The sequence below is a fragment of the Mauremys mutica genome, chromosome 23 (assembly GCF_020497125.1).
Source record: "Mauremys mutica isolate MM-2020 ecotype Southern chromosome 23, ASM2049712v1, whole genome shotgun sequence".
Taxonomy (NCBI): Eukaryota; Metazoa; Chordata; order Testudines; family Geoemydidae; genus Mauremys; species Mauremys mutica.
This window is the reverse complement of record NC_059094.1, coordinates 13,168,440-13,283,429: the sequence shown is the minus strand read 5'-3', so window position 1 is coordinate 13,283,429 and position 114,990 is coordinate 13,168,440. Positions and strand designations below refer to the sequence as shown.

General features: G+C 42.2%; 2 protein-coding genes across 12 annotated transcripts in view; both read left to right on the top strand.

Moving 5' to 3' along the window:
* Window positions 1-19,465, top strand: part of SRRM1 (serine and arginine repetitive matrix 1) — a 29,291-nt gene extending 9,826 nt beyond the window's left edge. For 2 of the 9 annotated variants that reach the window (XM_044997448.1, XM_044997457.1), the window contains 14 exons: window positions 432-544; window positions 1,241-1,441; window positions 2,250-2,450; window positions 3,127-3,246; window positions 5,551-5,822; window positions 7,064-7,144; window positions 7,502-7,588; window positions 8,579-8,717; window positions 9,197-9,238; window positions 11,303-11,407; window positions 11,860-12,324; window positions 13,417-13,609; window positions 13,940-14,134; window positions 18,489-19,465. In XM_044997448.1, the coding sequence (XP_044853383.1) occupies window positions 432-544; window positions 1,241-1,441; window positions 2,250-2,450; window positions 3,127-3,246; window positions 5,551-5,822; window positions 7,064-7,144; window positions 7,502-7,588; window positions 8,579-8,717; window positions 9,197-9,238; window positions 11,303-11,407; window positions 11,860-12,324; window positions 13,417-13,609; window positions 13,940-14,134; window positions 18,489-18,593 (2,319 nt within the window). In that variant the 3' untranslated portion in view covers window positions 18,594-19,465. The remainder of the gene's footprint in view (window positions 1-431; window positions 545-1,240; window positions 1,442-2,249; window positions 2,451-3,126; window positions 3,247-5,550; window positions 5,823-7,063; window positions 7,145-7,501; window positions 7,589-8,578; window positions 8,718-9,196; window positions 9,239-11,302; window positions 11,408-11,859; window positions 12,325-13,416; window positions 13,610-13,939; window positions 14,135-18,488) is intronic. The other 7 variants (XM_044997449.1, XM_044997450.1, XM_044997452.1 and 4 more) reach the window with 7 other exon arrangements.
* A 25,740-nt stretch (window positions 19,466-45,205) lies between these two features.
* CLIC4 (chloride intracellular channel 4) lies at window positions 45,206-105,394 on the top strand. Of its 3 annotated transcripts, none has more exons than XM_044997679.1 (6): window positions 45,206-45,455; window positions 78,012-78,121; window positions 86,890-87,015; window positions 92,038-92,144; window positions 100,177-100,358; window positions 101,243-105,394. In XM_044997679.1, exons 2-6 carry the CDS (start codon window positions 78,066-78,068, stop codon window positions 101,405-101,407), a joined length of 636 nt encoding a protein of 211 aa, XP_044853614.1. In that variant the 5' UTR covers window positions 45,206-45,455; window positions 78,012-78,065; the 3' UTR covers window positions 101,408-105,394. The 3 variants fall into 3 exon arrangements, with proteins under 3 accessions (XP_044853614.1, XP_044853612.1, XP_044853613.1); XM_044997677.1 differs by lacking the exon at window positions 45,206-45,455 and adding an exon at window positions 49,809-49,992; XM_044997678.1 differs by lacking the exon at window positions 45,206-45,455 and adding an exon at window positions 67,330-67,371.
* The last annotated feature ends 9,596 nt before the right edge of the window (window positions 105,395-114,990 follow it).

Genomic DNA, 114,990 nt, shown 5'->3' with positions numbered 1-114,990 from the left:
CCGCGTCTGGACGGGTAAGTCAGTCGAACTAGGGTACTTCGAGTTCAGCTATGCTATTCGCGTAGCTGAACTTGCGTACCCTAGTTCGACCCCGCCCCCCTTAATGTAGACCAGGCCTTAGGCATCTGAGGCAAAAATCAGTACTTGGTCCTGCTAGTGAAGGCAGGGGGCTAGACTCAATGACCTTTCAGGGCCCCTTCCTGTTCTATGAGATAGGTGCCTAACAGTCTATATTTGTATGTTTGTGAATAGATGAGGCAGTTTTAGCTAATTTTATTTTTCTTTGACTTGTCCATATTGTTTACCAGGGCTTGTGAGAAAGTACACTTTCATTAGTTCTTAACATTAAGATAGGAAGATAAATGTTTTTTATGATAACTTCTGTGTCTGATTATACTTCTGATTTAAATACACAATGTACTGTATTTTAGATTGAGCAAGAAAAGTTGGCTTCTATGAAGAAACAAGATGAAGACAAGGACAAGAGAGACAAAGAGGACAAAGACAGCAGAGAAAAAAGGGACAGATCCAGAAGTCCAAGAAGGTATTACTAATATTGTACTTACAATTCCTGTTGGTCTTCAGGGCAATGGGGACATGGCAATGGAGATTTCTAAAGATTAAGCAAACTTTGGAATGGACCCTACAGAAGTTTTTTAGGGGAAGACCAGTCTAGCTTGTTAGGGAATATTAATGGCAGATGAAAAAACTAGTGGTGTATATAAGGGAACAGGCATTGCTTGTAATGGTAAATGTATTACATTGAGAGCACAAAAGATTTTCCTGAGATCCCAGCAGATGGTAAATTTTATTGAGACCTCATAACTGAACTTCTGAGCTATCTTGTGAAAGTGTTTATGCTAAGAGAGACATTATTTTAGATTGAGATTTGTAAGGTTTTCTTGTTTGTGCAGCTATAACAGTTTAGTGTACAGGTGGTGGTGAATTTTAGTTTATCTAAGGCAAACATTAGGTTGAATTGCCAAACAAAACTGTTTTCCTAGAATTGTTAATGACAGTCCTGAAATCTGAAGCCAGTCTTGCTAACTGATGGGTTCTTTTGAAAAATCTAAAATAGCTCTATTTGGTTTTTTTTACCTTTCCCAGTTAGCAGTGGGGAAAGAGGATGTTTGATTTTTTTTTAGATGAAGTTTCTTAGCTGTAAATATACGTGGCTTTAGTTTTTTTAATCTGCTCCTAACATAGTACATTATTTGAACAGAAATTCTCTCTTTCCTAGACGCAAGTCAAGGTCTCCTTCCCCTAGAAGGAGATCATCTCCTGTCAGAAGAGAGCGAAAGCGTAGCCACTCTCGATCTCCTCGTCACAGAACCAAGAGCCGTAGTGTTACTCCTGCACCAGAAAAGAAAGAGGAGACTCCAGAGCCAGAACCTTCAGTGCAAGCAAAGGAAACTTTGATTCAAGAGGCGACATCAACTAGGCAAGTACCAGAGTTGATTTTTTTCCCCCCCCTTGAAATGAGCTTATTATAGGAAATTATCATTCCCTTTAGTATAAGGGAGTTATTTTAATTCCTGGTGCTATTAGATCTTTATAGAAAACAGCCCCACTTTCATCTGAAAAAATGTGCTGCTATTTTTTTGCCTGGCAGATCAGTTTACATGTGTCACCATAGTCTTCAATAAAACATGTTTCCACATGGAGAAATTAGAGTAAATCTTTGAGTGCATACTGATGTTTCACTAATACTTTTTTTGTTGTATTACTCTAGTTAAGTCCTTTCCTTTGGCAGTGTTAAGTTTAATTTAATTAAGAAATGCATATTAAGGCTAGTTTGGCTTGATTTTCCCTGTATCTATTGAGAGCTTTGCAAGCGCCACCTTCAGCTTCTGACTTCAGACTGGATAAAGGCTGATTCAGCACTTGGAATTGGACAGCCTCAGCATTATCTTAAATAATGGCAGTCTGGAACATTTGACAAATCAATTTTTCACTGATCCTACTTGATTAATAGTTTCCATTGTTCTGCATTGTCAGGTCAATCTATGGAAAGTTAACACGGGACCTATTCAGTATACTTTTAATAATCTGTTACAGGAAGTTGAAGACCTAAATCTTTTGACCATAAGTAGAATTTTACTAGGATTTGGAGCTATGAACACCTTAATTACGTGTTACTCCCCACAATCTTTTTTTAGTGAGAGCACTGTCATAGGTTCTTTCTAAAATATAATCCAGGTAGTTGCAGATGGGATATGCTTATATTTTGGTTTTTTTTATTTTAACAGTGATATCCTGAAAGTTCCCAAACCTGAACCTGTACCAGATACTAAAGAAATTTCCCCAGAACGAAATTCAAAGAAAGAGAGAGAGAAAGAAAAAGAGAAGACTCGTCAGAGATCACCATCCCGTTCCAAATCAAGGTCAAGGTCTCGCTCACATTCCCCTTCTCATTCTAGACCAAGAAGGCGTCATAGATCACGGTCAAGGTAAGAAGATGAGGGTTTACTTTTATCTTGAGGATAAAGGCCAGGAACTGAATGATCTGCTCTGAAATGCCATTCCGAGCCATAAAACACTCAATTAGCTGTGTACATTGGAAATTCTGAAAAAAATAACTAATTATATGATGCGAGATAAAGGCCAAGGCATTAATACCACTCTGTATAGTAATAATTCTCCTCAGCCAGAGATGAGCCGACAGTGGGTTAGGCCGAGTAAGAGGGAGGGGAGAAGAAGAGTGGAAAACACCACCTAAGCATGTTCACTAGTCTTCATCCTCCACCTCATCTGGGGAAAATGCTTGATATGAATGGCAGTTGGGCTGGGAGAAGGTACTGAATCCTGAATATGGTATTTGGCAGCTCCAGGTGATACCCCACAACCTCCTTTAAGAGCTAGGTTTGGTCCTGAAAACACTTAGAATTTAGGTTTAATCTTTTTTTAATGTGTGGATTAGTACAGAGGTTTTGGTTGATTTGAGATCTTGTTTGCTTGTAGCTTAATGGTAACACATTCTAGTACAACAGAAACGCTGATTTAGTGTGATATACTTGCGACAAAGCAGCTTTTCACTTGGTTTCTGGTGACTAAATCTACCTCCATCCTGTGAAATTTAGGAGGTCGCTGTTCATTCTTCGAATTTTCATTGATTGATTGTGACAGGTCTTACTCCCCTAGAAGGAGACCAAGCCCAAGACGACGACCATCTCCTAGAAGGAGGAGTCCTCCAAGGCGCATGCCTCCCCCGCCCAGACACAGAAGAAGTAGATCCCCTCTGAGGCGGTAAGATTCCTTTTTGGTAAATATGAAACATCTGATATTTGAAAGACACATCACAAGGTTTTAAAAACTTCTTTAGTTCGCTTGAAAAATAGTTATGAAGAGTGATTGTAGTATCAAAGATAACTTAACCACAGGTGACTTTGATAGTGTATAGTATACAAACTAAGGGCAGGTGTACACTACAGCAGAGATGGACACTTTGAGATCAGTCCACTGGTGGTCGATTGGTGGAGAGATAGCTCAGTGGTTTGAGCATTGATGTGCTAAACCCAGGGTTGTGAGTTCAATCCTTAAGGGGGCCACTTAGGGATCTGGGGCAAAATAAGTATTTGGTCCTGCTAATAAAGGCAGGGGGCTGGACTCGATGACCTTTCGGGGTCCCTTCCAGTTCTAGGAGAGAGGATATCTCCATCAATTTAAATTTAATAAAGACCCGCCACATTGACTGCAGATCACGCTCCAGTCGACCCCTGTACTCTACCCCTGATAAGAAGAGTAAGGTAAGTCGACAGCAGATTTTTCTTCTGTCGACCCCCCTCCCCACGGTGTAGACCTCGCGGTAACTCGACCTAACATACGTCTACTCCAACTACGTTATTGACGTAGCTGGAGTTGCAGAGCGTGGGTCGACTTACCATGGCAGTGTAGACATAGCCTAAGTGATTTAAAAGTTGCTCTGTCTTGGTTCATACCTATGTGCCTTAAGAGCAGGGAAACAAAGCCCTTTGGATTGGTTGGAGTATTGCAGTATTAACGCTTTCTTTTTGAAGCTAATAACTTCTGTTCTAGAATCAGGTGTCTGATATAGTATCAAAAGGTCATAAATTGTTTTGAAGAAGCTCTAATGGATGTTTTCTAACATTCATAAATGGTGATGGTTTCTGTTAACTGTTCAGTTTGTTATTCTGATACTTCCTTTAGTGGATAGTGGTGGCATTGGTTATGTCATGACTTTACAAATTAAGACTGGCTTTTTAAACTTTATTATAGAAGTCTGCCCTTGTGTGGTGGTTTTTGCTTGGGGACTTACAACTTTGCCATCATTTAAACAATTTTGGTGGCTGAGGAGCAAGTTGTTCCTGCTACTTTGCATGTCAGAGACCATGTGACTTCAGTGCACTGTTGAAATAGGAAAATTGGAACAGCTTTCGCAAAAAAAGGGGGGCTATAATCAGTGGCATAGCCAAGTGGAGGGAACCGGGAGAGCATAAAAAAAGGTGCCACCTCCTGCGGCGCTTTTACTGACGGGGTGGTGCTTTTACTCACCTGGTGGCACTCCAGGTCTTTGGTGGCATCTCGGTGGTGGGACCTTCACTCGCTCCGTGGGGCTTAGGCGGCATTTTCTTCAGTGCTACTGAAGACACCTGGAGTGAGTGAGGGCCTGCCGCCGAAGACCCAGAGCGCTGCCGAGTGAGTAAAAATTAAAAAGGTGTCAGGATGCTCACTGAGGGAGTGGCCACTGCCCTGCTCCTCCCCTAGCTGCGCTACTGGCTATAATAATTTTGGGTGTTTGAGGCTTACTATAATTGGATGGTGACTGTTTTTTGAGTTTTCTAAAGATTTGTTCATTTTTTAGACAAAATACTGTGAAAAGTGTCAAAAGTGTATTTTGGCAAGATATATTAGAATTCCCTTTTAGCAAATATTTATCTCACTCAAGGTAGGGTTTCTTTTTTCCAGGTTCTCAGGAATTCTGCAGCCAAAGGTGGATTCTGCAGGTACACAATTGCAACAGAACTTACCACAAATTTTGCCGCAGAATTCTAGAGGCCCTCCTTTAAGTTTATAAAGTAAAGACAAGCTTCAAAATAAATCTTACAAAATATTGCTAAGATGTATTCAGAATGGTTACATGTCTGATATTTGTGCAATTTTCAGCTTCCTGGTGTAACATTTTTGTTCATTTCTGCCCACCAGTCTTTAATAGATCCTTTTTGAGGTTCAGTAAACAAGGTGCTGTAGAGTGAAAAATTCTCTTAACCATCTAAATACTAAAAAACTCAAAATCCCACACACACACAACAGCCAACACCTACAAGCCATTTTCTTGGATCCTTTAGGGTTAGTAATATTTTATAATTTAAAACAAAAGTTAACATTTCAGACAAATTGTTCAGTTATAGTTTTGAAAATAATTGAAACATTCATTTGTGTTAGTCTCCTCTTGTATGAAATACTAAAGCATTTGAGGCTAACATATGCCAGTTTTTTGGAAGTGCTCCTGTATGTGGCTGTTTAGATATGCTTGCAGATGAGTGAACTGTGCTTAATCAGACCCAATTAATGTTAACTTTGTATCTGCAGGAGAAGACGGTCATCGGCATCTTTATCTGGAAGTAGCTCTTCCTCCTCCTCTTCACGCTCTCGATCACCGCCAAAAAAACCACCTAAAAGAATTGTATCCAGTCCTCCTCGCAAAACACGTAAACTGTCTCCTTCTGCAAGCCCTCCTAGGCGGAGGCACAGGCCTTCCCCACCAGCAAGTCCACCTCCAAAGCCACGCAGATCTCCAACTCCTCAGCTGTCAAATCGTGGAAGAAAAGTCCGTGGCTCTATTTCTCCAGGCAGAGCCGCAGGTATAGTCAGCTGAGTGTGTGCTTCCCCCAATCGCTTTATCTATTTGAACCTTTACAGTCTCATAGTTATGTACTCTTTGCTAGCTAACGGCAGGACTGCGCCAAAACTTTTGCCTTTTCAAAGTACAGAAGTTGTTGAATAGACATTTTATTGAACCTGGTCTTAAATGTTAACAATATAGAGATTCGTAGTATAAAACACTTAAATGTCAGCAACAAAAAATAGATTATAGTGGTAGACATTTAAAAAAAAAACAACATAGTGCTGAGTTGACCTCCCTGCAATATTTCATTGTAGAACAGGAAGATCTTAGTTGTTATGAAATCTAATACTTTAAGGCAAACACTAACTGGTAACAACTGGTGTAAGAATTTATTTCTGCAATGTTTTGAGGCTTGTTTCTGAATTAGTTTATTTCCAACTCTGAGAGGGCCTACATGTGATTCTTGTGTTTGTGTTTGGGGCAGTAGGCAAGGTTTTTAATTTTGTCACTGCATATTTCTCTTGCACTCAGTTTTACTTAAATCGCTTTAAAGAATCAAGCTGCAGTTTTCTCTTTTCAAGTGGTTGTGGTATCAAATTTCTATTCCAGAGGGCTGGTACAATTGTGAGTTGGGATATCAAACAGTTTTCAAACATAGGAAAAAGTTTAAGCAGTTAAAATATAATTCAAATTAAGTACATCTCCAGCTGTAGTCAGCCCTGAACTTTAGTCTCTGGTTTTTAATACTGAAATTTTTAATAAATCATAAATTGTATGCTCTCACCTCTTTTCTATAACTACATTTCAGTTGTATCATAGTTGAATTGAATAGTTTATTAAAATTTTATTAAATAAAATGTCTGGTACTGGCTTTTCAGGAAACATGTACCTGCATGGAATTAGTAGGAATTAAATTACCCCACAATTTTAAGACAATTTTTTGTAACCTTGTGCAGTTAGGGCAAAAAATCAAAATTTCTACTCAGTTTACATACTATAATTTCAAAGTAAAATAGCAGTATATCAGCCAAATGTTATCTAAAAGTGCAACATTCTTTTCTGTATAGAAAAATATGCTAGGAAGCTGAAGTCTAAAAAGTATACTACACAAATTCATATGAAGATGTAAACTGACATCATTCATGAAAAGCTTTCACTTATTTTGTATCGATAACCATGTGTGCAAGATCATATTAAATTTCATTTAAAATCATATTAAACTTTTTCTTAGATTTGTCTAACTTTTTTGTCTTTTAGCACCTAAACATAAGAGTATTGAAAAAAGAGAGTCTCCCTCACCAGCGCCAAAACCTAGAAAAGTAGAATTGTCTGAATCAGGTAAGTTTGTTATTTACAATGGCTTTCCTTTAAATGGTATGAAAACATTGTGTTTCTTGAGATCCAGTGGCTTTGATAGCAGTATTGGAGGTATGGTTTTCAGAGAGATGTGCATAGGGAACATAAAGCATCCCACTCACATTAATTCTCCCTTGTGCTTCTTTGAAAACCCTAGCCAAAATGCACACTCCAAAGAAAGGATGCCTTTAAAGATGTAGCACAAAAAAATTAAACCCCTGATCAATTTTAACAACACTGCTTCACAAACAAAAACTGTCTTTATTCATAAAGAAACATAAAATGACAGCAGATACAAAAGTAAAAATTAAATGTTCCTTAATTGTGCAAATCTTTCAGAAGAAGACAAAGGTGGCAAAATGGCTGCAGCAGATTCTGTGCAACAGAGACGTCAGTACAGAAGGCAAAACCAACAGTCTTCATCTGGTACAGTAATATTTTTGTAATTCTAATAAGATATTTAAGTAAAATATTTGTTTACAAAAGTAGCAAATATGCTACTGCTAAATTCAAATTGTGCTTAGTTTTAAACGTTTCATTGATGTATGCTACAATATTGCAAATTAATCACACTTACCATAATGAAAATCTTTTATTCACTGATCAAAAAGTACTCCAGGGGAGCAGACAAGTAGAATTTTGCATTGTGGGGCATTGCTAGCTAGCCCAGAATTGGCAACAGATTTCATAGGAGCTGAAAAGAATGTTACAACATTCCTCTTCTCCTGACCAGTGCCTCTTTGCCTCTAGATTACTTGGAATATTTCTGTACATACTAAGTTTTGCTTCTGGTTTCACATTTCACTTTGTAAATTATTTTGCTCATCAGAATTGCTTTTGCAGTTCTGTTGCTACGTATAATTGATTCGGGGCTTTTATTAATGCTCTTGAAGTCAGCATCTTTCAGTTTGTCCTCTAGCTAATTTTGTTCAATATTTTGCAGTTGCATATCTAATGCAACATGTACCTGAAATTCAGGCTTTATATACACACAAACTTACACCAATTTAAAGTTAAGTTTTTTTAAGCAATTGTTAAACCAGTTCAAGTTTGTGTCTAGACTCTTATTTCTGTTTAAGAAATAATCCACTCTTAAACAGAAATAAGCATCTACACACAAACATGGACAAGTGTAACAGTTGCATCAGAAACAAACTTTTAGTTAAACTGGTTTAGTTGTGTGTAAGCAAGGCTTAAAGTTGCTTCACATGTTAGAAGTTTGTCTTGAAATGTATCTAAACAAGTTGATCTAACTCATCTTGTACCTTGACTTACACTCTGTAAATATTTTTAAAAACAAAAATCACAACTTGGCAAAAAGATGCATGAAGACAGAGCAATATGCCTCTCAGTAATTGCACAAGAATACAATGTGTGTATACCACTTTTCAGTAACTAATTATTTTGTATTTATAGACTCTGGTTCATCATCTTCCTCTGAAGAGGAACGACCAAAAAGATCAAATGTGAAGAATGGTGAAGTGGGTAGGCGCAGACGACACTCGCATAGTCCATCACCTTCTCCACGGAAACGACAAAAGGACTCTTCCCCTCGGTAATTACTTTCTTCAGCTCAGCACAACTGATGTATTTAACAGTGACAAAATATATAATTTACAAATGGACTATCTTCTCATCTCTTGATTTGCATTACATTATTGCCTGCAGGCCCCCAGCAGAATCAGTTGGGATTACCCTTGTCCAAGTGCTATACAAATGCCATAGAAGATGGTCTGTGCACCAAAATTTAGATTTTAGAGGTGAAAGTGAACAACTTGATACCAGCACTATATATATATATTTTTTATTATTATTACTGGACCTGATCCAAATTCTGTTTGGGCTTTGGGACCAGGTCCTTACAGTTTATAGCAGAAGGGTTTTTTTTCAAGCTAATGCAAGGAGGTTAATTTGACTTCTGCTCAGATGCTGAGAATTACTTTATGAATCTTATGCAAACATGTTTGTCTTTGCATCAAGTAAATCTTTGGCAAATGGGATTTTTGACTTTGTTTTTCTCTCCACTGCTGTCAGGATGCAGATTGGAAAGAGGTGGCAATCACCAATGATTAAAAGGTTGGTTAGAAATTAATCCGTTAATTAAGATTAAATTTAAAGTTCCTCTAGAAACACTATACTTCTGTAGTAGATTGTGAGCATGGGTGCCCTTTCTTCTGCTTCACCCACACAGAAGACAATTCAAATAGCAAGATAATGGGACAAGAAATCCAAATTGTTTGTTGCCTTTTTTTCTTTCAACAGCGACATTGTTTCAGATCTGCCTTATGTCCATAGATAATGAGAGTTTGGGTAACTGGTTGAAAGAAAAACCTGATACTATACCTTAGAAGCTTAACTGCATTACTGTATACAACATTTATCAAAGTTTTGCTTTCCAGGCAAGGTTTTGCTTGAGTGTTTTTATTTCTCAAATATAATTCTGAAACAGAGGTGAGCAGTATGTGAAGATATTTCATGTTGCCATCAGCTGTTTTTGTGGTAGGAAAATAAAATGGGCTAATGGGGGAACTCGGTGTTCAAAAATCAAGCTATTTAACTCCTCAAATACCAAGCGGAGATGGAGGTTCTAAAATTCCTATTCTGTCATCTCTCCCTTTTACATGCATATTCACTGTGTGTCCAGGAACAATCTGATTTAGTAGTGTGCTTAACTTCACAGGCTGAATGCTTCATCATTTTGTCACAGATCTTACCTTTCATAGGTAGCTTTATAGGCAGTTCTTTTGAAACTTGATTTTAGACTGAGCTTAGTATAATGCAGAAAGCCAGTGATGACTTGTCAAAGACATGGCCAGAATAGCAGATTCTGTCATGGTCTCTGCCACTAGACTGCCCATTGAAGTCAGCTGAAAACAAGAGTAGGTGCCTCACTACTATTAGGAAAAGTGCTAATTTTAAACTTAAGAGGCTAGATCTATAAGATTAATCATTCAGATTTATCGATTATTCACACCAGTCATTAATGATTAAAACCTAACCAGAACATAGGTGCCACTTATGATTTGCGAAATTTGAGCCAGATGAAATGTGACTAACTTCCTCAAACTTTGAGCACATTTGTTACTGAATTTGTCAGTCTTCAAAAAGTGGCATATAACAGTTGTTTTACTTGAATTTCAGGACAGCATACTTTACTTTACAAAAGAATAAATTCAGCTAAGTCCTTCTATATCACTGTGTAACACATTTTCTCCTAGTCTGTTACCTTATACATTTAATATGAAAACTACTATTGCTGAATATTTTTAGTGTGTCTTACTGTGATATTTGAAGATGACTTGGTATTCTTTCAGCTCACAAAATCGTGTTTAGCTCTTGGGGAACAATCTTTAGCTGCAAATATCTAGTTTCTTGCTATGGAAAAATACAGCAAGGCTATTTTGAATTAAATATTAATTAGCTGACTGTTTCTATTGACTAAAAGTGCAGGGCAGCCTTTAAAAAGCAAAAAAAGATATTTAATGTTCTGTCACTAAGTTTTGAACATTGTCACTAAAAAGCCACTTTTTTTCTCTCAGAATTTAAACCTGTTGAGCTTTTCAGAAGTTATGGGGAAACGCATTGAGTCCAGATTTCCCCATATAAGTTAACTGAAAATTTTTGTCCTCAATGGGAGTGGTGTCTGGACCCCTTGTGCTCTGAATATTTTAAATGCAGTATAGCAGTATCTTAGCACCAACTCTGGTTTTCTTAGCCTGTGCTCTCGCTGAACTGTTAAAATCTACCAGTGGTAAAGAATAAGCCTGCTTAGAATCAATTTCTGTTTGTCTACCTGAAGTTGGGCAGCCATTAAGATATATCCCCACTAGTATGATAAATATCTTCTTGGTCTAGTGAGCTTTAAGAATTTCTTTTCTTTGGAAAACTGAGCTGTGGTAAGGTTGATAACTCCTTATAGCTTCTATATCCCATACTCTCAGAGAAAACAAACTTTGCTATATCCTTTTTGTCTCTTGACGTAATTGCTGTCTGATAGTGTTTGCATCTAATGGAATCTCATTTGGAAGACAAGTATCTGAACCGGCTTAGCTTTCTGTAGTGGAGATGACATGGCAGAAAAAAATTCAATCATTTGGCATGAGGTTTTTTTTAATAAAGCAACTCTTCTGTTTCCTCTAGTAGGAGGAGGAGGAGTCCATCACCACCACCTGCCAGAAGACGGCGCTCTCCTTCTCCTGCCCCTCCTCCAAGGCGGCGCAGATCGCCTTCATTGCCTCGCCGAAGGTAACTGTTTTATTCTATTGCTTTTTATTAATCCCTAAGGGCAGCTCTACAAATCAAGAGTTGTAACACTGTCCAATAAAAAGCAAATGTCATGATTAATGGAACTGATGCCCTTTGCTAATAAGTCTCTTGTTGGGAAATCATTTTTTTAAATTAAAATCATAATTTTGTTTTCTGAAACGTTTTCGGTGGGGGATGTGTTCAGTTGTTGAACCATTGTAAGTGCCGAGTGTAGCAAGCAATCATTTCACTTATCTAATATTGAAATGGCTATTGGGCAGGGTATACAATAATACTCTGCTGTAGTTCCTTGAGATTGCTGTAAAAATTTTAAAAGTGGAACAGATCAATGTAAAATCTTTCCTGTTTGCCAAAGTGCATATCTTTAGCCATTGGCAGCTAACTAGTGTGAGAACTTTGTCCTGAATACATGACTTCTGTTGGTTTTGTAGGTCTCCATCACCACCTCCTCGCAGGCGCTCACCTACTCCCAGACGATATTCTCCTCCAATACAGAGACGATACTCTCCTTCCCCACCTCCTAAGCGAAGAACAGCAACTCCCCCCGCTCCTCCTCCAAAACGAAGGGCATCACCTTCTCCACAACCCAAGCGCAGAGTCTCGCATTCTCCCCCACCAAAACAAAGAAGTTCTCCCGTGGCAAAGAGGCGTTCCCCATCGCTATCTTCCAAGCATAGGAAAGGTTCTCCTTCCAGCAGGTCTAATCGTGAAACCCGATCCCCACTACAGAACAAACGGCATTCACCATCTCCACGGCCTAGAGCTTCTCATACCTCTGCAAGTCCACCGCCTCTGCGAAGGGGAACGTCATCTTCACCCAAGCGGAGACAGTCTCCATCTCCAAGCAGTAGACCCATCAGGAGAGTGTCAAGGACCCCGGAACCCAAAAAGACAAAGTAAGGGACTTATTAACTTATGGCTATAGGCAAATGGGAATAGATAAAGCAAGGGTTTGCCCTAAAATTAAAGGGTGTCAGTATTCTGTGTTCATGCCACTCTAGTTCCTGTGGGCCTTTTGACAAATGACTGTTAGAGGCACTTCCTGTCATATGAAAATTCAAGGTTGGGAAAAGCTTCAGAGGCATTGCAAAGGTTCATCTTGGACAAAGTGATAGTGAGAAGGCAGACTAGAGGCAAACATCGAACACTGAGAGTTGTGAAACCAGAGCAGATTACAAAATAAGACTTCCAAGGGATTTTTAGCTTTGTTTAGAGCCTAGTGAACTGTGTCAAAGTTCACTATGGAACAGGGCTAACCTAAGACACATTCTTATTAAATTAATATTTGACAAGCTTTTAATATTGGGAGATATCTACCTAAACATCTAGTGAAAGTATGGCAGTGCTAGCTTAATCAGTTCTTTCAGGAAAGGTAGGTAGCTGAATGCAATATCCTGTCTGAACTGGTGATAAAACAGTAGCTGTGCATGTTGAATTTTTATCAGGTGTGAAGGGAAGACAGCCACTGGTGAACAGAAGAACACTATTGTCTGTCCAAGATACTAATCTGTAGTAAACCTGCAGTATCTTTTTGGCTTGCCAATCTGCAGTGCTTGGTTAGATCTTGGATTTTCCTTTTACTGTCATTCTTTTGAAGAATTCCGGTCTAAATGTATAGAATTTAGCTCCATAGTAAAGGGATTAATATGAACAGATTTGTAGATCAGCAGTAACTCTAAGGGTACGTCTGTACTGCAGTTAAACACCAGTGGCTGGCCTGTGTTGGCTGACTCAGGGTACGGAGCTGTTTAATTGCAATGTAGACATTTGGGCTGGAGTCCAGGCTCTGGGACTCTGAGCCTAGACATCTAGACCTCAGTTAAACAGCCCCTTAGCCAGAGTCGGGCCAGACACTGGTGTCTAATTACAGTGTAGACCTACCCTGTGACACCATGGTTAGTTACATAGTAATTGTTAGTTAAGTTACCTTGTTTGCATGTACTGTATAAGGCACAAGGAGTCCTAAATGTTAATCTTTTATTTTTAAGGGCTTCCACACCAAGTCCACAGTCTGTGAGAAGGGTGTCTTCATCCAGGTCTGCATCAGGATCGCCTGAGCCAGCACCTAAGAAACACCAAGTCCCTCCTTCCCCTACTCAGTCTCGATCCCCCTCCACTAACTGGTCGCCGCCACATGTGAAAAAGGCTCAAAGTCCTACGCAGAGTCCATCCCCTGCAAGGGTATGTTTTCTAATCAAGATAGTACTTCATTGGAATATACCTACAGAACTTTCATCATGTGGCATATTGCTCTGACCTAGTTTTGCTTCTGATGATCAAACAATTCTAGCTCATTTACTAGTGTATTTAAGTGCAATTCCTTTTAAATGATGGGATGGCAATAGCTGCTCCATAGGCAAACACACACACTGGTTATTCAGCAAACATGCATAACATCCAGGCCACATGATCTTTGTAAGGAGAGAGGGTTTATTTGTGCATCATCATCCTATACACAAATCTGGCATGCATATCTCCAACTGTGAAATATGGAATTTCTTTTCATTACAGAATTCTGACCAGGAAGGTGGCGGGAAGAAAAAGAAGAAGAAGAAGGATAAGAAGCATAAAAAGGACAAAAAGCACAAGAAACACAAAAAACATAAGAAAGAGAAGGCTGCAGCTGCTGCAGCAGCTGCTGCTGTTACTTCAGCTGCTACTTCATCAGCCCAGGAAGACCCAGAAGCAGAGACAGAGCTCAAAAAGGTTGGCTAAATAAATCTGATTTCAAAAGCCAAAGAGTGAAATGAAATAACATATTTACAAGTGTAATTGATACTAATGTATGATTTTGAAAATATCTCTTCTAACGCCAATATATTTGAAGGCAGGGCTTGAATTATGCTACAACTGGGTAAATTATAAAATTTAGTTCAAGTCGCCTCTGCATATTCCCTTCTTGGGATGGCAGAGGCCACTGGAATAACTCCAGTTAGAAGTTAGTTACCTCCGTTTCTCTTCCTTTCCATCATCCCCCTACCAAGAATCAGTTCCATTTTCTGCTTCTGAGAGGCTATTAATGAGCATTGTCTACATTGCCTTTCCATTTCTACAAAGTGGTAAATAGGTAACACTTTTGAGCAACAGTGTTTTTAAAAAAAAACAAAAACAAAAAAAGGCCACAGTGAAATACATCCATGGCAAGCTAACATCAAGCTTTCATTTTATTTTAATTGTAACTATTATATTGGATTATATTTTTTTCAAGTGAAATATACAAAGAACTAAAAATCTACAGACCCATAAAGATTTTTCCATTAACGCTTTTACAGCGGTATTCACTACCATTATAAATATTTCATGCCAAGTTCGCAACCCAGGTTTTGAAGTACTAAGATCCTGAATGCAGGATTGACTTGTCCACACTGAGAGAGAAATGGAAAGTACACAAATGGCATAAGTAGTGGGTATTTATAATTTTTTGTTTCAGCAACCTGACATGTTAAAATCATATTGTAAATATACAAACTTGTGTTTGAATGTCCCTTTAAAAAATCCACACCAAATAGCAAATCTCATGGGGCAAATGAAATTGTATTTTTGCTAAAAATCTATTTTGTTGTATTTCAGCCTTCTGTATGATTTGACTGCTTGTTAGTTGTAGGCAGAAAACTAGAGACATTCTGTGCTATATTTGTATGAAGTTATAGTAGAAATGATACCCAAGTGAAAAGTGTATATAACCTAGGTACAATTTCTAATGTATAAAACCTCTGCTTTTGACATTTCTGAATGATCATCTCTAGTTCTTCCAAGTATATGTACCTGTTGGTACTCCACTATAGGATGTGTATGTGCCTGCGCGCTCTTGATTGGAGATTGCAAAGCGGTGCTCACGGTCCTGTGCGGAACAACACCTTCTTCTGCTCTGAACTAGGGGATATAGGCAGGTGTGAACCCACCACCACTGAGTTCCTTCTCAACTGCCTGCGGTTTGAGATGGTGTCCCCAAGGGAAGGTTGCTTTACTCATTAGTGAGTCATTACTGTCCCCTGCATGTACACTGTGTCGAACACAACCACAATTCCACCCACCTGTAAGAGATCTAACACAAAGTACTACGTCCCATCAAAGGGGATGGTACACTTCCCCTTCTCCCCCAATCCATAACTCCATAGTGGTTTATGCAGCCAATGGAAGGTGCCACAAGCTCAGTTTAGACCCTCTCCAATAGACAAGGAATCCAAGAGTCTGGACTTACTGGGCAGAAGAGCTGCTCATCAGCTTCTCTTCAGTTTTATGTTGCTAATTATTAGGCCTTGATGGTGAAAGACGCATTTACCATGTATTCAATATTTATACACTTAACTGAATATGTGCCATAAGATCAGAGAGACCAGTTTCAATCGGTCCTTGTAGGGGGCAGCTGGTCACAAAAACCTCCCTCCAAGCTGCCCTAGATGCTGCCAACACAGTGTTGAGATCCATGGCAGTGATCATGAGAAGAGTATCCTGGTTCCGGCCCTTAGGTCTTCCAAGAGAAGTACAGTCCACGGTCAAGGATCTCCCCTTTGAAGGACCCAAGTTCTTCAGTGATCATATGGACTCCTCTCTCCACACTCTCAGAGATTCCAGGGCTACGCTGCATTCACTGGGATTCTCTTCGTGCCTGCAATAAAAAGACAACTTAGTTTACGCAGCCTGCCCAGAGATCCAGGCCATTCCAGTACCATCAGCAGTCCACCTTCCCTATGTCTGAGGAGGCCTTCAGGAGAAGGAGCAAGCTGAGAGAGGCTACTGACCCCTTCTTCTTAATTGGCTCCCTCCTTCTAAAAAGCACTTTTGAAACCTTGACCGAGGGCATAAATCATCCCGTTTCACTGGATTTCCCCATTGTGCAATTTCTCACACACACCCTTTTTTTGAGGGGGGGTGGGGGGAAAGGGGGGGATTGACTGTCCCACTATTCACCTGCCTGGGAACTCCTTATCTCAGACAAGTGGATACTGGAAGTCCTTAGAGTGGATTACTCTGTCCACTTCCACTCTATTCCTCCCCATCCTTCTTCAGGGACCCCTCACACAAAAAGCTCTTAAGGCAAAAGGTTCTGTCCCCCCTCCTAGGACAGTACAGTGGGTTCCAACAGAGTTCACCGGGAAAGGATTCTATTCCAGCTACTTGGTTTCCAAGGGAGATGGAGGGTGGAGACTAATTGTCAACCCCAGGAACTTGAACTACTATTTTTTTTTTTAGCACAACACTTCAGAATGGTGACATTAGTTCCAGTTCTCCCACCCTTTGATCCAGAAGACTGGTTTGTTACCCTTGACCAACAAGACACCTACTTTCATATAGCCATCCACTCATCGCACAAGCATTTCCTGTGCTTTGTAATAGGAACAGACCACTATCAATAGTGAGTTCTTCCCTTCAAACTCTCCATATCTCCAAGGGTATTGGGAAAGGTCCTTTCGGTACTGGCAGCTTCTGAGATCTGGATCTCAGTATCCCCAGATTTGGACAACATGTTGATCTGGGTGAATCGTACCGAGGTCCACACAACTACAACAAAGGCATTAAGCTTATTCCAATTGCTAAGATAAACTTCACAGGAGCTGTTTTGGACTCTACAGCGGCAAAAGCCTACCTTCCCATTGAGAGATTTCACACCCTATCTGGCCCAATCTCAGTGCTGCAGTTAGGTTCACATATGACCATGACATACAAGGCCACTCAGTCAGGGTAATGCTAGACAACAGGGCAGAGCAAAAGCCTAGTCCTTGTGCCACATCAGTGGTTGGTCTGTCATGGAGGAAATACCGGCATGTGTATCAAACTGCTGTCAGTTCCAGAATGTTGATCTGAAGCATCAATTTTTGCAGAGACCATTTGCCCTAAGCTGTATTTCCATGCAGGTGAGCTCCCCATCTTAACAGAAAAGCATCTGTTAAAACTACAGACTTCCTGAGCAGAGGCTTTCTAGCAAGATGGCGAACGGGAGCTCCAACTCTTTTGCAAACCTGGGGTCTACCACAAGTAAATCTCTTCAGCACCCTGACCAACTCCAAATGTCACCTGTTTTGCTCAAGGGGAGTTTATGGCCTCAGTTCTATGGGAGATGCACTGATATCTCCATGGCCTCATGCCCTACTGTATGCTTTACCCACAGGTACCATTAATCCTCACAACTCTTCTCAAGCTACATATGGAAAGAATGAGAGCTATTCTTATAGCACCAGCCTGGCCAGCGTGCGGTACTCAGACCTCATCCACCTCTGAGGGGCACCCCTGTGACTTCCTACCACTGAGGACCTATTGAGATAGAATTTGGAGTCCCTCATCCACCCCAACCTTTCCTCTCTGAACCTCGGCATAGCTGCTGAATGTGTCTCAACTGTGCAATTGACCTGTTTAGATGCAGTTTAGTCAGTTCTTTTGTCCAGCTGAAAGCCCAGTTACCCACAAGACTTCTCTCCGGAAGTGGAAATGCTTTCACTCTTGGTGCTTTTTTTCCATCTTCCCAAGCCTTGGAAGTTCCGCTTCTCAAGATAGTGGGCTAGATACTAAAATTAAAAGTGAGAGGTCTGTCAGTGAGCTCTTAGGGTACATTTGGCTACTATTGCAGCTTTCCACTTACCCATCCAGGGATTCTCAGTTTTTGCCCACTTGTCACAGCCAGATTCCTCAAAGGTCTGTACAATTTGCATCCTCCTGTCTGGCCCCCAACCCCCAGTGGGACCTAACTTTCTAAGGAGACCCCCTTAGAGCTGATGGTCACCTGTTCTCTCCTCCACCCCTCCTTTAAAACTTTGTTCCTAGTCACCATTACTTCAGCAAGAAGAATGGGAAGCTGGGGGCACTCATGGCCTACCCATCTTAAACCACCTTTTTTTATAGGGACACCATTTTACTACATGCTCATGCCTGTTTTCTCCCAAATGTTTCATCAGCATATCACATTAATCAAAAATTTTGCCTTCCTGTATTCTGCCCTTCCAGAAATGTAGCCACTTTGCATCCCACGATTTTACATTTGCCATATTGCAGTATCAGAATGGTTATTACCTGGTCTAGCTCTTCATGCCTGCAGAAATAATCACTTCTGTGTCTTTGTTTTAAGGAGACAGAGAGCGAAGCAGAAGATAACTTGGATGATTTAGAAAAACATCTGCGAGAGAAGGCACTGAGGTCGATGAGGAAGGCACAAGTGTCACCACCATCTTAGGCTGAAACCTTTGATATAATGTACATTTTATTTGGTTTGTACTCAGAATTCAATTTCAAATTGCTAAAATGTGTTTGAGCTTTAGAAATATAACATTTGTTGTAATAATTGCTAGGTTGAGGTTCACCATGTAAAAAAGGCATGGATTTACATTACAAAAAACATCCACAGTGTACTAGTGACATTCTTTCATTGACAGTTGACATTATTTCATGTAGAGTGAAACTTTTTAGAAGCAGTAAGATGGGTCAAGGTTTTTAAAAATGACTGGCAACCTCAGTTTCTTTAAAATGTACCAAAACCTGTACAATTTTTTACAAAGTTCTCATTTTTTGTTTTGTTTTACATTGCTACTAACCTTTGTGATTTATAAGCTTGCCCAGAAATGAAACCACTTGAATTGCAAGGGAAGTACATATGATATTTTAATGCCATAATTGCTCCATTGTTACCTGTGTCGTTGCCACTGAAGTGAATCAAGAACAGAAATTTAGAATGGTACGTAAATGAAAGCATGTCGTTTGCCAGGACACTGTGGGTTTATATTGATGTAATAAGTTGATTTGGAACACTGGAATTTCATTTGTATTTTTGTTCTTTTTTTTTAAAAGGGCAGTTTTTCCTTATCAGCAGTCCCAGAGAAGTTCCACACTTACATAAATTTTGTTTGTGAAAAGATGTTGTAGCCCCATTCATGATTCTTGTCTGGTTGCGGTTCTTCTTAGTGCTATACGTAACTTTCAGAGATGATGTCTTTGAAAGCCTGAAGGACCTGAACTTTGGATATTGTCATGTTTTCACTGTTTTTCTGTTTTTTTAACTAAAGCTATATAAAGCTTGTGGATTAAACAAAATAAATTTCTAAATTTAAAGAGTTGTTGGCTATTGTTATATGAAAACACTTGTTAAACCTTTTCTTCTTAAACAGGATAAACAAATAACAGATGTTAAAAACTGATGTCTAAAATGATGGATTATGCAAAATGAGATTTTTTTTTTGTTAAAAATGACTATCCCACTGGCAGAAGTAGCCCTGACTTTGTAAATACAATGATGTTCCTGATGTGCTGTGCTAGCCTTGCAAAAGTACCAGCCCAGGCATAAAATCTACCTGATAGTTCTTTGCTTTGGTGATTGTTAATGGAAAAAGTCTTTAGTTGCTTGTCATAATTACTTGCTGCAGCAAATAGAATTTTGCAAGGTGCTGCTGTATTGTATGATTACAAAATGGAGATTTGGCGGAAACTTATTTCATTGCCTTAGTTACCATTTATATGGGAGCATTCAGTTAACCAAATACCCAGCTCAGGTAATTTGAACATATTGATGGGACATGTTTGCCTTCAAAATAGTATATTTTGAGACTGATTAGATTGCAGGCAAAATTTTCACAAGTGCCTAGTCCCATTTTTCAGAAGTAATTTAGGAACTAAAAAAAGGAACAAAAATCCAATGGGACTTAAACTAGGTGACTAAGATTCTTTTGAAAATTTTGCTGTGCATCTTAATTGTGAAAAACACATCTACTTAGGTGTAAATATTTGATTAGACTGGAACCATAAGTAAAGAGGCTAATCGAGTGACTATTAAGATAAGTGCAGGATGTTCTGTATGCTGACTTGCATAATTGAATTCCTTTGTAGGTATTTTATAACTGAGATCACTTTATCTCCTTTGGTTGAGCCCAGGCTTGTCTGACCTATAATTCACAACTCTGAATCCTCTTGCTTCCCCCTAACCGCTACTCTTTAATCCATGGATTTGTAATGGTGCAGCGTTTTGTTCAACAAGTGATCACTTGAAATATCTTGGCCCTGCCATTTCTTACCACTGTTGTCAGAGTTGTAACGGTGTGGTGCTATAATGTGTTCTAATGCTATGTTTATACTCCAGTTTGCTAGGTGAATATATGTTTGTCAGCCTTTCTCCTGCCAGCTTCTGTGAACTGAGCCGGCCTTCAGCTCACAGCCTTACTTTGCTCTTTAGCTAAGTTTTGTTCATTACTTCAGTTCAGGCCTCATACTGGGCCTTTATCAGGGCCTGTACTTACTACAACCACTATATATGAGACTTGACTGCTCTGTATGTACTGAGTCTGACTGCAAATGGTGTGTGATTACGTGGGAGTCTTGTTGATTGATGCTACCTTTCTGGAAAGGCAGATCAGTTGGTTTATATAAGCTTCAGTTGCTGGAGTAATCAGAATTCATCACACAGAAATCTATAAGTTATATCGAATTCTGATAGAATGAAAATGCATCCATTGTAGTAAACCTAGGGATGAAATGCAAGTCATTGGGAGTTAAATATTCTATTTAGCAGATCAGAGAACAGAAGAATATTCTGTGCCAAAAGATGTGGTGGTAGCCAGTTATGTTGGGGGGATGGCTTGAAACGTAAAGTAACTTGAGGGAAATCTTCAATCAATAAACCTTATTAGTAGGAGTATTTTAAGTTCTAGTCTTTCAGCCTTAGACGCTTCTCCAGTATGTTCTTACGGAGATCCAAGTTCTTGAGTTTGACCACTACCATGTTTAGATCTTTATGTCCTGAAGCTAATTTGTTAGGTACTTGGCTTTTTTGGACAAGAACTGTCCTACCCTGCATTTGGAAAGTGTCTAGCACACTTCGGGTGCTGCTGTAATCAAAATAACCACACCAATGCAGAGTTTTGTGTTCAAAGCCATTAGTATAAGATTTTTTGCACATTAAAACTTATTCTTAGCCCCACGTAGTTGTACACAAATCAGTCTGCTAAGCAGAGGCCTAGGACTGGAGTATCAGGGCCGATACAGACTGTGATTGAGGGAGATGAGGACACTTGCACATCATCTGCCTGCAGTATGCCGCTCAATCTCATTTCTTCACTTTCACAAACACCAAATTCACTCACATCTTGGATGTGGATTTTGTTACACTTCAGTAGAGCTCCTTTTTACAAGACTGTTTCAGTGGGTCCATGGTAAACCTTCCTTTGATTTGAGTGAGCACAGAGTGAGGTCAACACTGAGCATACTTGGAAAATTCCAGGTTCTCATTTCTAGCAATATGTTTTCACTTCCTTGCTTCAAAGCCCCATGTCCTGGGAGACAATCAGCACATCAGTTCTGTAGTAGGTTCCCATGTTGCTGAATTCTGTAGTGCAGTGAAACGGTTTGAAAAACATTGACATTGGGGTTTCATTGAATTTAAAATGCATAGCAACAATCAATGCCCAGTTGAAGTTGGCATCATATAGTTCATGCTGCTGCTGCAATTAGTGCACACGGGATTCAGCACTGACAATACACCGTTGATAGTTTAGAAAACTGGGTGAGTGAGCTGGAGGCTTTAGCAGCTACATAAAGGATGTGGGGATTTTGCATATTGGCAAGTCCCTGTTTTGTGCATATGCTGAGTGGTCTTTTGTCATTGAGGGGTCGAGGGGTCTGACTTGGACACGTTTGGGGCTGTTGGTGCTTTTTGTGAGGAATGTTTTTTCTGCCTTAAGGTTTTTTCTTATCTGACTCTTCTCATTCCCTTCCACGCCTGTCTCCCTGTGAGAATAATGGAGAAGGCTTCTTTCCTGCAGGGATGAGTGCTGGCCAGTCAGTAGTGCCTGTTCCTCCCCAATTCCAGCATCTTTCCTGCTATGAGGGGTGAGGCAAAGGCCTCCCCTTGCTCCTGCTCCATGCCCTGTATCTCTTGGGGTTGGCTGGAGAGAAACATGGCTTTTACACATTCCCAGTATTTGAAATTTAGCTCTGTTCTGTCTGTCTGCGTTTCCCTGCTTAAACCCCAGGGCAGATTAAGGATTGCTGATTTCCTGAGGGCTGCTCATGTATTTGGTGACCATTCTTCAGCGATGGAGTAAGGGGCTGTGTGTAATATAGATGGCTCATGTTGCCATGTTTAATAGCTTTGTCTTTTGTGGACAAGTTATAGTAATGGATGCAGGGCTGACGAGAGGGGGAGGAAAGTAGGGAAAAATGTACTGGGGCCTTGAGATCGGGGGCTGGGGTGAAATGGGAGGGAATGGGACCATAACAAACATAATATACAGGGGCCCAAAATTTCTCTGAATGGGCCTTACAGGATGATGTCTCCTGTTGATAGCTTCTAAGAATGAGGTGAGAGTGTAGCCAGTCCCTCTAGCCAAGATCTATGGTAATTCAGATTGCACTTGCAACTGAAATTCACCAGGTGGTGCAAAGAACTGAATAGTATAACTGATTCCATGAATAGTCTTGATCTGTGCTCATTGTGGGAGCTAGAATTTAATTAAGGGCTAATGACAGGGTGGGTAAAAATAGATTATTTTTAAAATATATATACAAAATGGGATTTTTATTTAAATCAGAGGTTTTGATTTAATTTAAATGCATTTTTCCTTTTAAAAATAAACATTAAAATTTAACTTGAAATTGACAGCTTATGTTAAGGCCAAAACTTATTCAAATTATTTAAATAAATTATAGTAAAAAATACTGAAACTAAGATGAGAAATCTAAAAGATGAATGAAATAAACCTGAATCTTTTAACATGAGTACAGTCAGTGCTCTGTTGATGCCTCTGTTAACCAAAGACTTAGATACTCCTGGAATAAAGAAAAATATTGAAATTGTAATATACTTCCCTAACAATCATTTGCTTCAGTTTCACTAAAGAGAGGAGGGGAGGTCAAATTTAAGGCAGTCTACACTTGAAAGTTATATGGGTATAGATGTGACAGTCAGAGGTTCAAAGAAATCACATCCCTGACTAGTGTAGTTGTGCTGACATAACCTCCAGCATACACGCAGCTATGCTGAGAGAAGAGGGCTTCCATTGATGTCACTAATATTGTTCTGGGAGGTGTTATTCCCACACCAACAGACAAACTTCTGTCGGTGTAAGCTGCAGCTACACTATGGAGCTATTCCAGTATAGCTCTGCTGGTATGGTCCCTGTAGTATAGACACATCCTAATTCTCCCCCAAGAAATAGGAAGAAATTCAGTGGCTGACTCTGGAGCTAGTTACTAAAAACTGACCTATATTCCTGATGACTATTAGGCCACCTATCACAGCTGAAGCAGTCAACATCAAATGAAAGAGAATGTGGAAGATCTACTGAATGTGCTGACAAACTGCAAAAAGATAGCTGTTCTATTGCTGATACTGCTAAAATTTGGAATGAACTTGAAATACCCAACAATAAGCGTGTATTTCAGGCAGTGGAGAAGCAGATGGGCCAAGCACTTTGACATCTAATTTTCTTGCCAATATTCTGAACACAAAGCACCACGGTAGATGCCTAACTGCTGAAAGGGAAGATGCTGCTATAATATGGGCATATAATAATCATGCCAACCATAATTTACAGGGCTGAAGGTGAACCATTCAAGTGATACATGTTTGCTGCTGATATTCTAAAATCAAACCACTGAACTGGCTACGCACCTGGCCCCAGACTTTGTTGAAGTGCTAAACCAGGTTTCCATGTAGTAGGCTCTTTTGCAGGTGCAAAGAATACTTCCTTCATTTTAACTGATTCATTTAAAGTTTAAACAGTTTGGAAGAGGAAAACAAGTTTTACTGCCTTTTCATCTATGAATGAAAACAAGGTGGAAGAGGATGAGATCTACTAGTTATAAAAACTTGGAAGGACCTGGTGACATGAAAAAATCCATTCCATTCATTGTTAATAGTTTCTTTGTTTAATAAATCAGTTTTAAATGTTTTAACAAACCTACTCTTTTCTTGTGTATTCAGCACATTTAGTTTTATTGAACTGATAAGAAAATTATTTTAAAAATCTTTTGGGGAATTTTTAATTGAATTTCAATCTCCATTCAAATGCAGCTTGACACAAATCACAAAAAACTTTAATTGATAGAATATGATGAATGATGCATTTCTTAACACAAAAGAAATTAATCTGAATAAATGTACAGATACAGTGCATCCTATAGGTTGGCAAAGATGTACCAAATTTAGTGTAAAGGCTACATTTAGCTGCAAATCAACATTTTAATGGTTATACTAATCAATGAGACTGAACCTTTACGAAAATAAAAAATATGAATGCTAAACAAGATTAAAATGATTATTTAAACCATCAAAATAAGTAACTTATTTAAATTACTCCACCCTTTCTAATGATTAATACTGTGTCTAGTCTCATGCCTATACCTTGTTTCATCATGTGCAAGACCGGTGCTAGGAACTCTAGGGCCTTGACTACACTAGAAGGGGAGATTGAGCTAAGTTACGCAACTTCAGCTATGTGAATAAAGTACCTGAAGTCAGTGTACTTATATCTACTTACTGCAGGGTCCACCTTTACGCTGTGTCTACTGGAGATGTTCGTTGATCCCCCAGTAAGGGTAGACAAGCCCATGGCCTCTTGCTTCAGGGTTTAAGCCAAACTCCTAACTTCTGGTGATTTTAAAAGCTTTCTTACACCTTCCTCTGCAGCATCTGATGCTGGCCACTTTGGAGACCAGATACTAAACTAGATGGACCAGAGATCTGATCCACCACAGTGTGGAAGTACAATTCCAATGTTCCTAGTGCTAATGCAAGCTCTGACATATTCTCTCTCTGGGAGCAGGCAGTAGCCTTTGTACTTCCATTTATCAGCTAAAAATGAGCTTGCCAGTACTTCATCAGGGTGTGAATGAAAATTATAAATCAATTTGAATATGGAAAGCACTGTTTAAGGGAGAAGTACTGCGGTTTGTCACATAGCAAGTAGTACAACTGCAGGGAAGCGATTTTTCTCCATAATATTTAATTTAAAACCACCAACTGTGCAATGTGCTAGATGCAAAGTTTGCTGACGTGCTGTATAAATCAGGGCTGTAGCCAAATAACAAATGCACATCATGCAGAGCCACAGAGAACATATTGTGGGGGGAAATGTTTTTCTCCAGCTGGGAATGCTGTACTTTTCTTTATAATGGAACATAACCGATTCCTGGGTGCAGATGGAATCATCTGGTTGACTAATCTGGCTGAGATGAAACTGGCATTACTGGACATGATCACTCAAGCCAAAAGATCATAGAATAATAGCAATGCAGGGCTGGAACAGACCGTGAGAGGTCGTTTAGTCCACCCCCCTGTACTAAAGCAGGACCAAGTAAACCTAGTCCTGTCCTGACAGCTGTTTGTCCACCCAATGAGGGGAATTCCACAGCCTCCCTTAAAAGCCTATTCCAGTACTTAATTATCCTTTCTAGTCAGACATTTTTTTCCTAATATCTAACGTAACCCCCCCTCTTGTAGATTAATCTTACTATTGGTCCCACTGCCTGTGGCAGTGGAGAACAATTGGTCACCATCCTCTTTCTAAGAGCCCTTAATATTTTTTGAAGACTCTTTTCGGGTCCTTTCTCGGTCATCTTTTCTCAAGAGTAAATATGCCCAGGTTTAACTTTTCCTGATACGTCAGGTTTTCTAAACCTCGTCTCAGTTTTGTTGCTCTCCTCTGGACTCTCTCTCCAGCTTGTCCACGTGTTTCTTAGTGTGGTGCTGAGAACTGGACACGACACTCCAGCTGACACCTCACCAGTGGCAAGTAGAATTGAACAATTACCCTCTGTCTTACATGCAACACTCCTGTTAGGACACCCCAGAATGTTAGCCTTTTTTGCAACTGCATCATACCGTTGACTCTCAATTTGTGATCCACTCTAACCCCAAATCCTTTTCAGCTGTACTGCCACCTACCCAATTATTCCCCCTTTTGTATTTGTGGATTTGATTTTTTTTCCTTCCCAAGTGTTGTACTTTGCACTTGTCTGTATTGAATTTCATCCTGTTGATTTCAGACCGATTTTCCATTTGTCAAAGTTATTTTGAATTCTAATCTTGTCCTCCGAAGTGCATATAACATCTTCCAGTTTCTTCCGTTAATTAGGCCAGTAAGGCTGTCAGAAATTAGAGAGGTTTGGCATCATTTTGTTTTTGAGAAATCCATGTTGTCTATTGCTTATAACTAAGGCTATGATTTTTTCCACGGAGGTTGCGGAAATCACGGAATCAGTGACTTCTAGCAACGTCCTTGACTCCAGCCCATGGCAGCCGGGAGCTGCAGGGTCCCCCTGCCACAGGCAGTGGCCGGGAGCTGTGGGGGTACCCTGCAGCCTGGTGGGGATACCCTAGAGTTCCCAGGCGGCAGGGCCTCCCTGGAGCTCCCGGCTGGCTGCGAGTTGCCGGGAACCCCCAGAGTTCCAAGCGGGGCTCCGCAGCTGCCTACCCACTGTAGGCAGTGTGGGGACCCCGCAGATGAACTTCCCATTTTGTCACGGATATTTTTAGTAAAAGTCACCTAGAGGTCACAGGCAATAAAGAAAAATTCATGGGAGCCCGTGACCTGTCGGTGACTTTTACTAAAAATATCCGTGACAAAATCTTAGCCTTACTTATAAACCTATTATCCACTAGGTGCTTACAAATTAATTGCTTCATCATTTATTCCAGTACCTTTCCAGGTATCAAAGTTAACCTGACTGATCAATAATTCCCTATGTCCCATTTCTTCCTTTTTTTAAAGATAGGCATTATATTGCCCTTCTCCAGTCCTTTGGGACTTCACCTGTTCTCTGAGGTCTTGGAGATAATTGCTAATGTTGCTGAGATTGCTTCAGCTAGTTCCTTAAATACCCTAGGGGAGTTTTGTCAGGCCCTGCCAGCTTGAATATAATTTATCTAAATGTTCTTTAACCCGTTCTTTCCCTATTTTGCCTCATGTTCTTTCCCCTGGTGGTTAATATTATTTGTGTTAAGCATCTGGTCACAATTAGCCTTTTTAGTGAAGACAGAAACAAACGGTAAACATGTCTGCCTTCTCTTTGTTGTCTGTTACTATCCCGCCTTCTCTGCTAAGTAGTGGGCCTATGCGTTCCTTTGTCTTTTGCTCCTAATGTATTTATAGAATGTCTTCTTTTTGCCTTTTACGTCCCTGGCTAGGTGTATCTCATTTTGTGCCTTAGCCTTTCTAACTTTGTCTCTACATGCTTGCACTACTCTGATGTACTCCTCTTTAGCTATTTGTCCACGTTTGCACTTTTTGTATGATTCCTTTTTTGATTTCCAGGTCATTAAAGAACTCCTGGTGCAGCCCCATTGGGTTCTTGCTAATCTTCCTATCTTTTGTTTGCATCAGGATAATGAAGATTCTGTGCCACACAGGTTTGTATAGTATCCGTTTGCTTTCAGTTTTCTATCATGTTGTTTAGGTCTCTGTTCATCAAAAAGTCGGTGCTGCAGGCAAAAATCTCTGGTCCACACTCAAGATTCCGAGTCAGTGCTTGGAGGAGACAGTGTGAAAGCGTCTCCCTACAAGTGCCAAACCAACTGAAATGACCATGAGCGAAGGGGTAGTCTGATATCAGTGCCTCTAATGAATGTTTGTTGGAAGTTGATGTGTTTCTAGTCACCAAGTGATTATCTTTGGAGCACTTATTTTTGCAGATTCCTCGAGATTCAGGCGTTTCTCATCCAGAATGGAACCTTCTTCATGAGATTCTGCATCAAATATGCACTTGTAGTGAGCAGTTATTTATAAGCTGACGTGAGTTAACTTGTAAGTTATTTTATGGTTTAGGAAGAGACAGCACAATAAGTGTGAATGAAAAACTATTACTGTTTCCCCCCCACCCCCGCCTTAGGACACCTTGGGATATACAGTATCACAAGCATTACGTGAGGGAAGGGATATGTGGGACCACTGAGTCCATCTGTCTGCACAAATGCAGTGGAGCTCCTCAGATAGAGGGTGCATTGAGTATTCATTACTGGCTAAATCATTCTTGCCTTAGTGTGTGTAATGTGTTCCGTCAACTTGACGCAGCTGTACTTATCCAATAGTTGGACAGAGCACACTGCTGCTTCACAGGCTGAGAAGAGAGAAATTAGCACCAGATCACTAAACAGTCATGGGGCTGGAGTCTTGAAGTAGCAATGCAAAAAATATATATATATATAGAAAATAATATATAATATATAATAAAAAAAACAACAGCTATATATAGATCAGTTTGGAACAAGCTCTTGCTGCTGTACTAAGGTAATAAAAAGGAGTGCCAAAGAGCTCAACTAGAAATTGAGAAGGGGATTTTCTCTGGATAAGGAATATTTGTATTTGATTAAAAAACCCCAATACTTTAATGTTGTGGAGGAAGGAATTCTGTAACAGTCCATTCTTCTGTAAAGCTTTAGGTTAAAGGCCTACGGTCAGATTCTCAACTTGTGTCAATTGTCAGAACTCAGTTGAAGTAACTGGAGCTGTTACAGTTTGCACCTGCTCAGGATCTGATCCCCAGAGATTAGTTTCACCCTGTGCAGCAGACTTACTGAAACACAGGTATCACTGATCTGCTACTTTGGACATGGACTTCCGCTTACCTCCATTGTCTTGCGCTCCTGACTTTACAGTTGTGCATCCCCCCATGTCAGTAGAAAAGCACAACCTCTGCGCACTCAGTGACCTGTTACCAAAATCCACCCAGTTTTGCTAAAGCCATGTTACCAATTCCCTAGCATAACCTAGAGCACAGTCCAGATAGAGTTCTACTTGGAAAGTGAAAGAAGACTATTTTATGATCTTTTGGCTGTCAACATTTCTTTTTAAATGATTGGTTTTATGCTTCCAAAGGCTACACGTGGCTCTGAGGTTATAGTAACCATTTTTAAAACTTCAGCTCATTTTCACGAATAATCTACACAGACACACACATCAGAAAGAGGAGTCAACTCCCATTAAAGACAATCTGTCAGTTGGGTTGTAATTCAGAGAGTGAATTGACTGCTGATGTGAAAAAAATCACCTTTGTCACTGGGATGATTTTTTTTTAATGAGACAGAAATGGGTTTGGCACTTTTCCAGCTTATTAAAGTCTTTGTGAACCACCAGGCACCAGCACAAGGAGACGAGAGAGAAAATTACATTAAGTGCATGATTGGCAAAACAAAATTGGGCTGATTTTTATTTATTTTTTATTGTCTTACGAGCATGTGAATGAATCCTTCCATTATTTATGCTAAAGAATAAAGGGGACTCTATCCTCCCTGCTTCTGAAAAAATTGTCCATGGTTTTCAATTCTTCAGCTCCTTTCCAAACAGCAAAAGTGGACACCTCTTGGTTATACATAGTGGGGATGGGTGTTCAGGGGTCCACAGGGAGTGCGTGAATGTAAGTGTAGCTATTTGAAAACAGAGGACTCTTAGCGTGTGTGTGTGTAAGGGAGATTCTTGGGAGAAGCAGGGCCAGCTCCACCTTTTTTGCCGTCCCAAGCGGCAAAACAAAGAAAAAAAGAAAAAGCAGCCGCAGCAGTGCTGCCGAAGAAGAAAAAATGAAAAAGCTGCTGCCGAGCTGCCACTGAAGAAAAAAAAAAAAAGAAAAAGCTGCCGCTGAAGTGCCGCCAAAGAAGGGGGGGAAAAAAAAGTCGGAGTGCCGCCCCAAGAACGGACAGAGTGCCGCCCCTGCAGATTTGCCGCCCCAGGCACCTGCTTCCTTGGCTGGTGCCTAGAGCCGGCCCTGGGGAGAACAGGGAGGCTAGAAATAATTGGTGTCACTTTAGGACAAAGGTAACAGAACAGTCATGCTCAGAAACTTGGTTACTGTGGAATCCAAGGAATCCTGTAGGGATAAAACCGGTCGTGTCGCACCCTGAAAGGCATTCAGCCTCTCAAGGGCTAAGAAAATGTTTAGACCCAGACTTTCTGTGATTTAATTAACTATAGAATCAGTTACTCTGGACCCTCTAACACATCTTGCCATATCCATCAGCTTGAAATGGAATTGCTGGCACTTGTTCTTTAACTTCACAGCTTTGCTACGTAATGGACCTAATTTGTGTTGCATGCACAAAACACCTTGTGTCAAGGTCAGAAGTGTGACTAACGTCGAATTGGTCCTTTCACAGCCACTGCTTACTTGCCAATAGCTTATAGCGTTAAATGCTTAGTAGTAGGCTTTCAACGCTGGGTGACATACTCAACTTGGAAAAATGTGGGTCTAGCCTGCTATTCAGTTTCATTCCTAAATGGTTTTTTTTAGTTTACTTAGGAAGGGAGAGAGCCCTAAAAAAACCCTATCCTTAGGTGCAGCTCTGGGAGCCAGAAGATTTGGGACCTACTCTTGCCTCTTCCACTGATTCACTGTGTGCTGGGAAAGTCAGTTCACCTCTGTCTGTTTTCCCATCTATAAAATGGGGATCATATCTTGTGGAGGTGACAATATTTGTAAAGTGCTTTGAAATGTAGGATCCTTTTGCCATAACCAAGGAGACTCGAGAATAATCTGTTTGCTTCAAGGGCTATTTTAGTTGCTACACAGATGGTAAAGCGCTTTGTACTCTGACCCTTGCAAGCCAAAGTACCGCCAGCGTTAGCCAATGAACAAGCGGCCTCTTGAGCATTCTCGATGAGGTTCCATTAGCAAGACCGGTCTTTAGGAACCATTCACTTCAGCAAAGCTTTTCATAGTGTGAGCAGTATAGAGCCCTGGAAAGCTGGTGCATGGACCAATGAATCTGGATCTAATCCAAATTAACGAAAACCGGAGCTTCATATTCATTCAAAGAGAAGGTGGCCTGGTGGTTAAGAGTGATCTACAAAGCAAATATTATATCGGTTTTGCTCTTTGCAGGGGATACAGGAAATGTTGCTTGCTCTTTGACATGAGCAATGAAGTCACTCTTTGCTGCCGGTGCTTGGCTAGACCTCCGGCACACCTCCCCTCCTGTCAGAGCTGGAGCCTTCCCTCCCCTTAGCCAAGGAAAAGGGATGAACTTTGGGCGTTTCTGCTGTGACCTCAGTGGCTGGTTGTTGTAGGGTTGTTGGTGAGTGCTGGACTGTGCTCCCTGGCTAGTCATAAGAAGATTGGGCTAATTTACTAGGGGTTGCTCAGGAACCCCTGTGTTGTGCATGCTAACTCGATTATTCATGGGTTGCTCACAAGCGCTAGGTTATGTACAATAACTTGAGTTCCAGGTTGTTGCTTTGGCCTATTAACTGGATTACTGAAGTGTGGTGATTGACTTGTGTGTTGAGCCGTGTGCACTATATTATAGGGCTGCTCCATTGTGACTGGATGGCTGCAGCTACAGATTTATTTTTAGGGGGTGGAATAAAGACTGTAAACATTGATTGAGGGGAAATGTTAAAAATGCACACAAAGGATAACATGGACTGATCTAGGTCAAACCTGAGACGTGTCCTTTTCTCTTCAAACTTTTGTTCGCGTTCTCTCCGGTGTGCTGATTTCCATAGTCAATATTTCTCTTTAACGTTTAAATCCCACATCTCACTGCCCTCCCTCTGCCTTTGCTTTGTCTGTCAGCTCCTTGGTAATTGCTTACTGGAGGCCTGGCCTGGACATTACACTGCGCTGCTCTGGTAAATACAACGACCTCCTCTTGTGAATGCAGCTATTGTGAGACAGGCCTAGTGGCGGGCTGGCAGTGAAAAGTCCCCACAAGAAATGTCTGCTCAGCTAGGATCAAAGAACGTGCTGGTGGTGAACGACAATGGGGAAAGCAGAGGGTTAGTATGGAGAGAACACGTAGCCTAGAAGCAACTCACTCTCACTTTCGTGCTGTTACCCTGCTGAGGACACCAATGATAAATGCAATCCTGGGCCCCTTTGAGTTTTCCCTGTTTTGTATTGTAAAAGCAGTGGATTGGAAATGAATAAAGTGGATTGGAAATGCCTTGATCTGAACCAGCCTGATCAAAGTAACCCGCTATGCAGGGGCAGCTTTATCGTACCCCCAACAGTTCATCGTGGTTAGCAGCTTGTGAGCTGAGGCTGGCCAGCGTGGGGACTGGGTTATGTGAACTTCATCGTGTGGGACCTGGGGCATTGCGTGATTGTACTCTATGGAATTCCCCAGCCTCGTCATGCATGTTGTACCCAGACTCTTTGCGTTAAAGCTGCACTAAGGGATTCCAGCACACGTCTCTGTCTTCGTGTAAGAGAACGAATAAGAGTCTGTTTCAGGCTCTTGCCTCAGGGCACAATGTATTAGTTACGCTGAAAGTGTAGGCAAAATACCAAAATAAAGTAGTTCCTCTGTCCCAGCTGCTCTTCCTGCACCTCTCTGCCCTTCTGAGGCCTTGCTCTAAGCCAGAGGCTCCTGTGGGAGTCACTTCCTACTCCCCGCAGTTCCCAGCTCCCCAGGCCACCTGCCCTGGATTTGCCTAATAGCCAGGCCCAGGTTCTTTCCTCGGCACATATCCAGCTCAGCTTGAGCTTCTTGCTGGCCTTTATAAGGATCGGATGCTCTGGAGGCCACCACCTGACTCTTAGCCCCTCCAGCCTCAGCTAGGAGGCAGCTGATTAATCCCAGGTCAGACTGGGTCCATCTCCCCTTAAAGGGGCCAGTCACCCTGTGACCGGAACCTTATTATAAAACTTGCCTCATTGAATAGTGCTCAGATCAGGGTTTCCAAGCTGAATTAGCGTGCAGTTTTCCAAGTGAAATCTTCCTTCGCTGTTCTCTGCCAATGCCCCTTAACCCCTCCATGTCTTTGTATAAGCACTTTCCTGGCATGCGTTCCTAAACCCACCCAATTTAGCATCATCTTTTGCTTTGAGTTGAGTTGAGCTTTTGCTAGCTGGAAACTGGATATACTGTGTGGTTGGGGCTTGGACAGCGACTGCCTAAAGGGGAGAGAGTGATTGATGTTCCTTAAGTGGAATGTGGGACGTTACGGTAATTTGTAACCAAGCTAACAATTCTTTCTTTCTAGCAGTGACAGCAAATTGGAGAGGTCAAAGGCTCGAAAAGATTGCAGGAGAGCATCCACCAGTGACAAATGTACGTTCATTGCAGCCGACACCCAGTCCTGCACTGTTGCATGCCAAGTTGTTATGCCTTATAAGGCAAATGTTGATTGCCTTGGGTTTCACTCTGATTATCCTACATGAATAATGGAGCCCCCACCTTTAGGAACCATTGTTCTAGCCCTGTGATGAGTGTGTTACATGCGCCGGCTATCAATGGCAGTTAATTTTGTTGATGGCTTCAATTGCTGTTGCTGGAAGCTGGGTCCCTGCCGGAAGAAAAATGATCAAAGTTTGGAGTCAATAATGAACGCATGCGTATGGAGTAACTTCCAAAGCACTTTACAGCTTTCACTGATGGATCTTCAGATTGTGTATAGTTGTTGCTAGGGTTAGAAGCAGATAGACGAGACTCCCTTTGTACACCACTTAGCAGACGTTCCCCTGTCTAAGTCCAGCATATCCCTTCGATCCCTCTTCCACCCTACCCTCCTTATCCCACTGATCGCTTTTCTCTGCAATGTCAATGACTCCTCCACTTTCCCCGGGTGCTCAGATTCTGCCCTTTTCCATGCCATTGAAATTCAAGGTGGCCAAGGCCTGGGCCCCGTGAAACCCTTTGTGGTTCTGGGCTTGTTCCGTCCTTGCATTGTGAGCGACTCTCTTCGGTTGAGTTTGTTGGCCTTTCAGATGAGCGGGTTAGGGGCACCAGGCCGCCAAACAGAACTGGCAGAGAGGCTGAATTCAGTCTCATAAGAGCTACCTCTCTTCTTTGCCCAAACTGCAAGAAAACCAGATGCACATGGATGAATTCTCAGTTGGCTTTTTTTCAGTTTGCCATTGTCCATGAATACAACTGCTGAGCCAGATTCTCTCCCCTGGGTCCAGCCCCTTTGCATTGCCTGAGGGGTGCAAAGGGGCCAGAACCTGGCCTTACTTTCCCAGCTGAGAATTCCCTTGGTTGGCGGGGGAGCAATCAGAGCTGGCTTCTAAGTCCATTGGTCCTTCCCAGGGGGCTTGATCATATGTTGGGGGAGATAGAGGTAGGAGGTGGATTGTGCTGTCAATTCTCAGCTCAGGTCTAGTCCCTGATTATTATGTTTATTACAATGGTGCCCAGGAACCAACCAAGAATGGGCCCCGTCGCGATAGGCATTGTACAGACACAGATAAGAAGCAGGGACTGTCTACTCGGGAACCACAGTCAGCTGTCAAGTTAGAGCAGCCTTGGGGTTCTGTAACTTACATTGGGGTTGGAACACCTGAAGCCTGAGAATCAGAGAGCTGGAGCAAGCAGGAAGCCAGTTACAGCTCCCCTCCCGGTGCAGCGGGAGAGAATCTGGCCCATGGTGGAACATGGATTTGCAGACATGGCCTCCGTTGTCCGTCAGATTTAAAATAACACCGTGCAGCCATGGGGGTGTACCATGGCAGGCCTGTGTGATGGCTAACAGTTTTTATGCCGCTCATCCAGCCAGTGTATCTGCATCTGACAAGGGCAGCATGTTTCTATGGCAGGTTGTCATAAATCATATAAGGTTTGCAGTTCGCCCCAGCAGAAAGGGGCTGTCCCACAGTCCTTTACACCACTTAAATCCTAGACTGGGTCTACCCTGGCAATCTGCAGCATAACACCCACCCTGCAGGTCATGGAAGGGTTCTCTGGGCCAGTCCCAAATAGGCCAGTGCATGGGGGGAGGGAGGGTTCAGGGTAAGACTATGGGTCTGTATTTGCATGGAGCAAGAGACCCAGAAACCCTACACAGTATTCTGACCTATAGATGCTAATAGCCTCCAGGAAAGGGTCTTGTTGCACCTCACCTGGTGAATTACATCCACCCACAATCCCTATGGACTCCCAGCACCAAGTCGTAAGTAATCATGTGTGCATCTGAATTTAACCCCAGAATCACAATAGATGGGGGAGTGGTGAGAGAGGCAGAGCATATAGCTGAACCATGAAAGGGTTAACTGCATAACACTAGGGCTGATGAACTGAAGGGGGCCCAGCTTTCATAATGGTATTTAACCAAGTGCATGATGTGCAGGGAGTCCTAACTCACTAATCTCCCAGGGACCAATCCTGTCTTAAATGAGCTGAGTGTAGTTGAATACACAAGCACCTAATCTGCAGCTCAGGTAGGTTCTGTTCTTTGCCTGATGCTAATATGTGCGTTGTCACAGAATGCACATATTCATTATTAATGAGCAAGTAATAGGTCATTTGAATTTAAATGGCATCGCAGGTGCATACCCTCTAATTGCTCATTTACATGAACCAAATTATCTTTTAAGGTTAAAATCTGAGCCATAAAAACCTCCTGCATTTCTACTTATGTAGATTTATGGGGAAAGTACAAAGTGTTTTATCATCATCTGAGCAGTATTGAGCCAATGAAGTTTGTAAACAGCTCTACGGACTAATTTGCTTGAACACCTACCCGCTGTTTATAGCATTTAAACGAGGTACAAATTGTCTAGAAATACCGAGATTCACAGATTGAAAGTAACTTGCCGGGGGGGGGGGGAAATAACCCAAAGTATTAAAACCTTCTTCCAAACTTCTTTTCTAGATTCCCTTCCCCAGAGCGATGGCCAGAACCCTCCACCTTGTGCCGAGAGGGCCACACTGGTAGCTTACTACCAGCCTCACGACTGCCTTCTCTGTATTATTACATGCACGACAACTACATTATTCATAGTAAGGTTGCAAAGTCAAGCACTCGGAAGTTAGGGAATGGCAGAAGTAAGGGGGTCTGTGGCACCTTAAATCAGCCCCTGGGTGTGTGTGCATTAAGATGATCCATGCTTCCCTCTCTCATCCTCTAGGAATCCCTTCCACGGTGACTCAGATGGCAGGAAATAAAATCCACACTCTTAATTTAACTGTTCTTTAGTCCAACGTACAACTAAACCGTTAGTCCTGAGCCGGTTGGCTCTGAGAGGGGTGTTTGTTTAATGCCTTGAGTTAAACATATTTAACCTCAGACGTGACTTTGCCGGAAGAACTGGCCGGAGAGCTCCATGGAATTCAGTTGCCTCCTTTGTGGTGAACAGCGTCGCCCTGGAGACTTGTGAGTAACTAATGGAGGAAGTGAGGAGTTTCTGGAGCTGTTTGCAGAGCCAGCCCTGGAAAGTCATTTGGTGACAAATTATCACATTCTAGGATATTTTTAAAAAACTGTTTTATTTCTTCCTAACTTTAAATCCGCCATCCCGCTTCCCCTCCCTCCACTGGCAAAGCTGAATCCCTGGCCGCCTCCCTGCTCTCGCTGCAGATTTTGTACAGATGTGGCTTGGCGCTTGCAGACTGGCAGGCAGGGGGTCGGCACTAGAAATGAAGCATGACTCTCCGACGCTATTTCTCCAATAAGGGAAGGATCTAGGCAGCCCCTTGAAACTTGGACTGGGAACTTCTGAATCTATCTAAGCTGGGGACAGATTCACTGGCTGGGGTGGGAAAACAAGGTCCAACCCACAAACGCCTTATGTCCTTGTGTTCAGGGCTCACATTATTGTCAACAAATAGGGCCCCAAAACAAGATCAAGTGAACGCTAACTAGGGGTTCCTAACCACCCAAAGGCTTTCCGAGCTTTCAGCACCTGGAAAAGTGTGTCGTCTTGTCTCCCCTTTCAGTAGCCCTTCTGGCTACTATGGAGAGACCCTGTAAAAACACCCCTGATCCTGGGGCTACATTAAAATGCCACAGCAGCATAGCTGCAATGCTTCAGCATAGCAACTCACTACAGTGGGTTCCCTAGGGTTCACTACTGGTTCCCTACGGTTCACCGTAGGTTCACTACTGGTTCCCCAGGATTCACCCTAGGTTCACTACAGGTTCCCTAGGGTTCGCTACAGGATTCACTACAGGTTCACTACAGGTTCCCTAGGATTCACTACAGGTTCACTACAGGTTCCCTAGGATTCATCCTAGGTTCACTACTGGTTCCCTAGGGTTCACTACAGATTCCCTAGGATTCACTACAGAAGGGTTCCCCTATTGTTGTAATTAATCCACCTCCCTGAGAGGTAGCAGTGAGGTGAATGGAAGAATTTTTCCATTGACCTAGCACTGCCTACGGTGGGGGTTAGGTCGGCTTAACTATGTTTGTCGGGGTGTGGATTTTTCACACCCCCGAGCGACATAGCTGGATCAACCTAACTTTTCAGTGTAGACCAGCTCTGAGTCTCTCCTGCCTCAAAGTTGGGAAGTTTTATATCTGGTTTCCTGTAGGGCCGGTTCTTGTGCCCAACAACTCCTAGTTTATAGGGCCCATGGGCCATACCAGGCACACTGCGATTTGCGCATATGCTCCAAGGCCAAGTGCCCTGTGACAGACCCATCTGATACTTGGCATTTCACCTGCTGAGTTGCAGCCGAAGCCAGGTCAGAGGTTGTGATCGTGGGATGAAAGAAGCAGCAGCAAAGAGATGGGGAAAAGCTTTGAGTATAAATTATGTCCCAGGCAGGAATAGCAGGAACTGTAAAGGCTACTGCACATTGCCTGCCTGTAAGCAGGACTAGCAGCAATTAATCTGCTCGTCTCCTTCAGAACAAAGAGATTCCTCTCATTCTACTGCCTGCCGTATCAGTTGCTTTCCCTTATTACCCTGCCCCGTATATGGCCGCTCCTTGCACATTCACCTTGTGGTGAATAGCACTGTTTGCTGGAGACTTGGGGAGGGCCCCACTAATGCGTCGTTGATTCTGAGTCATCCTCAGCCCCTGCCCCACTGCTGAGTCATAGACAGTGGTGAGGAGAACTGTTTCTGACATGAGTATGGAGTGGCTAGAGCTGGGGGTTGTTGGATGGGGTCTTCACAGGGGGCTCAAGGGAGTTAGAGACACAGCTACCATTGAATGGCATTGGGCTCCTAACTCCCATAGGCGCTTTTGAAAATCCCATCTTCCAAACCCCATAGTGAGCAGGTGACTGGATATTTAAGGAAGGAGGAAGGAAGTCCAGTGGTGACTCAGCACCAGGGGTGGTCGCCCTGATCTGACTGCTTCTCATGTTGAAGATACATTAGACACTCTCAGTGTGGGCAGAATAGATGGGTTAGATATCATAGAGGACTCCCCTCATCCTTATGTGCCTTGGATATGCCGTCTGTGGGAAAACATGCACAGGGGAATGGTCATGTTTCCTGCAAGTGAGGGTGTGGCCAGTGTATCTGTGTGCTGCAATGATCCTCCCCATGACAGAGCCAGATGTGGGGCCAGAGCCAGGAGGTCAGACTAAAGCCCCATATCTACTGCTTGCCCTCCTCACAACCAACAGCACTCTGAGACCCTCTGATGGAAGTTGCTATATTGCTGCTATTATTTGTACTGTGGTAGCATCTAGAAGCCCCATTCAGGGATCAGGCCCCGTTGTGTTAGGTACTGTACATGTATAATAATAAGAAGAAAAAGGCAATTCCAGCTTCAAAGAGCTTATAGTCTAACCAGGCTTAGAGATGCCAAGTATAATTAATTGTCTCTCTCTTATCAGAGCTGCCAGTTATAATCAGCAGCATGCAGATGTGGATAGGGGCTCATCCTCCTGGAAACAGCAGCTGCAGTCCGAGTCCTTATCAAAGCAGCGGTGTTCTGTAAGTCTGCCCAGCGAACAAAATCCATCCGGGTGTGGGACACAGTCTGCCTTGCCTCCCAGACGTGACATTACCTCAGCAGCTTTGGGGATGTCTGTGTGATTTATAGCCTTGAAAGGCAGATCTTTGCTATACCAGCGGTAAACTGTCTGTCCTCGTGTGCTAAATCAGCAAAATAATAGCGTTAATATCCAGCCATCCACTAGGCCTCGGGGGTTCAATACATCCAATACATTCTGTATTTGCTTTAGGTGTCTGTCTAGGGATTTAGACTGCACTCATCTGACGTTCCCTGGCTTAGTGTCACAGTAACGGTCATAAAACGCTGCTTGGGGAAACCCAGGGGGAGAACTGACTGGCCTGGTCTTGTCCTACTTACTAGTTGATTAAGACAGTAAAACACTTGTTCCAGGGGTTAGCAGCTCGTGAGTTCATTTCTGCCTATCCAATAGGAATCAAAGGCATAGATTTGATGCATAGATGGTTTGGGGGTTCATAGACTATCAGGATTGGAAGGGACCTCAGGAGGTATCTAGGCCAACCCCTTGCTCCAGGCAGGACCAACACCAATTAAACCAGGGTCTAAGGTGCTGGACTTGGGTTCAGCTCTAGGTGCAGTTCCCAGCTCTGCACACAGACTTTTTCTGTGCTCTTGGGTCAGTCCCTTAAGCCTGAGTGAGGAGAGCGTGTGCTACCATCCCTCTGAAGACTTCGGTGCTGTTCTGAGTAGGAGTCCGTTCCTGAATCAGGGCCATAGTCTCTTTGGCCCAGATCCTCCAAGGTATTTAGGTGTCTAGCTCCCATTGGTGTAAATGGGAGATAGGTGCCTAAATACGTGTGAGGCTCTGGGCCTGTGTACCTCAGTTCCCCATCTGTAAAACAGAGATCATAATCCTTCTGTTCTGCGTCTTCTCCATTTAGCCTGGGAGCTCTTCAGGGCAGGGACTGTCTCTTCCGATGTGTATCCAACACCCGGCACGATGGTGCCCCAAACTCAGCTGTGCACTCCAGGTGCTAGCATTATACAGCTCAAAACAACACCCCCCAATGCAATTATGATTATTTTAACCCCAGATTTGGACTGCAACAGAGTCCTACCCATAATGGGCTAAATCCACACTCTCCCTAAGTCAATGGAGTCCCATTAGGAACCAATTCAGCGCAACGTGTCAATCTTTAAATGGGTCTATTTACAATCTAGGCGCATGTGGAGGAAAAGGAAACGAAACTCAGAGGAAAGATGCTCTTGTGCAGGGTGCTGGAAGATTTATGAGCCCCCTCGCATTTAAAGGGCCAGATTCTGATCTCAGTTATAACCTGCGTCATTGAGATCATAATTTCATGCTTTCCTGGTCACCTTCATAAGTCACTTAACCTCTCTCAGCCATCATCTGTAAAGGGAGATGAATGAATGTCAACTAAATTAATATGTTTATATGTCACTACTGTGCAAAGTTAATCTTTCTTCCCCATGCTTCACTGATTCTGCGCTACTGTAATGCACCCGAGGCAGAAGTCCTTCCTAAGCTGCACCAGGGGAATAGACCAGTGCAGAGCAGCCCAGAATTGGGGAAGTGCAATGGGGACCTTTATGAGCTGGGAGCTATTTGGCTGCAGCTTAAGGTCTGCACCTTTGGTCCGAATTCATGGTGTCAGTTACCAGCTGCAAAGCCATTGACTTCAGTGGGGTGGCACCTGGGTAAATACGAGCAGGAACAGGGGACAGCCCTATTTCTGTGCGATGCTCTTTCTGCTATGCCTGAAACTTTGCTATGGTTGGGGTAAAGAACATGGACGATAAAGCTGCTGAAGGCAACAGCACTGACCGGCACTTGTGGAGCTGTATAGGTTCGTATCAAGCAAGCATGGCTTCATGGTGGGGGGTTTTTTTCACCACAATGTTAGCTAACATCCTGCAGAGAAAATGTATCGATTCACTGCCATTACTCTAATTGGATTGATCCTCTGCAGATGCCATTAGCATGCTGATGAAAAAGGGCAAATGGGAGTGCGTTTCCACATTCTGGTCACATACAATAGCGAGCATGGTACAAGATGTGTTGATGTTAGTGTATGTATTTGTATTCTGCACAGGATCATCCTCCAGGGCCTTTTACAGAACTCGGAGGCTATTAAAAGGCAACATCAAACAGCGTTTCTTCAATTTAGACTTTAAGCTAGAAACTGGTCCATGGGAGCTGCTCAGCTGGGAGCTGCTTAGACTTTACATAAAGTGCTCATTAGGGAAGCCATTGGTCTAACAGCATCTTTCGGCTGTTTCCTGTGGCTCCAAAGAGGGTAGAAAAATAAGAAGGAACGCTCTTGTTCGTGGTATTTGATTTGTTGTAATTCAGTGTACGGTAACTGAGACATCTCAGTCAAGTTCAAATCTTTCATTGGGTTTAAACAAGTCCGTTTTCAATATTTCTTTTTCTCTGTTGGAAGCGCAATCTGAGTCTGTTTTAGCACCGTTTTGTCACCAGATCCCGTGTTTGCATTTTAGTGTTAAATTGATTGATGTGGATCTATCAAATGCCACTACTTGCATAAAAATAGATGAGCAGAGCCTTTCACTGGAAATTCATTAACTAATTTACTCAGACATACACGGGAAACACTATTTTAGATCTAAGGAATAAAAAAAAACATACAGTAGATTTTGGATTATTCTTAGAGCCCTTTCTGTTGGTAGCTCCTCTCCATAGAAGCATCAAAGGGACGTGTCTTGTAAGATTTTAAAGAGTCCACACCAAAGCCTTGCATCTCTCCCTCCTTCAGGCTTTGGGGTGGCGTTTAAAATCAAAACCCAAATCTGTGTATCATCCCTGTCTGTACAAAGGGTGCAGCTGAAACCTGTGATCTGAATACTCCCCACTGTGGGATATTCAAACGGCAGTCTTTGTAAGCTTGGGCAAATCTCTGATCTTAAAGGAAGTCAGAAGGGCAGCGGCTGCAAGGGGTGCACAAATGCACCCCCCCTCCCAATTGTTGCTGCCTGTTTTTCTACTAACACAAAAGTATCTCCAGCAGGGGTGGCCAACCTGTGGCTCCAGAGACGCATGCGGCTCTTCAGAAGTTAATATGTGGCTCCTTGTACAGGCACCAACGCCGGGGCTGGAGCTACAGGTGCCAACTTTCCAATGTGCCAGGGGGGTGCTCACTGCTCAACCCCTGGCTCTGCCACAGGCCCTGCCCCCACTCCACCCCTTCCTGCCCCCCTCCCCTGAGCCAGCCCTCCCCTCTCCTCCCAGAGCCTCCTGCATGCCACGAAACAGTTGATCAGGAGGTGTGAGGAGGGAGGGGGAGGTGCTGATGGGCGAGGCTGCCAGTGAGCAGGAGGTGCTGGGAGCGGGGGGTGGGGAAGCTGAAGGGGGCGGGGGGGCTGCAGACATATTACTGTGGCTCTTTGGCAATGTACATTGGTAAATTCTGGCTCCTTCTCAGGCTCAGGTTGGCCACCCCTGACCTATCCAGCATTAAGAGCTGCAAGGCCCCAAGCTGCCAGAAGGGGAGAAGCAGGCAATGAATTAACTGCCCCATCACTGGAGAGGAGATGATACTGGGCAGGATCTGACAGCAAGATGCCCACTCAACCTTCCACTCCTGTTGCCCATGAGATACAGGGTCTCTAAATGAGTGGGGGTCCTTCCCAGGTGGATATTTGCACTGCTTAAAGGCAGCCTGCCTCTCCACCCCCTTGTACATCCTCCAAATGACTGAAGATTCCAAATCAATTGCAGGGCATAGACTGGCTTTTGCAGTGTTTCATCCACACTTCTGCCATTCCCTAACAGAGATGGAAGCAAGGTGAAAACTGGAGCCCCGTCTTCATTCCTGCAGTCCTGAGCCGTACTGTGCCTTTATTTAGGGACCTAACACAGGAGAGAGAACCTGCAGACAATATGTGCTTTGTCTGTGTGTCTGAACCCTGGGCACAAACAGAGGCTGAGCCCAAACATTTAACTACCAAATGCATTAATTACCATCTCTGGGGTAGGCAACACATGCCAGTAAGCAGGAAAAACCATGTTGCTACTTGGAAAGAACATGGATTGTTAAATGATCCTTAAATTGCAATTGCAGCTACTAGAAGTTGCTGATTTCAATTTCCTAGAAATATTTGTCCTTGAAGCTCTACTTGAAGAATGTTAACTTGAACTTGCAAGCTAAGCAGCTGCACAGGGGCACAAAAATTATGAACTGAAGTCAGCTTCAGCATGAATTAATATTATAGGCTAGATCCTCACTAGCTCCATTGACTAAATCACTAGCTCCATGGACTTCAGCCAAGCTACGCTGATGGACGTTTTCAGCAGTATCAGATGCTAACTTTGGGACCAATTCTGCAAGGTGCAGACTGTCCTCAGCTCCTTTAACTTCAGCACCTCGCAGGATCAGGCCCCTTCAGAACTTGAAGTTAATGCTAAAGTCTGGCATTCATTCACTCCCGATGAAAATGAGCCATCTAGGAACAGCTGGTTGTGAGCTGTAGCAAATGCAAACCAATTTATCCCAAACAAAAGTTTGACTTTTCCCTGCCCCACATGTAAAGCTGACAGGCTAACATCCTCTGATGAGATTTCATAAACAAATACTGCTTGACAAGGGGGTAATAAAATAATAAAAAGCAATATCATTGTAGTGAAATACTAGATGATAGATAGGAGGTGCTGAATCTAGCTGAGCTGCATTCAGTTTAGCAAACCTGCCTGGGTGGGAATTTCTGGGGCTACATTCCGGAAGGGGGTATTTTAAATGCTAAGGAGGAAACCACTGGAACAGGATGGAAGGGCACCAGGACTTAACCTCAGCTTTCCGTTCCTTTTGGACATATTCTCACAGGAAGGACCCTTGAAGTACCAAGGTCCAGACAGGATGTGTTAAGCTCAGACCGAGAGCCCCAAGTCTGAATTTCCCTGTATGTAGCAGTTGAGTAAGAATGTTAATAGTTTTTGATCATGAGAGGCTGTGTGGTTCAATGCTCAGTGCAGGGGATTGTGAGTCAGGGTCCTGGATGGCCTTGGGCAAGTTACTCCATTTCTCTCGCTCTCTCTGCTTCAGTAGGCTCTGGTTTAAAGTGGATCTAAGAATCCTTGCCTAGTTTCCAGGAGTGCTGTGATATTGTAGGAACATAAAAAGTGCCACACCAGACCAGGTCGGTGGGCCAGCATTTCCTCTCCATGGAGAAGAAGATGCAAAAAACCTTTGCAAATATGCAGTTATGGAACAATGAGAGTCTCTTTGTAATGCTCGCCAGCTAGTGGTTGGCTTATACCGTGAAGCATGAGGTGTGTATCCCTGCCAAACTTTTGTTTGATTGTGTTTTTTCTTTTTAATCCTTTCTTGGATAGTCTCATTATCCACAAAGGCAGGGATTCTCAAAGGAGTCCAAGCATGCACATCCTATTTAATTTCAGTGAGATTGAGTTCCTAATTCCTTTAAGTGCCTCTGAAAAGTCCATCCATAAACACTGATCCTTTTGAAATCTTTGGCTTAGGGCCATCATGGGGCCATGAGTTCCAGAGGCTAATTGTACATGAGGAGGGGGAAAGCATTTCTTTTTATAAGTTATAAATGTACTGCCTTTCATTTGCAAAAGCATTTTAAGATTTGGGGGTGAAAAGTGGCTGCACAAATACCAAGATGCTAGAAATGCAAACTCATAATATATTGCATAACTGTTCTGTAGAATGGAAGCCATGAATGCAATGCAATACAATTAACAGAAAAGGCATAGCCTAGTGTTCTGAGCATAGGAGAGAGAGAGGCAGGAATCCCTGTGTTCTAATTCTTTAGCTCTGATACCAGTTCCCTCTTTAGCTTTGGACATACCACTTAACTGTTCTGACTCATTTCCAACCACTGCAAAATGTGGACAATGCTTATTCCTACATAAAGGTGCCATGAGGATTGGTTATTTATTTTGCAAAGCATTTAGAAGGCAAGTACTAAGTATTAATTATTATTATTATGGAAACCTTCCAAAATAGCACATCTCTCAATCACAGAAATAGGAAACATCTGAAAGCTTTCACGATTCAAAACCACTGTGAACCTCATTAAAGAAAGAAGCTTCCTTCTAATGGAAAAGATGAGAGGTCAAGCAGGAGTCCATTGAACTAGAGGAAAAGGTCACCCACAAGTGAAAGAGCTTAAAGAATGTTAGAAAGTAGGCGAGGCTAATACAGCTGGCTAGAAATAAATTGGTCATTAACCACCCTGCAAGCCAACACCATATGCTGCCTTTTAATAGAGGAGAAACTCAGTGGTGATTAATGGTAATGGACTTGGCACACTTTAGAGCTCATTTATATTGCTGATAAAAATGTAACATAGCACAAAGGGGACTGCAGCCCAGAACCTGTGGCTGAGCAGCTGCACCTCTCAGCTTCCAGAATGTGGACATCAGCATAGAGTTGTGCAGGACAGCTGTTTCTGTACATGAGAAATACTGCCCTCTCGTGCTGTGCTCCTTGAGGGAGAAGTGGGCATCACCTTGTTTACAGGTAAGGTAATTTTTACAGTAGTTTGACTTGTACAGAAATCTGCAATTTTAACATCTTTGCCTGTTGAAAGATGGTGAATTTATATACCCAAAGGCTTCTTCAATCCAAATGTTGGAAGCTGTGAAGCTAGACAAATTCAGAGTGGAAATAAGGTGTAGTATTTTAACAGTGAAGGTGATTAAGCATTGGAACAATTTACCAAGGGTTGCGGTGGATTCTCCATCACGGCAATTTTAAAATCAAGACTGGATGCTTCTCTAAAAGATGCTCTAGTTCAAACAGGAATTATTCTGGGGAAGTTCTGCAGCCTCTGTTATGTAGGAGGTTGGACATTGGTCTCCTCCAGTCTTGGAATCGATGAAGCTATTTAGTCAAAGAATAGGTACAAGGGGGGTAGTAGGAACTTTCTGTGCACTCCCCGTCGCAGTGTCCTAGCCCTGATTCAGAGGAACCACCTCTGGAATGAGTGTTTCAGTCCTTGGCCTCTGAGCTGAAGCCACCAGTAGAGATGGTGGTTTTGTGATGTGGGTGAGTTTGCTGGGAACTGGTCTAACCAACTCAGTTCACCGGGGGCCACCATGCTGTCAGCAGATGGTACTGACATTCAGCCATTACCAACCTGGGATTAACATGAAGGGCAAGGAAAGGCTCCAAATCCTGTTACCAAGTCCCTGACTCCCCCCTGTCCTCCACGGGTTAGTGGCATGAATCACTTGCTCAGCTCTGCTGTTGAAGTGTTGGTTCATAAAGATACAGCTTTGTAAATTGGCAATGCTGGTGTGTCTCAGTTCCAATCTGCCCTAGGGGAGTAAACTTTGTCCCCCCTCAACATCTGTCTTTTGCAGTATTGGGAGATGAGAATTGATTGCAGTTAACACAAAGGAGAGTCTTCATTGAGGCCCCTAGACCCTGTGGTTCCCTCTAGCTGCCAGACTGACAATACACCCAGCATGTGCTGCCTAGGGGGTTTCTGTATAGGGTCTCTCCACATCCTTGCCTGGACTAGGCCACACAAGAGCCAGTTGATTATCCTACACCAGGAGTGGCCAACCTGTGGCTCGTGCGGCTCTTCAGTAGTTAATATGCGGCTCCTTGTATAGGCATCGACTCTGGGGGTGGAGCTACAGGTGCCAACTGTCCACTGCTCAACCACAGTTCCTGCCCCCACTCCACTCCTTACCCCAAGGCCCCTCCCCTGAGCCTGCTGCACCCTTACTTCCCCCCCCTCCATCCCAGAGTCTCCTGTACACTGCAAAACAGCTGAGTGCGGCGGGCAGGAGGCACAGGGAGGGAGGGGGAGGTGCTGATTAGCAGGGCTGCCTGCGGGCAGGAGGTGTTCAGGGTGACGGGGGCACTGATGGGGGCTGCTGATGTATTACTGTGGCTCTTTGGCAATGTACATTGGTAAATTCTGGCTCCTTCTCAGGCTCAGGTTGGCCACCCCTGCCCTACACCGATACACCAGTTTCTAATTTAGAACGTCTCATTCCAAGAACTACAGGGATTCCTTGGAATCGTTGTGAAATAATAATAAATAGCCCTCCTACTGACTCTAATGGGAATTAATTAGTTAATAAGGGCTGCAGAGGACCCATAGAAATCAACCTGAAAAGACCCTTTCAGGTCAACTCCCCAACCCTGCTACCAGTGCATCAAATTACTTGTAGAAAAGGGCAGGCAGATTGCCTACAAGGGCATGCAGCCCATCAGTGACTGCCAGTTACAAAAATCCCCAACTGTTGGAGATGGGCCACGAAATGGGTAGGGCTCTGAGTTACTACAGAGAATTCTTTCCCAGGTATCTGCCTGGTAGGTCTTGCCCATATGCTCAGGGTCTAACCGATTGCCATATTTGGAGTCAGGAAGGAATCCCCCACCCTGAGTCTAGGGTGACCAAATGTCCCAATTTTATAGGGACAGTCCCGATTTTTTGGGTCTTTTTCTTATATAGGCTCCTATTACCCCCACACCCCCGTCCCAATTTTTCACACTTGCTGTCTGGTCACCTTACCCGAGTCAGACTGGGAGAGTCACTGGGGGGGGGGGTTCACCTTCCTCTGCAGCCTGGGGCATGGTTTAAACTAGTGTAAATAGTGAATTCTCTGTAACTTTAAGTGTTTAAACTATGATTTGAGGATTTCAGCAACTTAGCCAGAGGGTAGGGGGTGTGTCTCAGGAGTGGGTGAGGATCCGGGGCTGCCATGTGCAGGTCAGACTAGATGATCATGCTGGTCCCTTCTGCCTTAAACTCTGAGTCTATGAAAACACCACTTGCTGCTTTCCCCCTCTCAGTGAAAATTTGGTCAAGTACATTTGAAAAGGAAAAACATTTTTTTAAGATGACACATTTTGTTCAACTCAGAAATGCCTGCTGGGAAGGGAGGCTATTACATTTACACCACACACTCTGTTCATAAAACGCTTCCTCTGATCGGTGTCCGGCTGCATGAACCCTCCAACAAACTGGAAAGGTTGTATGACAGTGTGTACAGGTCACATAAGGGGGCCACACAGCCCCGCTGCGCCCCATCTCAGTGGGGCTGCCCCCTTGGGACATCCCTGAGTCGAGGCAATTTGGTATAGCTGCACTTACTTAGGTTCTGACTCTTTAAAAGGGTTTGGGCTACTGAAAAGGCAGGGAGTGGGGTCAAGCTATAAAAAGCTGCTCTGTTCATAATTGGTTGGGAAACTACACACTGTTCAGTTGCATGGAGAGAGTGTGATCAGAGGCTGTGCTATTTTGGTGGTACACAAACCTTGCAAATAAACTGGAAAAGGCAGAGGGTGTGGTTTGATTTTGTTGCTTAACCTAGATCTGCTGTGAACTTTCTTTCTGGCTAGTCAGACCCTGGTCCTGCTATGGGGGAGAAATTATGACAAAAAAATCTCCTCCACATTTCTTTCCTGACTAGGTAATGTGTATTTCTCTCTCCTCCTCCAGATGTTTCTTCTGTGATGAAAGAGGCCTGGCTCCTGGTTGACAGGCATGTAGACAGATGTTCCCTGGGCTGGGCAGTCAGAAGACTTAGAGCCAGTTACAGAAGAGGGGAGTTTCCTTGGCTTCACGGGACAGATAAATTGTGGATGGCCGCACTGCTGCCTAGCTACTGCTGTGCTGGGTTTCACCTCGCAGGCCATAACAGCAGCTCTTCAGTCTGGGGCAGGAGGAGGAGGGTGCTGGTTTCCTGCCCCATCTTTGCCAAGCACAGCCCCATGAGGTGGCTGCTCCCAGACATTAGGTCATCGGGCTCTGCACCAGCAGCAGCGGGCTCGGCAGTGCCCCCCTCCCCAGAGCCTTAGGCAAAAATAACAATCCAGAATTAGACCAGGGTGCGGTGGGAGCATTTCTCATGGAAGGAGAGAGAGAGAGAGAGAGAATGTGCAGCCCGGGTGGGCATCGCCCCCTCTCCCCTTCCTACCCCCGCCCCAGGGCAGCCTCCCTCCCCGCTCTCTGTCCCCAGGGCGGCCTCCTTCTCCCCTCCCACCTTCCCCTCACCAGTGGTCTCCCTCTCCTCTCCTGCCTCCCCCGCCCGCGGTCTCCCTCTCCCCTACCTTCCCCCCGCGCAGCCTCCCTCTCCCTCATTTCCCCCAGAGCACCCTCCCTTTCCCCGCCCCATCACCCTCCCCCGCAGTGGTCTCCCTTTCCCTCACCTTCCCCCCCACCCCGGCAGCCTCCCTCTCCCCTCCTGCCTCCCACCCAGCGGTCTCCCTCTCCCCCCCCCCACGGCAGCTTCCCTCTCCCCTCCCCGTCATCCTCCGGGGCAGCCTCCCTCTCCCCTCCTGCCTCCCTCCCAGCGGTCTCCCTCTCCCCCCCCCGGCAGCTTCCCTCTCCCCTCCCCGTCATCCTCCGGGGCAGCCTCCCTCTCCCCTCCTGCCTCCCTCCCAGCGGTCTCCCTCTTCCCCACCTTCCCCCCCCCCATCACCCTCCGGGGCAGCCTCCTGCCTCCCCACCCCCGCGGTCTCCCTCACCTTCCCCCCCCTCCCCAGGGCAGTCTCCCCCCGCATCGAGGCAGCCTCCCTCTCCAGGGCAAGTACAGATACACTCCCCTCGGCCAGCCTGGCTCCCTTCCCGCCCCTGTGCCAGCCGGAGCTCGGAGGAGCGGGCCTCCTGGCGCAGCTGCACCACACGCCCCACCCCTCGGAGCTGCAGGCCGAGGCCCACTCAAGTCCGGTAGCCATAGGCCACGCCCCCTCCCCTTGGGACCCCCGGAGTCTGGCCGGCCGGGGACCCGTTTATCCCAGCCCCGCCCCCAACCCCACAGACCACGCCCCTACCACAGAGGCTCATTGGTCCGGCCCCGCCCCCGAGGCCCCGGCCCCGCCCCCTCTGGCGCCCCGGCAGCGCGGGGCAGCCAGTCCATCCGTCAGTCGCGCTCAGGGCGGGTGCTGGGAGCGGCGGCGTCCCTTGGTCCGGGCGAGAGGGGAAGGAGCGAGCGAGCCGCGCTGCCGGCCGGGCAGGGGGAGCATGGCGCTGTCGGTGCCGGTGAACGGGCTGAAGGACGGTGACAAGGAGCCGCTCATCGAACTCTTCGTCAAGGTACGGGCGGCTGGGGAGGCTCGCCGCCCTCAGCCCCCTCCGGACCCCCGCTCAGCTCCTTCCAACCCGGGACCCGCCCTCAGCCCCCTCCAGAACCTCCCCTTCAACCCCCTTCACCCCGGGACCCGCCTTCAGCTCCCTCCAGAACCCCCCCCCCAGCTCCTTCCAGCCCGGGGAGACCGAGCGGCCCCGGGACCCGCCCTCAGCCCCCTCCGGATCCCTCTCCCAGGGCTGGAAGGAGCTGGGGGGGGGTCCCGGGGGCCGGTCGGTCAGCTCCCTCCAGAACCCCCCCTCTCAGCTCCCTTCACCCCGGGGACCCGCCTTCACCCATAACCTCTCTTGGGACCTCCTCCCACCTTAGTCTCCTTCGGCCCCGGAACTCGCCCCCGCCCTCAACTCCCTCCACCTCGGGGAGACCGCCCCCCCCCCAGCTCCAAATCTGAATCCACCCCCGCCCCCCCAGGACTCAGCCTCGGGGGCGATATAGCCCTCCCCTTAGGAACCCCCCCCCCCCGAGGGAGCCCCCGCGGCTTCCCCCTCTCCGGGATCCGGCCTCCGTGGCCAGCCCCGGTGAGTCCCCTCCGCTCACCCATCCCTGGGCGGCTCCCTCTGAGCAGCGCTAGGTCGCTCCCAGCAGGGAATTCCCCCGCGTCCCGCCTTGGGGCGAGGCCTCCCCCTCCCCGTGGGTTTTGCCGCTGCCGCCTCTTCCTCCAACATCATCCTCCTTCGTCCAGGGTCTCCCTCGCCATGCCGGCCGGCCGGGGGTCGGGCTGGTGCGGGATGCACACGGGATCGCTGTATAAGGGGATCAGAGTTTAGAGGGGAAAAGTGTTTTTTTTTTTTTTTGATGAAACTCTCTGGAGTGGGAGAGAGGAAACTGCCCCAAGAGGAGAGATCTTCACTCTTTAGAAGTCATTGTTAGTCCCTCTCTCCCCCCGCCATTGTTGCAAATGTAACTTATTTTGTTAGTTTCATGGACCCCCCCCCCATGAGTTAATAATCAGATTAGTTCTATCCCAGCCCCTTATTTAAGCGGCACAGAGAAGATGTCTTCAGCTGAGATTTGAAAAAAGAGATGGAGAGTCGATGAGGCAGAAGCTAGGGCGTCTGAAGTCATGCTGTGGTGAAATCATTCTGTTATGCAGACCGTGAATAATCTGTTACTCACCCGTTCTTGGTGTGAAAAGTGGCACGTGAATTTCTTTGTTGTGGTGTTTCCAAAACCTTTTCTTAGATCTGCAAAATGCTTTTGCCCTCAGTGGCTGTAGGTAATGCCCACCTTCCTGCTGCAGTTGAGGGGGGAAATGCATGCAGGGCTGGAGGCAACTCGAGACAGGGCACCCTGTGTAGTCTTCAACTAAAAAGGAAGGTGTGTCCCAATTTGTTAAATGTTTCCCAGGAATTGGAAGCTACCTAAAGGTCTTGAAGCTGTGACCTACAGTAAATATGTACATATAATTAGCAAATGATAATACAAACCACAGAAATACTTGAAGATACTAAGAATATGCACGTACTTTACAGAAAAATTGTCCAAACAGGAAAGAGCGCAGCTGTTGCTATTATAATTTCTCCATAGCAGACAATGTGCTCAATGTTGAAATGGCAAGGAATAGCTTCTATTCTCCATACCTCAGTACCTCACAAATGCACCACAGTTCACCTCCCTACAATTTGTCCCTACCTGTGTGCATGCAGTTGGAGATATCCAGGAACATTAATAACTTTTTGCTTCTCTGCAACAATCTAACTACTTTTAATTGAAACATAATAGGCCTTTAAATACACAACCAATTTTTCTTCCAGACAAGGAGAGAGGTGTGTGGTGTTGCACTGTATTTGCATTTATCATAAAATAATGCAAATGCCATATGGTTCTCAAATGTTGTGTATTTGTACAATGTAAAATCTTGGTTCCTCTGGGGCTCTTTGATGCAGCATCATCGTTTCTGCTTCAAAGTGGGGGAAGAAGTTTGTGGGCAATAAGTAGCAATATTTTTGTTTGCCCATAGGTTATTCATCAAGGAAAAATACCTTGGGGGACTCACTTTTTAAAAACTGTTTTTAACCCTTCAAATGAGGTTTCTGTCCAGTGCCATGAGAGGATAATACAAGATTCTTAATCTCTCTTTTTTGGAAACTGCTCATTATATCAACCACGGGGGTAGAGTTGAGGAGTTAAAGCTTCCACCAAGACCTTTTTGAGTTTGTGCTGAAGTTAAGTGACCCACTTTTTTAAATAAAAACTAAAATCTTTCCATTATTTAAAAGGTTGTATCAAGTCTGTACCAGAGGATATACTAGTAACCACCTAGAGAAGACACTGCAGCAGAGGATTCCTGTTTTGTTTGCCCTTTTTTCAAAATATTTTAAATCATAGAAGCACAGTACACATGGTGACAATAAAACAGTAAAATATAGATTATTCCTATTTGAAATGTTAGTCACAATTGTCTGTAATGCTTATTTAATATTATAATAGCACCCAGAGATCTCAATGAAGATTTGAGCCTTATTGTGCTAGGTAAACCTAGGGTGATATTTTCAATGATTTCATAAGTCACTGCGGTGCTTTTGAAAATTCCACCGGATAGTGCAGTGGTGGGTAAACTTTTTGGCCTGAAGGCCACAGCAGGGTTGCAAAACTGCATGGAGGGCCAGGTAGGGAAGGCTGTGCCTCCCCAAACAGCCTGGCCCCCACCCCCTGTCTGACCCCTCCCACTTTCTGCCCCCTGACTGCCCCCCACCCATCCAACCCTCCCCCCCCCGCTCCTTGTCCCCTGACCACCGCCTCCCGGGACCCACCTCCCAGGACTCCACACCTTATCCACCCCCCTCCATTCCCTGTCCCCTGACCACCACCCCCAACCTCCACCCAATCCAACTGCCCCCTGGGACTCCCATGCCTATCCAACCCCCCCGACCACCACCCCCGAACTTTCACCCCATCCAGGGCTATAAGTGAGTATTGCCTACCACTAGGAATCTCTCCTTCCCAATTTTATGAAAATACCATCTCACAACTCCCAGCTGGGGGGTATAATATTTGCCTTTAAAGTCAAGTCCTCAGACCTGAAGAAGAGCTCTGTGTCACTCCAAATCTTGTGTGTCTCACCAACAGAAGTTGGTCAAATAAAAGAAATTACTTCATCCGTCTTGTCACTTTAAAGTCAATATCAGTTTAAAAAAAAAACCAAACAAATAAAAAAGCTCGTAACTGGTCCAGGGCATTATCTTGCTCTTCCTGATGCTTAGATCAGGGGCATCTTAGAGAAAGATCCCACATTTGTAGGGAGAAAGGACAAGTTTTTTCTGGCAACTTGATTAAAAAGCCATTTCCACTTCCAGGGTTCTGTAACCTATCCCGCATTGTGCTTAAATCACTCTTTCTGAGAACAATAGTCTGTCATGCAGTTATTGTTTAGTGGGGAGCCAGCTGGGTAGAAAATAGCAGGACTATTAAGATGGTCATTTCCATACAAGCTAAGGTCAAATAAAATAGAACATTTAAAATAAGACACCTATTAATTTTTAGCTTAACCTCAGTGGCAAGCTAATTTGGTGTTGCAGTCAGGCATTATGTCCCATAACCAGGAAACAGTGTATATGTTCCAGTTAATCAGAAGATGTAGCCCCATGTGTGGAATAGATTTAAAAAAATTAAGACATTTTCTGTGGTTACTTAATGAATGTAAAACCAAAAGATTGCATGGAATAGGGAGCCTAAGTAATCCGTTTCCAAAGTGAATACTACAATCTTTTGCTCAACCTGTGCACAGTGAACCTTTTAATATAGAGGTAATGTAATGGAAAGACTCTGACCAAGCAAGAAGTCTGGGTCATGAAGTCTGTGCCAAATGACCTGTGTAGACAGGATTGGAGCAGTCGGACTGAAATAAAATACAGGTATGGATTAAAGTTTCAGAAGTAAATCTATGAAGCATTAGTCAGTCTGGCTATATTCCCAAAATTTTGGTCTTAAACCATCATATTGGATTGTGATCAGTGACAGAACTGCCTAGAGGAAAAATGTGCACACATGGTTAGCTTTCAGTTATGTACAACTGTAAAAAGCTGTTAGAATAATCAAAACAATTTGAGGGTTCTTCTCAAGACAATATTTATACTGGGGGCTGTTGTAATTCATATTTGTCTTTTCTGTGCTGAGGCATATTTGAAAAGTAAGCACTAGATGTAGAGAGAGCAAAACAGTTTCTGTAGTACAAAGCTATTGATGTGCTGTATGAAGAATAATGTATGGTGTCGCTTGTGAAATTTATACGGGTGGTCTCTGGTAATGAATAATTTTAGTATTTGTATAATTTGTCTTTCATTAACCTCACTGATGGGCTGCCTGCAGCCCATTTTAACTTACAAATGCAAATGTTTGCTAAGTCTTTCTTTATGAGCTGATTAGGAGGAACTAGTGATGTATCTCATTCCCCATGTGCTTACAGTGTAGCTTCCTAGCATGTTCACATGTATTATTGATAAGGGAGGCCTGCTTCCATTGTCTAACTGGAATGTTTTTAAAAGACCCAAGTGGCATCTTATGGTAATGAAGACTGAAATGTAATGAGGTATCACGCGTAGCAACTCAGGCAATATGCTTTGATTAGAGCTCTTAGAAAGCAACCTATGGTAATTGCAGTTCAGTTTGTCTTGTGTGGATTTTTTGCTTTTTTTTTTTTTTTTAAGTGTTGTGTTAATGTTTCTTTAGTCAAATAGAAGCACTCATCTGTGAAACCTGATGAGAGTACACAAAACTGCTTGTAGCGTTTGTTTAAGATGGTATGCAAAAGAGCTGTGGATGAAGGATGCCCAGCACCCCACTCCCCCTTCTAGAGGGCAGCTTGAATACTCTGTAACAGCAGGGTGAACATAGAGCACATCAGTATTCCCAGACAGTTTAGGAAAGGAGGGGAATGCCATATTACACTGGAACTACAGGGAGCATTTGAGAAGGTAAATTATAGTTAGCCAGATTGAGGCTAACATCCATACTCCTGCAAAAAGTGCTATGGGATCTTTAACTACAAGTGCCAAAGACTTTGGTTTTGTCATATGTGTAAGAGCGCCTCTAGCACCAAGTGCCCTATGACACCATGCTGAAGCATTGGTTCAGTGCTGAGTGAGAGGGAGGAGGAATACACTGAATTGCCCATGTTCAGTGTTTTCTTTGGTTTTCTGGTCACATTTTGACAAGGCCCATCCCTAGTTAGAGATCTTGCGTCTCATGGGTGGTATGATAGCTGTATATTGTAACAGGTCACTCTTCAAATGCGTCATTGCCATAATTGTTTGCTTTGATAGCAAAACCATGCAATCAAAACAAGACCCAGTCAGTAAATAAGCAATGTTAGTTATTTCCAGCATTGTCCTAAGAAGATAATCTTGTCAGGGGGTGGCTTGTCACAAGGTAATCTCATTAGACAGAGTCTTTTCTCTAGGTACAGTATTCTCAGCAAAGGATAATTGTGTAATAGCCTCTGCACCTGGGAATTTTCTCACCCTACATCTGAAATAAATTTGGTGTAAAGATAAACATTGTTTTATGGGTAACAGACATCTTGTTATTCCTCTCCACCTGGCGATCCTTTTCTTTGTCTGCTTTTATTGGGGGGGGGGGGGGAGAAGAGTGGTTTCCCAGTGTTTGAGAGCAAATATTGGCAAAGCATATAAGTGATTCTTTATACACTGAGAATTAAATGTCTTGCATGTCCTCAAAGGCAATTGATTATAATGAATCATACATTAGAAACTGGCATTGAACTTCTTCCCCTTCTTTGATCAGGCAAATCATATTTCTTTAACAACTGCCATTTGCTTTGGAGGAGGCATTAGTGCTCATAACCATAAACCCCATTGTTTTCTCATCTGCATCTGTTTTCTAATATCTCTTTTTAACAACAAAAAAAGCAGAGCAATGATACTTGGTTCTATATTCAGCTTTTAAAAAAAGTTTCAAGTTTCAACATCAGGTTCTATCTAATGTTTAACCAATAGAAAACCGGATTAAAAACTTGGAACAATTAACCATTAGTAATGGTTACACATGTGAATTAGCTCCTCTTAGACTGGAGGTCGCTTGCAACATTTTGCTGAATTTCTGTTGTACTGGTTTTAACCAATAATTTTATTTCTGGCAGGTGTTCCCCTTTAATGCTATAATTAATGTTTAGGCAGTTCCTTTTATGAACATCTTAGCTTTTTCAAGTTTAAAATCTGCATTTAATTTCTCAAGGGAGCCTCTGTTTTATTTCGCAACTGGAAGATGTCTGACAATGCACTGATCCTCTCTCCCCCTCCCCCCGAGCTGTGAGGATTGGCTGAATGTGTGGATTTGAACCCATTGTCTTCTGGCCCAAAATCCAGTGCTACAAATAGGACCAAGCTGATATCTGCGATATATCTTGTGAGGGAAACACTTTTGCTCTGACATCCTCTGAAGCAGCTGTAACAGTTTGCACCATAAACACTTTATATGAACATGGGGACTGCCAAGAAAACACTCTTCAGTGGGAAGTATTGGGGGCTTTATTAGTACTGTATAAGCAATAAAGGGGAAAAAAATCAAAAGCTTTTGTGTACACAAACCTTGTGACTGTTTTGAGATACAGTAGAACAAAGAGTTTCAGCACATCAACCTAAGAGATCAGCAAACAAAAAAGCACATCAAAGGCTATGGCAGACTGAATCCTGTCATATGCTCCATTGATGTTTGAGATGCATTTTTTTTAATTGTCATTGTCCCTAATCACGTGTATATTAGGGAATGCACAGAATCATGGGAAGATGGTACTTATGAATGTGACATCAGAGGTCACATGTAAGTATTTGAGAAGGTGACACTAGCTGACTGCTGGAAAGTAGCACACTTGTGAGGAATGTTTATGTAAACTCACTAGTTACCCATATAAGCGAGTGGGAGAGTCCATAGTTTCAGATTCAGGCGCCTTGCATATGTCCAATTTTGCATAAGTTGGAAACATATACCCAATAATTACCCCCCTCCCCCCCAAAATAGCTTATGGGACTTTTTCTGTAAGTCCGAATTTGCGTAAGTTGGGTTTGCGTAACCTGGGGAATGTCTGTAATCTTTCAGTGGCAGCACCGTGAAGACAGTATTAGCATCCTAAGAAGTTAGGATGCAAGGGTAATGATTACCTGAAGTGACTCAAGATCACTGTCGAGTACAGCAGAGGTTCTCAGCCGTTTTCTTTTGGAGGCCCCCCCCAACATGCTATAAAATCTCCACAGCCCACCTGTGCCACAACTACTATTTTTCTGCATATAAAAGCCAGGACTAGCATTAGGACAGGGGTCGGCAACCTTTCAGCAGTGGTGTGCCGAGTCTTCATGTATACACTCTAATTTAAGGCTTTGCGTGCCGGTAATACATTTTAACGTTTTTTAGAAGGTCTCTCTATAAGTCTACATATAACAGTAGTTTGGTTTATATATTTTTAAAGTAAACAATGTTTTCAAAATGTTTCAGAAGCTTTATTTAAAATTAAATTAAAATGCAGATCTTATTAGTTTAGTGTGATCCTTGCCCTTGCTTTTCCTTGCTGAGTTTTCCAGTGTCTGGTGGCATGTATTTGGATACTTTAAGGTGCACACAGGCTTCTGAGTGATCAGTTGTTAACTGACTGGAATCCCAGATCAGCAGCTGAGGTGAGTGGAGCTGGCAGCTGGTAGGACTGAGCAGGGCCAGAGGCCTGGACCCTGTCTGGCAGGAGCCAGCGGCCGAAACCCGGGGGGGGGGGGGGTAGGTGGAGACCCTCAGCCCACCGCCGAAACCCCAGAGTTGGGCCTGTGCTGGAACTCCAATCGGAAGCAAGGTGAGTGGGGCTGCGGCGGGGACCCCGGCTGGCAAAGGGCCAGCAGCTGGAACCCCGAGCGGCGGTGGGCTGAGTGGGTCAGCCTGCCCAACTCTGGGGTTTCGGCGGTGGGCTGAGGGTCTCCACCTGCCCCCCATCTGGGGTTTCGGCCTCTGGCTCCTGCCAGCCGGGGTCTCAGCCCATGGCCAGCCTGGGGAAAGGAACCCCAGGCCAGCAGTGGGCGCTGAGCGGGACCGGCGGTGGGACCCCGGCTGGCAAGGGGCCAGCAGCGGGAACCCCAGAGCGGCGGCAGGCTGAGCAGCTCAGCCCGCCCTGTGTGCCATGAAAAATAGGTTCGTGTGCCACCTTTTGGCACGTGTGCCGTAGGTTGCTGATCCCTGCATTAGGGGATAGCAAGCAGGGTGATTGCCTGGGGCCCCATCAAGCTAAGTAGCTCAGGCTTTGGCTTCAGCCCCGGTGGTAGGGTTCTGGGCCCCAGGCTTCAGCCATATGCAGTGGGGCTTCGCCTTTCTGCCCTAGGCCCCAGCATGTTGAGAACCACTGCAGTACGGGATAGCAAGCATAAACTAACTTGTGGAGGAGGCTGTCAGACTACCTCGTGGAAGAAACAGTTCTTCTTATGAGATTAATTGGAATGACAGCGATTCCTTTTTTCCTTTGCATGCTTATCCCCAGAGTGGACAGAGAAGAAAATTCCCTGGTATCTACAGCTAGCTTTTCACATCTCCATTGCAGGCCTTTCTTGGAGTTTTGTCCCCAGTGTGTCTCAGACCTTGTTCAGAGACTGGAAGTAGCTTATGGCAGACAGTTATATGAATCGAATATACTAGCCATGCATAGGCTGAGTTGGTATGAATTAGCAACGAGTTCTACTACAACAAAGAGAGGATGGAGAACCTAATTTCTTTAGCTAGACCCATTAGCTGAGTGCTTATTTACCAGAGAAGGAGCGAACTCTGAGTTGCATTTCATTATAACATCTGTGTGTGTTAGTGCAGCTGCTAGTTAAATAATAAGTTCTGTGCTTCTGAGACAGAATGACTTTTGTACTCCATGAGGTTGCATATTTGTTTAAAAGGTTTAACTTTCAAAAGGGGCAATGGGGGACTTGAATTTATGTTAACATTTCTTGTTTGACTTATGAGAATTTACTCATGGATTCATAGACTCATTTTTACAATCAGGATGACAATTATGATCACCTAGCTCAGGGGTTCTCAAACTGGGGGTCGGGACCCCTCAGGGAGTTGCAAGCTTCTTATGGGGGGGTTGCAAACTGTCAGCCTCCACCCCAAATCCTGCTTTGCCTCCAGCATTTATAATGATGTTAAATATATAAAAAAGCATTTTTAATTGATGGGGGCGGGGTCACACTTGCTATGTGAAAGGGGTCACCATTAAAAAAAGTTTGAGAATCACTGACCTAGCTTGACATGCATAACACAAGCCACAGAATTTCACCTAATAATTCCTGCATCAAGCCCATAAATCCTGATTGAGCTAAACGTATCTTTTAGAAGGGCATTTAATCTTAAAATGAAGTCTGAGTGGAACTTGTATACCTGTCAGTAACTGGTATGTTTTTTTGGGGTAGAGGTTCTCTATATCAATCAGTCCCCTGAAATTGAGGGTGGCTGCATTCAACGTTTTCTGGAGGTTGCTGGCCTTTTGTCCTGGATTATCCAAAGAGGGTCACTTAAGCAATGTAGGGGCAGTATTCTGGGCCAAAGCATATTGCTTTCATGGTTCTCTCACTCTGTTGGACTAGGGAGTGAAGGACTGAGCTTGGACCAAGGATTTAGGTTGGGGTTCTCAAACTGGGGGTCAGGACCCCTCAGGGGGTCTCAAGGTTATTACATGGGGGTGGGGGTCACAAGCTGTCAGCCTCCACCCCAAAACCCAGCTTTGCCTCCAGCATTTATAATGGTGTTAAATATATTAAAAAGTGTTTTTAATTTATAAGGGGGGGGTTGCACTCAGAGGCTTGCTATGTGAGAGGGGTCACCAATACAAAAGTTTGAGAACTACCGATTTAGTTGAAACTGAACTGTGTTAGTAACTTTGCTTTGAATGCTCTACTGCAGCAAGGTCTCTGTAGGGAGACAGTTTGCACAGAAAACTGATGTAAATCTGTATTTGTAACAAAACCCAACTTATTTGTAAAGTACTTTGATGATGGGAAAACATTCTATAAAGTGATCTTTATTAATAGTCAGGTTTCATTTGCATTTTTTTTCTTGCAGCTACTTCTCAAACTGTGAATAAACTTAGTTTGTAAAATTACTCTGATTTTATCTATTCCACCCTTGAAACACTTAGTACCCAAAAAGGCAGTTCCCTTATACTGTGCTGATCACAGTAGGTATCTGAGTGCCTGAATGTATTCTCTGTCTTCAGGAAACTTCCTGATTAACTTTCATACTTCTGTGATTTTAGGCAGAAATTTAGTCTTTGATTCTGTTAACTCCTTTATTGGTCTTCTTGCTAAAGAGGAGAGTAGCTATAAAACTTAGGTTGAATATGTTCCATTTCAAGTAAAAATTTGCTGTTGTGGCACAGTCTGATTTCAGTGTGTAGAATGCTGCATTTGCTTATATTAAAGCTTAAAACATAAACCAAACCTCCCATTAATTACAAGGCTCTTTGTGTTGCAGTGTTCTAAAGAGACCAAACTTAATCTTTGTATCATTGGCTAGACGAAGGGTCAAGGGGCTTTCTTTATGCAAGGAAAGGAAATGGCTTTCAGTTCTGTAGTAAATGTCCATATTAGGTATAAACTAAATATAGGAGTGTAATCCAGGAGTGAAGTCACATCTGTATAATTTCATGAGGAGACCTAATGAGATCATTCTGTGCTACTGCATCGGCTTCAGATTCCTCCCCCATTTATATTTTTGGCTCTGTTAAAATATCAGATTGGCAAGAGCCTGTTGGTCTGCACTTTGAGTTTTCTTTAAATAAAGGAAATAGTTTCTACAAAGAATCAGTTGGCTATAAATAAGTTCAACAAATGCAAGTGTTTTTATAAACTTTCAGAGCTAGGATATATTTCTCTCTAGCAGAATAGGCCATACAGACAATTGTATTATAGTTTCAATGTCATGGGGAAGTGGGTTTGAGGATTATTGGCTCCCAGTAAATGAGAAATAGGTATGCCATAATCTATTCTAATGCATGTAGAGTGCATGCAGATGCTGGAGATGTGATTGCAGATTTCCATTTTGAAAAGATGACTCCTAATAAATCTACTAGTCTGCCTGCTGTTTAAAAAAGAGCTTTGTAAACTAAGATGCTGCTGTTTTCCTTCTATAGATATGGAAAATTCCAGAGCATGTGCAGTGTCAGTGTATAATCCTTCATTTTGATTGGCTTTAACAGCTTGAATTATTTTTTTCACATGCACATTCCAGATATGAAGCATAAGACAACTGTGAAACTTTGGAATCCTATTATTTTAGTCATATTCTTCTGACTTTATCGGAATATCAAACCCCTCAACTTTCTACTTTTGTCACTTGAGCGCTCCCCATTGCCTCTAACTCTCCTGATCCATCAGTGTTGCCGGCACAGAATGCTCGAGGCAGCAACAGTGGTTCGTTGCCCGGTGTGCGTCGCACTAATTAACACACCAGGGTGGAGAAGCAAACCAAGTTTTTGAGCTCAAAAAGGTGCCAGGGAGAAAAGGCATTCTCAAATCCTGCACACAGATACAAGTGGTTTTTCTCTTTATACATAACTTCAGCTAAGCATTCCCATCACCCCCACACTCCTCCCCCCTTACCCCCCCCTTCTTGCCCCTCCCGTCTATTCCCATGTAGCAAATACACTATAAAGTAGCAATTACACTAAGCAGGTTAAATCATTTTGGCAACAACCACTTTAGTAGTAACTCGTTAGTAACTCTTCTGTGAACAGTTATCTTGTTTTATTTCTTTGATCTGTTGTTTTGCCCCTTAACCAGGAGCAAGCAGGGCTCATTATAGCAGGCCTCATTATTACCTTCTGGTGCAGGTGGTGTAACTGATAACCATTCTCTGTTGCTGGCCTGTCAGGTCGATTAAAGTTCAACATAAACATAGAAGCGCTTTGGTCAGACATGGAGTGACTTTAGTTCATTCAGGCCTACTACAGAAGGCTTTATTGACACTTATGGTTTTCCACCCTCCTGAGTTACCTAGAGTCATGCCTAGTGACACCAACATCAGGATTATAATTATGAAAAAATTAAGTTAACATGACAACTTGAATGACTTGAACTTATATTTTGTTTGAACAAAAATTGCTCTTCTAAGAGTTTTTGTCTTCTGTTCTTTGTTTTTATCATTCCACTCCACTAATTTACCCAACTTTTCCCCATTAGTTTATAAATTAAATTGCAAAATACTCAGAACTGGGACCTTAATTTTTTTGCATTACTTTGCACACCTATGGCGTTATAAATCTTAAACTATCAAGTCAGAACTTTATTCATGTTTCTGAAGTCCAGTGGCTGGGATATGATTCCTTCTACTACAGTTTTATGAGCCATTGCTGTATTTTGCGTGGAGGCCAGGCCAAAGCTAGGGAGTAGGTCTCTTGTGCTGTAGCCAGAGCACATGTTGTACTCTACCAAACTTAAGGGAGGGGGGGTGGGAAGGCTCTCACAATAGCTTCTTCCAAGCTCTTGTGCTAAGTATGCAACTTTGAGTTCCAAGCACTTTGTTGAACAAACTTACCAGAGTGCAGTTAACTTTGTACTTAGATTTCCACTAAAATATTGCAACATTTTATGTCCAGCTATTACACACAGTGGATTTTAGTCAATTTTTGTCACACATTACTTTATTCTTTTGTAACACAAGCCTAGCTCATTTTATCAGAGAATTTGCCCTCAACAAGTAGATTGCAGCTGAGACACACCAGTGGAATATCTGATGTGATGATTTTTATGCCGTTACTTAATAGGTGTTGTGCCAAGGCAGGAAAACTTCATGCATGTGGAATATTCCACACAATCCAAGTTTTTATTTATGTAGTTACATTCTTTTGTCCACTGAAGGACTCTAACCTGTATGTAATGCAGTTTTTGACCTGACCACTTAGCTGATTCCCATAAGGATGAATTCCTGACAAATAACAAAATAAGAACTTATGTATTTTAATATCCTGCCATGAAAACCCAAGACTTTTTTACAGAATTGCACTTTGAGAATTGGGTAATGGCAAACATAATTCTTCTGGAACCATAAAAAAAAGATGTCTGACTTATCCTTTCTTATAGAGCTCTAAGATACTAAAGACAGTAATCACATAATCAGTTCTGGTTCATACGGATTACTAGCACAACAACATTTTCTTGCATTATGGTGGCTTATTTGAAAGGTGTCATGTTGGATTTAAGGTGGAGATTCTTATCCCTTCATTGGTGATAGTCAAGAAGAGAGAGGGAGGGGTAGTTCATTCCATTCTTTTCATTGCTTTTGAGGTTACACAGAAGAATACCAACTGATGTGGCCAGGGATTAATTAAAAAGACCACCAACTAATTTCATATAGGACCACCAGAGTGTCATCAGGCAGTAATAATCTTTTCAGTCTCTCCTTATCTGGGCCAGATTTTAGCTGATAACTTGTAAGAGAAATGTTCCATATCCTGTTGTCAATCTTTTGAGCCTTTTGGTCCCTCTGACTTCCTTTCCAGTTTCACTGAATCAATACAAAATTCTGCTGCAGTCTGGTTAAGCTACTTTTATTACCTCTTCTGCTGCTGACTATAACTTCTGGTTATCGGATATGTCCATTTTTTTTTCATTTTTATAGGTCTGCCTAAAAAGTCTCTGGATGTTTAAGAGACTTGCCCAAAGTTACTTTTGATGATCTTTGCTATATAGATAAGAATTCTCACTTTTGAGATTGAAGAATGCCTTATATCAATTTAGCTTAAGGCAATAAGGAATTAACTTAAATCAATTTAAGAGTCTTTTATGGAATTAACTTAAGTGCCCAAACAAGGGGGTTGCTCTGACTTAACTAAATTGATGCAAGTTTTGTGTGTAGAGGAGGCTTATAGTCTAGCTGCTGTAGATTAATTCATTATTTCTTTAGTGGTGTTTCCTCTGAAGTTGCAGGAGGAGAAAGCTATAGAAGTGACTGTAAATATGCTAGTTCTCCTACTTGGAAACTCTTGAACTAATTGTTTATTTCCCTTCATTCTTGTAAGGGTTTTTTGGGTAAAATTGGCCTGAGAATAAGACATACCTGTAGTTACTATATATTTTGTCCTTTATATATAAATTAGATTGCAATTTTGGAAATTTTATTTTCTGAATACTAAACCAGTTTGTGTTCCTCAGTAACTGGTAAGGTAGGATGGGTTTAGTGTATAATTATGCTGCTCTGGTTCTTTTAATAGAAAATAGGACTATTGAGGAAGTGGCATAACGTAGTGGCACTGCCCTTCCTGCGTTGGCAGTAGTCTGTAATATGTTCTGGGTGTGTCTGCCCAGGAAAAGGAATATAGTGGGCAGAGGTAAATTTGAAAAATTAGGTATTTAAAGCTCTCACATAGTATGTTTATTTTACACAACTTCCAGAGTTTAATATTAGACATGACTTGATATAGTACCTTACCAGCATTATGAAAGTGTATGAGTTAAATTTTCAGCACAATGCAAAGGTAGTTGGATGCATAAATTATTGGGTGTTTCATGTCTAATCTATGCTTATGAATGAATTTATAACAATTTACTGTTCTGTTTATGTAAAAGGCATTTCAGTAGGATATGTTTCCAAACATCTATATACTCAGACTTTTTTTGTAATGTTTATTGGTTCTTTTTCAAATAGCTGTTATGTGACAAAGGAAGACAAGAAACCTGGATTGCTTTATGGGACCTGCAATGTGAATCTGAGAGCTCAATTTTTGCCCTAAACTTGTTAGTTATCTCAGTGGATTGAGCTGAGAATACATATAAACCTTTCTGCATACAGTCCCACTAAATATTTATATAAGCACAAATCTCCTGTGTTTTTTCTTGACTTCTGCTTAATGTTTAGTTAATCAAACTCTCTTTTATATTTTTATGCTTTTTATAGAAGTTTTCAGATATTGCACAGCTTGAACCTGTTTGAGATTTGCCTTTGTTTGGTCTGATTTGGCTGAGAGTCTCCAGTTGGTTAATTTGCCCTCGAGATAAACAACTTTGGTCCTAAGTAGTTGCTGAATGTGTCTTATCTATGGACAAAAGATATCGAGGAATGAGTTTTGAATCTCAAATAAACATGACAGACATGTACTGCAAGGAACTTCCCAAACTGGAACAAAGAAACTTAAGCAGTGTAAACTAGTTAGTGAATGTTTTCTTTTTTTACCAAGTCTTAGCTCTAATACCCTGCCACACAGAGGTTACAAAGTACACTGGCTTAGAGGGAAATGTTCTGAAATGTGTTCTGTTCTGTCCCCACATGATTGGTTGTTGTAGATACACTACTTTCTTCTTCATGCTAAGATCCACGTAGCTCTTTCAGTGAATAATACTTCAGCCTGCTGGCAGCTTGGGAGCAGAACTAGACCTGTCAGTCACGGTCAGTAGCTGAGTGACCTGTTCTCTCCCCACCCTACCCCTTATCTGCCTCCACAGCAGAGGGCCAGTTCAACCAGACCCCCTGCTAAAGAGCTTTTTTTTTAGGGAAAATTCCAATTCAAGTTTCTGACATTTTTGGCTCCATGTGTCTAATTCCTAGCTGTCTGTCTGGGCTACGTTTGGTTTTTGGGCAGACTTTCCCCTCAGTTCGGCTTCCCCTTCAGAGATGTTTCCATGGGTAGTGCCCCTGCAGGCTTCAAGGAAAGAGTTAAGATGAGAAAAGCCAGAGGCAAAAGGAAGTGTCCGTCTCCTGTTTCATCCCTTTATCAACTGCCTCATTGGGGAGCTTGGCTGGGTGTGGGGGAAGATTGCAGTAATTCTCTTCCCTCTGCCCGGTAGCCCCTGGTTGGTGAAGGGTCTCTTTGGCTCTGCTTCCGAAGGCAGGCAGGATGTTGCCAATGACTATTCTCTAACTAGAGCACAGTACCTGTCTGAAAAAGAAATTAATTACAAAGGCCTTAAAAGAGGGGAGGGCTGTTCTGAAATGAATGTGGATGGGAAGTTAATATCACACTGTAGGGGCCACCGTACAAAGGTGCCGTGTTGGGATCCTCAAAAGGTTGTTGGTGCACAGATACTGAAATGCAACAGGCTCACTCCAAAGTAATTCCTTTAGAGAGATTTGCTCATTAGCAATTGATTTAACTACAGAGAATCATACTTCCATTTGTTGATGGTTTGCCTGCAGTTGGCTTCTGTAGCTCTTTGTGTTACACCCATACATATAAGAAACAGAACATCTGAGATGGAGGGAGGTGAGAGGAAAACTGGCTAACTGCTTTAGGTAAAGTCGATCTAAAATAGACAGCTTCAATTTTAGAATTTGAATGACTCAGCTGTTCCATTTCAGGGCATTTTGGAGAGACACAGCTTAGATATTTTGAGTTCTTATATTATAGCAGAACTTGCAGCTACCACTATTGTTACAGGCTTGTCAGTGTTCGGATTGCCAGTTCAGTAACTAATATAGGTTCACAGTAACTCTGTAGCAAAGCATATTTGCTCTAGGCTGAAACTTGGCAAAAAGATCTTTCTGGCATTCCAAGAAGTCTCTGCCTTGTGAAATGAAGTCTTGCTGGCTGTTCGCTCTGCATGCAGACTAGACCTCTTTGTTGCCCTGACCTTCAGTTTTTCTCTCGCATATTATGGCAAAGTATTCTTTCAGGCTCTCAGCAATATCAGCCTCATCTGTCACTAACCTCCCACTCTTGCCCTTTAAAGGTCCCACTAATTCTTCACCTGGCTAGTTGTACACCTCTACCCCGATATAAGGCTGTCCTCGGGAGCCAAAAAATCTAATCGTGTTGTAGGAGAAACTGCATTATATCGAACTTGCTTTGATCTGCCCAAGTGCGCAGCCCCACCCACTCCCGGAGCACTGCTTTACCGCATTATATCCGAATTTGTGTTATATCGGGTCACGTTATGTCGGGGTAGAGGTGTATGTGGGAGAGGGCAGTAGAGTCCGAAACAAAAAGTATCACTTAAGGAAGGACACAGTCTACTCCTACAAGCCTGGGGCAACAAGATGGAAAAGGAAATTAAGTGGAAATTCTTACTTGGCCGTCATAGGACATCAACAGTGTTAGGGCCAGCTTTATTCTGGTCATTAGCATCAAAGTGCAGAGTCCAAAGAAAATCCTGGAGATATGCAAGTTAACTGAGCAAGTGGGAGCATTGCATATTGGATTCAGAATACATTTTGCTTTCCTGAACTGCCACTGTAATAATTGGACCTTTGGGATTTTTGAATGAGACTTCATTAATATTTTAGACAGAGCATCTTGAAGGGTTCCAAAATGCCTTGCAAACTATTCACAGTGCATATAGTGTCACTGAGATTCAGCCATTTCTTGGGCAGAGAACAACAAATAACTGGTACACAGCATGCTGCTCAACAGTAGGGACATTTTGGTAAGTGTTATAGCAAATGCTTAATCTTATAGTTCTTGCATGGACTTTAGTTTTTACATCTTATCTGAAAGACACACATGGTTAACTGTATGGAACTCTATTTATACAACTTGATAAGATAAGATAAAGATCCAAGTTGGATTTGAACCAGTAGTACTGGACAGTTTTAGGTATTTATGTATGGGCCTCTAAACCACTTTTTCATCTCTCTGTGGGATTTTTGAATAGCTGCATATGTTTTCCCTCTGATCACTTCATGAATCACCTCACTAATCCATCTAAAACTGCTCCTCCATCTATAATCCTGTGTGGATCAGTTATTTATTTAACATTTTTGTGGGTAAACTTACTGCTCATGAAGTATCAAGCTAATTCTGCTAGCATGCCCAGTACCTGATGCATCATGCTGGTTTTCTCATAACTTCTCCAGTATATTTCTATCCGGACTGGCAACATCTCTCTGCTGTCCCAGTATTGCAGAGCCCAGCTTTTCTTCCTGCTCTATTTAGTTATTTGTGTGAAAAGTCTCCAGAGGTGAAACCTGTTGAATCCTCAAATCCATTTAAATTTTTTATTCAAGGGGCAGGGAGTTCTCCTACTAATGTATCCAACACCCTCATTATATTTCTTCTTTCACAATAGGTTACTCAGAGATTTTTACTATTTTGCATCCCCACTCCTGCGCCCTGCTTCTTCCAAACCACACTTTCTCTGCTCTCTGGCATATCAAATCTGAGAGTGTTTCCCTTGCTAGTTACTGATGAATTAGGAAATAATCCTGTGCAAGGTCTTCCAACATTCTGCCCTTTGCCTCAATTTTATTTACAGAGCCAGAGACTGGGATATATTAAATATCCCACTGCATGCACTTTGACCTTATTATTTCTGCCTCATAGTGTGTTCCTGTTACTGATTTGCTATTTGAAACAATTCTACCTTGAGTCCAGAATTATACCCCAAATTTAATGATACTCTGGTTCCATAAGTTCCTCATTATGTTACATGGACTTCAAACTCCTCCTACATATTTCCACACTGCTCTTTTATATTCCAGTTCCTGTCCTGCTGATCTGAAGAATCACATGCTATCCAGTTTTATTTATATAGATATATATATATATAGATATATAGATATATATAGAAAAAGAAGGGAGGGGGGAGGTAGGAATGGATATGAAGGGGAAAAATACATCTAACGTATTTCACAACTGAACATAAGCAAGCCATAGTGGATCAAGTCAGTGGTCCATCTAGCCCAGTATCCTGTCTTTGTGGCTTGTGCCAGATGCCCCTGAGGGAATGAACAGAACAGGGCAATTTCAAGTGACCCATCCCATCATCCAGTCCTAGCTTCTGGGCTAGCTGTCAGTGGGGTGATAGATTTTTTTTCTTTCTTTTTCAGCAAGCTCACCCTCTCATTTGGACCAAACTCTTTGACAGGGGAGCAGTCAGTAATTTAAAAAATGAAGCTGTGAGCTGTGATAGTCCTAGTTCTCATTGCCCTCTTAATAATGCTTGCTGATATTTTTGCCCGATCACTACAGAGTTTCTCCTGTTATCTTTTTTTTTGGCGGGGGGGGGGGGCTAAAACTTCGTTTCCATTCTTTGGCTCTCTTGCTTCTTCCTTCCTTCTATAAAATGATATAAACAAAAAATTGCAGAGGTGGTTATAAAGACTTCGGCTATGATGTTTGAATACCTGTCCCTTTCTACTAAAATTTTACATACCATATACACCTCTACCCTGATATAATGCAACCCGATATAATACAAATTTGGATATAGCGCGGTAAAGCAATGCTCCCGGGGGGCGGGGCTGCGCACTCCGGTGGATCAAAGCAAGTTTGAAATAATGCAGTTTCACCTATAAGACGGTAAGATTTTTTGGCTCCCGAGGACAGCGTTATATCGGGGTAGAGGTGTAGTACTTTAATGTACTTGTCAGTTAAATTATAAAGCAGTTGAGCCCGTTTTGCCATTTTTTTTCTAAACAGTGTTAAATTGGCAACAGAAGCATAAAAATTTCTCTTCATAGAACTGCGCATCATCTACCATAATGAATCTGCTGTAGCTTGAAAAGTTTCTAGCTTAGCATCCAGGCTACTGTCAGTATCACCTCTCAAACTGGGCATGACTACGTTGTAGTTCAGGGGCAAGGTTACACTTCGGGTGTCAGCAGTGTACCTTCCTTGAGCAAACAGAAGGCAAGTTTTGTCGGAGCTAGTGATCCCTTAATCTTTAATGAGTAAAATATTCACTTGCAGGTGAAAAATTTCATGTTATCTGCACAACATGGGAGTGAAAAGATAACCCCTGCCTCTAATCTCTCACTGTACAAATGAAATGCCAAGGTGTTGTGACTCAGATTAATGGATGAGTGGAAAGAGTGCTGCAAGTATGAAGCTCTCCTAACCCTTTGTTAAAATTATTTGTGCAAAGTTAGATCTGATTTGAAAGAAACCCATATTTGTCCACTATAAAGAAAAACCCTACAACTGATGACACTGGCATGATTTAGTGATATCAGTTAGAGATAGCCCTACGCCATGGTTTTGCATTTGTTATTACTTACGTGATGATTCTGAGAGACTTTACTAAAATTAGTTTTGTTTGCCAGTTAAGGGACAAGGCATTAAATAAAAGCTCAGATCTGTGCTAAACGATTCCAAGCAGATTATTATTCCTCCATTGCCTCTATATCAATCCATGGTATTCTCACATCTTGAATACTGCTTGCAGATGTGCTCGCCTCATCTCAAAAAAGATATACTGGAATTGGAAATGGTTCAGAAAAGGGCAACAAAAATGATTAGGGGATGGAATGGCTTCCATATGATGAGAGATTAATAAAACTGGGACTTTTCAGCTTGTAAAAGAGACAACTAAGGGGGGATATGTTAGAGGTCTATAAAAATATGACGTATGCTCAACACAAGAACTAGGGGTCCCCAAATTAAATTAATAGTCAGCGAGTTTAAAACAAACAAAAGGAAGCTGCTTTTTTTTTTCACACAGTGCACAGTCAACCTGTGGAACTCCTTGCCAGAGGGTGTTGTGTAGGCCAAGACTATCGCAGGGTTCAAAAAAGAACTAGATAAATTCATGGAGGCTTGGTCCATCAATTGCTATTAGCCAGGATGGGCAGGGATGGTGTCCCTAGCCTCTGTTTGCCAGAAGCTGGGAATGGGTGATGGGATGGATCACTTGATGATTCCCTGTTCTGTTCATTCCCTCTGGTGCACCTGGCATTGGCCACTGTTGGAAGACAGGATACTAGGCTAGATGGACCTTCTGTCTGACCCAGCATGGCCGTTTTTATGTGATTCAGCACAGAAATAAAACAACACTTAATAGTTTCCTCCCTAACGTGAAGTGACTTGGTGGTACTTGGCTCACTGGAGATGCTATAGAATGTTGCAGCATGATCTCAGATACCAGGTATGCATAATTTCATGGATTCTTCAGCAAGCTGGTAAGTGTCATCGCATTTTATGCAGGTGGGGAGCAGAGGACTTGATTTCAGATGTTAACTGATGTATGTGCTGAAATCCCTCTTTCCCTTATTTTTCCTTCCTCCCCACAAAATATAGTCTGGTGGAACAAAACTAGGGTATCTAGGCTTAATGCTATTAGTTAATTTAGCATTGCAATTCCCTGTTTGAATAGGGAGGGAGTATAGTCAAATGGTTAGAGCCACAGGGCCTGGAGCTGAATTCTGGTCTCTTCCTGGCTCTGCTGCTGACTTGCTATGTTATTTAACCTTGCTGTGCCTCAATTTACCCATCTATAAAAATACCGGGCTCACAGCTTTGAGACTTAACTCTTCTGTTATTTGACGTCCATTGGTGAGGTGCTAGAGAATTCCAAAGTACTATTACATTGTTTCCCAGGATTTTTGTTGTATTGTCAGGCCAACATCCTGTTGCAGTGGAGACAATTGATACTCATTTAACAACTGAAATCTTTTACCCAGGGTTTCTCAACCTTTTTCTTTCTGAGACACCCCCTCCTCTCCCCCCCCCCCCCCCGCCACCCAACATGCTATAAAAACTCCACGGCCCAACTGTGTACCACAACTGTTTTTCTGCAAATAAAAGCCAGGGCCAGCGTTAGGGGGTAGCAAGCAGGGCATTTGCCGGGGGCCCCACACCAGAGCAGGCCCTGCAATACTAAGTTGCTCAAGCTTCAGCTTTAGCTCTGGGTGGTAGGGCTTGGTGCCCTGAGCTGCAATTCTGTGCAGTGGGGCTTTGGCTTTCTGCCCTGGGCCCTAGCAGGTCTAACACCAGTCATTCTTGGTGGAATCTGAAACCTGCTCGCGGCCCCCCAGGGTGCCTCAGACCCCTTGTTGAGAACCACTGATTTATACGCCATATTTTGCAGGGCCCTACAGAACATTTGCTTTGAGCACGCGTATCAATATGCAGTTATAATGTAACTGTTTGAGGACTTTGACAGATGTTTGAAAAATGTTGGTAGGAGAGTTCTGAGTGGAGCTCGTTTGACTTTCAGAGTTGTTTACATAGTTTGTTTTTCTTTCAATAATTAAAAAAAATCAAAATTCAGCTCTGTCTCAAAGTTTTGTCTTCAAAATACCACTTATTAGTTGTTCCTCGTTTTTCTCATTGTAACAAATCACACATGCCGCACTCCCAAAATATAACAAACATCAGGCCTATGTAAAAATGGACCTCTCATGCAAACAGTCACATAGCAGAATTCCTCAGCTCAACAGGACTGAAGCCAAAAGTTCCTTGGCATTCTCAAGACATTCTTTCATTTTCCAGAATGTGCTCAGAATTTTTACTCCTTTAGTGTGTAGACAAAAACATACATTCAATTTATTGCTCCTCCACTTCAGATTTTTAAAAGAATGGATCTAGATTTTATTTAAGTCAAAGGACATTGTTTAATGGACCGTAATATTTCTCATCTGATTCAAATCATACAGAAAACCGAGACAGGCTAAGTGAAAGCAGATGCTATTGGAGTTTTTATTTATTTGAAAACTGCACTCTGGGTGGGAGAGGAAAGTGACTAATAGAAGAAGTTAAAGCTGTATTTCTAATCTCTTTCACCTTTTTTGAGGGGGCGCATCCTCATAAGTTGTATATTGTGCACTGCGATATTGTAGTAGCTATTAAATGTAACACTACCCAGAACGTTGCATCTGCTTTCTAAGAGCATGCTTATGAGTAAATATTTGAAATAATGATTGGAATAGTTTCAAATTTCTAAGATTTGTTTTGGTGCATTTCAGTGGTTTTTAACTAAGATCCTGACAGTTTCAGACCTGTGCGCTAAATATAAAAGCAGTCCTGCTTTGGGCTCCAAACTGACTAATCTTAGTTCCGTCCCAATGGTGATCTTATTAAACAAAACTATTTGCTGCACTTGAGATTTGTCTATACAGTTGCAGCTCTTGTAATCTTTCACTATCAGTGCATGAAATTCTACAGTGGAATTAAAACTGAAGTGATGGAAGACATGGCCTTCCATCCAGTACCGTGCTTCTTCAGAACAGTGCCAGTTTCACAGCTGATAAATTTTAGAGATTGTGAGATATGAAATGCTTTACATCTGCAAGTCATTAACATTCTTTCTTTTCTGTGCCCTCAGTACATCATTTTGGAGCTGAATGTTACTACTCCTTTCTATCAGGCTGACAGGCAGCAGAGGCTGCCAAGGCTAATGGTTTCTTGGCACCTTTTCTTGAGCTGTAATTTCTCGCACAGATTGACATTTTCATAGCCAATACTTTGATTTGGTTTTTTTTTTAAATTACAAAATCTCCTTGCTGTAAATTTTTTTGCAGTTTTAAATCATCAGCTTTCAAACCTGGCCATTCTAGTTTGGTACACTCAGCAAACTGTAGCTTTTTCATCTGATTTCAAAGCACTTTACAAATCTTCTCACCACACCTATGAGAGAAACTTTACATTTTTGGCACAGAGGGGGAGTGACCTTGTCCAAAGTCACAAGTTGTACGGCACACAAATGAGCCTATGAGCCCTTACTCAGTCCCCTCTTGTGGTCATAGAATCATAGAATATCAGGGTTGGAAGGGACCTCAGGAGATCATCTAGTCCAACCCCCTGCCCAAAGCAGGACAAATCTCTAGACAGTTTTTGTTTTCTTTTAAACCCCTGTTCTCTAAATGGCCCCCTCAAGGATTGAACTCGCAACCCTGGGTTTAGCAGGCCAATGCTCAAACCACTGAGCTATCCCGTCCCCCCCAGTCACTAGACTATATCCCTTTCTTATGTGAAGTGAGACTTAATTTTTTATGATCACCAAGTTGACTTGTGAAATAAAGTCCTGTACAGATGCCTGCCTGTTACGCATCAGAACTGAGTGTATAGTGAGTGCTGATCCGTTCTCTGTCAAACTTACTCACCAGTATGTTATGATATAGGAACATCTTTATATAACTTCATCAGTGAAGGTCATTTGATGGAATTTTGGACAATTTTTACATGTACACAGTAGAATAGCTCTGTGGATTTGTCTAGTATTTTGGCATAGTTTGATTATATGGGCCTTCTGCTTAGCCCATTCTTCTATCAAAGGGGCCTGAGAAATCAAACAGTTAAACTAGCGTAGTGAGACCGACAGAAACTAATACTTTTAAATGAAAATGTTAGTGGTGAGAAGCTAGTCTGCAGTATTCTCTGACCAAAGTATACTGTTCATTCCCTTAGGAGTAGCTCTTTGCTGTTTACTGTCATGGGAGGGGGTGAGCTGTTTACAGAAACTTTTCATGTTTCAGTATCATAGCAGTTACATTTCCACTGGCATACAGTAAAATCTAGTCTCTCCAGTGTACTGATTACTTACTTTGAGCTATTCTAAGGAGGCACAATCTGCAGTTCTTTAGCTTGGGTTTTGTCTTCATCTCTTCCTTGAAATCCTACATAATGGTAAAATGGTGACTAAAATGGTCTTATCTGTCCCTTCTGTAGCAAATAATTCAAAAGGATGGGGCAGCCCGACAAAAGGGATATTTGTGGTAATGAGACTAGTGTTTGAGGAGAAATGCTGAGAAAAGGGGATGTTGAAGTTGGGTCTCATGGAGCTCTAATGATGAGTCCTAGTACAAGCTTTGCAGTTAAGGCTTTAGCTAGGTCTCCATTATAAATCAGATTTGTGACTCCTTTCTAGCTTTGTGTGTGTTAAAATACAATAAGCTAACTCCACCTGAAATTTCTGGTGGCCTTCTTCCAGAAGCTCCTGTGGTACTTCTGATTTTTAAAAGGTTCAAAAGTATTTTACTAGTTGCAGAATGTTCTGGTCTCTCTTGCAACATCCTGTCTGAAAAGTGGCTTGGTCTGCAGATTCCAAACTCTGTTTGTTCAAGTGTCCTTATTTGGGGGTTTGTGCCTCTGAGGAGTTTTGGAATGTTTGAATGATTACTGATACTTCTGCAGTTGTTTACTGACTTGTGAACTCTATGAACTTCATGCTGTCTGCAGGCTGGGAGTGATGCGGACATTCAGTTTTACAGGATCAGAGCCACTGAGTCCAAGAACCACTCTGTTTCTGTAGAGCAGAAGTGCTGAAGCTTGTCAGGAGCTGGTGGGTCTTTCGGGTACCAGTTCTTACAGCATATTTGGGTCTTGAGTGTTCATCAGAGCTCCTGGAGTGAGGATGCTTTTCTGAACTTATAAACATCATTGAAGTGGATCTATATTAAGAAACTGCCCAGTGCAATTACTGAACATTACAGTAGCAAAGCTTTTTGCAAAACTTCCAGCTGCCTCTCAACTCAGGTGACTTACTCTGACTACATGGAGGAAAGGCTCCCTGGGAAGGACTTTCTACTGTAGCCTATTCCCAGATGGCAGATACACCATGACCAATACGGAGTGTTAAAAATCATGAGATTAGTTTATCGTGAGGTTTTAAAAAAACATTTTTGTTTTCAATTGCTTTCTAGTCTTTGAGCCTTTAGAATTTTTCACATTTTCAAGCTTGTCTACAGAACTCATGGTTAGAAACTTACATTTTAAAATAAAAACTGAGATTCTTGTATAGTCATGAGTCCAGGAACTGGGACTTCAAGAAAAACTCCAAATCTAGCTGGACTTGTGATAGTCATGAGTTGGCAACAGTTCAATGATATTTTATTTTAATTAGATGACTTATATAGAGGTAGGTAGGATAAAACTTTTTCAAATTTAAAAACCAAATAGTTCTAATGGTGAACTTTAGATGTACTTCTATTTCTTACCTTACAAATAAAGGAATTTAGTGACCAGAAATCCCTAAGATTGATGATGAAACCTTAAGATTACTTCTAGACTTCTTAACACTTAAGCTTTTTTTTTTTCTTTCTTGAACTACTGGTCCAGTGTTCTAATTACCTGACTTTTCAATGTTTAACTACAACGTTCAAATGTTTTAATAGACAAGGTTAGAAACAGAAATCTTTCTTGCCTGGGAATTTTTCCACTAAAAATGTAACATTACTTAAGCTGTACATACATGCATAAATTCATTGTCCTAGCAAAGCAGTCATTAGAGACAAATCATTGCATGCTGCGGAGTGTCTTATTGTGATCATGTAATGGATCTTTGTTGTGCTAAGATACTGTCTGTATGAAAATTGTTCCTGTCATGTATGGATGAAGATAGTCTTACCATGATGTCACTTATGACTGCAGATAGTGAATCTTGCCTTTCCTCAAAAGATCCACAATATAATCGAGATACATAGTCACTAATTGAAACTGGCTGACTGCAGTTCTTCTCACTCAATGAGGGGTAGCAGAAATGGGGTAGAACATTACTATAGCAATTCACCCCAAAAGAAGGGAAATAAGTGGAAAGGTCACCATAGAATTATCTGTTGGAATGTTGCCATCAAAAGATGTGTTCAGGTGAAGTTTAGTTGCCACTTAATGTTAAAAAGTTCTTGAATCATCTAATACTCGAAAGATGAGCTATTTTTACGTACATCAAAAACTGTTTTAAAATATCCATAAACAGTCATTAAAGGAAATAAGAAGCAAGTAGGTTAGTCATCTTTACAAGTATGCAAAACCGCAGCATAATTCACATCTCTACTAAAGTGCCAGTCCTGCCTTTGTTGCAGAGAATCATTGTACAATGGTCACAACAAATGACCAATAAAAAGCAACTTGGCAACAAACAAAGCCGATGCAGGCATCCAAGTTTATACTCCCAGAGGAGGCATGCATTTCACACCTCTCCTTAATGATCCCTCGCTGTTTATTTCCTTTGAGTCATTGGAAGCACAACAAACCAGTGCCTGGGCAAGAGCTAGGATTTTAAGAGTTAAAGCTGCAGCGTTTTCCATTGTTGGCATCTTATTTAGGATGGAGATGTGTGTGGCAAGTGAGTCTCTCATGCTCCTTTTTAATGCTCACTATCCTTGTACAGTCCTGAATGTATTTATAAGTCACATCACCAGCATATGGGAGAGCAGAGGTTTGTATGGTGCTGCCCTGCCAGATGGGAGGGAGAGTAGAAAGTCTTATATACCCTTGTGAGATTAAAATGCATATATTGCTTAAGCAGCAGCAATGCAATTTCTCCTCCCTTCCCTGTTTTTTCCTCACTGTGACTTCTAGGAACGACAGGGTTCAACTTCAATGGCTTATACAGTTCTCCCCCCCCCCCTTTGAGAGAGTCAGTTGGGGTTCCATATGTTCTGATGGTTTTGTGAGATAAACATCTGTCCTTTGGAAATGAGACTGAGACCATCACCCCACAACGTGGTTTTATGCAGGTGACTTACCTGCCATCAAGTGATAACTTTCAATCACTACCAATCTGTGTTGGATTCAAACTGAAACCTTGTGTTTGAGACAGCCTTTCACATGGAAACTGACTCATAAAGCAACTCCCTTATTTTCAATATCTATTTCTACCATGGCTCCTGTGAGTAATTAAACTAACCTTGGTGAGTTAGAGGGGAAGCAGACTATATCATTTTGATGGTTTGGCTTATCCATCTATTCCCATCCTTCATATGTTGCTTATCTTAGATGGCAAGCTCCTTGGTACAGGAATTTTGCCGTACCTGTGTGGACAGCACCTAACACTCTGTAGGATATTCTTGAATACAAATAATACTTCAGCGTGTACATTCAATCCCCAGTGTAGTCAATCTGGAAGTTCTACTACTAGCCATTTAAGTGCAATAGGATTGGGAGTGCTCCCTGCCACAGGGGGTTAAAGGATAAAATGAAAGATGTGTAATAGCAATATTTTTAATACAGCTTTTAAATCTGTTTTTCATGCACTATACTAAGAAGGATGGTAAACCCAACAATTCTGGAAATTTTCATTTAAGACATGCTGAGGAATCCCCTCTGTTGGGTATTGTATGGTAATATCCTGAGCAGGACTTTGGAACAGCCATAGGGCTGCTCCCAGAGAATCCTTCGCAGCCTTTACTCTGAACCCAGTGCTAGTCAGGATGAGACTCTGGGAGTTGAGTGCTGTGTTATACTGGCATGGTGGAGACATGATGAGTAAAATTTAGTCATAGACCTTACTACTAACTCTCTGCTTTTATTTCAGGAGCTACCGGTAACGGGAAGGGGGGTGTGAGACATAGAATGGATAGTACACCTACTGGTACCCTTCGATATTAATGACCTGTTTCTCTTTCACAGGCTGGCAGTGATGGTGAAAGCATAGGAAACTGTCCCTTTTCCCAGAGACTCTTCATGATTCTGTGGCTCAAGGGAGTAGTGTTTAGTGTCACAACCGTTGACCTGAAGAGGTAAGAAACATTGTTTCTCTGCCAAATGTACAGTAGCTTCATTTCTCAGTCTGATGTGTTTAGGTCTAAGGCTTCCAAATTTTACTTAGTACATCTTATTTCAAACATGACTGACTTCTTGCAGCGATCACCGTGCCATGGGTATATTCTCTAAAGCACCTATGGTCGAATACTTATTTGGTGGTGTGTGTCACTGCATGATGGTTGCAAGGTCTTGCCCAATTTGAGTTCTCACATCTGTTTACATTATTGAAAGCCAGCTTTAATGTCCAGTGATGGTTTCTGTAAAGCTAACTCATGGGAAGACATGTTAGTGGATGCTGCCTTAACTGAACAAGTAACATAGGACACTTATTTAAACAAGGACTATAGATAACTGGCTTATGATCCAGCCTCTGTCCGTTATGAACAAATTCCTATATTTACTTACCTTTTTGAGATGTGGAGATTGGTCTCAACGTCTCAGTTACTCCTTTATTTTATTTTTAATGTGCTGTGCATGCTTGATTATTTATCTGGAAAACTTTTGCCATGCACAAAGGCTTAGATGATCAGTGCTTCATTAACAGACCAACCGTATTCCTGTGTGAGACACTTAATTGTATGTGTGTGACTAAATTATCACACATGACACAAAAAATGTAGCCCTTGTCAAATTTTCAGCAAAGTTTCCCCCTTTTTTTTCCCAGCGTCATCCCCAGTTGAGTTAATATCTTTAGTGCCCTGAACCTCAAAGGCATTGTCCTTTTAATATGAGTGGCTCAATACCATTCAGGTTAGTGAGACAAACACAGGACAGTAACCTAGAATCAAATATTGTATCTGTGAACTAGGAGAGAAATATGCATTTGCTTGCCAAAGGCCATCTGTAGTGTATTCTGTAAATAGGATGCAAAATAAAGTATATTATGTCACACAGATCACTTTATATATTCCTGGCCCTTATTAACAAGGGGTGACTGGAGTATATCTTAGTGGGAATTATATGATCAATGACACACAAGAATAAATGGACACAAATCGAACATTAGGAATTGTAACATACAAAAGCCAGTAGGAGAACACTTCAGTGTCCCTGGACATTCTGTAACAGATTTAAACGTCGCTATACTTGAACAAAAAAAACTTCAGGCTGTGGCTACACTTAGCACTTCAAAGCGCTGCCGCGGCAGCGCTTTGAAGCGCTAAGTGTAGTCAAAGCACCAGCGCTGGGAGAGAGCTCTCCCAGCGCTGTCCGTACTCCACCTCCCTGTGGGGAATAACGGACAGCGCTGGGAGCCGCGCTCCCAGCGCTGGGGCTTTGACCACACTGGCACTTTGCAGCGCCGCAATTTGCAGCGCTGGAGAGGGTGTGTTTTCACACCCTGCTGCAGCGCTGCAAATTTGTAAGTGTAGCCAAGCCCTCAGAAACAGACTTCAAAGAGAAACAGCAGAACTAAAATTCATTTGCAAATTTAATATGATTAATTTGGGCTTGAATAGGGACTTGGAGTGGCTGACTCATTACAAAAACAGCTTTGCCTCTCCTGGAATTGACACCACCTCATCTATTACTGGGAGTGGACTACATCCACCCTGATTGAACTGGCCCTGTCAACACTGGTTTTCCACTTGTGAGGTAACTCCCTTCTCTTCATGTGTCATTATATAATGCCTGCATCTGTAATTTTCACTCCATGCATCTGAAGAAGTGAGGTTTTTTTTACCCTCAAAAGCTTATGCCCAAATAAATCTGTTAGTCTTCAAGGTGTCACTGGACTCCTTGAAGCAGCAAAGAATCCTGTGGCACCTTATAGACTAACAGACGTTTTGCAGCATGAGCTTTCGTGGGTGAATACCCACTTCTTCGGATGCAAGAAGTCTTTTCGTGGTATTCACCCACGAAAGCTCATGCTGCAAAACGTCTGTTAGTCTATAAGGTGCCACAGGATTCTTTGCTGCTTCTACAGAACCAGACTAACACGGCTACCCCTCTGATACTGGACTCCTTGTTGTTTTTGTGGATACAGAATAACAAGGCTACCTCCAATATATGATCAATGTGGTTATAGCTTCCTTAGATTTCCAGCATACCTGTACATTTGTATTGGGTGACAGTGAAAGTTGGAAGGTCTTTCTGTACCAAACCACACAGAAAATCACTCAGTATAGTTAAAAAATATTTTGTCACCAGGTACACACCCTTAATATTTCCTAGAACAGATGAATTTTTCCTATCCAGTTTCTTTAAAGAACATACTAATAGGTTAGTCTCTTACAATACTCACTTTCAATGGCTATTTGTATTGCAGGATAATCTGGGTTGAAAACAAATGTTTATCAATCTGGTTAACTTTGAAGTGGCAGAAGAAGGGAAAGCCTATGGCATTCTAGACTTTAATATTAATTACAAACTTAATTTTTCCTATTGGGAGTAAAGAACATAATCTATTGTGTTCGCCTAAGAGTAAAACCAAAGAAATATGTGGATATTGCTGTCAGAGCTTTTTTTAAAAAGTCTGGCAAGAGGAGGCCAGCATGAGACATCCTGAACTTTATTTCTAATAACAAACTAGTTTGATTTAGCTTTTGTTGATATTGCCAGCATTGGAACAGAAACCTTTTAGCACCACAGACTGAGGTTAACTCCATACTGATAATCCAGTGTTAAGTGTTCCTCCATACAGCCATGAGACAGGACACATTTAAAAGAAAAGTCTTTATTTGACATGACTGCATTTGTAGCAGTGTTATAAAGTTCTTTGGGCTGGATAGGGTTTCCTTGTTAAACATAGGTGTTGCTTCCAGCTCACACAAACTACATGTATTGAATCTTCCATTTAACTCTGTGTGGTTTGTGGACCCTCCAAAACAGACTTCAGGCTTCTACAGGGTTTTAGCTCTGGGCTCACATTGCTTTTATTGATTGCATACTTTAAAAACCCAGTGCAACTTCTGGAAAACAAATTAGAGGACCATGTTAATAGAACCATTATGTATTTATAAGCATGAGAAGTATCTGGGTCACTTCTACTCATGTCAGACATGTAATTAGAAATGCAAAAGATTTCTGTTCAGATTGCATTGTTTCTGTATACTCTTCACATCTGGTCATTAATGGAAAGAAATTTCAGGTTTAACTTGATTGCAAGAGGTTTAAATTATCCTGTCTCCATCCTAATAAGTCTTTCCTTCTAGTTCTCTAGGTTTTGATTTAGAGGAAAAAATACAAAGTAGATTCAAAACTGAGAAATAGGATTAGAGTAAAGCGGTTGGAATTTTGTTTTGTACCTGACCTTATAGTGATGGAGATGTGCTCTGTGATAGAGGGACACATCTGCAGTCACTACAAGTAATTAAAATCTTGAATAGAGGTTAAATCTTTGCGTAAAAAAAAAAAGTTCGAAATAAGGCTACAGAAATGCACATTTTGCTGTTAACTTGTTGATCAATGTGCCTGGATTTCCATATGCCTAGCAGTAGTGCCACATGGCACATAAGGGTAGTTGAATGTTTCAATTAAATTGGAGCCTTATTTACATGTAGGTTTTCTACCATTTACCAAGATAAGAATGGGTGCTGGCATTTGTCTCCATATTCGTAATAGTGCCATTAGGAATGGCTTCCAGGAATACAGTATTCAGTGACTATCATATGCTCTTATACTTTTATCCCCCCAAGTTTAACATGCTGTACATATTCTTAAGCTTCATTTTCCAAACTTTACTGCTCCTGTTTTGTCCCATTATGGACAGCCACAAACTTGTTGTGAAAGTTAGGTGATAAGAACTTTTCACTCATTAATTTATCTCACTAACCTAGAAATTGTGGGTATACTTGCAAGCCATCCTCTTGCTTGGCAGTACAGAACAATATGTATACAATAGCAGGCCTAGTTTGCAATAACTAATTTTTGACACTGTAAGGTCAGTGTTTGGCCTTAAATGAAAGATCTACAGGAGCTCTAATTCAATTCTGTAGTTGTCTTAGCAGGTCATGGTTTGGTACAAAAGTTCACAAACAACTTTGGGACACACCAGAAGAACTGAATCTTATTTGATTTACTTTGTCTGATGTGTATTTTCCTTTCGTAAATTATGTTAAATATAGTAATGTGCAAACAAAAGAATATTTTGCAGTTCTCAGTTCAACTATTAGTTACTAGGGTCACAAGAGAAAATATGCACACAGACTGAATTAAATGAGACATGCCAGCATTTCAGTGAGACCATACATTTCTTGCTTCTATGCAGTCAAAGACAGAGGCTCTATTCTTTCCCTTTTCAGTAACACAACTTTTTATGTGCAGAAATTTAATTTGTTCTGGTGACTGGAGCAGGCCTGCAGTGTAAAAACTGAATCTTGTAATAAAATTCAAGGCAAGCGTGTGTTCAGTTTCATTTAGAAATCCTGTTTGGGAGCATTAGTTTACACTTTTGAGATTCTATTTTTAAACTATTCTTCAAATTTATAAAACTGACACCTAGTCCATAACTAATTTCCACCCCTAAAACAGTCAAGGACTGCCCATAAATAATAGCCTGTGTAAGGTGGGGGAAGGTTTCCTTTTTGCTAATGTGCTACTTGGAGATTTGCTTCAGCATGTGTCAGACAAACACCACTCAGTCATGCTAACCCACTTCTCTGGCTTTTACTATGCTATTCAACTTTAAGGGCTTGTATACACACAGAGTTGTTCCTGATTAACTCCGTGTGTGGACAGTTATTCAGAAGCAAGAGTTCTAGAATAAGTGTCTACACTTGGATATGATTAGGAGCAGCGTTTGTGCTTTAAATTCACACCTACCATAGTCCATGTTAACCTTCGAGTGCAGACAAGTTTACTTTCCTAAAATGTGGTAAATAGCCAAACTAGATTTCAGTTGTCACCAGATAATTAAATGGACAAATTGCTCTTAGGAAGGGCTTGTCTACACTGTGCTTTAGTCTGCACCAGCTGGGGTGTAAATTCTAACTGGCCCATGTGGACCCTGCTAGTGCATGCTAAAAGTTTGCTTATGTGCATTAATGTAGTCCTGTTTCAAACACGTGGGCCAGTTAGTGTGCAGCACATTGGTACTCACTAGAAGTTGCATCCCAGCTGGTGCAGAGACGAGCCCTAACACAGATCTGAGCTGTAAACTTCATATAGCCCACACCTGCAAATCAAAGTAGAAATCAATATTTTTAGAAGCTCAGTGAAAGAGACAAAATAATTTTTTAAAGGTTTCTGTTGCAGCCCCTAGGCACAATATATACTAAACCAATTTTCATTCTAACTTTCATATAACGGCTAATACTAGGCCATCTTGCTATCCAGTCAAGTCATTTATAACCAAACTGTTTTCTGTAATTTCTGGGATACAGCTTTTTAAGCACACCATTGACCTCTTATTCTGAACATCAAAGGAGTAAAGGGAGGCCATGCGGCCTGAGAAGAGTCTGATAAACTCTTTTAAGGACATGCCACTGCATTCATAGGGTACCTCTAGTTGTAGCTGGGAAGGTGCTTCCCAGCTCAGGCAGGCAGACGTACTATCTCTCTTCAAGCGAGTCCACTAAAAGCAGCGTAGCCAGGTATAGCACAGGCAGCAGCACCAGCTAGTTGCTGGAGAACAAACTTTCCTAGAACACCGGGTACGTACTTACTCAGCTAGCCTGAGCCACTGCCCATACTGCGCCCAGCTACCCTGCTCTCTTAAGCGCGCCAGCTCGAGCAGAGCTAGTGCATGTCTGCCCGAGCTGGGAAGCATGCTGTCAGCTGCAATGTTAGACATACCCATAAATAATCAAGTAGTGTTTGAGGTTGTGGCTTGTAAGATAAGCATGAACTAATGGTAAGCATAGGAAACTGTGGGTCATAACTCCTGCATTCTATTCCTGGGGCTGTGCTGGCTGACTTGGGCCTTAAACTCTTTGCCTGTTACCTCGTTTGTAAAATGGAAGGAGGCAAACAGCACAGCATTTGAGGTTTTGTTTGTAAAGTGCTTTGAGAACCTTGGGTGAAATGTGCTTTGTTGAGCCAATATTCTAGGCTGCACAGGTGTCTATACATTATTCCACATGCTTTGTTTTCATATGTCAATTTTATTTCAGGACACAGTGCAGCTAATAAACTACTTCAATGTCATTTGAAATCATGTAGAAACCTTCCCTTTTGATATTTCATTAGTGTGAAGTCTTGTCTGTTTCTGAAATTAAATCTTCTCCTTGAGAGCATTATTGCAAGTCCAGTGGTTTTGGCTGCATTTGTTTAGATAACATTCCTTTTCAGGAATTTTTATTTTAGTCGATGTGCAAAATTGGAAGGGAGCCATGATGACTTCCTGCAGTTGTTGCAGGTGTACAGAGCTGTATTTTAATACAAGGTTAAGGTATGAACTGACTTGCAGAGCCCTCTGGCATAGAACAAGGGGGGAGGGAGGCAAATGGCACTCTGCAATGAGTGAGAACTACTTGGAAAATGAAAAATGCCACACTTGCCTCAATATCTGACTTCTGCCATTTTTACTAAAATGCCACCAGACTAAAAGTGGGTGTTAATCTTAACACTGAGGTGCTTGAGAACTGACAATGAAGTTTAGTTTTGCATGTAATTTCAGCTGCATGTAATTAATAAGATGCTTATAGCATAAGTACAAATGATCCTGTGTACATCTGCCAAAGCATTAGAGCCTTTTTATGGCTATTGCTACTTCTTCTGTTAAAAGATTTGTGCTGTAGCCAGGGAATGAAATCTAGCATGACTTTTTAATTCTGTAGGAATTTACACTGTCTCAGATTGCTGCAGTACTATCTGGTAACTATAGGTATGCTTGATTAACTAAATTTAAAGGTGTTATCTATGCACCTCTGTGCTTTTCCACACCAGTTTGAAACAATCTTCTTTCCACTTATTGCTGCTAGCATAGTTTCGTTGATCAGTGTGGACAAGGGTTTTAGTTTGAGAATCGTGCTATAGATACACCCTAAAATCATCTAGAGCATGAATATAACCTCAAATTCCTATTTATGCTTGCCAGAGAAACTGTTCTGGACCATAAAGAATCACTGGCTGCAGTCCAGGATTTAACTTCCGCTATAAGACTGATGAAGAGTTGACACATAGTATTGTAATTCCAGTTTGAGTTAAGACTGCCACACTAGCATGGAAGTATTGAATTCCATGGGGGTTTCTTATAGGAGAGTATTTGAAGGGAGCTATTTTTAGATTATTGAGAGCCTGGATCCTTTATTCCCATCCCCTGCCTGAACTTCTCAACTTCTGCACTCGAACATTAAATGTCCCTCTGCTTCCCTATGTCTGATGCTACAAATGAAATAGTAGATGTGCAAACACACCTTGTGTTGAAAGGAATAAATTACGCAAGTCAGAATGAATGTGAGTGGACGGATGCACATGAGGCTGGCACACAGCTTTTAGATGCATGCCTGCAATGTTGCATGCTGTCACCACTCCACCACTACCAACTAAGGGAGAAGGAGCAGCAGCCAAGTGCCCATAAAATAAACTAGCTAGGCTTGACAAGAAATACAGCATGAAAGGCATTGTGGGTAGACAGCCCAGAAAGCAAGAGGTGTCACCAAATGTCTTTTTATAAAGATTTAATTTAGAGACATTGAAGCATTTAACTTGATGCCTTGCTCATCCCTATAGAATCCAAGTACTTACAACGGTGCCAGTCAGTGATATCCTCCTCTCCCCACCACATGTCCATGGTTCTTGCCAGGAAAATCTTACTTTCCTCACTATTTACTTAGAGGGAAAAAAAGTCACCTCCTAATCTTAGATTGATAGTAGGGCATGCTTTTCTCCTTACTGCATGGCTTTTTTTGTTGGCAAAGAACGGCATGTGTGGTGTTTTAATTTTATTTCTGGTTTAATTTATATCCATTAGGAAAGATTTGGATGTGGAGAAGTAGAGGTATTAGGGATGCATACAGGTTCCATTCAGGTTGCTCCATGTACCAACATACATGGAGGGTAAAACAGACCTGAAGGCGAGGAAAGAAATTACACCCTAAACATCTCAAAATAACTATATACAGTAGAACCTGAGAGTTAAACACCAGAGTTATGAACTGACCAGTCAACCACATACCTCATTTGGAACCGGAAATACGCAGTCAGTAGCAGAGACCCAAAAACAAACACAAACCAAAACTGCAAATACAGTGCAGTACTGTATTAAGTGTAAACTACTAAAAATATAAAGGGAAAGTTTAAAAAAAAAAAAAGTGATAAGGTAAGGAAACTGTTTCTGTGCTTGTTTAATTTAAATTAGAATGGTTAAAAGCAGCATTTTTCTTCTGCACAGTCAAGTTTCAAAGCTGTATTAAGTGAATGTTCTGTTGTAAACTTTTAAAAGAACACCCATAATGGTTTGTTCAGAGTTGCAAACATTTCAGAATTACAAACATTCTCCATTCCTGAGGTGTTCATAACTCTGAGGTTCTACTGTATTCTACTATTCCTACAAAGGAGATCTGAAAACAGCTAATTAAGAATTAAAGCAAATTTTGAAGAACCACAAATACATTGAGATTAAAAACTTCACTAGTATAATTCTCATAAAATTTGCAAGGCATTGAACTCCTGTTCGTTTGTTGTTGCTTACTGAAAGCACCGTTGCACCACTGAGGCTCTTGTTAACTCAACTAGGGGGGCAGAGCTGGCCTCAGGCAGTACCTCTGTGATCAGAGGTAGCATTGATAGCTGGGATCATGTCTGTACTGTGCTCACTTGTTCCTTTTAAAATTGTTTTTATCACATTTGCATCACACCATAGGAAACCAGCAGACCTTCAGAACTTGGCTCCAGGGACTCATCCACCCTTTATTACCTACAATGGTGAAGTGAAAACAGATGTGAACAAGATTGAAGAGTTCCTTGAAGATGTCTTGTGTCCACCCAAGTAAGTGTTGTGGGGAAAATGTATTTGGCAACAGTAGCATGGTGTCTGACCTCAGGGTTGTTGGTGTTGCTTTGTTTAAATTCCTGTTTATGGAGAAGCTACCTGCAATACATAGTGCAAGTACTAGTGCTAACCAAGTTTAAGATGCTTCCCATAAAACAAAAGAAAATCTGAATCTTTGTAATATGGATTGAGGCCTTAAATATTTCAGCCAAAACCCATATATTTTATAAATACCCATTTGTTTAGGAAGAAATCAACGTGGAAGTAGACTAGAGATTATCTGTAATCAATGGTTACCATTTTATACATGCATATTGGAGCCTGAATATTTTTCATTTTTGGTGGTTGAGGGTGGGGCTGTGTGCTAGAAGGGAGGCAGGGTACGAAGGCCATGCTAATAAGATTATACTTGTGTGACTGAAAATGGGGCCCCACTTCACAGAACTATATATCAATGCATTAACGTTAAATCTTTGCAAGATTTGTATTTGCAGACATTCTTCTAGAAGTAAATGACATGGCATTCAGCCTTTTGGTTAAAATGAAAAGTTCATTTCAAATAAAGATGGTAAATGTCAGTGACTTGCATGTTTTCCATTAGAAAGTTTTTCCTCATTCCTTCCTAGTTTATTGAATAAGAAAAAGGATAATCTTGTATAATCATTGCAGAATCAATCATATCTATGTGCATGTTGGCAGTAGCTGATTTTTGCAAGACTTTCTGTGGCTTGGGCCTGTCTTGCCGCACACAATGATATGCTCCCTGCTTCTAAATGTGCATGTGAGGCTAAGGTTGAGCCTTAAGCCTGTCAAAATTGTGATGGAAAGATGTGAATACATGTTTTATTCATTAGGTTATATAGTGCAAGAGCAGGAAACGGTATCAAGTACCCTTTAAACTCCAACTGGCACACTATGGTGGTGATCAGACATGGGTAGTGACGTGGGTAGTCTCTTGCTAGCTGAGCACGTGCTCTCTCTCTCTCCCCTCTGAGCCTTCAGGAAGAGGAAGGATTTCTGGAACGTCACTTTTTTTTCTTCTCTTGTTAGGAATCTTGAGGTCAATGACCACTTATCTTCTGGGACAGATGGTTTTTAAGTTACATATTTTTAAAAATGTCTCCTTTCCCTTGGGCTGGCAGGACTAACGGAGCAAAGCAGACTGTGTATGTTATTCTACTGTGTATAGAACCCAATTTTCCATTCACAGAGCACTGGATTGCAGTGATAAGAGGGGCAGATTTCCACTGTAATCCCCCTCTATTACGTTAAAAGCACCATGTGCTTGATTTTTATATGCTTGCTCCAGAAAGCAGAAATATGTAATTATAGTCTCTGCCCCAGGGTGGTGTAAGAGAATCTGGAGCAGGACTTGTCCAGTTCTCTACAAGTAAAAAATTCATTGGGACAGATCATGTACTTGACTGTCCATAAGGCAAGTCTTCTCTCTTTTTCTAAACACAGACTTTGCTTTTAAGAGTGTTTTGAATTGAATTAACATCTGCAAGCATTTTAATATCTTTTTGGGGTGACAGGCACTATGTAGATGTAAGAGTAAATGAACTGAAGTATTTCTATCTCACATAGGAAAGGGTCAGGAAGTTAAGATTACAAAAAGTCTGTTTCTTTAAGCTGAGAACTATTAACATCAAATATTCCAGTCAAACTTAAGCTGTTCTTGGAATAGAAAAGAGCCATTGTGTCTATTCAGTCATCTGAAAAAAGGAAGGTCAAAAGGGATTGATCAATTACCAGTGAGATTGTTTTACTGTACACTAATAAAGCGGTCTCCTGTTGATCAGAAAGCAACTTTATTTTTTAATCTAATTTTTTTTCTGGTTGGATTTTATGTTGTAAACCACTCTTGAGTCTTGAATACTGCAAGTGCTCTCCTTACCTACTGTGTGAACCCTATGTATAATCTGCAGAGTTTTGCACCAATTTTAGAGGAGTCATGGGAGAGTTAGTGGTCTCCAGTTAAAGGTGGGCTTGAGTAAAACCCAGGATCTCAACCGTCAACTCTGAGGGTGTTCAAAGTCTAGGTTAAACTTCTGTGAATGGCCTCTCTGTGTATAATTGGTTAAATCAGAAACTGGGATCCGAACTTTGAGATAGTTGACGTCAGAGCTGGGTTGAGCTCATTCTTAGGGTATGTCTACATTGCAATGAGAGATGTGACTGCAGCACATGTAGACAGAGATAGCTTCGAACTAGCTAGCTCAAACAACAATAGCAACAGCACCTCTGCAACCCCAGAGCCGTGGGTATGTACTGAAGTGGCTTACTTGTGCTGCTGTCCATGCTGCCATGACTTCATCGCTATTGTTTTTTGAAATAGTTAGATCAAAACTAGTTTGTATATGTCTGCATTTGCTGCATTCACACCTCTTATTGCAGTGTAGACATACCCTTGGTCTTTGTCTACACTAGCACTTTCGTCAGCAAAACTTTTGTTGGTCAGGGGTGTGAAAAAAACAGCCACCCGCCCTTCCTGACTGACATATGTTTCACCGACAAAAGCAGCATAGAGAGGCTACACAAGAGACCTTTCAGCACCGCAGCTACAGTGGTACAGCTGTCCTGCTGCAAGGTCCGTAGTGTAGACATAGCCTAAGGGTATGTTTACACTACCCACCGGATAGTGATCAATCTATCGGGGATTGATTTCTTGCGTCTAGTGTAGACGCGATAAATCGATCCCCAATTGGTCTGCCATCAACTCCTGTACTCCACCACAGTGAGAGGCGGAAGTCGACCCCGCGCCATGAGGACGCGAGGTAAGTCGACTTAAGATGTGTCAGCTTCAGCTATGCTGTTATCATAGCCGAAGTTGCGTATCTTAGGTCGATCCCCTCTTGCCCCCCTCCCCCATGTAGACCAGGCCTGAGTCTCAATGGATAATCCACAAAAGAGAGGGATCTGGGAATTAAAAATTGCTATTAAAATCCCTTATTTTGATATTAAGTGACTTGTAGGGGAATCCTCTGGGGGAAAGCAAACAAGTGAGTGGGTGGTGGTATTGTGGGGGTGCATTGTGGACAATAGTACTGATTTTTGGCCCTGTGTACATAGCACTGTTGGAAGGGTTCCAAAACTCACTTCAAACATAGTTCATTTAAACTAGTTAACTAACACTAGACAGTGACAAATTCTCTTCAAAACACTTCCCATACATCAGTATTACTGTTTACTTTGCACAGAGATATTTGATAAAAAATATGCCTAATTGCTTAACATGGTTTCCATAAATCATTTTCAAATTAGTTTTGACTCTCCTGATCAAATTACATTACAACAGAGCTTAGTAAGGTTTTTTTAATACAAGACTAGTCATTTGCTGTCTTGTGGCTATTGTTTGGGAGATGAAAGTTGAAAAGAAACTACATATATGGCAATTTTAACTAACTGAATCTCAGTTGAGTAACCAGTATCATTTGGGAAGAGAAACATGGAAAACCAACATTTTTAGTGTTATAAATGTAATTTGTATCTAGTCTCACTATAGGCGGCAGGCAAGTAATACATAATATGAACAGATTTGGTTCATATTTTAGGGAAAAAAATAAAAGGGCACTAATACCTAAAATCTCTAAAATAAGAAATATTAAATATAACTTCAGCAGAAATCTAGAAAGTTAGTCAAAATGTACATTTTTCAAGTAGCACATTGACTGACTCTTCCAATTTTCATGTTTAGGAAAAGTATCAGTGCAGTCTTGACTTAAATAAGTACAAGTTTGCCTGTCATTAACTAGACAAGAATGAGCACTATTCTTTGTTCAATGTAACTGACATAGCAATATTCAGGACCAGCCTGAGGGGCGGGCAATCAGGTTGGCTGCCCATTGTTCCATCACTCAATCCCTCTTCCCCCAACTCAGGGCACTCTAAACATCCTGGGGCGGGCCCTGACAATATTGTTTGTATCGATCAAGAGATTCCAGTTACATAGTGACAAGGAACCTTTTAAAAATATCACTGCTTCACAGAAAAGAGCAATAGGACGGATCTCAGTGTTCAAAAGAGCAGTGTATTTCCCTTTGCACAGGGTTGTGCATTAACATTTTTGTTTGTAAAGCTTAGCTGGGCATTTTATACTCTCCTGATCTTTACAAATTTGTAAAGAACAGAAAATGTTAAAGGTCTGCTGGTGAACACATAACTAAAACCCACAGGCAGCTCAGAAATCCAAGCTTTGTGACCCTCAGTGTAACCGGATACCATTTTACATGCTGTATATAGGTTTTTTCATATTCTCCAGTGGAATTGGCAGGTCCTCTGGTAATCCTTATCGCAGAAATAAGCACTGAAGTTCTTCAGAATTCCAGGTCCTGACTCATGTTATAGATAGATGTGTTGCATTGAGATAAGGGGCACTTGGGTTAAACATAATTTACTTATTTTTTTAAATTCCTTGCATGTTATTGATACCAATTTAAGTTAATAAAATTGAGTTTCCCTTTCACTGTTTATGCTGTTCAGTATTTGCAGATCATTGAGGTTTACAGTGAAAGTAGAACAGCCAGTTTCACATTTGGCAGTAAGTTTCATTTCTAGATTCTGATTGCACTGCTTCAGTGCAACATTGCAAATGTTTAAATCAACACAGTTTATTGATATTTGTTTTTAAAAAAACACTAAACATTTCCATTTGGATCTTGTAAACTTAAATTTTGGGCCTGAAAATGACTACATTGTGGTTTTTTTAATAAGATGCACATAATATAGAACAATGGTTTTCAACCTTTTTTTTCATTTGTGGACCCCTATGAAATTTTGAATGGAGGTAATGATTTCTTTGGAAATCTTAGACATAGTCTGTATACCCCACGGGTCCACTGATCACCAGTTAAAATCCACTGATATAATGTGTTAATAACCTAAGTAGAGTGTACACATTTCTTTGCCTGCTTAATGCTAATCAATACATGACTGACTGGTCATATTGTTTCCGCTGAATATTGTAGTAGAACTGCTACTGGAATATTTGCCCACTAATGATTGCATCTTTCTGCTTAGGTACTTAAAGCTTTCACCAAAGCACCCAGAATCAAACACTGCTGGAATGGACATCTTTGCCAAATTTTCTGCATTTATCAAGAATTCCAGACCAGAGGCCAATGAAGGTAGGAGACCTCAGTCCTGTAATCTCTAGTGCCTGGTATTTCATTGTGTTGTGGGTATGACACGAGCAGCTGTCTTTTTCTTTTCTTTTCTTTCTGGCTTTCTTTCGTTTTTCTTTCATTTTCTCTTTGGTTCTTTTTTCTTTTGTTCTTTTTCTTTCGTTCTTTATTAATTGTTTTGTAATATTTCCCCCTCTCTGTTTACATCTTTATTCGTCCTTTCTACAAGGTAGAACAGGGTATGGCAGAGGTTGTGTGTCCAGGCAGCACTGTTGATGTCCACAAATCACTTCCCTGAACGAGACATCCCTTTAATCTGATTTTGCTTTCTGAAAGTCCAGGGCTACCCAGATCACCTCTTTGATGGGTGTGTTTAAACTACATAAAGACACTATTTCAGGGCAAACTAAGGTATTGACGACAGTTCTGAGGGCTACACATGTAAGGTGGGACAGCACTACTTTCACTCTGTCCTCATCCCACAACACTTAACCTCACTTCCTTTTTCCTCCTGGGGGCAGCCAATGTCAGTTACTAATTGTGGACTAATTTGATGGTCCTATTAATTGAGGGGTTTATGACTTGCAATTAATTTGTTACTATTGGTACATTAGTGGACCTGCCTCTTAATTACTGGTGCATTTTAGGGGTATAAAACACACAAGCTATTTTAGTTTGTAATGGCTGACTGTAAATCTTAAATCCTATTAATCAAAATCTCCATGATTGAGTAGGTGGCTTTTAGTCTTTTGAGTTAATGATCTCAGAACCAGTGACTCTGAATCTACCTTGAGAGAACCAGACCAGTTAGGCTGTCTAGTCAAACTGGCTGTCTAGTGTTGTAAATACCCATTTTGGGAATTTAACCATGACATGCAATTTCTTTGAAGTGTGCAGTGATGCTCAACTTGCCCCCATGCAGCCTCCCTGTGACATGCTGTAAACTGACTCCATAGATAGTGCATTTCAACATCTGACTTTTAGTCAGATATACACTAAACTTATGGGCGTCTTGGTCAGCTGGTCACGCTTTTAAACTGACAATGTTCCTTTATAGTTAATCACATTTACTTTGAAATATTCTGTGTATTTAGAGACTTATTCTACCCTGGAAGCTTACTTTGGCTGTGGCTCCCAGTGCTGTCCATACTCCACCTCCCTGTGGGGCTTTGACCACACTGGCGCTTTGCAGCGCCACAATTTGCAGCGCTGGAGAGGGTGTGTTTTCACACCCTGCTGCAGCGCTGCAAATTTGTAAGTGTAGCCAAGCCCTTTGAGTTCTCCAGTGGCAACTACTGGCCTAATATTCAGAGATGCTAAATATCTACAATTTCTGTTGATTTCATTTGAGGCTGTTGGTGCTCAGCACTTCTGAAACTCCAACCCAAGATCAGTAGAGGCAGACTTTGGCTCTTAAACTGTGCACAAAAATTCATTAGAAATGGACCTGGACAGCATTAGTAATTTATTGAAAAGCAGAGATGTGAAATGCATTGATTTCCTGTCCATGATAAAGTTAAGGACTTGTGTGTAAAAGCTGAGTTTTAATTAACCTTTAACTCTGAGAATGAGTGTACTTTCCCATAAACTAGTGATGAAAGTGTTCAATGCCTTTCTGCAGTCACCTGAAGGCCTCACTCCCTCCCATCTTCAGAATCCACCTTCACTCCCTTCCGCCACTGCTATAAGTTTCCAGTTTGAGTGCTGTACCACTGGAAACTGGGTAGCATTTTAAGAATTAAAATGATCATAGGCTCATTAATGTTCCCTGCAACTTTTCTCAATCATGAAATTAAAGTATCAGTTTAATATTAAACATCTGTAAATTCTCATTTATTTTCCTTTCTATCTTGTATCTTGCTGCTGCTTGTTTCAACCTTTGGTTTCTCTGAGCAGCTTTTCCCTAGAGCTAACTCTGGTCTAGATCCTTTGTCTAGCAAATACAAGCTGCTGTCATCCCAATTGGTATCCTGCTGTTCAAAGGTCAGTTGCATCCTTTACATCATCCAGGTAGCCTCTGCCAGCTGGAGGCTTGTAAATCTAACTTGCGTACTCTGCCACTGTGGCAGAGTTTTCATGGGTTATATTTTTAGGTGAAGACCGCAGAAATATCAGAAGCCACAAAGGGTAAATAAAATGCAAATACCAGTTACAAATGAGCAAGAAATTAGGCTGGATAAGTAAACAATCTCGTTCATGCACTTGCTACCAATCTATATGCCAGCGCATTAATGAGCAGATGTCTGATAGCCCCTTACAATTATTGATACTCTAGTGCACTTTCTGTGCTGTATCTGGACTATTAGTGTGGTCTGTAATCAATTGCATACACTTGTTTTTTTAATATTTTTTTTACCCTTATAAAATAGACATTAATTTTTAGGGTATGTTTTCAAACTTGCTGGATAATGGCATAATACTAGCTCATGACTTCTGTTACTACACACATGCTGGCTTCTGTTTATTGGGGTTGACATCCAAAGAGGAGGTTTTTTTACAAGAGATACCAAATCCTGGTTAAAATGAAGCTGCTAAGGAACTCTCTTGATAACAAGGATGGTTACTCATTCCAGAAGACTCTGACCAGATTTGAAAGTGTGTATTAGAGAGTAATTTATTTACTATTAAATAGTAGAAGCTATGTGGTCCTCTGACTGCTTTAAGTTCGAGTGCTGACTGCTGCTCAACCATCATTTTAAGTAAAACTATATCTAATACTTTTCTCTTGCTTTGTTGCTGCCAGGAATAACCATCTATCCTCACTAACCTCAAAATGCCATAACCAATCCGGACTAAAGGCACAATGGGTTGTTCAGTTTGCAACATGTAGACCTTAGATTAAATTACTTATTGGTAAATAAGAACTCCCAGTTGCCAAGCAACCTTCTGCCCCAGGGATCTATTATAGCAGCTGTGTTCAAGAAAACAATATTCAGAACAATTCTGCTCTGTAGTGTCTCCCTAATGGATTTTGTTGTTGTAGGTCTATGGACTCTTAGCTGTTACTTTAAAATATCATTTAATTCAAGATACAGGATTCGACAAAAGGATTTCAGCATTTCTAAAGAGAGAATCCTAGTTAGGCAATGCTACGGTCAAGCAGCATTCAATTGAAATACACCCATTATTTCTTAAAACTCCAGTAAAATTTGGAGTTTGGGTTTTATTACTTTAAACTGTCCCCTGCAGCATAGCATATGTAACCAGCGCATCCCTGTGTTAACATGAGTGTTGTATACAATTGACACCAACCAATCTGTGTACTTTTTGCACTGCACTCTGTGAAACTAAGGTACATAAATATCTTGAAGTAAATAAGGTTTCTAAAATCTGTTCCAACAGCCTAAGGAGCTACTTTTAACAAGCAAGGCTATGGTTTTTAAATTATTTTTACTTTGAAACAGTAAAGTGGCAGGTCACAGGTCTAGCTGCATTTCTGTCTCCTTGGACTCTCTCAGTGCACTCCCTCAGGTGTCAGTCCCAATGCCTTTACCTATCCTGGATAGAATTCCACAGTTATCCTGCTCCTAGATAGGGCTCTGCACTACAGTACTCTGTGTATTGAGAGTGCTTACTCAGCAGGTCAGACTGAATTCCGGCATCTACTGTTCTTCCTGATCAGCCTTCTGAAAACCAAAGTATTGCTCGTTTTTAACAGTAGGAACAAAGCATTTAGAGAAAAGGGGAGTTTAGATAAGACAGAGACACATTTAGATTTTTAAAGTCTTATTGTCTCCTGACGGTAAGCTAGGTAGTCCTACTTCAGACATCCCCAGCATGTGCATGTCAATCTGATTGCCCCAGCTCCCCACCATCTCCTGAGAGGGAGACTTTTCAAACTGCTATAATCCTTTTGGTCATCTGGTTCCCAGGCTTTTCCTGTAATGGCATTCTCTTAACCCTCCAGGGCTTGTGGAGAAGTGGCTTATCTTGAGTCATTGTTTCCTTCCTAGTTGTTTTCCTACAGCTACCCATTAAACTAAACCAATGTATTGGTATTGTAAACATTCCAATAACTAGGTCAACATATAGTAGTAATAAACTAGAACAGAGCAATCCCATTTCTTCAATAAAAAGCTTATCAGCATTATAAATACTGGCTCGGGGGAGAGGCTGGTTGTAAACTTGCTCAGATGTCAAACTTGCCTATAAAACGTATAGGAGTTTTAGCTGGGTGAAGGGGGGGGGAGGGATCTTGTTAAATATCTATTTATACTAATCACCTGAACATGCAGTACCAAATTTCACATAGAACTTAATGGTGTTCAAAGGTTTTCAGCTGCTTTGGACTAGTGGTGGGGGTGAGCTGCACACTTTATATCTGAACTTTCCCAGCATTCAGGATGTTCAGATCCAAGGTTTTGATTTACACTCATTTCATTAGCTTGCATCTTTTTAAAAATGATATAAAGCTTTAACCTTACCATGTGAAGAGTAAATAGCAATATTTGGGAAGCGCTGCTGCTTTCTGATAACACCCCAAATTTTGAGATTGACAAGCCATGAGCAATGCAGGATTGGACCCTTGACTCATCAGAGGAATCTTATTTTATTCCTAAATGGTTGTTGCAGGAGAATGTAAGTAAAACACCCAATCCTACTATTTTTCTGCAGTGTTTACGTTTAGAAAAGAGATAAAATTCCTTCAATATAACCACTGTTGTAGAATTAGGTATGCTTCAGTTTTATGGGCTATACTGCCCTCTGCTGTTGTCTTTGATTCATTTGCTTTTTCAAGAGTTCAGACTTATCTGCATGAGAGTTGCAACAAATTTAACATGTGCTTTCAAAACCGAGATTACCTTGGCTTAACCAGGAGATCTTCAGCGACTTGTAACTCCAAAAAAATCATACAAAAAGTGGAAACGAGGTCAAATTATGAAGGATGAATATAAAAATACACAAGTGTGTGGGGACAAAATTAAAAAAGGCCAAGGCAAAAAAAGAGATTAAACTAGCTAGGGTCAGAAAGGGTAACAAGAAAACATTTTACAAATACATTAAAAGCAAGAGGAAGACCAAGGACATGATGGGCCCATTACTCAATGAAGAGGGAAAGACAATAACAGAAAATGCAGCAATGGACAAAATGTTAAATCACCCAAAAAAAAAAACAAAAAAACCTTGGCAGTGATTGGATAATTACTATTGTGAACATCAGTGTAAACGGGATATGATCTAAAATGGGAAAAGAATAAGTTAAGAATTATTTAGACAAGGTAGATTCTGCAAGTTGGCGGGACCTGATTAAATGCATCCTAGAATACTTAAGGAACTGGCTGAAGAGATGTCTGAGCCATTTGCAGTTATCTTTGAGACCTTGTGGAGGCTGGGAAAAGGGCAAATGTAGCACCTGTCTATAAAAGAGGAATAAAGATAACCCAGGGAATTATAGACCAGTCAACTTAACTTCAGTACCTGGAAAGATAATGGAGCAAATAATCAAGCAATTAGTTTGTAAGCACCTAGAAGATAATAGGGTGATCAATAAGTCAACATGGATTTGTCAGGAACAAATTATGTCAAACCAACTTAATATCCTTCTTTGACAAGGTAACAAGCCTTGTGGCCAGGGAGGAAGTAGAAGTGATTATATCTCTACTTTAGTAAAGCTTTTGATACTGTTTCACATGACCCTCTCATAAACAAATTAGGGAAATATAGCTTAGATGCACCTACTATAAGGGGAGTGGACAACTGGTTGGAAAAGCATAGTTAGAAAGTAGTTATCCATGGTTCACAATCAAGCTGGAAGGGCATATTGAGTGGGTCCTGCAGGCATCTGTCCTGGGTCTGGTTCTATTGAGTATCTTCATAAATGGTTTGGATAATGGCATAGAGAGTACACGTATAAAGTTTGCAGACAATACCAAGCTTGGAGGGGGTTGCAAGCCCTTCAGAGGACAGGATTAGAATTCAAAATGATCTTGACAAACTGAAGAAGTGGCCTGAGGTAAATAGGAAAAAATTCAATAAGGACAAATGCAGAGTACCACACTTAGGAAGAAACAATCAGTTGCACAAATACACAATGGGAAATGCCTGTCTGGGACCCAGTATTACAGAAAAGGATCTAGGGGTTATAGTAGATCACAAACCAAATGAGTCACCAATGTAATACTGTTGCAAAGAAAGTGAACGTCATTCTGGCCTGTATAAGTAGGAGAATTATAAGCAAGATCTGAGAAATAATTCTGCTCTTCTCAGTGCTGATAGGCCCTCAACTGGAGTATTGTGTCCAGTTCTGGACACCACGCTTCAGAAAAGATGTGGACAAATTGGAGGAAGTCCAGAGGAGAGAAAAAAAAAAAGATTAAACCTCTAGAAAACATGACCTATGAAGAAAATGAAAAAATTGGATTTCTTTAGTCTGGAGAAGAGAAGACTTGGGTGATGGTGGGGGACATGAAAATAATCTTCAAATACATAAAATGTTGTTAGAAAGAGGACACTGATAAATGTTCTCCTTAACTAAGAAGTAATGGCCTTAAATTGCATCAAGGGAGATTTAGGTTGGACATTAGGAAAATCTTCCTAATGCGAAGGGTAGTTAAGCACTGAAACAAATCACTTAAGGAAGTTGTGGAATCTCCTTCAGTGGAGGTTTTAAAGAACAGATTAGTCAAACATTTGCCAGAGACAGTCTAGATTATACTTAGTCCTGCCTCAGTTCAAGGGAACTGGACTAGATGACCTATTGAGGTCTCTTCCAGTCCCATGTTTGTATGATTCTGATTTAGTTAAATCAGAGCAAATCTTGTGAGACTTATTTCAGTTAGGAACAGATTTAAGATAAAATGACATAAGCCATTCTTAAATGGCAAATAAGTGCCCACCTAGTGATTTTAACTAAACTGGTGCAAGCTTATATTTAAACCAGACCTTAGATAGCAATAAGCCCTTACACGGTATATTTTAATGACTTTAAGTTATGTCAAGTTGACAAAAACAAGGAAGAGCTAAGAGTTTGTCTCCATGGAAACGATCACTGAAATAACTAAATGAGCTGTTAATTTACACCTTCAGTTACTTGAGTGTATAGGTGCGTCCACACTACCTGCCAGATCGGCAGGTAGCGATCGATCTATCAGGGATCGATTTATCGCATCTCGTCTAGACGCGATAAATCAATTCCCGAACGCGCTCCCCGTCGACTCCAGAACTCCACCAGGGTGAGAGGCGGAAGCGGAGTCAACGGGGGAGCTGTTCTCGTAGCTGAAGTTGCGTATCTTACATCACCCCCCCACCCCCCTCGTGTAGACCAGGCCTATATCTGCGTGGATGCACTTGTTCTGGAATAAGAGAGCCCTATTCTGATGTAGGGTTCTCTTATTCCAGAATAAGTGCATCCACACAGACATGTGCTGAAGGTGTGAATTACAGCTGATTTAGTTATTTCTGTGCCTGTTTCCATGTAGACAAGACCTAAGATTAAACTTCAGTTTGTCCTGTTTTGGTAGGTAGCACAGATTTCAATTCAGTGTATAATGCTACCAGCTACCACTAAAACTGCTCTAAGAGTGACTTTGCCATAATAGCCGTGGCAAAGGAGACTGAATGTCTTTCAGTGTTTTGGCACTGCCATGGGTATCACAGCAATGCAAATTCATGTTAGCAGCCTTAGTGGTATATAAGGCTACATGTGTGCCAAGTAACTATTATAAAGTGCATCTGATGTACTACAGTAGGTACAAGGAGATGAGGAAAAAACAAAAATCTGGAGATAGATTGGAATTTTGTAGAGATGCACTTCTTTCCACTTAATATACAAGTTCTGAATTCATACTTTTCTTAAAACATGAATTGTAAAAAAGATTGTCTATAAACTAATCCCTTCTCAGTGCATTACTGAGGTGCTTTAAGCTTGGTGAATTCTCTTGCATTACATTGCATCAGGAAGAGGATACAAGAACCAGATGTGCTTCCTGTATAGATATCAATAGCAAATAGATTGATAACTCTTTGAATACTGCTTTGTGGCTTTCTTTCCTTCCTCTTTATTGTTCTCGTATAAACCTGTATTCCTTTCCTGCAGCTTTGGAACGTAGCCTCTTGAAAACACTGCAGAAACTGGATGAGTATCTGAACACTCCTCTCCCTGATGAGATAGATGAGAACAGCATGGAGGATATCACAGTTTCTACCCGCAAGTTTCTGGATGGCAATGAGATGACGTTGGCAGACTGCAATCTGCTACCTAAACTACACATTGTCAAGGTAAATGATTTTATTGGGAGGGACCACAGTCATTTCAGTTACATTTCTTATAGTGGATATAATATACTACAAAATAATAGAAGTAAAAGTTAGAAAAAATGTACAAGGTCTTGGATCCCATCCCATTGCAATTAACTTGGTAAATAAGGCTCAGTACATATGTCCTTGTTAAGTGTAACCACAATATTAACAGCATTGCCTAATAATTTAATGAAAGATTCTTGAAATGTCTGTGAAACTTCTGTGCCTACCCTAGTTACAGTGAGACCTAATAGATAACTAGGATACAAGGATTTATGGCTCAAGTCAAGCCAGGTTTTAATGCGCTGTAGAAACAAGGCAGTCATGAGACTTTAAGAAGAAAGAACCATATGACTACAGTTTTTCCATGTTTCATTAAGCATGTTTTTTCTATCTGTATAGAAAATGTCCTTAGTAATACAAGTAAATTGCACAATGCCAAATATAGGACCAGAGGACAAGTTAGACACACCTGAAATATCTAGGTGATGGGAGAGGATAACTCTGCAAAAATGAAGATTTTTCTTTATTACCATGGTCTGACTTCTGTTCCCCTTCTCTTGCACTGTTCTAGGCAGTCTCACACTGCACATGGAGACTAGGTTAAATGTATATGCCTGGTTGTAGTACTAGTTAATCTGTAGTACTAGTTTGCTCATTGTCTTCGGATAAACTGAAGTATATAGTGTACCACCGGGTCCGCATACATACCAGAAGGGCAAGATCTACTGATTTTGATCTTTAATGGAAGTTACATTGTAGGGTTTATACTCTGTGAGGTTAGTGTGACAAAGAATGCAAGAATTGATGTAACATAAAGGACATGAAGTAGTCATTGCATATTTCTTTTTTTTTTGTTCTAGGTGGTTGCCAAAAAATATCGCAATTTTGATATTCCCAAGGAAATGGGAGGGATTTGGAGATACCTGACCAATGCCTATAGCAGGGATGAATTCACCAATACTTGTCCCGGAGACAAAGAGATTGAAATAGCTTACAGCGATGTAGCCAAGAGACTCACTAATTAAACAGCACTTGCAAAAGAGATGACTTCTCACATATTCCATAACAGAATGCTTCTCCTAACAGACTGCTCTTTTGCATATAAAATAAGTGTATTTTGCATGAATTTGCAGTTATTCAATGTTACGTTGGATAGAGCAGGTACAGTAATAACCTAAAATTTGCAAAACAGGAGTAATGAGGCTTGTTTTTCTTTACCCTCTTTAGCAGCAAATATGAAGAAGCAAATATGTATCATTAATACAGTTTGTGTTTAATGTTGCATTGGGGTACCCTAGGCACCCCAGCATAAAGGGTTATTTTCCTCCACTCCTTTTCTTTTATCTATTACCTATAGCTAAAATTTGCAAACATTTGGTCCATTTCTGTGTAGACACTCTTGAAATTCACTAATTGGTCCACAATATTCTCTTGGTATATGGTACAAGAAATATTTATGTATTTTGGAATTTACTACTTCTTAAAGGTCTGCATGTAGGATAAAATAGTTATCTACAACATACTGATCTGTACCTGCTTGTCTATCCCAGCCGTATACCAAAGGATCTTATTTCCAAAAAAGCCTTTTGCAGAATACTTGGCAATATATTTTTTTTTAAAAAAAGAAGGAAAAAAATACTGTTAAATAACGGTTGGATTACAAACACTCTCCCCCCCCCCCCGCCCCCCAAAAAATATATATATGGCCACCGCAGACCCAGATATGAATGCCCCAAACTGAGAGTTGGGATCTTGGTCTGAATTTTGTTTAAGGGCCTCTCAGAGAAAGTGTTTAGGTCTGGGCCTTCTGGAGCCCAATGAGCACTAGTAATGGTTGGTGGGTTAAAAAACAAACAGTGCTGTCTGAACTGAGTTTTGGGTCAGACCAGATAAACAGTTAGCAGAAGGTCATTTTGATGGTGCATCATGAAGAAACCAAAAGAGCTAGACACCCACCATTGGTTCATTTTAAGAACTGCAAGTGGCTGCTTTTTTGGTAGTAAAGAGCCTTTGTTCTGTGTAAGTCATTTTAGTAACATTTATTTAGGAAAACTGTGCTGTTGTAAACAATGTACATGTAAACTTTAGGGTTCTAGTTGACAAATAGCTACTGTATATGATAGCTAGGAGTGCAATGATTAGCAATGCAAGACTGACACACAGCAACTAGAGTAGAAATCTTGCTGAGAATTTTTTAAAGATATTTTTTCTGAAGCATGTGTAAGTGACCTTTAAAAGAGAATATTTGCCTTAACGTACAATATGCATTTTTCTAAAAGAAAAGCCCTTTCTTGTTTTCTCTTTAAAAATAATGCTCTGAAGTGCCAGCCTTTCTAGGAATTAACTTTTCCCCTGAGTGTCACTTGTCTACATACTTGGATGGCAATTTTGCATAACCGTAATCATTGCACTACTCTACATTTAGGTTTTCTGCAGCAACACTGAGGAATAGCACTGCAATTTTTTTAGAAGCAATTTTCAAATATTTCTAAACCAGGGAATAGTTTTCTTGTTTAATACAAAAAGGCAAGGTTTTCATGCATTGAAATAAATTAGTAGGTTATTTTAGAGGCCATCAAACCCTAATCCAAAGAGCATTAACCTATTTTTTGTAATGATACTTTTTTTATATTTAACTGATTTTAGAAGTCTGGAAAGTGCTATTCCTTGTAGGTTGTTTTTCCGATATTAAACCTACTGCAATAACACGAAAATGCTCACAGAAACACACTTTTATACACTAATGTTTTGGTAAGCACTAGTTTTATGAAAAACAGCACTACTTTCTAAGCATCCTGCTTTTGCTACTTCATATATCCATAAAGTTAGCTTGAAATAAGTAATAGAGTACTCCATGTTTGTATTCGTGGCTTGTGGTGCCTTTGTCTTGCCTTCTTAGGTCTAGAATTCCATTATTGTAACAACTCTCAATTGTTATGTCTTTGAAAAGACAGCAATTGATACACTTATAATCAAACCCTGTTATGATTTATTGCAGAGGTGTTCAGGAACTGAAAGGAAAATCTACAGAGCAGCCTGGTTAAAAATGATCTGTAGCCTTTTTATATTCACTGTATCCTAAAGGCCCATTCACACCATGAATAAAGTTTGTCTAGCAGTAAAAAACTCCTTTAGGGGTTTAATAGTTGCCAGTGTTACATCAAGAGAGAGGAATTATTTCATTTTTTGTCAGATTAAAACATGGTTTTGTTTAGTTAATAACACATGGAGAGTGACAATGGAAGTTTATTGGTTTGGTGCTTTTTGCCTTTTGTATAGCTTAAAATGCTCAACTAAAAATGGAATATAGGAATCCGTTTACTTTTGGGTATGGCTTAGTCAATTGAAATTAATAATCTACATTAAATTTAGATCCGGATGGCCCTTTGGAGTTGTTTTTTAATTAGTGATCAGGCCCAATTTTTGTTGTTAATCTTGTGCTCTGCACAACCCTGGAAGGGATTAGGCACCCAGTATGCACACAGATTGTGTGCTGGGTAACTGTGGATGCGCGTGATCATAACTAATCATTTGTATATACAGTGACCACAACTGAGTGTACAAATTTGGTAACTGCCCACAAACCAGGCATATACACGCTTCCTTTGTTAAAATATCAGGCCTGTAGTCTAGTATAAACCATAGATGCTTTGTAATTTCCCTTCAATAATCTCTTAATTATCATCCTCAAAACATGAATGTTGAATATAATATGCTACAACTAAGTCATATTTTAATGGCTGACACAGTTAAAAGCTTGGGAACCAAGTTAAAGCTCTTGCTGTCTTTGGCACCCATTGATGTATTTCTTGTCTCAATATAATGAGCTATCGAGTGTCAGAATGGACGGCAACTAAAAGAACGAGCTTTTCCCTTCTAGTCATAGCTCAAATGAGGCTCTGGTTGGTTAGTAACTGAAAGGGGATATGCCATGTGGTGGCTGCTTGCTGATCTCTGCGAAATGCATTGCTCTCTTTCTGACTTCCTAGGGGACGGGTATCTGCGTTGCATTGCATCATTATAGCTGTCCCACTTCTTGGCCTCTGTGCTGAGGATGCCAACAACTTAGTAGAGACTGAACATCTTTCACCTCTACAGGTAGTCCCTCCGGGTCAGAACCACAGGGCATAGGCAGAGTGGCGTGTGGTGGGATTAGCCATCTGTGCTATATGTATACTATAGAAAGAGGACTTCAGTCTGACTCCAATGACCAGCACTTACAGTAACCCTTATTAATGGGAAACTCCCTGTCCCCATTCCCTCTCACTTTGACTGGAGAACAAGGTATACACACAAATTTGGTTTTTAAACAAAGTTTTCCTTTCTGGAAAAGACTTCCTACATGTGCAAAACTGTTTGAGCGGGATGCATGTGAACCCTTGAAATGATTTCATGCACTCCAAACATTTCCTGTGTGTGTTTTTTTTCTCTGGCACTCAAAGTCCCACATGGACTACTGCAGCCGTGTAGTTGCATAATTATATTTTTCCCATAAAATTGGTAATTTTCTGGAACGGGTCTGTCTAAACTGATTGAAAAGAATTGTGTGCAGTTCCTTGATAAGAAAAAAGATTAAATCAACTTTCTGTGCTAAGGAAGCAAATTAGCTTTTCATATCAAAGGAACAGACACGTGAAGAAAACTGACTGTGTTTAGCCAAACCCACGATATCTATCTCCATGTAGAACACAGAGGCTAAGAACTCTGCCATTCAGATAATGATTTGAACGTGTTAAATGAGAATCTTTGGAACAAAACTTTATCTATCCCAAGTCAGCCCACTTAGCTTGTGACACTAATTCTTGCCTTTTGTATGTGGGTGGGATGAAGTTGGGTGAGATGCAAACACCCAGAACTGGACATCTGGAATTGGAGTGTGGTATGCAGAAATACTTGACACGTCCATACAGTTTATTGTAGTATGCTTATGTCTTTCACTTTCTGGATCATCTTTTACAGATATACCAGTATATTGCTGGCAGCTAAAAATAAAATTATATTTTCACTACCAAGCAGATCTTGATGTTTTTGTGTGCGCACATATCTGACAATTCAAGATGGTGTGTTGTGATGCACTACTGTATACACAATTTTTATTGTCTGACAGTTAAAGCCAGTGATAGGGCATACAATTCCCAGTTTTGCCATTGGCCTTGTGACCTCTAGTTGCATTTAACTTTGGTAACTAGATATATTTACCCACTCTGCAGGAGTGTTGACTAGAATGAGTTTAAAATGCCAATTTTTTCCACAAGTAACTTTTTAAAAATGATCATTCAATATTTTCTGTGGCAAATCTCTTGATAGAGAACTTGGGGATTTATTTTTTAAAAAAACATTGGTTTTCAAAAATTGAAGACCAAAACATTTTACCAAAAAAGAAACTTTAACTTTGCAGTTTTCTTTTTTTAAAAAGTCAAATTTCCCATGAAAATGTTTTTGTTGAAAAGCCATTGTTCATCATGTTCCAACAAAAAATTTCAATCTCAACTGTGGAGGACTTAACTGATACTTTCTAACAGAAAAGAGTTAGGCTCCCAAGTTGGGATACTTCGGTTCTGAGTTTCAGCCACACACCTCTCAGGACTTCTGCTTAGCAATGTTTCAGCCTGAAAACTTCCATCTTTGCTCTCTAACCTGTCAAGACCCAGTTAAGTCATCAGTTTCCATAGGAAGGTTCTAAGAATATCCAGGGCATTGCTAAGCCAGCTATTCATCATCTGGTTCACCTTGGGGGTGTGAAGTAGATCTCACATTTGATTTACAAGGAGATTTGTGTTCTGGAGAATGTGCTCCAGGATGCAGTCACCTACACTCAGCATGCCAAATGAGAGACTGTTACAGCCTTGGATGATGTAGTTTGCGTTCTAAAATACCAAGGCTGCTCTCTGAAAGAATTTGGAGGCTAAACCCATGCTAAGATTACATCATCAACACTCATCTACTTCACTGTGGATAGGTGGACTGATTGCAGGTCTAGAATGTAGTAATCCAGAACAGAGAGTTTACTGCCTGTTATTTTGAGGCATTCAACAAAGGATGCAGTCCCTCCCATCAGAATGTGTAACTAACTCCAGATCCTTTGGCGTTTGTGGGAGATCAGAGAGAGCCTGATTTTTGCCATAAAAAGATCCAGTCATCTTGCACATTACCAAATTCCAGCGCTTTCTTGAAATCTAAGCGGGACATAATGCTGCCTTGCAAATCTGGAGAGCAGATTGAAGGGAAACAACAAGGAATCTGGGGGGTAGAACAGAAGACTTCTGCCCGCACCAGGCAATATGTAAAGGATAGGTGATGAGCTTGTTTGCTTAGTGCTATTTGCTGCAGTAAGTCTATTGAACTGCTCTTTATTTAACAATCTCCTCCATTTCTCTAAACTCTGCTTTTAAGATGCTTTAAAAACGGGTGCCTAGATTCTTAGTGCACATAATCCTGGCTGGGTGTCCCAGCCAGAAAAAACTGGCCGGTTGGGCTCAGATGCTGTCACACATGACCCCTGACCACAGCATTCCCCCTATGTTGGTTTCAGTGGTGGTCCTGATCCAACATCCTTGAACTTTGGACAAGTTTGGGGCCGAACTTTGCAACTCAGGCTAGTCTCTAAGGATGTGGCCCTGCTCCCAGTGAAGTCAATTGGAGTTTTGCCAATGACGATTGCAAGTGTTGCTGCATTTTTGCCAGTGGGAAGGGCCAGGACCGAAGTATGCTTGAATTGCCCTCTTCTCATTCCTCTCTTTTCTACTTCATCCTGTTCATAATGACCCATGCTGAGCCGGCCGCTAGCCATTGGTATTTGGCCAAGGAGAGATCTGGTTCTGTTGGAATATTGGTTCCCCTTGAAGTTGCACACAATGGCTGGGCTTGTCTTGGCACTAGCCTTGAAAGCCAGTCTCTTGTGTGGAAATATTCTTTTGGGGGCTAATCAACTTATGTGAAGTTTTTGCTGAACAGTGTTAGTTTATTTCTATGAGCTGTTAAAATGGTTTCATTTTTACCTAGGGCTACTACATTTTTTTATATATATATGTTTAAAATCCGGAGTTGTCTTGGTTCATTCCTTTAGCAATTAGTACATTTAATAGGGCTCCAGGTTTTTATAGCAGAGAGGTTCAAATATACTAATAGCTGAAAGCTGCTGTAATAATTGGGCTATGGAAATTCCAGAAACAATTTCCTAATTACTTCCTCCTTCACTGAACTCCCTTATAAGCAGCAGTAAAATACAGTAGCGAACTGGGCCAGGACACCCTGCCAATGTCTGCAAGCTGCGCCCTGGTGGAAGACTAAGGAACCCACTTTTTTAGCTAGTTTGCCTCATTTGCTCAGAGGGTGGCCAAGAATGGGTCAGGAAGAGTTTTGTGTTCAATTTTTGAGGTTTATTTCAATATTCAGGTCAGTCATAAAATCAATGGACACATGTAGGTAGGTTCAAAGGCTCTAGGACAGTGATGCTCAATCAGTGCTGCAAGAGGCTATTTTCTCCAGCTCCAGAAAGGCATCCCATATCCTCCTGAGCACTCAGGCTGCCCTTAAAGGTAGGTAAAAATCCATGCCTAACAAAGGGGATGGTTTAGATGTCCAAAGTATCAGGCATGACATGCTCTCTGGAACCAGAGGACGGGAGCTTGGCCTGACTAACACAGCCCCACTTTCCAAGTGAAATAAAACTTGGCTAGGTTAGATGATGGGAAAGACTTTCAACTGAGATCTTTAAGTGCAAAGTAGTCCAGACTGCTCTACAAATGCCAGAGGACATGGGGCCACTTTTCAGAAGAGCAAAGGGCTTTAGTTTGGTATCCTGGCCAGAACCTCCTTCCTCATACTTCCCCCTTCGTTTTGTAATTTGCTATGCCCTGGCTGTTCACTTGCATTTCGGTAGGTGTGTGCGTGTGCGTACACACGCCTGTGTGTCTAGATAGAAAGAGCATTGAAGTGATTTGGGATGCTTTAGAGTGAATGTGCAGGCTAGAATTACCTATGCTGTCAATCTGGGCTGGTAGTCAAGTTTACCAAAAGTAAACCGTGACTTTTGAGGGCCCAATTTCAGATACCTTAAAGGGGCCTGGTTTTTGGAGGCAATGTGCTGGGCACTTTTCTGAAATTGAGGCCTCAGGTCCTAGTCTGTCCCCACAACGCACAAACAAGTAATGTGGGATATGCAACTAAGTGGAACTTTCTTGCAGTAGATTTACAGCACTTGGTCTGGCTACATTTTTGACGAGCTCTCTCGACTGATGCTGGATGCATTCCAGGGCTGGAGAAAAGAGAGCTCATGATTCTTTGAATCAGGAGAAGAGCTGCTGTGTTCTTCCTGCTGGACAGAGAGATGAAAAAAGTTGTTAAAAGACCAAGATCAAACATGAGAACTTCAAAACCAACTGAATTAATAAAGTGGATGCCAGGGGACATTTCAGCTCTTTTGATTACTAAGACAGAGGGCTTGGCAGGACCAGGAGAAGGATTTTTGTCAGGTTTTTAAATTGAGGATTCCACATACAGAAGCCCTGGTTAAAGTAATATTGTTCAGTAAGTGAGCTTGAAGGTTAAACTGATTGAAATGTCCCTTTCCTTCCATGCAACCAGAGTGCTCAGGAGTGTTGTTCCATCTAGGGCAGAGAGGGAAGAAAGACTAATGGTGTTATGTCCCTAACTGTGAATTCATGGGGCAAAGTTGAATTGTGAATGAATGGGAAACTTTACTGTCACGTGAAGTTGATTTGACTATGGTGAAGTTATCAAGGGAAATGTGACAAGCTTCTGTGGAGCCACTCAAGACTCTACCAAACACACTGAGGGTGTTCTGTAGGGAATAATGCTTCAGTGGAACAATGGGTTACATGAGACAGGGTCCCTTCCGCATCTGATGTCGAGGGAGCAGGCTTGATCCTTTCTGTTTGAGCATCTCAGAACCTTAACCTGCGAACCGCCCTGGGAGATGGGTGAGGCAATGGTAGCCCCATCTTACGGAGGGGAAAGTGAGCCACGGGGATTGACTGACTTGCCCAGGAACAGACAACAGGGATCAGGAGGGAAACTCAGCCCAGGCGTAGACACAGCTCTAGTTCAACCCCCCCCAGCCTGCTCCCACCAAAAGTCAAGCAATGAGACCAACTAGGAGCTGGATCTCAACCATCACTAATTTTGCCCTTAATGTATGTGCTGAGGAGTCTTGACTTCTCCTCCTCCTCTACAGTGAGAAGTAGACAACGCTCCAGCCTGCATAGCTATGTAGTTTATCTCCACACCTTCAGTGTCTCTCTCTCATGGAGCAATTCCAGTTTGTCTCCTTACCTGCCTCACTCTCTGCATGGCCCTTGTAGTCCCTGCTGCATGATGCTTTAACATGGAAGTGGAGCACAGCTCCAATTGACTTCTGGTTTTGATCCCCAGAAGTCCAAACCCTTGCCCTTGCCATGTGGCTCAGCTGCGTCCAGGCCCTGTTGCTCCCCCATGCGTTAGACCCCCGTAACGTCTTCCTCCTTGCAGACCCTCTGCCAAATTTGCCTGTTGTGCTGCACATAAGGAGCTCACAATGGATTTTCCATCTTTCAGCTGCTCTGTGATGCCAGGCAAAAGCACCTTGGCCTCTCTTTGAACAGTATTGAGCTGGAGGCAATAGGATCCAATGAGCAGAGGGTTTGGAACCAGGAGCTCGAACCATCGGGCTGCAGTTACTGCTGTGCTGTGGCCTTTGGCAAATTGTCATCGTCTCTGTGCCCTCGTTCCCCAGCTGTAAAATGGGGAGAGTTCTCTACAGCCCAGGGATGCCAGTAGAAAGTAGGTTAATAGAGAGAAGGCTAAACCAAAAGGCCAGGGCCAACCTCCCCATGCACACACCCTTCTGCAGTTTGGGTCTGAATTTGAGCTGGCCCATAACGATCCAGTCTTAACCCCTGTGCTTTGGAGCGTGAAATCCACAATTGAATTTTGCAACTCATCTCTCGTTAGTCATGTGCCTTGAAAACACACAGAGCAGGCTCCATGCGAAGTGGTACAACCTGGGCCTGCCAGCTCCCCGATGCCACTTTTCAAGGTCCCAGGGGCACAATACAGGAAAAGGCTGCAAGCCATTGTGACTCCTGGTTTTGTATGTGTGGGAAATGGATTTAGACAAGCACATGCCAGCCGTGTCAGCTCTTCCTTCGTTTTAATTGCCAGGCACAATGTTTCTTATAGTGATTGAGGTTTTGCTTTGAGTCCTCTGTGTTTATTAAGGCAGAGTTTCCAAAGTGATTTGATTTTTTGGGGCTGGGGGGGTGCCTTGTCTGAGACTTCTCTAAGGAGCCTGACATTCAGATACTCCTGAGCACCTTCCCTCTGCAATCAGGCCCTTTAAGGTCATGAGTCACTTCTGAAAATCTTAACCCCGGCATGTGTACAAATTAGCCCTGGCTGGCTCCACTCCTAGGTTGGTGTCCTATCCCCTTGCGCACTCATGGGCAGCTGTTAATGATGGCACCATGCTGACTCATGGAGTTAATGTTGCCAGCCCCCAAGCATTCAAAAATTGTGAGTCACACCCGTCAAAAAACATGAAATTTAAAAAACAAAACAAAAAACAGAGCTCTTTATATTCATTTTCTAGTGTTTGGAGCAATGAAGGGCTCATGTTTTCCAGCTTTATTCTGTTGCCACTAGGGCTAGAAACTTTTTTTTTTAAAGGTGGAGATTTTTTCATGTATTCACATGACTCCAGGAGGCAGGGCTTTAGAGAGAACAGCAAAGACTGAGATTTGTGATGAAATCTCAAGAGCTGGCAACACTGAAACCACAAAGTAGCTGACGTAATGGGAACGGAGTTTGCTGAAGCTCTCTGGTTTTGTACCTTCCAATCCAAAGGACCTAGTCATGCGACACCCACTGTAGCTCAGTTAGGGTAGGTCTTTACTGCAGAGTTCGCTCCCAGCAGCCAGACTACCTTTGCCTGGCTGTAAGCAGCCATGCTGGAAAGCCATCCCTGACTGTCCTCGTGAGAGCTGCACTGGCCCCTTTGAAGCACTAGGATTTCTTGGGGCACCCCCCAGGCTGCTTTGGGCTGCAGAGAACTGAGCCACTTGGGTTCTTTTCCAGTGAATTGTGGGAGAACTCATCTGTCCTGGGCAGCCAGAGGGAATTGTGGGAAGGCACTGGTGGACTGTTCGGCACTGTGTGGCTTAGCCTCTGTCCTTGCTGAAAAGTACATGGGTTACCAGCCCATGTGTAAGGTGGCCAGTACGGGCCGGCTCGCCTGGGTTGAAAGTGCCACCAAACTCGAGCGAGAGGGTTTTGTGGGTGGACAGGCAGGGGGTTAGGGCTAGCATCTGGGGCAGAGCCCGAATGAACTCTGCAGTGAAGACAGAGTGAATGGGAGCATAATGCCGCTCTGCGTGCACTGGGTGGAGGAGTCTTCCTGTGGTAAAGCCATTATTTAACCTTAACTGAAGGAGGAATTGGGGAAAGACCTCTCCTCTCCCTCTTAGTGCAGCTGCGGGAGACCGATGGGGTGGGGTTGGTAACACACACAGCCCCTGCCCCCCATCCTGTGAAGCAGGTGTTAAGTTGGCTGGGTCTCTAAATGGTTACGCTTGTTTCTCTGCTGGGAGAGGCGCCTGCTGGCAGTTTACCCTGCTGCAGGGGGGCAGTTCTGAGCATCAGAATGTCGCCGACATATTAGAATTCTTTGAAGTCTTAATCTGACATCCAGCTCGCCCGGCGCAGCTTTCATCCCTCTCCAGCGCTTCCCCAGCCAAGGCTGTTAACGGGAAACTCTAAGCCGTAAATTTTGACTGTTAACATCTCCTGCAGTAAGGATTTTGTAATGAGCTGAAGTCGCAGTGAAAGAGGAGTGAAAGGCCTTTAAGCTAGCACACGTCCTGACTGGTTAGAGCCCACCAGGGCTGGGAAGAGCTGAACTTTAGAGCTACGCTGGGGGTTGCTCTAGGTATCGCTCTGCCCTCTGGGCCGGGCTCTGCCACTGCCTCTGCGTCACCTTGCTCTGTTGACTTCAACGGGGCAGTCTGGTGCATTTTCATCTGCTGTGAAATGGGGTGATGCACACTCAGTGGCTAAAGACTGAAATAGCAATGAGCTCTCTCAGCACCTGCTAAGGACCAGATGGGGATCCAGAGGGGAGTGCTGCTTACCCAAACCAGGGAGCGGAGGAGGGAGAGCTGGGCTCCCCTTATTTTAAATTCCTGTACATGTCCTCTCATGCTCAGCCTCCCCACAGGTTAGTGGAGCAGGAGCCAAGGCCACCTGTTGAGTATCCATTTTGCATATGGGGAAACTGAGGCACAGGGGTGCTGTGCCTTGCCCAAGGTTACCCAGTCAGCCTCAGTGCTGGGAATAGGACCCAAGAGTCCTGACTCTTAAGGTGCCTTGGGTCACACTGCCAGACTAGAACAAGTAACAAGAAGGGAGGCCTATTCATCCCTTCGTTTCAAGAGGGAGAGCAGAGGAAACCAGGTGGGGTGGGTAAAAGGCCCAGCAGCCCAAGCCACCATTGGAAGATGGAGCAGCAGGGATAACGCCTGGGAATATTTCCTCTAGTGGAGGGACACAGTGTCAGTCAAGTAGGAATTGAGGCCGTGCTCCCATTTTTATTATATCATTGCTGTGAGCCTAATCCCTACCCAGCCTGGAACACAGGTCTCCACAGCATCCATTTCACCCTAAGGATTGTGTATGCACAATGGGTCTCTACACTCGTTTGGCTGCCAGCGAATTTCCTGAATGACACACTTCATGGGAGCCCTGTTTTCTCGCATCTTTTGCTCAGCAGAAGTCTGGCAACTTTGTGCCAAGCCACAGGCTGGGGGAAGATAGTGTGCCCCAAGAATGAGGATCAGTGTGGGAAACTGTTCTGCTTAGAAATGCCAAGGTAGGACTCCCGCTCAGTAGTAGTCTGACCGCTTCAATGAGGGTCCCAAGTGTTCCTCCAAGAGCTTTTCCATGTGGTTTATCCAGAACATCTTGTCCAGTTCTGGAAGAACACTTCATCCTGTTCTTTGGGATCCAAAAACTCAGTTCAGCTCCAGCTCATCACTCAGGTGACTTTTTTAGGATGGAACAATTCTAGGCCTACCCTGGCCAGGCCCAGACTTGGGGTGAAACCACAATTCCAAGTCATAGCACACATTACGTGGTTTTTATACGTTTTTCCCTAGCTACTAACATCTATTCTTCTTGAACGTAATTGGTTTGGATGTCGTAGAGCTCATGTAGCGACCAATCGCTTTCGTACTCACCCGAACGACATTTCAAGCTTATCAATTCAGGGGGTTTCCACTTATCTCAACTAACCCGACAACGCAGTCTCCAGCACCCAGCCTAGCACCCCCTTGTTTACAGTGTAACCTGGCACTCAAATGAAGCTATCTGCGTCTTTAGTCATGGCCACAATGAGCTATCCCTACACCAAGCTCGTGGTTATTTATGCAACAATTGCATTTATAGATCCCAACTCAGATTGAGCCTGGATTCTGCTAGGTGCTGTCCATACACCTCTCTGGGTACTTGTGACCTCATCACTACAGTATCAGAGCAGCTTCCAGTCAGTGAGGGGTTTCACGTGCACAGAAGCCCCATGGGGTATGGAATATTATCCCCATTTTGTGACTTGGGGTGTATGGTGACTTTGCCTAAGGTCACATGGGAAGTCTGTTATCCTGCCTGGAACTGACCTCTGGTTTCTTGAGTCCCTGTCTGGTGCCCCTTTGACTTGATCATCCTTCCCCCCTCTCCCTGCTTTGGAGAACTTGCAATCTATGCAGGCAGGACAGAGATGGAGCTGAAACAAGAGGCATGGAGAGGGGATGTTCCCGGCTTGTGCTGTCACCTCCAGCCAGAGCTGAGAATAGAACCCAGGTCTCATAACAGCCCAGGCCAGAGTCCTCCTCCCCTGGCATCCTGCTGCCTCTCCAGTGTATTTGCTGCTTCCCTCCACTCCCACTTGTCCTTTTAGGCAGCAAAAACAATCCCCATAAGGCAGACATTGAATAATCCTCCTTGGCACGACTCAGCCATGCTGCCACTGCCTGTGCTCCCACAAGTGTGTGTAGATGAGGAGGGAAATCACGGCCCTAGCTTGTAGTGTCGATGTAACCTTAGAGTCTCCATGGCTGTTTTATGGGCTGACCAGGCACACTTCATACCCAGGTATAAAGAGTTTATTACAATAATAAAACCTAGCTCTTTTCCTATATCGTGTTTCTCAGCAGTAGATCTCAAAGCACTTTACAAAGGAGGTCAGTACATGACTGAGGTGCTTTATTAGATTGTTAATCAGTTGTTAGAGAGGCCAACAGGTCAGTAAATTAAATATGGAGGTATAACTACCTCCTAGAGCTGGAAGGGACCCTGAAGGGTCATTGATTCCAGCCCCCTGCCTTCACTAGCAGGACCAAGTACTGATTTTGCCCCAGATCCCTAAGTGGCCTCCTCAAGGATTGAGCTCACAACCCTGGGTTTAGTAGGCCAATGCTCAAACCACTGAGCTATCCCTCCCTTCAGTTGCTTCTAACCCTCTACCACACTTTTGACTGATGTTGTCCTGATCACCTATCACACACATTCCTCATGCCTGCGACATGCTTGGAACATTTATTAAACAGGCTCCTTTAAGGGT

What these genes read in the sequence shown, in the direction of transcription:
- CLIC4 (XM_044997677.1), top strand. Translation starts at nt 49,921, where the DNA reads ATGGCGCTGTCGGTGCCGGTGAACGGGCTGAAGGACGGTGACAAGGAG. An exon ending in TCATCGAACTCTTCGTCAAG is followed by an intron (nt 49,993 to 78,011) that starts GTACGGGCGGCT and finishes TCTCTTTCACAG; the next exon opens with GCTGGCAGTGATGGTGAAAG. An exon ending in GATGTCTTGTGTCCACCCAA is followed by an intron (nt 87,016 to 92,037) that starts GTAAGTGTTGTG and finishes CTTTCTGCTTAG; the next exon opens with GTACTTAAAGCTTTCACCAA.